This window comes from Pinus tabuliformis, chromosome 1_2, assembly GCF_031772625.1.
Source record: "Pinus tabuliformis cultivar Carrire ecotype Pingquan chromosome 1_2, CPIR1, whole genome shotgun sequence".
Classification (NCBI taxonomy): Eukaryota; Viridiplantae; Streptophyta; class Pinopsida; order Pinales; family Pinaceae; genus Pinus; species Pinus tabuliformis.
Genome location: NC_142298.1, coordinates 834,734,542 through 834,878,720, shown reverse-complemented (window position 1 = coordinate 834,878,720; position 144,179 = coordinate 834,734,542). Strand labels below are relative to the sequence as shown.

The window sequence follows — 144,179 nt, the reverse complement described above, 5'->3', positions numbered from 1 at the left end:
ATAATCAAGTCAAAGTTCTAAATCATTATGATCAAGCATAATGTCAAAACTCTAAACACTGCTTATCTATATCAATAAGCCAAATCTAGTCAAACCATTGCAAATATTGTCAAATAATGTCATTCACAAGCCTCAATTTTTAAATCATAATGACATATTGATATGCATACCCTGGTCACCTACAAACACAACTTTAGTCAACATATTCACATGGTAGTAAGTCAAACATTCAAACTTCCCTGCTCATGGAAGTTTTTGTTGTCTGATCCATGTCTGTAGGATTGTCATCCTTTAGGTGAACTTATGATTTCATGCAAAAAACTTCACTTTTGTGTCCTACAGGAATAACCACACCCATAGGTCATATTCTGTGCAATTGAGAGGCTATAGTCACACCAGTGAACTTGGTTTCTTACAAATGAGGCTACAATCACACCCTTAGTCTTACTTCTATGCGACTGAGGCTTAGAGTAAGGAAAACTCTTTCTTCTTAGACCAGAACTTTGCTGCAAACCAATAATATCAGATATTTGTCTATTCATGTCCATAAATCTTACTTCAACAATAAATAATCTTCTATACATATAATGAAAATGATAATAGGAGTAGGGATCTTATGGAGATATTCTCCCTTTGAATGGGAAGCCACTTCAGTCATCTTCATTCAAGTCATCAACTTGTCTATAATATTGTCATGCATCAACATATCTGTTAGATCATAAAGTTAGACTATATCACATATTTATCATGGTCATATCATGTTAGCATCAACTACTTCACCATTACATCATGACATCAATATTTCATCAAGGGTTAGTGTCAAATAGCTAATATGAGTATACTTCAAGAATCATGATCACAACATTACTTCTTTGTCACATAAATCAATCCATCAAGTCAAGGCCTTCAATTTTACCATATGCCATAATTACTAAGCATATTAAAAGATAACCATGGTCAACAAAAGATCCTAAATATCAATCTCATTGTTACACTTCTATCATCATGGCTACCATGTTTTTCACAAACATTATCAATAGTATAAAGTTAACATCTATTAGAATCAAAGCGCTAGCCTTCTTTATAGGATCAAGATATCCAAAATGATAGATGTTATCTAAACATCAAGTATACCAATATATCAAAGATCAATATTAAGTAGCTCCATAGAATCAAGAAGTTCATCATGTCTAAAAGATAACATACTTGTTCACTACCAAGTGCATCATTTCATCATAGGTATCATGAGTCAAAATTCCTTTCATATGGATGCATGAGCCATTTATGAAAGTGATATACTCATCATGTCTTAGGGCTTACCTTTTCATCAATATTGCAACTAAAACATAATATTGGAACAACACCATACATAACTTGTAGTGTTTAGATACCTGTGCACCTTCTTATTTTACATCGGCAGCTGTATCACTTTGTCACCATTTCATCAAGTGCCTCTTTACCTTTTCCAATGCTAGTTCTTCTCTTCCCACAATAGCCAAATTTCCTACATCTCACATGATCCTCAAGAAGGATGCACTTATCATATCTCATCAAAACACCATGTTGTATCAGGGGTTGGACACCTGGAGGGGTTGGTTGGCTTCTGAAGGTTCTATAGATTCCGAGGAAGGTCAAATTGGAACTAGGAGGGTACAAGGTGCACAGTCAAAGGGTGACAGAATGTAATTGTGCTTCAGGATGTGCCATGCGCTCAAGGAGTAGTTTCTAAGAACAGTGAGGGATTGTCTCTCAGGAGTGCGCATTAAAGAAAAACTTGGCTTTTCTGGGTGCAATTTTATGAGATAGCAGGGACTTCGTCACCAAGAGTGTGCTCTTGCTTGAATGATCTTGAAATCAACTTGAAAATACTAGTAATCAAAATAGAAACACAATAATTCCAAGAAGAAATGCATGCAATTACTTAAAGGCTTTGTTGTAATCATGAAAAGAAGGTGAAAGGTCATGGAATGCGAAGAGTCACAAGAAAACTACTTATGACAACAAATTGACACTTGTACTAGAAATAATGTCCTAAAATGCCAGATTAGAAAGAAATATCAATAGCAGAAACACTAAAAGCAAGCAAAATAATTAACATGCAAGAACTTGTGATTGAAACAGGTATGCTCATCCCAGATGAGAATGATTGTGTGGAGGAATGATTAACTCGGTTGATTATAAAGAGATACATGAAAATCCACTTCATGAATGTCCACCACTTTTCAGAAGGTGGATGAGTTATTTAATAATGTGAGAGTGGGTTCTCTTTTCTAGGAGCACACCCACATGCAATAAGGAAGCGTGTGCATGAGGAGGGCACATCTCTTGACAACAAGGAGTGCACTCAACTATGAGGGTGCACAGATTGATCTCAAGGAGTGCACTCAACTAGGGTGCAATTCTTACCAACAAGGAGTGTGCCCCACTATTGACTTGGAGTGCACTTTTCCCAAGGAGCGCACAATGCCAACCAACAGTGGGTTTTCGTGTCGGAAAATGTGCTTTCGCTAGAAAGGTGTGCTTTTTGCCGCTTTTGTGAGTGTGATGCATGTCTAAAAATATAGCTACTAAGTCGAGAAAATATAAGTCTTTTCTTATCTCTAAACAAGATGACACAAATGCTTCCAAAGATAGGATGATGACACTTACAACACTTTGACTTAAGAGGATAATACACTTAGTAAAAACAAAAGGATAGTCAAGCGAACAACATGTCGACACAAGGTATCTTGGAATGATAGTTCATGTAGGATCCAAAATTAGATTAGGAAAAATTTTGGAGGGTCATTGTTGCAACAACAACACAACCTTATAAACCTTAGGATAGAACAATGATAGTTTGTTGAGAAAAAATTACCAAACTGAAAGTATTGGTGGAATTTTACAACACCACCATAGACTCCAATACTCTAATGATTTGGGTACCATCATTGAGCAATAATTTCTATATTGAAATGTTGGTGGAATTTTAGAGTGTTGTAGCAGGTTTTGAGACTCACAAGTATCTCAAAATTTATGGAATATTTCAAAAGTTGACACAAGGTAAAAACAGAGTATTTGAGAGTTGGATGTTTCAAGGTCTAGTGAAGCTTCAAACCACTGCAAATTTGAGGATAGAACCACTTTCTAAACCTCCACTGATGAGAAGGTGATATTTTTCAAACCTTCATCTCCTTAATCCATCAGAGGAGAGCTACAAAATATTTTTTGAGACTACTTGTGGAGTCTCCACAAAAGGGGGGAATCTTTAATTATGTAACATGGACAATAGTTTGTGCCCTTATCTCATCTTGATTTTTGGGTTTAAGGGATCCTATGCTACTCTAAGAAATTATAGGAGTCAAGAGTGTTAGAAAATCAAAGATAATGTAGATTTTATTACTTGGGAATTACTTGTGAGAGTTAATATTCTATCTTTTGTTATTTATTTTTCCTTCTTCATCAAGTAATTACACAAGCTATTCTTCCAATATCACAAAGAAGCAAGAGACACAACATTTAGGCTTCCCATCTAGGGAAAAACCCCACAAGGGGGAAAACCAAAAAATCCTCTTCTTATTGAATCAAGTCAAAATGAGATATCCAACCTAAGACAAGAACTGTTAAACATTCCAAGTCATCCCTCCTCTCGGTCTTCTTCAACAGGTCAAAGTCAACGAAGGTCAAAATATTCTGCAATCTGGTCAAATTTGCTACTAATTGGTCAAACTTTCAGTCCTGTTGTAGAATATGAGTTTAGTTTCTATAGTTTCCTCAGAGAATCACATAATACTTGGACGTGTTACTGTAATAGATCAAGAACAGGGTTTTGTCCTCCTTTTTCTTTGACTTTTCTTTGTCTCTCTTGAAATCTGGATTGTTTCTCCTAGTTCCAATCACATAAATCGACTTGTTATTTCAGATTTTGATAAATTCAAATTGGTCAAACTTTATCCTTTATATAGTTGTTCAAATTGGTGAAATCTAGCCACATAGGCTATGTTGACGGAGAGAGGGCCGACTTGGATTTTGACAAACCTTTTTGGAAAAACTAAAATTATTTTCTTTTTCTTTTTCAAATGTCAAAAATTATATGACTCATATACAATATTTTTTTTTTACTTATATAACCTCACCTGTGAAGTAAATCCTCGCACCTGTGATACTATCTAATCAACTAATTGGAAGAGAATCAATAGATTCTTTTTCAGGAGCGATTCATCCTTCTCGAATGCAGCATGAAAATTCCTCTTCGTTGTACTGCACTCTCCAAGTTTTCTTTTTCCCCTTCCTTTTATTTTTATTTCCTCACTGAGCCAACATAGAGCAAATGGAAATTACTTTTGATGAGAAAAGGAGGCGTTGAAAGACCCTCCTGGCCCAACCCTGGGACACTCCGAGTTCCTTTTTTGAACCTGATTTTCTCCCATGTGAGGAGATGGATAATGAATAACATGCTTGAACAAACAAATAATAAATAATAATAAATAAATCAATACTTATTTTTTATTATGAAGACAAACACTAGTTACATTTCAACACTCCCTCTTAACTAGGGAGGTATTTAGAATGACAGTCAGGGTTGTCAAATTATCAACACCTTGATAGGTACACTCTATATTTCCATAATATTAGAGCACAATTCTAGGAGGCATTCCATGGGACACCATACCGCCTATCCAAGGTACAAACTCCACCTAGTATACCCAGAGTATGACCTCCATTGGACCATTTCCCTCAAGGAAATGTCTGTCCAGGGGACCATTCTTTATCCAAGTCCATGTTCTTGACTTAGGATCTCCATCTTCATCTATCGCAGTACATGACTCAAGAATGTGTTTCCAAGATTCTTATATAATCCACCATTCTCCTTATCCATGTCCATGTACTTGACTTAGGATGTCAATCCTAATCTGTCACAGTATATGACACAAGGAGAACCATGTGTCCTAACCCCCTCTCTACCTAAGAGGAGAAGTCCATGGTCACTCCCTCTCAAAGAGGGAGAGTGCATCAACAAGCATTAGCCTGTGTGAAAAGTACTTATACCTCCCTTACATCGACTACCTGTTACTATTGCATCTTCCTCAGCCATCCCTCCTATCACTAAATTTGATCAACTTGCAACTTCTTGAACCAGGGCTTCAAATCTGCCTAATAACAGTTCATGATCCTGCACTTGAGGTATTCACCTACTTCATATTGTAATACATCCACACTACTTCTTGCATTGCACTACTTCCTACCTTGAAGATAGTCCATTATACCATTCCTTCAACTAACTGATTATCACATTATTAGGTTAGCCATTCTATTGTTCAGTCAATTTTGAACACAACTTGGCTAATCTTTCCATTCTACATTTCTTAAATCAGTCTCAACACGTCTCCATAGACTCAAATAGTTCTTCCCTCTAGTTTCTTTTCCCATCTTTCCAAAATATCCAAATCTTAGGGTCTTCAAATATACCTTCTTGTCAGTCCTCTAGTTGCCTCTTAGATGACTGTCCTTAGGGTTTGTATACACAACCCTCTAATTATCCTTTTGTTGTTTCAAATTGACAGTTCTTAGGGCACCAAAACTGCCTTTCAATAGTGACTTAGTTGCTTCAATATTACTATCATAAGGGATTCCAAGCACAACCCACTTGATAGTGAATGTCCACTACTTCACTGTCCTTAGGGTTTTCACAAGTATGGCCACACAATAGTGAACCAACTCTTGTGCTCACTGCACATAGAGATTCTTCAAGTCTATCCTCTAAACAACCTCATATCTAATCATGCATCATTCAACCCTATCTAGGGCTTGTACCTACAAAACATAACATAAAAGCCTCACCAATGGACCCTCTTCCTGTGTAGTTACCACTAAGAGACGCGGACTTGTTTTGGAAGGCCTTGTAGGCAACTTGGCCTCCAAAAAAGGCCCTTCCTTCAACCTACAATTACAAAATAATCTTGTCCCTTCTTGACTGTGAGGATCCTCATTCTTCTACTCAGAACTAGCCTTGTAGACTTCGGCCAAATGTCCTTTTTATCATGCCTAGATATGTCTCCTATTCGTTGCCTTATTCTGCCCAAACGTTACCTAAACTAGTCACAAACTCAAACCTTCGCTAGAATTATAGGGCTTGGCTATCTTAGGAGTATTGGGCCCTATTTCTTTAGCATACAAAATCTACTTTGACTCATGCACCAAAATTAAGGGAGTAGAGAAAGTTTAGAACCTCCTTTCTAAATCAACTCCCTGGGTCAGCAGCCACCTTGCTATTCTTTTCTTGAGCAGCAAAATGCACTTGAGATGTTCATTTTATAAGTTGTATTCTCATCTCTCTTTCCACTAATTATGTTGAGGGAGTTATCTATCCTTAAACATGTCCTCAAATTTCTATCTAGATATGTTATCCTGCCTTCTAAAATTTATATTATAAACCTTGTGCTTGATACACTAATCATCATTCTCATGGTTTCTCAAAAGTAGAGGTCCTTGCGATCTTCCTTCTGCATCTTTGAAGGTTCTTCATATTCAACTATTAATTCTTCAGACCTTTCCTTGCATTTGTTGTTTTTAAGGTTCTTAGGAGAGTCTGACTTGCAGTGTCCATATTCATGACAACCAAAGCATTGAACTTTGGACATGTCTCTATTTTTGTTTTTCTTTTTTTTTATCAAAATTATTCTTTGATTTAGATGCATAGGCTTAAGACTCTTCATTGAAAGGTTGAGAATCACTTCTAGCCTTTATTCTAGATTCTTATATTATACATTGAGCCCATAATTCTTCAAATGATGGAGCTTTTTTTCTAGCATAGATGCTACTTGCAAAACCATCCCACTCTTTAGGTAAGGCATTGATTTCCACTGTAATTAATTCTAAATAAGATATTTTATCACCAACTTCTTGACGTTTATCTTTAATTTTTAGTAGATTCATGAAATAAGAAGCTATAATGTCTTGTTTTGCCATTTTTGATTGATATGGTTGTGTTCTTAGGGATATTATGTGCATGTTGTACCGACGAAGTATAATTTCACCAGGGTAACACAGACTTCTTTAGATGTAGATAATTCTAATACAAAATTGATAAGGTGATATTTGATGTACTCAAGGAGAATTCTTTGAGCCTTAATTTACCCTTTTTAATATTTTTCCATTTCTTGAGCATCCTTCTTATTTGTACTGGAACTTTCCGTTGAATGAATTTCATGACACCATTTTCTCTAACTAGGTCGATTCTCTTTTTCCAAACTTTAAAGTTGTATTCTCCTTCAAATTTATTGCTTTCCTTGCACATAAATGTCATTGGATTAGGCATATTGAATTCGAAGTGAGCTACTACCAAAATATATCTTCAATTATAGATGCTACAATATTGATCTTCTTGTCTCTGCCTTGTAAGAGTGTCTCATTCTCACGTTAGCTCTCATACCATGTTAGGAATTCAAATATAATATAGATTTTGTTACTTGGTAATTACTTGTTAGAGTTAATCTTCTTCTTCTTCTTCTTTTATTTATTTATTTATTTATTGTTCTTTCTTCATCAAGAAAGTACACATACTATTCTTCCAATATCACAAAGAAGCAAGAGACACAAAATTTCAGCTTCCAAGCTAGGGAAAAACCCTAAAAGGGGGAAAACCCAACAATCATCTTCTTATTGAATCAAGTCAAAATGAGATATCAAACATTCCAAGTAAACCCTCCTCTCAGTCTTCTTCAACAAGTCAAAGTCAACAAAGGTCAAAATATTCTACAATTTGGTCAAATTTGTTACTAACTAGTCAAACTTTCGATCCTACTGCAGAATCTAAGTTTCAGTCTTGTAACCGTATCAAAGAATCACAGAATAATCACACGTGTAACTATAATAGATCAAGAACAAGGTTTGGTCCTCCTCGTCTCTCCTAAAATTTGGCTTGTTTCTCCTTCTTCCAATCACAAAAATTGACTTACTATTTCATAACTTGATAGATTCAAATAGGTCGAAGTTTCTCCCTTATATAGTTTTCCACTTTGGTGAAATATAGCTACACAAGCCAACTTGATGGAGAGAGGGTTGACTTGGATTTTGATTGACCTTTTTCACAAAAATAAAATTATTGTGTTTTTCTTTTACATATGTCAAAAATGACATGACTCATATACAATCATCTTTGACTTTTTCTTTTTGAATTATAGAGCATGAAGAACATGCTTGAACAATAATAATAATAATAATAAATAAACCAATAATTGTTTTTTATTATGAAGACTTACACTAGTTACATTTTAAAAAAAGAGACTATTGAACTTCTTTAATAAGGTGATCAACAAGGGAAGGAGATATTTTAAGAAATATGTATGAATTAAATTAACTAAGCTCTTGTTTCCAACAATGTAAGAGATTTAGAGATCCATAGAAGTTGATGGTGAATGAGGGAAAATCTCATTCTACATTTACATTAATCCAAGCAAGGAAGGAATAGGAGTAAATGTTTGGCATGAAAAATGGAAAGGGCCAAATTCTTTGCCTTAAACTAAGGAACCTTATATTTGGAAGCTAAGGAATCTCTATAAGTTAATCACACGGTTTAGGTTAAGGATTTATTTCTAGAATGTTGGGTTTATTGACATGTTATTTTGGGTTAAACAAAAGACAGAATTAATAAGGAGTAGTTAATTTTGGAAACCACGCGCTTCAAGAATTTTTAAATACTACAACACCACTCCCAATGGAAGGATCCACCATGGCCCAAGGAGAAGGTCTAGAATTGAAGGATAGGCTCTTGTCATTCACCACTAGATAATTTTATAAAAACATTTACCTAATTTTGAATAACAAATAACTAACACGAGGAAAAAAGAGAATACACTAGGTTTTAGAATAGTACATGGATTCCGCTGGTATTTTGACATGAAAACATGATATTACATTTTTTTTTTTTATCTTACTCTCTATGTGGCATGTATCAATCAATCATCTTTGTTGTGAGGTCATCAATTACATATGTTAAAATTATACAATTGTGGTCAAATTCCACTTTAGAAAACTCATATGATGAAGATAATAATTGCAATCGATTCCTCTTTTTGAGAGTACCAAAATCGACCTAAAGATCGCCTTATTTGGACAAGTAGAAGTTGGTTTTTGAATTTATTTATTTACTCGTGTATATTGGATTAGGTCGGCCCTAAGCACATGTACAATTGGTCAGTTCAGCCTCAACATCAAGTGGGCCATCATGAAAGACTATATATATAAGAGACCTCAAGCTCATTTGGATAGAACGATCAAGCACTCTCTTCTCTCTTCTATTGTTTGGTTCACATGGGTCTCATAGAGGAAAGTAGGGTCCAAAACTACAGGTTCGAAGCTTGCATGTGTCTAGGGTTTCAGAGTCTTGGACGCTCACACGTAACTAAGGTTTTTTGTCCCTAGACGCTGGCACAATATGGTCAAGGGAGCATCCAGGGTGTCTCAGATGCTCGCACAAGGCACTATCTAAGAGAGCGTCCAGGAGGCTAGGTTTTCCATAGTGCAATTGAACCTCAGATGTCAGCATGTAGTTCTCCTGGGAGCGTCCATATCAGTCCCAAACACACTCATCCAGTTCTCTAGAGAACGTCCATATCAGTCTTAGATGCTCGCACACAGTATCTCTGCATGTGTCTGAGACCAAAATATGAAGTATCAATATTCCGAAGATTCCACTTAGTGACAACCATATTAAACAGTTGACTACAGTCAGTGACAGTGCATTATAGTCCTCAGAATCAGGGTTTTGAGTACAAGCATGCTTAGGTTCATGTCATGGAGGTTCTAGTTTTTTTTTTGCATTGATGAAGATATGGATTATTTTAATCCTTTTTTCTGAATAATTTGATGACGATCTAAGAAGAAGAAGAATTTGTAAGGGTTTTCCCCATAGTGGGTTTTTCCCTGGTATCTGACCAATCTTGGTGTCTCTATGCGTGCATGCTTTTCTTCTATCGTTCCTTTATGTTCCACTGCATAGATGATGATGATATTTTTCTTTCTACATAGTTTCAGATGATGATGAATAATAATGTATATCTGAATAATGTTATAATGTTATGGGGTGAATTTAATATGTTAATGAAGAAATGCAATTGTCAAAGCAAAGAGCAATGTAGCCCTATAAAAATTTGACATGGTACCAGCGCTGGGCTGAAGAAAATCCTTTGAGATCACCTTGATGATGACACCATTTATGGAAGAAATAAGAGGATGGTGGAGACCTAAAATAATTCTAGGGTTTGAAGAAAACCCCAGGAAACTTGATTATTATGATTAGGGTTGAGAGAAACCCTGGTTTATGGAAACGATATGAGATATGAAACCTAGTATGGTCAATTTGAAGATCCTCAAGCACTTGTGGAATATTTGATGAAGCACTTGATGGATAATCCCTAGTAGGCCTGGTTGGTTGATTAAAGGTAACAATGTTATGTAGACTATGGATGGTAGTGGCTCTTGAAGGTTGATTCAAGAGGGAGAGGATTACCTCTCATTGAAGATAAGTATCTCTTGACTTATGATGATTCTTACTTTTGTTTATACTTATGGATCTGATTATTATGCTTATTGTTTATACTTCCTACATATTCACTTGAGTATATGCATGTTTCTAACCTCCTAGTTGAGATGTGATGAGTGGATCCTTCTTGAAGATCATTTGAAATGCAAGAAGGATGGCTAGAACTAGAAAAGGTAAAAAGGCACTATATGAACATGTGATACAAGTTTCCTATGTATAGTAAAAGGGTGCACATGTAACACCACAAGGTATGCATGATATGTTGTATTTCAACAGTAACATTGATGGATAGGTAATCCCCAAGGTATGATGAGAATATATCTTTCTTTAATGGCTCATACATGCATATGAAAGAAAATTGGATCTATGTTTCTTATGATGAAATGGTTCAATTGATATTGTACAAGTATCTTACTTGATGAACTTCTTAGCCACTTAACAATGGTTCTTTATACATTGATATACTTAATGTTTGGCTAACATTTATCTGTTGGATATCCTGATCCTATAAAGAAGGCTAGCACCTTGACTCTAGTAGATGATACTCTTGATCTTGTCGTGCATAAGGCATGATGTTTTTCACATAGAAGGTTACCTCATTAATTCTTATACATGATATTATTGATAATGTTTGTGATAAGCATGTTGAAAGCTAATGGAAAGAGATATTGACCCTCTTGTTGTTTTGGTGAAGTTTTATTGAATGACCTAACTTGATCCTATTGATAACGATAGAGGTATAACTATGAGATTGATGTTCTAGATCTCTTCCTACTTGTGGTCATGTCTTGATGGCATATGGTTAAACTTATGCCCTAACTTGATGAACTGACTTGATAGAAAAGCGTTATTATGTTCATGATATGATGTCACATATGTATGCTACCCTAATCTTTCAAGTCTAACCCTTGACAAAATATTGATGACATGATGTTGATGACCATGATAGATATATGTTTATGATCTAACAGATATGTTGTTACATAAATCTAGTAGAGACAGGTTGATGACATGAATGAAGATGAATGAAGTATATTCCCAGTCAGAGGGAGAATCTCTTCTCAAGATTCCTACTCACATTACTATTTTCATTTTGTACTGTTGAAGTTTGATCTATGTGCATCTGACATTATTGAACTGCAACAAAGTCTTAGATCTGTAGCTCGTACAAAATTAGGGTTCTCGTTCCGGATGCAGGCACATAAATGGGAGATTTCATCCCTGGACGCACGCATGCTAAGGTCAAGATAGCGTCTAGGAAGCTAAAGACGCTCCCTTGCTAACCTGAAGGAAGAATCAATGGGTTTGACTATAGTTGACCATCATCTGGGTTTTATGAAGCTGCTTGAACTCTGAATCAAGGTGTCTTTGACATATTTTTCCACTATAAACTGATTTCTGAAGTTCTTGGGTTAAATTTCTGATCACAGAAAAATGAAGTATTGTGGATTAAAATCACATGTTCACTTGGAAGATGTCAGTACTACAAATGTGTTGTAGATAATCGTAATATCTAAAAGTAGGAAAATCTTGAATGTTTGCCATAATATGAACATGAAGATTAAACTTGTGTTTGCAGGTGACTGGGACATACATATAGATATGTCATTATGTTTGAGGTTTTTGCTACAAGAGTTTGTCATGATTTGGATGATTGATATAGATGATTTGTGTTTGGAGCTTTGACATGATGCTTGACAATGACTTAGAACTTTGAATTTACGATTGAGATATGTTTTGGACTATAGATATCTCTACGGTAAGAAATTTGGTTTTGACCTAATGTTTATTGATTTTATTTGACGATTATTGTTTTGCCCTGATATTAAAGCTATGTGAGCATAGTAACCTTCAATGACTTATGTGAGTATTCAAAAAAATGGTTTTTTATTGGCCTCCTTGTTCCTAGCATAATGGTTAAACTATTGATAGTTGTGATTCAGTATGAAGATGGAACCTGCATGACTCATCCTTGGTGTATTAATTTGCATCTAGTGACATCAATGACTTGTACTATGGTTGTGAGAATGACTTGATGAAGTTTTGGATCGAGATTGCATGATAGATGACAAACTTGTTGGCATGATAATAAATGAAGACAAGACTTGATATGAGCTCTATCTGCTACCTGGTTGAAAGTATTGATATTGTGATATTGATGAAGTAGTTGGTGTTGTCAAGAATAACTTGGAATGGCTTTTCCATTTTAACAAAAACTGAAGTTGTAGATGATGAAACTAAGTGTTCCAATAGAAAGATCTCGAAAAAGTAGGCCAATTAAAAAAAACGGCTCTGAAAACAGCTTCTGTATGAAGAAGTTATGGATTTTTGAAGAAAAATTGTTGAAGATGCTGACGAAGTGCGTGAATGTGCGGAAGTGAATGATAATGTTATATTTAAAAAAAATCCTCCCCCTTTTCCAAACTTAATCTACTTAGCTCATTTAAAAAAAATAATTGTGTGACCCACTTTTATAAATAAGTGAAAGTCACTTTTACAGTGGTACTTTATGAGCTACCCACTAAATTGTAATTGAAATAAAAGATAAAGAGACTTTAGAATTATAAGTGACTCACGTTTTCTAATGGGTGAGAACACTTTACATAAGGTAACTTTAAAACATAAGTTACATGTGTTTTTTGAAAAATTAACTCAACAAAAAGAATGACTTTAACTCAAGACCTCTATTCTCATAAAGTAACTTTGGACCAAGTGAGCTAGTTTAAAAGGTTAGTAATTTTTGGAAAATAGGAAGGGGGGTTTGTTTGTTTGTTTTTGTGTTTGTTTTTTTTATAAGTCACTGAAGCTTTGGGGTGTGTGCTTACTTGAAAAAACTCTTTTTGCCTACAAAACAAAAAACCACGCAACCCAACACTGTCATACAAAAAAACCAAACCTTATGCCTTGAAGTTAGCTTTCGCGAGAAACTAAATATTTTACTCAATGTTTCTGATTTTCCGAGATCACACTAAGGCGCACCGGAAAAGAGAATACACATGACAAAAATTCTTCATTTCTATTTTTTATTTTCCTAGATCGCACAGAGTCGCAGGGCAAAGAGCATACGCAGAAACGAAAGGTATAGATCCAGTAATAAAAAAAATATGTCTCTAATTTGCCTAGATCACACAGAGTCGCAGGGCAAAGAGCATACACAGAAATGAAAGGTATAGATCTAGTAATAAAAAAATAGAGAGTTAAATAAACCGAAATAAACGGAGAGATGAATAACTAAAACTGAAAATAAAGACTGTATACCTCCAAATCTTAAAAATGACTTAGCTAGGGCTACCAGAAACCTTTCTGCGTGAAACGAAAGGGGTTCCTCACTGGAACAGATGCTCTTAACACAATAGAGCAGTCCTCTTGGCCCAAAATTAGTCTAAAATAGTAGATCTAGGAAATGACAATCGCATGCACTTGTATTGGTTTCGGATTTGGATCACCAACGGATGTGGCCCTCAAATAGCTCTAATACCATGTAGGAATTTATAGGGTAAGTTCCTCAGACAGAACACCAAAGGACACCGCTCACAAATAGATCACTGATCAGTACACTAGTATTCTTGACGTTGTTAAAACCCTCAAAGAGGGAAACAATCCACAGCTTGAGCCAACGCGGCCACTTCAAGCAATTTATTAATGTAAAAGAAAGAAAAATTACATAAGTTTCTCTCATGAACGGTCACCCTACAAATGACTCTCCATGCTCTTTAAATAGAGATCATGGACCAATCGAGTGTTAAGCCACGGATCAAGTTTCGGTAATACTAAGGAGAGAATGAACTGTCGGATCACTTAATTTCTAAAACATATCATGACCATTGGATTGTAAGTTACAAAAGTACATAGTAAAGAAACACACTTTACCTAACTCTACACTAGACAAAGTTATACTTAACTATTTCCTATGTGTCGGAATATCCTAACATCCCCCCTTAAGAACAACTTGGGATAGGATTGAATGATGTACAAATATGAAACAATAGGAGAAGGAAGGAGGAAATAGAACCTATCCCCCCTTAGTGACAACTTCCTGAACTGCAACCATAAATCGAAGTTTAGTAAACTTCGCCTCTGTGAGAGCCTTTGTAAAGATGTCTACAACTTGATCATCGGTTGAACAATATTGGACTTCAAGGACATGGTCATGAATGAGATTTCTGATGAAGTGCATGTGTAGCTCAATGTGTTTGTTGCACTGATGTTGGAATGGATCTTTTCATAGTTGAATGGAACTTTGATTATCACACCAAAGTGTAGTCGGATGCTGCTGCTGAAAGCCAAACTCTGACAGGATCTGACAAAGCCACATGGCTTCCTTTCTAGCTTCTATGACACCACGATACTTTGATTTTTCTAAAGAAAGAGAAATGGCACTTTGTTTCTTACAAGCCCATGTAATAGGTCCAGAACCAAGAGTGAACACATAACCTGCAGTAGACTTCTGATCATCAGGGTCACCAACCCAATCAGAATCAGTGAAACCAACCAATAGAGGAGATGCTTCTACACTGTAATGAATCCCAAACTAAATTGTACCTCAAACATAACGAAGTATTCTTTAGCTGCTTTCCAATGACTTTCATGTGGTTTTTGCATAAACCGAGCAATAAGGCCAACAAAAAAGGAAAGGTTAGGATGGGTATGTGTCAGATACAAAAGTTTTCCTACAAGTTGACAGTATAAGGTAGCATCAGCTTCAGGGGAAGTACAAGTGACTAAAATTTTGACTCCAAACTGAAAGGGAGAAGGGGCTGGCTTACAGTCTTCCATGTGAAAGTGGCGTAGAAGATCACATGCATACTTGGAATGGGAAAGGGAAATACCTTCCTTGGATTGCAAGACGAAGAAGACCAAGAAAATAATGCAAGTGTCCTAAGTCTGTCATTTCAAACTTATTTTTAAGGCCGGACTTCACATGGTTTATAAGGTTGTGATCACTAACAATAAGGTTAAGATCATCAACATAAAGAACAATAATGATAAGAGACTTACCCACTTACTTGGTGTAGACAATATTATCAGAATGACACCTAAAAAAGCCAATATCTAAAAGAAAGCTATCCATTTTGGCATACCAAGCCCAAGGGGCTTGCTTGAGAGCATAAAGGGATTTCTTAAGCCAACATACAATGCTAGAGTATGTTTATATAAATCCAGGAGGTTGTTCCATATAGATTTTTTCATGCAAGAAGGCAGATTTAACATCCATTTGATGGACTTCCCATTTGAAAGAGGCTACAAGGGAAAGAACAAGGTGGACAGAGTTCATTTTGGCAACAGGGGAGAAGGTTTCAGTATAGTCAATGCCTTCAACTTGTGAAAAACCCTTAGAAACAAGACGAGCTTTATGTTTATCAACTTTTCCATCTGGTCAAACTTGGTTCTATAAAACCATTTGCATCTAACAAATTTTCATCCCTTTGGAAGAGGAACAAGATCCCATGTATTATTTGTCAATAATGAACTATATTCTTCATTCATAGATACATCCCAATCTGGATGGCCTAAAGCTTCTGCAAAGGTGTCAGGATAATAATTCGCTAAAGCTTGAGCCAGTAAAGATGAGACTCTATTGAACTGAGAACATGTACATCGCTAATCTGTAGGATCACCTATAAGAGCACCTGTTGCATCCCAAGTAGCACTGACCCATTCTGGAAGCTAAGGAGCTGAAGGAGGATCCTGAGAAGGTGGGGGAGGATTGTCATCCTCGCTATCATCATCTGAAGAAGAAATATTTTCAGAAGTAGAAGGGATAGAGAGAGGTGGCACCTCCGCCGAACTAGGATCGTAGGCCAATATATTTTCAGCAAACTTTACATCTCTTCTAATTATAACATTTTTGGACTTAAGTGAAATAAGTCTATATCCTGTGACATCTTCGGAATATCCAACAAAAATACATTTTTCACTCTTAGGTTCTAAAGCTTTATGTTTTTCATCTAGAATATGGGCCCATGCTTCACTTCCAAAAACACGAAAGTGACTTACATCTAGTTTAATTGAGCTCCATGCTTCTTCTGGAGTGATATTCTTTAAAACCTTAGTAGGAGTGTGATTTACTATGTAATTTGCACAGTTAATTGCTTCTACCCAATAATTAAGACTAATTCCTTTAGATTGAAGCATACAATTAGCCATTTCCTTTAAGGTGTGATTCTTCCTTTCAGCCACACCATTTTGCTGTGGAGTATTATATGGAACAGTATGTTGCATTTGAATTCCATGCTTAGTGAAAACGTTGATGGCTTTGTTGTTGACATATTCTCCGCCATTATCATATCTTAGCTTAAGAATTTGATGTCCAAATTGTTTCTCAACAAAGGCCTTAAAGGCCAAGAACATGTTAAATACTTCAGTCTTGAGTTTTAAGAAGTATACCCAAGTGCGTTTGGAGAAATCATCAATGAAAGTTAAGAAAGTAGCCAGAGAATGAAACAATTGGAAGTGGACCATATAAATCACTATGCACAAGTTGTAAAGGGGCTAAGGCGTGCCAAGAGGCACATTTTTCAAAACTATCCCGATGATGTTTTTCGAGTACACATCCGAAACGGACACCATCTCTGCAAGATACCAAAGGAACACCTGTCACCATATTTTCTTTACATAGATTTTGAAGGGAGTGATAGTTTAAGTGACTAAATCGCTCATGCCAAAGTTCGCTCACTTAATCATTATGAGCAACAAATACCGAGGGAAGAGTTGATGACCCAAAGTTGTTAAACTTATACAACCTTGTAGAATTACCAACAATGCCAGTAGCTAAAATCTGTCTAGGATATCTTAGGTCCTTAATTACAACATCGCGAGGTGAAAATTCAATGATTTTACCTTCACCTGAATGAGTGATCTGATATACATATAGAAGGTTGCAGGATAAGGTTGAAACACATAATACATCATTAAATTGACCATTGTCTAGATGAATAGTTATGGTCCCTAAAACACTAAGATATCTATCATTACCAACATATATATTTTTGGTGTTACAATCATTTAAAGAAGAAAACATGGCTTTGTTTTTGGTCAAGTGATAAGAAGCTACAGAATCAATGAGTCACTCATGAGAATGAGAGGAAGAAGATACATTTAGTGCATAACTAGACTGAGATGCTTGACAACCACATGCAGAAATGATTATTCCTGAAGATGAATTTGAAGATGAAGAGTGATCCAAATGGATGTTATGCTTCTTCATTGGTGCTTCCAAGGCTTCCATCTTCTTAAGGCATTTGGATTCTAAGTGACCATGTCGATTACAAAAGTTTCAATGTCTATCAGTCTTCTTCCCTTTGTTTTTATTTGCCTTATCATTTTGTCGAATTGATTTTTCATTTTGAGACTGAAATTGCTTAGGACCCTTGTTTGGTTTAGGACCATTCTTTTTAGGATACTTCTTCTTAGGATTCTTTGAATTTGTTGTTGCTGGTTGGCTAAGGATTTCTTAGAAGAGTTTCCAAGATTAAGAAGACCAAGATGTAAGAGTTTTTCTTGTTCTCTTATTAAAGAATCACAAAAGGCATTAAAAGAGGGGGACTTGCAGTCTTGTCCTTGAGAAATAAAGGCTTCTCTAGTAGAATGGAAGGTGGAAACAATCATAGAGTAGGTTGGTCCCAACTTAGTAAGAATGGAATAGATAATGCTACCGTCTTCTTTCTTAACCTTAACACCTTCCAGGAGAAGTCTAAGCTTCTTGAACATGGACAAAAAATATTCAATGGAAGAAAAATTATTGGAGTCAAACGTAAGAAACTAATTTTCGAGTTGATGGGCTCTAATTTCATTTTTAATTCCAAAAACTTTAGTGAGTTGTTTCATTACTTCATTAGGGGTATCAAGTTCTACGATATGGAATCTAAGGTCTGGAGAAATAGACATCCCTATCAACCCACGTGCTTGATCTTGCCTATTTTCCCATTTGGCTGCCTTATCTTCATCTTTAGGTTTAGTTTCTTGGCTTGAGGCTATTATGTAAAGACCTTTACTTCTAAGTAAATCCAAAATGTAGGACCACCATTGGAAGTAGTTGGTGTTGTCAAGAATAACTTGGAATGGCTTTTCCATTTTAACAAAAACTGAAGTTGTAGATGATGAAACTAAGTGTTTCAATAGAAAGATCTCAAAAAAGTAGGCCAATTAAAAAAAACGGCTCTGAAAACAGCTTCTGTATGAAGAAGTTATGGATTTTTGAAGAAAAATTGTTGAAGATGCTGACGAAGTGCGTGAATGTGCGGAAGTGAATGATAATGTTATATTTAAAAAAAAATCCTCCCCCTTTTCCAAACTTAATCTACTTAGCTCATTTAAAAAAAATAATTATGTGACCCACTTTTATAAATAAGTGAAAGTCACTTTTACAGTGGTACTTTATGAGCTACCCATTAAATTGTAATTGAAATAAAAGATAAAGAGACTTTAGAATTATAAGTGACTCACGTTTTCTAATGGGTGAGAACACTTTTACATAAGGTAACTTTAAAACATAAGTTACATGTGTTTTTTGAAAAATTAACTCAACAAAAAGAATGACTTTAACTCAAGACCTCTATTCTCATAAAGTAACTTTGGACCAAGTGAGCTAGTTTAAAAGGTTAGTAATTTTTGGAAAATAAGAAGGGGGTTTGTTTGTTTGTTTTTGTGTTTGTTTTTTTTATAAATCACTGAAGCTTTGGGGTGTGTGCTTACTTGAAAAAACTCTTTTTGCCTACAAAACAAAAAACCACGCAACCCAACACTGTCATACAAAAAAACCAAACCTTATGCCTTGAAGTTAGCTTTCGCCAGAAACTAAATATTTTACTCAATGTTTCTGATTTTCCGAGATCACACTAAGGCGCGCCGGAAAAGAGAATACACATGACAAAAATTCTTCATTTCTATTTTTTATTTTCCTAGATCGCACAGAGTCGCAGGGCAAAGAGCATACGCAGAAACGAAAGGTATAGATCCAGTAATAAAAAAAAATATGTCTCTGATTTTCCTAGATCACACAGAGTCGCAGGGCAAAGAGCATACGCAGAAATGAAAGGTGTAGATCCGGTAATAAAAAAATAGAGAGTTAAATAAACCGAAATAAACGGAGAGATGAATAACTAAAACTGCAAATAAAGACTGTATACCTCCAATTAAAAATGACTTAGCTAGGGCTACCAGAAACCTTTTTGCGTGAAATGAAAGGGGTTCCTCACTGGAACAGATGCTCTTAACACAATAGAGCAGTCCTCTTGGCCCAAAATTAGTCTAAAATAGTAGATCTAGGAAATGACAATCGCATGCACTTGTATTGGTTTCGGATTTGGATCACCAACGGATGTGGCCCTCAAATAGCTCTAATACCATGTAGGAATTTATAGGGTAAGTTCCTCAGATAGAACATCAAAGGATACCGCTCACAAATAGATCAAAGATCAGTACACTAGTATTCTTGATGTGGTTAAAACCATCAAAGAGGGAAACAGTCCACGGCCTGAGCCAACGCGGCCACTTCAGGGAATTTATTAATGTAAAAGAAAGAAAATTTACATAAGCTTCTCTCATGAATGGTCACCCTACAAATGACCCTCCATGCTCTTTAAATAGAGATCATGGACCTATCGGGTGTTGAGCCACGGGTCAAGTGTCGGTAATACCGAGGAGAGAATGAATCGTCAGATCACTTAATGTCTAGAACATATCATGACTGTCGGATTGTAAGTTACAAAAGTACATAGTAAAGAAACACACTTTACTTAACTCTACACTAGACCAAGTTATACTTAACTATTTCCTATGTGTCGGAATATCCTAACAGATTTGACTTTTAAACTTTGATGAGATGACTTTGTTGATGTGATGGTACAACATTGATTTATGTAAGACTGATTATGTTGGCTTAGTAAGGCATTATGCCTGCAGAGAGCATTGCATGAAGCAAGCTCCACGATCGAGATATGTCCATATTTGACAATTATCTAATGAAGTTAGGATGATGAGTTCCAACATATGGCTTTGATTTTGATTATGGTTTTTGTTTTACATACTAATAGTCTACTCTTGACAGGTGATGAGCCTCTGATGATATAATTAAGAGGGAGATGGCTCCTGAAGCTTAAAATTATGTATCATGGCATGATGAATTTATTTCTAGAATTTGGGAAAGAAATTCTATATTGCAAAGGTATTGAAAAATGTTTTTGAATAATAGAAATGAAAAACCTTGGATACTCCGATTGAATTACAAGATTTTGTGAAGAGATATTGTTAAACTTGACTTGGCAACTATCAGTTGATTGAAGCATTGATGTTCCATTTTTGAGAATTTTTCCATATATATGATGTGCATAGAACCTGAATAATTTCATGATTGAGTTTCTTCATTCACATAAAGTTGCCACCGAAGATCCTTTGAAATGTTTTCATGAGATGTTCTATTTTTTAGGCTGATATATTTCTCCTATGATATGTGATTGCATGGATGTATTGTTGTTAATAAAGGCTATTGTTGATGAGAATATATGAGTGTTTCCTTAATATGAGATATGCCATGATATTATTGATGACAGGTCCATAACTTTACAATCCACTGAGATTGAGTATGATGTTGCTGGCATGGCTAGCTGTGAGGTGGGATGAATAAGCTCCTTAGAGATTCGTTTGATCAGGATCTGAATATGACTTGGATACATAGTGATGACAGAGAATCCCATGTATCTATATACACACACACACACACACACACACACACACACACATATATATATATATATATTTGGGACTGAGATACTTCCATATATTGAGACAATGCAGTTGTTCAAGACAAGCTTATGCTTTTGATTGACACCTCCTTGAGAGGGAGGATGATTATGGTATCCTTTTGTGATTTATATAATTATTTATGTTCTAACATAATATTTGATTTGATATCCTCTATGAACAGGAAATAGCTGCTATTGAGACAAGCATATACCAGATTTGAGTATGATGAGAGCAACGCTGATCGAGGACACTGAGCCAACTCTTCCTCCCTGTCTGAGCTTCCAGGGTGAGCAATTGAGATAAAAGGATCATGGGGTTGAGGGAACTCTAGACAATAGGGTATGACCCCTATCCGTTACCCATAGGGTTGGATATGCTTCTCCCCTATCTTCATAGGGTCGGAGAATGTTGCTCCCCTATTTGGTCTTTGTAGAGTATACCCTAGTTGGAATCATACCCATAAGCAGGGATTGTCGGGAATACCACTCCTTGTTTGGCTAACAGGTTGAGAGTGTAATTGGGGTGTACAAAACAAGTCGATTATGATGCAGGTGTTCTACCACTTGACTATTTAGGGTCATCGATGGGAAGATCAGTAGGAAATAGGATGGGTTGAGATAACCTTATGCGGTTCCGGGTTGAGATTGAACTCCTCGATGTGATCCCAAGGTCAAGATGTGCTCCCCTTGTGTGTTTGGATATCATATTGCTCACTATGAGGTTGTAGATTTATAGCTCCCCCATGATATTTTGGGTTGAGATGTGCTTCCCGATGTGGTTCCAGGTTGAGATATGATCCTTGATGATATGGTCTCCGATGATGATTGATGATGAGATTCCCCGTAGTAGCCTGATGGATAGAGGGTGGTAGCTTAAGATCCCCTCTGGTAACATATTTTTCTTCTTTTAGATTCAAGAATGTTCAACATATGAGTAGAAACAATCAAAAGATAAGCAGGAATAAGCAAGGGATAGATTGAGATGTACATTGATGACTTGTGATGATGAGACACTTGAGATGGACATGGCATGACGACTACATGACAAATATGATCAGTGATGATATGTGATGACACTTGAAGATATCATAATGGCATATTGATCGATGGACATATATTGGCAGGTGGAATTCTCCTTAGTTGAGAGGGAGTGTTAAAATTATGCAACTACGGTCAAATTCCACTTTGGACAGCTCATATAATGAAGATAATAATTGCAATAGATTCCTCTTTTCGAGAGGACCAAAATCGGCCTAAAGATCACCTTATTTGGACAAGAAGAAGTTGGTTCTTGAATTTATTTATTTACTCATGTATATTGGATTAGGTCAGCCCTAAGGACTTGTAAAATTGGTCAGGTCGGTCTCAACATCAAGTGGACCCTCATGAAAGCCTATATATACAAGAGACCTCAAGCTCATTTCGACATAATGATCAAGCACTCTCTTCTCTCTTCTATTGTTTGGTTCGCACAGGTCTGACAGAGGAAAGTTCGCATAAAGGGTCTGAAACTACAGGGTCGAAGCTCGCACATGTCTAGGGTTTCTGAGTCTCGGACGCTCGAATGTAACTAAGGTTTTTCATCCCTAAACACTAGCACTATATGGTCAAGGGAGCATCTGGGAAGTCTCGGACGCTCGCACAGGGTGTCTAAGAGAGCGTTCGAGAGGCTATGGTTTCCACAGTGCAGTTTAACCTCGAACACCCACATGAAGTTCTCTTGGGAGCATCCAAATCAGTCCCATACACACTCATCTAGTTCTCCATAGAGCGTCCAGGTTAGTCTTAGATGCTCTCACACAGTATCTATGCATGTGTTCAAGACCAAAAGATGAAGTATCAGTATTCCAAATATTTTGCTTAGTGACAACCATATTCAGCAGTTGACTATAGTCAATGACAGTGCATTACAGTCCTCTAAATCAAGGTTTTGAGTACAAGCATGTTTAGGGTCATGTTGTGGATGTTCTAGTTGTTTTGTTGCATTGATGAAGATATGGATTATTGTGCTCCTTTTTGCTGAATCATTTAATGATGATCTAAGAAAAATAACAATTTGCAAGGGTTTTCCCCATAGTGGGTTTTGCCCTGGTCTCTGACCAATCCCGGTGTCTCTATGTGTGCATTATTTTCTTCTATTGTTCCTTTATGTTCCGCTTCATAGATGATGATGATATTGTTCTTTATACATAGTTTCATATGTTGATGAATAATAATGTAAATCTAAATAATGTTATAATGTTATGGGGTGAACTTAATGTGTTAATGAATAAATGCAATTATCAAAGCATAGAACAATGTAGCCCTATGAAAAATTAACAACATAACATCTAATAGGTTCAGTAAAGATTATCCTTCCCTTCCCTTCAAATTTCATAGTCGCTGGTTATAGTTTTGAGCTTCCTCTAAAGGAATAATGTATTTAAACAATTCTCACAATGTTCATATACTGGGATTTTTCCATAAGCTCGCTGTATTGGCTCATGGATTTGGTACAGACTAGTCTATGTGGAAGCATGTGGTTGCAATTCTGGAAGACAAATATAGGCTCATCATGTTTGACAACATGAGTGTAGGGATGACCAATAAATACTTCTTGATTTTAAGTGATATTATACTCTTTATGTCTATGCTTATGATCTTCTAGCCATTCTTGAAGAGCTTCATGTGAATTCCTAGTTTTTCATGGGGCATTCAACCTCTAGACTGGTTGGCATCTTGGCTTCCATTAAAAGACTAGATCTATTTTCCAAGATAATAAAAATTTCATCATCTCCCAGATATCTAAATGATATATAATTTGTGATTTGTAAATGGTGGGCATATGGCTTGTCCATTTCATTAACATGAATACTCTATAGAATCAATTTTTTGATCTTTGTATTTTTAGATGGATTTAGATATGGCTAGGTACTTGTGTAATTTGAATTCATTTCCTCTTTAAAAAATTCCATACCAAGAGTTGTCATAGCCTCTTCTTTTGCTAATTGTTTTTTTCTCATTGAAGGTAAATTTTGTCAACCAATGAGTGATAACTTTGTCAATTCACAACACTAACAAACAAAGTCAACTCAACAAATGAAAGGAAATTGACTTGTAAGAGTAATTCGGCCATGTAAGTGAATAGAGTCACTTAGGTAGTGAATAAAACACCTAGGGAATGTAAATTTTCCTAGGCAATGAATAAAATGCACATGGGAATGTAAATTCACCCAGTCATTGGATAAAGCATCCAAAGGTATATAATATCACCTATGTAATGGATAAAATGCTTAGGAGGATGTAAATTCATTTAGGTGATGGATAAAATGCTTGAGGGTATGTAAATTCACTTCAATTAATGTAGAATTGAATGTATAGCTTTGTGGAAGAGGAAAAAAAACCAACAAGCAATAAAATGTTATGGATGGCCTATGGGAAAAGGAGAAACTCCCAACAAGAAATGGAATACTATGAATTACTTGTGAACAAAGGAAAAGCATCCATCAATACCAATTCAACTCAGGGATTGAGATGAACTAGTGTTCTATTAAACCAATGAACAGATCAGGGTGCCTACACTATGTTTACAAGACTAATATTGTTGTAGCTTTCACGAAAACATCCATATCCCATAGTGGTCAAGTACACAATAGAGTAATGAACACATACTAGATCCATGAAATTCAAACTATTACATACATATTTCCACATTAATGGTCAATTAATTAAGCTCAAGAGATAAATACAGAGGGGTGAGCTATACACAAATGTGTATTATTAGTCATGGAGAATTAAAAAAAAATGTAGATTCCCATAGCTTAAACCTTTTCTCATCATGGACATGCTCCTTAGCTCCTTTGTTCACTGATATTCAAGTAGGTTGCCTCTTTGAGATTTCATTTTTGCTACTATCTTCCCCAAGTTCTCCTTGCCTCTTCCTTGTTGATGTCCTCACTAAAACCTTCATTATTTTAATATACTATCCTTCCACTTCCAATTTTTTCAAAAAAGATAAAATAAAATATTAACAAAATTTACAAAAGGTAAGGAAACTAGGTGTTTATTACAAAGATACAAAATATTTTAGGTGAGGATCCAATTCAGATCACACCTCCCCATTTGCAATCTTTTTGTCCCAAAAAGAATCAACTCCTTTCAATCTTCTTCTTTTACATCAAGTAAACTCCAAGAAATCTCAAAGAAAGGGTGCCTCTATTGTAGGATGGAAGATAAAAGCTAAGTAGGGGTTGCCTTTGGCATAACCCTACTATATATATGATGGATGAAAGAAATTTATCCATCCAAATGAATGAAAAAGACTCCTTAAATGTATCATTATAGCCATCATCATCACATATAATTTAGTTATCCTTGTGGCTAAAACCCCTTATGTAGATAAGAAGGGAACCCCCTTATGTAAACGGAAGGGAGAAAGGAGTGTTGTTACCCCTGAAATCATATTGATTTAGTAAGGGTGGATGTATTAACTTTCCCCCATGCCTTGAATCATGCAATTTCACCTCTCACATGAACAAGAAGAGAGGCTCAAGGTATTTATTCCTAAAAATAAGCGCCCATTTCATATTCTCCATTTTCTCTAGATGGGTTTCTCTTCTTCCTAAGGGCACTACAACCTTGAATTTAGTGCTTAGAAGAATAATTTCCCAGAATTAGTTCCACATTATTAGTAGGGAAAATGGAGGGAGGAAGCTTAGAAATGGACACCACTTTCCTGCTATCCCCTTTGATATGTTAATCGATTGTTTGGTCTCAAGTTGGAATTACATGGTGCACCATTGCTGCCTTGTAGTAGACCTACTAGACACAAAAATGATTGAACCAATGTGGAAAGGACATGGAAGAGTCCTATTCAATAATCACACACTCCATCCTTTTGGCTAATGATTGCAAAACTCACTTAATGGACAACATAAAAACCAATCGGGATAAGAGAAAATGTTGTCGGTTATCAAGAAATTATCATGCAATTGTGCCACCTACAACATTGGGTAGTGGAATATAAAAACACGAGACAAGTGAAAATATTTGGTGATTTCGGTGGAATAGACACCCTCAATAATGATTTTATAACTAAAAGTATTCTAATTATAAAAACTAATATTATGAAGAGTTATATACCCTCTCCACTCTAAAGGATTTTACTTTGACCACAAAATAATAATAAAGTTGCATATTGATTGTACTTATAGCATGCAACAAAGGTGTGTCTGTACAAAATAAAATGCCTTTATATCCTTTGATATGTGAAGTAATGTCTTACTATAATGAAAACAATTTAAATCGGTGGCTCACTTGAGAAATCTATGACCACCTTGTTTGCAATCCTTTATATCAAATGATGATATGAATTTGTTGGAGAAAGGAAATTGTCCTAACATGTAAGTGCTTTTAAAGGTTGAGTGAAAATGATTAATAAGTATCATTTTTTTAACAAGGAAACAATGCTTCCAAAACCTGAGATCAAATGGAAAAGGGACTAAACCTTCTTATGTGTGTAATAGCTCCACTTAGTAAAAAAATTGTCTCAAAATAACATGTAATTTATCAATTTGCCACTACAATTTTATGAGAAAGTGGTCTCTACCTTGAATCAATTAATATTTAAAATATAAGTACAAAGAATCACCTAAAAGGACCTAAAATATTGAAAGTGTATTTAATTTGAACTTAATAAACATGTTGATGTTAAAGGTGAAGTGTAAGTACAAACAATCACCTAAAATAACCTAAAATATTGAAAGTATATGTAATTTGAACTTAATAAGCATGTTGATGTTAAAAGTGTCTTCGCCACGAATTAAAATGAGAATGCTATATAGAGAGCATCTTGTGTGAATGTATAAAAGAGGAAATAAACATAGCTAGTAAATTACTAAGAACAAGTGAAATAACTTTCCATTTGAATAAAAGCATAATCTTCAAGATTGTTATCAAAGTGATATGAGTATTATAGTATAGTTTGATTAAATTGTCAATATATAATTTAGGTTATTTTAATAATTTTAAATTATAATTGGGGCTACTTTTAAGGCTAATCTCAATATATAATTTAGGTTATTTTAATAGGTTTTAATTACAATTGGGGATACACTTACATGTCATGGATTTCTTAAGGGCCAATCATAGTAGGAATCTAGATGAGAATTTCCAAGGTAGATTTATTTTTCGCATTGAACTATCAGGATCACTTCTTAACTTCACTACACTTCAATATACTTGCTGACGAACATCTTATATAAATTGTCCCATCAAGGACATTAGAACCTAATATAAGCTCAAAACCATGCTTAATATGTCTTTGTGGTGGAAGCACCTTGAGCTACACATAATCCTTTATCGACACTACTAATAGTTGTACCATGCAGTATTAGGTTTATTATTTCTCCCATGCGTTTAAAAAACATTGAACTAACTCATGTTAAAATTGAAAAATAACAAATGTTTTGTTAGACACCTAATCCACTAAGGGTTATGGTGTGGAATTTAAACAATCCAAGGAGTCCAAAAGACATTGGAGGATGAATCCAACAGTCACAATAATGTATTATAAATGTACATCAATGTTAATAGAATGCAATTCACTATTTTATCTTTCACATCCCATCTTCTCCATGGTTGTGTTTAACATGGTAGGCCATACTTGTGTCTAACATGTTATGAGAACACAGGTCCACAGGTTCCAATTTTATCTTTCCTTTGCCCCTTGTAACTCCTTTTTGACACTCTTTCCTCTCTACCAATGCTCTATCACTCTGATATCTACATGCATGCATACTCACATATCTATGTACACTGATCGTTGATTTTCCCTTCCCCATAGAGAGTCGATATCAATTCATTTCACAACGAAAGACCAGAGGAGATCGTGATTCAGGCCACATTTGCAGTGGATGGTATCAGTGGTGGCAATGAGAATTTCTTCAAGCTACCAATGGAATCAGAGCACAAGGCCAAACAATTCAAGCTACTCTCTTGTGAGAATCCCCATATGAGAACGTTTCATCCATCACATGTTTCATGTCCACATTTGCAGCAATGTTGCATCTGCTAGAGGTATCTGTCATCAAAGAAAATATTGATCTAACCAAGCCCAACGTTGTCTCTTCTGATGTCTGCCTAAAGATTTGAAGCTTGAAGGGAATACAAAATAGTTTGGCGTTGTATTGAATGTTGGAACAATGAATGAAGCAATGAGTTTCTCCTTCTATTATGTGTGTTGAATGGTGTGTTAAGCAGTGAATTATATGGTGATTATAGTTTGCATTTGCGTTGAATGTATTACATTGTCTCATGTTGGAGCATATGAAACGTTTAATAGATTGTGTTGAATGTATTGCGTTAAATGTATTGTATTGTATGCTTGAGTAGTGATACATTTGCGTTGAAGAGTTGACTGCTTGTATTGGTATATTGGTGTTTGCTTTGAGGGACATTCAATTCTTATGTTGAACCATTTACACATGTGCTTTGAAGGTCAAACCATTTATATATATGACTTAAATCATTTTGAGGTTCCATTCATATATACATGAGTCAGACTATTCATACATGAAGTTGAGAGTCAGTCCATACAATTAATTTATATGACAGTCAGTCCAATTGTATATGTGAGTTGATCTAAATCAAAGCAACTATTTGACATCAAAAAAAATAAAAATAAAGTATTCCCCAGTGGCAAGAAAGCATATAGAAGCTTGGTGAATGCGTGAGAATGCAACATTAAATATAGCGTTCAATAGTTTGAATGCACCTATGCGATGTATATGGTTCGATGCTTAAATGTTGTATATGGACTTTTAAAAGGAAGCAATGAGTTCGAGTCACCTGCTCCAATTGTGAAGATTATTACAACGAAGAATTGAAGGTTCGTTTATATTTATGTTGCTCATTCACCATTGGACATTCACTGTTGTGTTGAATATGCGTTGAATTTGAGTTGTTGATAAAATGGATGAAATTGGCAATTTATTAGAGTTATTGAGAACTCTAATCATGTCTACTGCTAAAAGCACACTTAAAATCAGTAAGGATACTCTTTCTGATATTCAAACCTATTTGAAAAATGCACAAGAGAAGATAGAGTTTTTACAACTTGAATCAGAGTTACAGAGAGGTGAGTTGCAATAGAATAGGAATCCTTCTGAGCTTGATTTTGTTCAGAACAATCCCCTCTCTAACTTTGAAACATGATCCTATCAGTAGCCAACAAGTCATCAAGTCAATAATGTTGAGGTTGATTCAGATCAAGTGCTCATTTCAAAAGCAAATTTGAATACAGGTGTGGATATTCAGTCTGCACTTCCCAAGCCAATCATCAGACCTTGGGAAGAGCTTGTCAACAACAAGCACATAACAAGTCTTGGATATGATAAGTAGGCGTCCTTTCATATTCCAGACTATTCCAAGCCCATTCAATTTCAAAGTGTTGGGTTTCTTCATGGTGGTTCACCTTCACCTGTTCTAGATTTTGCTCGTCCACATTCACAGCCAAAACTTGTTAAATGCCAACACTGTGAACGAGTTGGGCATATGAAAGACCATTGTTTTGATATTTATCCATGTGAGCATTGTCATAAAACCATTCATTCTTCAAATAGATGCTTCAGAAACAAGCCTCTTGCAAGAACAAAGATTCATCTTGGATGGATCGCTTCTTAGCAATGGGCTTCAACAACCAAGAAGATATTTCAATCATATAACAAATTTTTTTCTAGAGTATTGAACAATCTTGCAGTTGATTTTTCTCCATCTTCTCACCTTGTATTTGAAAGGGGGGGAAGTGATGATCATATACAAGTTTCAAAGCCACATCAAGCGAGCTTGAGCCACAACTTGCCATATCAGATTCAGAACTGTAACCAGAGACAGAGATGCCCCTGAGCATGCCTTTGGTGGTGGTCAACCTTAAACCATCCATGTAGGGTTGAGACTTCCCGTTTCAGGTTGAGCTTCTCCCTCTTCAAAGAATTAGGGACACTTCCTCTAGAATAAGACTTCAACTACTTGCCAGTATTGGAAGAGTTCTAAGAATTACATTAAGCATTCCAGAGTTGGTGGTCATCCTTAAACCACCACAGGTTGAGACCTCCCTTTTAAGGTTGAGGTTCTCCCTTTTTATGCAGGTTGCAGATCTCCCTTCTTCCAGGTTGAAGGTTTCCCTCTTCGAAGCATTAAAGAGCACTTTCTCTAGCAGAAGACCTCAGCTTCTTGCAAGATTTGGAAGAGTTTCAAGAACTGCACTAAGCATTCTAGTGTTGGTGGTCATCCTTAAACCACCACCTCATTTCAGAGAGCACATTCAACCTAGTGTTGCCATCCATATTTTTGCACATTTTGTATTACATCTCTCTTCTTGGACCCATACATACTCCTTCTGGTTATGGGGGGGATGTTGGACACCTAATCCACCAAGGGTTATGGTGTGGAAGTTAAACAGTCAAAGGAGTCCAAGAGACGTTGGAAGATGAATCCAACAGTCACAAGAATGCATTATAATTGTACATCAATGTTAATAGAAAAATGCAATTCATTGTTTTATCTTTCACGTCCCGTCTTCGCCATGGTTGTGTTTAACATGGTAGGCCATGACTGTGTCTAACTTCTTTAATTGGCCGTAGTCTAACAATTATGCTTTTTTTCCCTAAAAGTTATGGAAATTCTGGCCATATTTTGAAAAATTCCAGCGAGGATTTTTGTAAATCCAAGTAAAAACTGTCAAAATTCATAATTTTAGGTGCCGTAGAAGTTTTTGATGGTGTTGAATCCATTTCCACCATCAAAAACATGATTCGCCTTTACAAGATTTTTTGAAATTTTTTTGCCCGGATTCCGACCACTTTTGGTCGTCTGAGCAATTCCTCCGCCTTCGTAGACGACTTTTTTTTAATCGTACTACCAACTACCAAATTTATTATCTAGATGTCTTCCATATTTTAATGCATTACATGTTCAACTCATCTTCCTCATGGAATACTTTCATACCAAATTGGTATACCTTTCAAACTTTCTGATCGGAAGGTGCATGAATAAATCTCATATTATAAGTTTGTTTCCCATACACTTGAGAGGCAAAGGCATGCATTTAATAAGAATATTATTCACAAATAAATACACAGAATAAATAAAGTTTTTATAAATATAATAATGTACTCAAATATAAAAAAAAGTCATAGGTATAGCATAAATTAATTCCTCACAAACAAAAACATAAAACATATATGCACATATAACTAGCGTGATCTAGAACCAATATAAACAAGTATGAGAGGAAATTCTAATACAATCCATTAAATAATAAATCTACAATATCTCTCGATAGAATTGACTCCTAACAAATAAATTGGATTTCAATTGATCCTTTAGAATTCGACATTGCATGGTATTAATTCCATTTAAGTTTCATTGTACCACAATTGCAAAGATGATAAAGATGACAATATTTGATCAACTAACTTTGACATAATTAACCAAGTAATTTTAAATGCACTATTTTTTTGGATATGCAACATAAGACATTGCATGGTATTAATTCCATTTAAGTTTCATTGTACCACAATTGCAAAGATGATAAAGATGACAATATTTGATCAACTAACTTTGACATAATTAACCAAGTAATTTTAAATGCACTATTTTTTTTTTGGATATGCAACATAAATGGGAAAGGAGGATTAATGTTCATTTGACTTATCTTGATCATTCAATAACATATGGGACTTGTATTTGTTTATATATATAGTTAAATTAATATCTGAATGTATGCTAAATGTTTAAAGCATAAGTCAACATATTATCACAGTGAAATGTGTGCTAAATGGGTAAGGCACAAATCAACATATCATAACAACAATGCAAGTATAGAAACAATCATCAAATGCAGTGTTCTAAAATTAATATTTCAATGACTATTAAGGAGAAACAAGAATTTGTCCTGTTAAACTTTCAACACAATTTTTAGCTTAAAAATGTTCTAGAAATAACATATAAATTAAAATCTTTAAAAATGTTCTAGAAATAACATATAAATTAACATCTTTAAAAATGTTCTAGAAATAACATATTTATATAAATTAAGAGCTTTAATAATGAAAAAATAGCATATGTGAAATAGAAAACAGTTTAAATGGAAAAAATATTATGGTCCCTTCATGGCAAAACTAGGTTAAGGTTTGATTCCTTGAAAAAACTAGGTTAAAGTTTGATTCCTCGAAAAGTTTTTAATCTTTTATGGTCTTTTCCAAAAACCCATTCGATCATTTCCAGGACTTTTTTTTATTCAAAGCAAATTAGACTTAAACCACGATCATTGTTATAGTGCCTCTTGAGTAACAAGAAAATGCTAAAAGATATAATTAACCAACCATCTCAATATGTTAATATGTTAAACTTTTCAAGTGCTACAGTGCACCTCTTAATGTGAAGTTAATTTTTATTTATAGTTTGGCACTAGCAAGTGTCATTACAACAATATGCCATAGGTACTAGTAAATGTTTTTTGGCACTCAAAATGGATATAAACGAAAATAAGAAATTAGGTGAAATATCAAAATTAATTTCCTACATGTAGAACACATCTCAAGCACTTTCCTTCTTTCATCAACTGGTAGGCCTTGTTGATGTCAGCAAATGGAAATTCGTGTGTAACATATTCATCAATTTGAATTTCCTGCACTCATAACACAAATATTGTGAAATTAGAAGGGAAAATATAAAATCTCACCAAGGATAGTAAAAGTACAACCAAATCCTCACCTAGAATTAGGAAAGAATTAAAGAAATATAACTTTATACCCTGAATATTCATTATAGATACCTAAAATAAATAATTTTCAAAAAAATATGCCTCACACTTGGATGCATTTCCCTAATAGTAAACTACATTTGTACACATCTATATCAAATATGCTCAAACAGGAATCTCATGGTACACAAAATAAATATCTGGGAAAATAGGCCTACCACTCGAGCAATTAAAATGCTCATTTGTTTTGCTTGATGAATTTTGAGAAATAAATATTTGATATAATATAAAAGATAAATGAATAAGATGATTATTTTACAATAGGTGAGCCTTGTATAAATATTCTTAAGCAGGTGCTTTTTCATCATGTCACTTCATTAATATATGATTTTTCAGTTCATTAATGTATGATTTTTTTAATTCTTATTGAACTAATATTTTAATTATTATTTATGAGCCTTTAGACTATATACATGTAACAACCACCTAGCTGCATTTCAATAATTGTACATTACAATCGTGCTGATCTATAGCAAAGATTTTGCTCAAACAGTAAGGTCATAGTCCTGAGCTCTACCTAGACAGGTAAAACCCCAGTCCTGAGCTTATAGGTAAGGCCCTAGAGTTCTTAGCCACTCATCTTGAACTTGAAAAGAGGTTATGTATAATTTGATAACTTGATATAGAAAGAGCAGCTAACCGTGTGAAGCAACTTTGAAGATGGTTTACAGTGTAAATACATATACCAAATATGACACACAGCAATTAACGATATGTATATGGTATGAAATTATAGTTTTTCCTTGTCAATAATTTTGACATTGCTGGACTTTAACTGCAATGGTCCATATTACCAACGAGAGTTCCATGACAAACATAAACTTATCAAATATGAAACCATGTAAGATCTAACACCTCTGCATTAATAAAAAAATGTAACGAATCTATACTCAAACATTAGGAGCAGCAGAGAGTTGATCAATAGGACAGTCTAGACCATAATCCTCAAAGGCACTTATTTGAATCCTCCAAAACAGCATGAAATAAGAGACCATAATCCTTAAAGCCACTCATGGAAATCATTTAACACTGCATGTTATTCTTAAGCACTATAGACTTGGGACAAACATCAGAAAGAAGTCGCACCAACATCCACCAGCGCATTGATGGTTTCCATTGAAACCAAATATAATGGACGATGATTTAAATCTCGAGAGTCCAAGTAGCTATCTCCATTTGCAATTGTTAAAACTGTTCGAAGTATGTTAAAACACCAATGCATCCTTCGAAAATTGGAAAATGAAATCCAAATGACTTTATCAGGTCCATTCAATGTTATACATCTTTCACATAAAGGGTTACTGGGTCCAAACATCTTAGAGATCCCTTATCAACTGAAAAAGAGAGTTTCATTTACATTTACTACTCTTTCACCAGCATTTTTCCCACTCAACAACTATGTATATCTGCGATGCTCAATCTCGAAGCTTCTTTATGTTAATTAGCCTTCAATCTTGCTCCGAGGGGCAGTTCAATTGACAATGGCCATGAAAATGAAGTGTTAGGAGGTTCGAGGTTGAAATCTCTGTGATTGACCTGTGACTGCGAAGTGGCATATGCCGACACCTAGAGGTTATAGTGGTAGCGGTTGGAATCGAACCTGTGTCATGCGAGTACAAGACTAGCCTAGATGCTGATTCCTCTAGATACCAAAAAGAAAATTAGCCTTCAATATTCTCACTCATGTTTGGAAACCTTGGATGTTTATGCTACCTGGTTGAGACTTCTATGTAAATGTGGGAAATGATGAGAGGATATGGTGTGGTTTTAAGATCTAGAATTTGGATTACTACAAACATTAGAAGAGGAGATTCTTAGCCTTAGCGGGACTCCGAGTTCTTTTATCATTGGTGTCTGATTCTAAGAAATTTTGAGATTTTATTACCATGTAACTCTATGAAATGCATTTGAATGCAATGAGTTTATGGGAGTCATTGGTGCAGTGACGCCACAACCCCCTGCGATATCTCACATACACAGTGTAGATTCTCCAGATTGCTATAACAGAAAATTCAATTTAAACATTAAACAGACCACACACACCACAGTTTAAAATTTAATTAGAAACAGGCTGAGATTCACCACTGCAGATCAACACTATTTATTCAATAAGTTTAGCGAAGCCCTCGGGCCTTATTACATCAAAAGAGCCATGCTATGGAGTTACACACGCTCTCTTAACATCCGCAGACCAAACACACTAAGAGAGTTCAAAGTACTTCGTCCTTTTCTGGCCTGCAAGTTATACTCACAACAGAAATTGAGTGGTTGTAACGATTTCAACTATCATGGGACCAACTGGAGTCAAATTTGATTAGTCTTCAGTTGGAATCTCTAACCTATGTTGACGTGGTTGCAACTACCCATTGAACCCCATATCTGACGTGGAAGGTGCCCAGCACTAGGATCTCTTGCAGTCAATGGTAGGCATCAGGAATCCTAATTTTTTGATTCCTTGTGTACGCCTATGTATTGTGATTCCTCTATCTGATGGCATAGGAATCTATTATTCTGCTGGTATGTTTTACCCTTGTAATGGTTATCGGCTACCGGGAAAAGCAATTGGCGTTTCCAGTCAAGGAACTTTACTAGTGTTCTGATAACATTCCCCAATAAACACGTAGAGGTATAGTCATCCGTTTCTATGACCCCCTACAACTTCATGCACCTTACCTCCACGTGATAAAAAGAAATTCAATGTCGGGACAAACTCATTTGATGGTAATTGGATCCAACCATTCCAATGTTAGGCTTCAACATTTAATTAATGTGTAAACATTTAAGTCATCACCCAAACCACCAAGGTTAAAGTAAACAGATGATTGAAGTGGATTATGGCACTGTGCTCCCACTGTGCTACTCCCTCTTCTGTAGCTAAAGACTTCTACAGTCCAATACTTATGTAGCAACATAAAATCCATGAGGATAGCATTCTGTGGACTGAGAAAAGGTGCAAATCTATGTTCTTAAATTAAACTATCAAAATAAAACACTTAAAGGAAAATAACTGTGTGTGATAGTATTTTGTACCAAGGATGCTCCTACATCAAATTCTAGTTGGAAAATTGTGCACATCTTGCTCAAAAGGTTGTTGATAAATCAACAACTGCTGGATGTCTTTTTCTTCTTCTTCCTTTTCTTCTGTCTTCTCCTCCATACTCTGCTCCATCCATTATTCTATGCTCTCCATTCATCCTTCTACCTCTCTGTGATTTCCACTTCTACAATCTGCAATTGTAGGTACTTCCTCAACTCCACTCCATCTTGTCATCTTCATTGCTTGGGTTGTCTTCATCACCATCGCCATTAACTCTTCTATCACATACTCCAACTTTTCCACCTCTTGCAGTGGCTGCATATCTCACCCATTGAAGTTCACTGCCTCAATCTACTCCATCCCAATGGCGCTTACTACCTCCCCGTCTACCTATGCCTCAACAAACTCCAGCAGTGCTTGTGGTTCAAGCATCTCCTCATTCTTATTTGGTTTCACTACAACCACTCGTCCATTGCAATCATCTTCAACTTCTTGTTGCAATGCTATTTTGTATCTTCACCGCAGCATCTTGTTCACTTTATCATCATACTTGTTGCATCTTCTCTTTACTTTGCTCCACTTTGTTTTCTTTTGCTGCACATTCCATATCACGTGCAATGAAATCAACACACTAAATTTATGGGAATCAAACATTCCCATTTGCAACTCCTATAATGGCATTTCTCTTGCCATGCCACTCTCTTTTGCAATGCCATCTTCTACTGCAACATTATTCACGGCTGCAAGATCTCTCCCTTGCAACTTTGCTACTACAATATAACTAATTTCTGCAACATCACCTTTGGTCTGCACAGACACTCTCTCGAGCAGACTACTAACCAGTGCTGCCTCGTGAATTTGATGCACAAATTCCTCCACCTCACTCTTTTCCTTGATATCTTCTACAGAAAATCTTTTTTTACACTCTTTTGGCATGTTATCATGCATTTCACACATTCTCATCATTTTTTTCAACAACATGCAACTCACTTTCACAGTCAACACTCTCTACAACAACATCCAAGAGAATTTATTTTGCCTTCTCTTTTTGCCAACTGTCTTGATTTCTCTTCATCACCAACTTCACAGTTTCCAAGGCTAATTGAAAATCCTTCTCTATGGTCTGTATTCTTCACACACACCTTGTTCTTAATGAACACTTCAAGGCCATTCACAAACTTTATGGTCTTCTCCTCACTCTCTGTCCTAAGGCCTACACTCAGGCTATAGCTACTCTAAAAAATTCTTTAAAATAGTCTTCTACAAATTGTTTTCCTTGTTGAAAATCTTTTAATCTTCCACTAATGCATGGAATATAATTAAAAAATTAGGAACATACCTCTCATTTCTACAATCTTGTCCCACCTCTGAATCTTGATCACCAACTTCTCAACTTCCAAGGCTAACTGAAAAGCCTTCTCTATGGTTTGGACCTTCTTCACAAATACCTTGTTGTTATGGATGATATAAGACCATCCACAAACATTATGGTCTTCTCTTCACTTTCTCTCCTAAGGTCTACTCTCATTGCTACTCTGAAAAATTCTTTAAACTAATTTTAATTTTTCACATATTGCCTTCCTTGTTGCAAATATTTTAATCTTCTACCCATGCATGAAACATAATCAAAAGTTAGGACCTCACCTCTCATTTTTGCAATCATCTTATCCCACCTCTAAATTTTCTCTCTACCTATTCTTCTTTTGTCCTCCTTCAAATTTTCTCATCGCTCAAATGCACAATTCCTCAATCTTCCATAGGTAATATTCACTCTCTGGTGATGTTCAATCTCATTGGACTATAATTATTGGTGCATTTCTTCAATTAATAAATCTACTTTTCTAAGTCTACACTTCTAGAATATATAGGGAATTCTTCCAGTGCTTCATCCTCTTCATTGCTTCTAGTTCTTTCCTAGATATAGAAGGTTTCTATTATACTTCATCATTTGTGCTTTTTGGCAATCTTCTCTACTAACCGAATTAAATGGCATTATTAGGGAAATTTTGAGGTCTAAAATGGGCCTCCTAAGGAAAATAAAAAAATAATAGTTAAAATAAAAAAATATTAGTTATGAATTTTTAAAGGAAAAGAAAGAAAACATCTTTTTTTAATTTTATTTTTGCCTTATCTCGCTATAGTTTTACTGAAATGTCAAGTGTGGGAACCCATTTGACGTGGAACTAAATTCTGCATCCAAAGAGTATCCACTTTGCATACTTTTGAGTAGAAAGAAACACATATTTTTCATGTATTTTCTTCTTCTTCTTCTTTTTTCAATGTGGATCTACTCAAAAGTATGCAGGGTGGATACTCTTTTGCATCCAACAAGTGCCCACACTTGACATTTCACTAAACCTATAAGGAGATAAGTTGAAAATAAAATTTACTAGGAGATAAGCATGGCTATGTTTAGGTATTTGATGTACAAAAAAAAGCTTTGCAACATGGAAGCCACAAGGTTTCCCAAAATTGCCTCTAGCTCTAGCCAAAATCCCTACCTCCATCTCAAGCGTGGATGGCACAAGGACGCCTAGTCGTGGCTCAACCATTCGGGGATAAAGGAGATCATCTTGGGGAATCAGGAGAGTATTAAAAATATTATTACCTCCAAATTTATCTTGGGGAATCAGGAGAGTATTAAAAATATTATTACCTCCAAATTTAAGGATAAATTGTGGGACGAAAAGGAGTTGGAGAGAAAAAAGAAGCTCAGATATTATAAGGAGGTGATCAACCCCACCCTTGCTAACCAGAATTATCTCTTTGTCTTGACTAGTGCTAAGAAGAAAATGAACATTGCAAGGTTAAGAACTAATTCTCTTGAGCTCCGTAGAAAAAATGGTCGTTGGTCTATTCCCAAAACACCCTTGGACAAAAGAATCTGCCTCCTTTGCAACACTGAGAGGGTTGAAGATGAATAATACTTTCTCTTAGATTGTCCGACTGTTACTCACATCCGCTTTCAATTCCAAGACATTTGTCACACTTCCAATCTTATTGACTTGTTAAGTCAACAAAAATATAGTGATTTTGGAGCACTTCTCTCCATCCTTTTCAATCATAGAAATAAAATATTAAAGAGTCGCAATTAATCTCTTACTTTCTTAAGATCCGATAGATCGCATTGGTCTTAGTGGACGTTAATCATCATCATCATCATCATCATATATATATATATATATATATAGAGAGAGAGAGAGAGAGAGAGAAAGTGAGAGTTTTCTTCTTTTCCCTCCAAAACGATTTACTCCATCTTTTTACCACAAAATTCCCCTAATGCCATCCTCTTCATCATTTTTGAAAAAACACTATAACATTTTCCACCACTTTCGAACTAGCATTTTCTCTTTTGGTCTTCCTCTCACCAATGAACACAAGGATTCCTCTTCCTACCATGTTGCAATTTGTAATGTATCCTCTTCTGTCGCTCTCTCTCTCTCTCTGTGCAATCTTCACTACAATTACTTTTGTTCTTTTGCAATTATTTTTCTCTTCTACAATTCATAGACAATTCTACCAAACACTTAACTTTTTTTTCCAAAAATATCCTCTATAATGGGAGACTTCAACAACCAAGAGTCACATGCTTTAACATGTTGGAAAATGTAACTAGGTTCGATCTTCATTATTGTACTTGAAGTCAAAATGTAATATATTTGTCAAAAGAAGTGAGACTTGTTAAAGCATGGGTTTCATGCTTGGGTCAAATGTATAGGTCAAGCCTCCATTGTAGGATCTAGGTTATTATCAAAGTCAAAATGAGAAGACTCCTCCATCCATCTAGTCTCCTTGTTGTTAAATGAATCCTTATCAAGTCAGCTAAAATCAAAAGAACACATGTCGGCTCACTACAGTAACACATCTCCTCACCTAGTCATGTCGGCTCATTTCAATGTGGAATCAACTATATATACAATCCTAATAAACTTGCATTAAACATAGAAGAAAAAGTTTGATTATATCTGAAATAAGTTCGGTTATCACAAGAATAATTTTTGTGCCACTATAGAGGTTATGTTTCGGTATTATTACAGTGAAGGAAGCTTGGATTGATTACTAATATGATGAGTAAATAAAATCCAGAACTATCACAGTTTCAGGCTATTACAATGAATATGTTTTGGTGTTAATGCAGTTCGGTAACATTACAATTGGGTCTATCTTGATGCTACCACAGTGAATTTCGGTGCTACCACAGTGGTTCTATCTTGGTGTTATTACAGTGAGGAAGTCTCATTTCTTCAGTATCTCGTGGACAACCTTCAGTGCTATCTCAGTGAAGTAAAATTGGTGTTATCACAACTAGGATGGTTCGATGCTCGGATTGAAGTGTAAAGAAGGATGACTGCTAGAAGGATGATAGAACTAAAGAATGACATGACAAGGGTGACTAAATGGATGGAGGTAGTCTCGAGTCTAAGTTGTAAGGGCCTTGTTTGTCTCATCTTAAAGGAAGAATTTGTGACTGGGTTTTCCCCTCGAGGGGGGTTTTGCCCTGGCAGCATGCCTATATCTTGTGTTCTCTTGACGATAAGAAAACATAATTAAGAGATCTAACACTAATAATGAAAATATCACAAGTTAATGTCATTAAGAGGAAAATCATTTAACTGCCATCTTTATGGATTTTCCAGCATGGTATCAGAGCTATGGTCAAAGTCAAAGGCGGTTTAAAGAACATGTATACATCCTTGAAGCATTCTCAGTTCTGTCAAGATCCCTCAAGGTGACAACACAATAATATTTCAGTGCTACCACAGAGAGAAACTTTTGGTACTTCTACAATGAGACAGTTCGGTCTTTTCAGAGAATAGGTTCTAATTATTTCGGTGGTGACACAGTCTCTGCATTTCGTTGATGGCACAGTCTCTACATCTCGGTAAAGGCACAGTTTGACATTTTGTGAAGGGACTGTATTGGTATTTCGGTAAAGGCACAGTCTAAATAGGTACAGTATTTCGGTGATGGCACAAGGCACAGTCTAAATAGGTACAATATTTCGGTGATGGCAGAAGGCACAGTCTCAGCATTTCTTGAAGGCAATGACATTTCGGTAAAGACGCAACAAAGATATAATTTCACTATATATATTAGAGATGACTTCGATGCTATGTTTGGTGCTCCCATGTTTCTATGACACCACTATACCATAGTCTCAGTGCACTCATTGTTTCGGTGCAATCACATGATAAAGGGTCCGCCACAGAAAGAAGATCTCAGTGATACATCATAGTGAAGGATTTGGTGCTCCCAACAGTGAGTACGCTTCGATGAGAAGGTATTGATGTTATTACAATAATACAGTTTTGGTGCTCCCAACAGAAAAGGAGTTCAGTGCTACCACAATGGTAATTACTCTGTATGCACATACAACAAGTCTAATAAAAACAGAGGTATGCTCCCAACAGAAAAGGAGTTCAGTGCTACCACAATGGTAATTACTCTGTATGCACATACAACAAGTCTAATAAAAACAGAGGTATGTAATTCACAAGGTACATATGCTCATAAGCGTTTGAATCTCTATTATCACCAGTGGTTCATACAATCCTTGTTTCTAACTAGTCTAGGATTTGGAAGTGTATTTTCTAGTTAACAAAGTAGAACCTTAATCCTCTCCATATAGGATTTAAAGGTAATCTAGGATTCCAAGCAAAAGTACTTGATTGAAAGAAAGAATAATTTGTCATAGAATTCCATCCTCCATGGCTATGTAGGAAATCTAACCTAAGAAATTAAATCACGTTCTTGGTGTCACATGTTATGCTTGTAAATATGTACTACAGATATAAAGGATGATGGCTTAATACAAAAAGAACACCTCAAGGAATCCTTACCGCATTTGCCAAGGAACATCTCCAGGTATGTCTTAAACTATAAACCTTATAAATTCTCTTAAAGATACATTCATCTTATTTTTGAAGTTTGCATTACTTTACTAACATCGTTATGTCTAGCTGTCTTGAATCATAACAATTCTTGTTCTAGGTGATTCATCACTTGATAAATCTACCCCTCCTCATATTCTTAATTGATTTTATAGAATCCTCAAAAGATTCTCTAGAAAACCCTAACCTAAGGGTATGTTAATGTCAATGTTTGAAACCCTAAAACTACTTAGGGTTATTTGGAAATGTTAGTTGAAGTTTTTGTTGATAATGTCATGTTTGGGATTTCGGTATGATCATGTAAACCTAACTTGTTAGGTTGAATGATGTTTGTCTGAGATCCCGAACCTTTGAAATTTTGGAATAGTAGGGTTTGCTTTGCTATGTTATGAAACCCTAGATATTTAGCATTTGGTTGGGTCTATAAGCAAAACCCTTGTTTTGTATTTAGAGTCCTAGGAATGAAACCCTAGGTATGTGTCCATTTGGTTGAAACCTTAGCCTGTTCTAGGTCGGTATATGTCTAACATATTAATATTATCTGACATCTGATGTGCTTATGATATGCTGATGAATTCCTATATATGTGTTGACCTAAGTATTAATGGATTTGGAAACAAGCCCTAGTCAAAGTTTGATGTTCTAGGATAATGTTGTTTGGTAAATATAGGGTTTTGCAGCTAAACACTAGTAGTAGTTAAAATTCTCTAGTAAGTGTGCTATGACAATCTGGAATCTATGAATCTATATAGTGATCGCTGAGAATTTGTAGATTGAAATGTAGGGTTTACACCAAACCTTAGTAGATACTAATCATGATGTTGATTAAGTTGTGATTGGTTTTGATTGTTGAAGCTCATATATGAAATCTAGGATATGTATGAAAATCTTAGTGAGGAGTCTAACATATGAATTCTGAAAGTTGTTAGATTCATTGATTTGATTTGTTTCTAGGGTTTGCTATATGAAGGAATTTGTCATTGAAAGAATATTGAAACCCTAGATATAATGAGTTTGATTGATGAGCTATGAATGTGAGTTAAGGTTTGTAACTAAACCTGAGCAAGAAGTTGAAATATAGTCTCTTGCTAATTATGTTTGTAAAGGATAATGCTTCTGCTATTATAAGTTTTTGATATGGCTAACTTCATGCTTCTATAATTTTGGTTGTACTTGCTATCTAAGTTATGTAGGTACATCATCTTCAAGTTGGTGAAGATGATCGTAAGTAAATTTGATGTGATAAGCATGATATATGAATGACTCTGATAAGAAGGATGGAAGCCATGAAAGATTCTCCGATGTCGTAAAGAAGAAGTAGAACTCCCTAAATTAAGAGAAAGTCTGGATGAAATCTCCCTAGGTTAAAAGGGAGCCTGGATGAAATCTCCCCAGGATAAGAGGATGGTTGAGAATACTCCTTGTACATGAATGATTAGATCCTCTTTGATTAAGAGGGAGTGACATATATGGTTCTCTACTTCATGTGTCATGCACTAGACCAGGACTAGCAGCCGTAAGTTTTAGTGAACGCTGTGAGTGAGAGAAGGAAATTGGAGAATGCATTTTGAGGTGCTGTTGAAAGAAGGAAAGCAAGATCTGATTGAAGAATATGTTGCTACATATGAAGTAGGAAAGAAAAGTGTATGAATCTTCTGTCAAAGATTCGGTTGATAGTCCCACTATGAAAAGTTGAGAAGCAACATCAAGTTGTTTGGAAGACCCTGGAGGTTTGTATTTGATTATGCACATGTGAAAGTATATTATTGATTGAGGTTGTGCTTGTACACGTAAATCACTCGAAGGTTTTGATAGCATGTTGTTTACCGATCAGTTTGATCAGGAGAGATTTGTTGTCTTTCATCTGATGGATCAAGGGGTGATGAGGCTTTGTGAGTGAAGCATTTCCTGGGAGGACATCTGGCGACACTTTGTGTAGATGTCTAGGTCTCAAAGTTGGAAAGGTGGCGTTGGTCATTGAGCTCTGACACGCACCTGGATCTTTGGGTTGATGGTTAGCAAGTAACCCTGATGGTAGCTAGAAAGGTTGAAAGCTTGAGTCCATTTTATTCACACCCGGATAGATTGCCCTGGTCAAGAATCTAGTCTGTGGCATTGTGGTGCCTAAATTGTTGAGAGACCAATGGATAGATTGCCCTGGTCAAGAATCTAGTCCATGGCATTGCGGTGCCTAAACTTCTTCAACAATGATGTGTTTAGTTCTTCCATGTACCTCTTTGATTATATGTAAATATGAATACCTCCTTAGTTAAGAGGGAGTGTTGGAAAATGTAGCTAGGTTCGGTCTTCATTATTGTACATGAAGTCAAATGTCATATATTTGTCAAAAGAAAGTGAAAATAATTTTATTATTATTTTATTTGACTTGTTAAAGCATGGGTTTCATTCTTGGCTCAAATATATAGGTCAAGCCTCCATTGTAGGCTCTAGGTTATTATCAAAGTCAAAATGCGAAGATTCCTCCATCCATCTAGTCTCCTTGTTGTTAAAATAATCCTTATCAACTTAGCTAAACTCAGAAGAACACATGTCGGCTCACTACAGTAACACATCCCCTCACCTGGTCATGTCCGCTCATTTCAATGTGGAATCAACTATATATACAATCCTAAGAAACTCACATTAAACACAGAAGCAAAAGTTTGATTATCTCTGAAATAAGTTCGGTTATCACAAGGATAATTTCGGTGCCACTACAGAGGTTATGTTTCGGTATTATTACAATGAAGGAAGCTAGGATTGATTGCTGATATGATGAGTAAATAAACTACAGAACTATCATAGTTTCGGCCATTACAATGAATACATTTTGTTGTTAATGCAGTTCAGTAACATTGCAATGGGTCTATCTTGATGCTATCACAATGGTTCTATCTTGGTGTTAATACAGTGAGGAAGTCTCCTTTCTGTTGTGTCTCGTGGACAACCTTCAATGCTATCTCAATGAAGTAAAATCGATGTTATCACAACTAGGATGGTTCGACGCTTGGATTGAAGTGTAAAGAAGGATCACTACTAGAAGGATCATAGAACTAAAGAATGACATGACAAGGGTAACTAAATGGATGGAGGTAGTCTCAAGTCTAAGTTGTAGGGGTCTTGGTCGTCTCATCTTAAAGGAAGAATTTGTGACTGAGTTTTCCCCTTGGGGGGGGGGGGTTTCCTTGACAGCATGCCTATATCTTGTGTTCTCTTCTATTTTTTGCTTGGCATTAATCTTGATGATAAGAAAACATAATTAAGAGATCTAATACTAATAATAAAAATATCACAAGTTAATGTCATTAAGAGGAAAATCATTTAACTGCCATCTCTATGGATTTTCCAACATAACACCACTTGGTGTAGCAAGGTCACAACCCCCTACAATATGACACATGCACAATGGAAATTTTCCAAATTGCTATAACAAGAAGTTCAATTTAAGCATTAAACGAAGCGCACACCACAATTTGTAATCTAATTAGAAATAGGTACAAATACACCAAAATAGATCAATGCTTTTTATTCCATAGGTTTGGCCAAGTTTTTGGACCTTATTACATTAAAAGAGCCATCCTTTAGAGTAACACGCCCTCTCTCAATATCTATAGACTCCAAACTAAGAAATACCAAAGCACTTTATTCTTCACTGACCTGCAATTTATGCACAAAGAATGAAATTGAATAGTTGTAACAACTTCGACTATCTTGGAACTGATTCGAGTTGAATTCAAATTTCCTTCAATTGGAATTTCTAACATTTTCTGGTGTGGTAGAAACTTCCCATTGATCCCCTTGGCTAATGTGGAAGGTTGTTATGAACCATGCACCTTAAAAATGATAAGAAACTAATAATTACATTCTACTTCAAGGGGGAAACTGTCTTTTACAATGAATACAATGTATAAGACAAGATTTGATGATCTAAGAATGGGTCTCCTTGGTATATAAATAGGAAACAAAGGGGGCAATTATAATGAAAGGGTACAACGAAAGGTTTTGAAGGATCCAATACTAACCCAACGCCTGGCATTTTGAGATCAATTCAAATTTTCTGATCTCATAGTAAGTTAGACTTTCTAGAACCCAGAACCCAACATTTAATTCCAAGCAATAAATGACTGAATAAACATAGCCAGATTCCTAATGAAAATATTTAGTGGAAGCAAATAACGATCTAAATCACATGAATCACAAACAGGTTTCTGCCCAATCAAATCATATCATCATTAATAAAACTCAGAACTTACTTGGGCTCTCGTACTAGGATAATCGCCCAACTGAGAAAATATAGATTGCAATATTTTGGATCTGATCTAGCAGATCTTCTCTCTCTTGCAAATCTAGAACTCCAACATCTTTTCACTCCCTTGGACCTAGCACATGTTCATTGAGATACTACTCTCAATCTTGTGTTGTTGTTGTGTCTTCTCCTCTCCTTAGCCTTGTTTTTATAACTTTACATTGAGTTAAAAGTTAAAACCCTAACCTTAATCTCAAAGTGATTGACGACTGAGATTAGATCTAACCTCACATGAGATTGATGGCTAAGATTGAAATTTATTCACTAAAGTAAATTACTTTACTTTTCCTAAGTTTTATTATAAACCAACATATTAATATGTGCTTTTACCTAAGTTAAATTTAGGCTAAGTTACATTATCAACTTGCTCAACCTTGAGTAAGGGTTCTAAGGAGATGTGGGTGACTTTTACACGCCTAGACACAATGCTTGTGTAGAAGTACTTGCTCGAGGTATAAACTTCAACACATTGGCCATACTTTCCACCATTAATGGACACATCAAAGATAACAGAGCAATTGACACTAACAAAGCTCGACCCCAACTATATGGAACAGGGAACCATTGATTAGATTGTGAACATATAGGTTAAGGGCATTCACCAATAGAGGATCCAACTTTATCGGGTTCTCAAAGTAAGGCGGCTTCTGCACCAAGGTAAGTGGCTCACCTACAGAAGTTTCCCCATCTAATGGGGGCGCTCAACACAATGGAGACCATTTATTCCTAAGGGGGGAGGACTAATCCAAGTAGATATCGATGGTCACTGACATATTCCACTAGATTAAAGCACAATTCTTCATCTTGGTAATTTTATACAGTTTTTCAGGTCTTGAACTTTTGGGACCGTTTTGAGACCCTAAAGAGTAAATTTCTGATGTGCCAAGGCCCAAGTGACAACCACAAGCTCTCTCTTGGGCCTAGTCAGAATGTGTACTTCACAACTAGACCTTTCTAATGACCTATCGAGTGCACCAAATAGAGATCATATGAAAATTTTATGACCCCGAGAATTTGACTACCAACAAACCCCATTGGATCCCATAAACCTTTTGGTGTTTCATTTTATAGGGTTAGTTTTTTGGATGTTTAGGGTTTCCTCATTGTTTCTTTATGTTAAAAAGGGCCTTTCAGCCTCATTGTAATGTGCACTAGCGAATGTGTGTAACTGTCACTTCTCTTCTTAGAGATAAGCTCCCATCATTCGAGCAAGTTTATTTCATTCCACATTTTTACATTTTCAACACATTCCATTTATTAGTATAAGTCGAATTTTATTGTATCTCTGTGTTTTTGTTATAAATTTGTATTTCACTTCATTCTCTTCATAAATATAAATCAATCCATGGTTTTAGTTACCTAATGATTGTTGATTTCCACTTGATCTTGAGAGGGTTTTGTCAGGTGTTTCTCATCACAGTAGCAAAGGCTTCTTGAAGTGATTGCCCCACCTTCTTAGCAAAGCCGCAGAGGCCATACCATCCATTGCAGAGAGAGATTGACCTTGATGATGTAGCATTGATTATCCATAGCAAAGCATTGGGCTATTTGATGACTCACATGATGCTTGACACACCGAGGGACCCTCAAATGCTGAAATGTTGAGCCCATGAAGCTTGGTGTTGGATATCTTTATGACGTGCCCAGTGGACCCATGATGCCCCCAGGTTAGCCTTGACACTATTTGATGGGCATCACTTTGCTTTAGAGCCTGGATGATGATGGACATCCTTGAGATGTTGAGGGAGGGATTTCACATCACCTTAGATCCACAACACTTGAGTTGGGGAGTTGCACATCACCCCTATTGCTCCTTCGAGGGTGATTTAGGGCACCATGGACATGACATGTTGACATAGAGTCACTTTGGAGGCTTGCACATGACCCTTGAGATGCATTTTGGAGTATGAAGCACTCATTAGCCCATATCACACCTTTTGGTGGCTTAGAGAGCTCATTTGGAAGATGACATCATGCTTTAGGATCATTTTCTCCCACACATGTGGGATTTTATGGAACTTTTGTTATGCTTTTGAGCTATGAGGTTGGCTTGTAACCTCTTTCTTATGGAAAATTTAGAGTAAAATTTTCAATCGGGCTTCCTTGATTGATTTATTGTAAAAATGAGTGTGTCAAGTCTCATATAAATAGAGGTTCCCCTCATATTGTTTTCTCATCATCACACATTGTATTCTTCTCCTTAAAAGAGTACGAGCTAGCCTCCTTTGCTACAATAGGCAAGACGTAGTCTATTTTCATGCGACATTCTTATGGATGTGATTTTTGCATGGACGTTGTTATGAGATTGAAAGAAGTGCCTTTGCGTGGGATTGTTGTACTTTTATTGTTTATTATTGATATGTAGCATGCTTAATGTTAAAAGGAGGATTTCAATTGTTCTATGATTAAAAGCTTTATCATTGCTGAAATTTTGCTTCACTATTGTGTGTAAATTTTAAAATTGTCCTCTACAAGGCCTTTAGGGAAACTCTTAATGTGCCGACTCTATATTTCATTTATCTCCTCACAAGAGCAATATCCAGGGTTTTAGAAGTGGATTCCCTAAGGCATCCACCTTACTCCATCAATATCCTTGCTGGAATTTGTGCCATAAAGGCTCCATTAAACCCTTAGGATAAGGTGCTAGTCAAAAAGTGTGTTGATCACCATAAAACTTCATAAAATCTATTTACTTTTCTCTCTCCTAGATGGCTAGGGCAGCCGCTAGGATTTTAGGTCTGATTTATGCATAGAAATTGTTGTTTTATAGCATGGGGGTGGCTCATAATTTAGGATTAGCCTCTATTAATTTCTACAAGCAAAATGTAGCACAGGGCATGGTCTAATATACCATAAAAAGGCTGACATCACCCTTTCATTTTGCTGTTTATGCATATCTAACAGCCACAAAACAATTTACCCTAGCCTAACCCTAACCTCTATTTGAAGGCCTTGTCCCATTCTTGTTGAATATCATTTTAAGGCCTTTTCTAAGGCTGCTATATGACATTGAATGCCATATTATTGAAGATCATCCAAACCCTAACTTATAGCAGCCCATCTAGTGGTCTAGGCTTAGAGTACTTGAACCTTAGCATAGAAAACCTAGGTCATCTTTGGCCTTGCCAAGTACTCTATCCATCTTTAGACCTTCAAAAACTTATCACCTTGAACCCTAGTATTAGAATATCCTTATAGGTGATTTAGGGAAGCCTCCCTTGTGGTTTAAATCCCACTAAAGAGCAAGAGGAAGGTTGCTGAGGTGACAGTGGCAACCCTTCCTCATTGTTGCCATAAGGTTTGGCCCCTTGCCCAGTGAGGCTTTGAACCATGCCTGCTAGATTTTGTGCAACAAGCCCCTGCTCAATCTTGTGCTGAATTGTAATAACGAGAGCACATCATTGAGCAAACCTCTTGTGTCTTCTTGCTTTTTTTTGTGGGATTCTCATTGGACTGCTTTACTGGTTTATGGTTTACTGTTCATCGTGGAGGAAGGTATATAACAACACCAAGAACATACTTAATTATCTTAAGTATGCTGCTACCCTGCATTTTTCTGCTTAATCTTGTTTATAACCTTATTGTTATTGTTCTGCGTACTGTACAAGGAATATCTACTTAAATTTTATTGTTCTTGCAATACTGTACATACTTTGTTTCTAGTTAGCACTATAACTGCACTCTACATTTCCTTGCTTGCACATCAATGTTGCTTCTGTATTTTACTATTAAATCCCTTAATATTTTGTTCTGAATATTGTGCATCTGTTTACCAAATGGCAAAATCCTCTGCTGTGCTTTTCAGCATTGCAACCAGTTTCTAATTTTTCACTCAGTTCAGGTATCCCATTTTGCACAAAGAGTTGAGCCTCCTCACAGGTTCATTAGCTTGCACATCTGTAGGGGGCACATGACCCCCATTGCAACCAGATCAAATAATGCCAAAATATTGTTATGAGAAGGAAGTCATAGTATGATCATTACATGCAATGCAGCTATGATTAGGTCTCAGATGTGTGTACAAAGATCTAGATAAGTCAATGCAAATAACACAAAATAATAGCCTCTTGATAAGGAAAGGGAAGGGGGGTTAAGTACCAATATTCTTCTTATGCAGCCTTAGTTTACAATGCTGAAAGAGATATTTTATGTGTGTATCCTACAGTAGAAAAGATAACAAAACACAGAAAATCATATGAGATGCTTGTGTTTTACCTTTTTCATGTACATTTCAACTAATAATGGCAACTCAGACCTAGTTTTCCATCCACCGAGCAGTGTTCCTTTCAAAGTGCGTCCACCAAGAAGTGGTCCATAATGTGCTGAAAGTTCCATTTTGCCACTAGGAACTCCAATTAGAACTGCCATGCCCCAGCCCTGCAATGCAAGAAACAAACTTCAAAGAATCAATGACTTTTACTTCAATTCAACGTATCTTAAATGTCATTTTCTGAGAAAATCATATTCAGTTAGAACAAATAAATTGACTGATGTGTAGCTGGGAGAAGTACATCGCAGCAGGACTCTAAGGCAGTCCGCATCAATTCAACATCACCAACACATTCAAAACAATAATCTGCTCCACCTGTTGTTATCTCCTTCACAACCTGCTTGACAGAGAAAGTTTAGTTTTAGATTATAACTAATGAACAAGTAAGTATAAATAAGTGTTGAAAAAATTGGCTTCACAAGGCACTATTTGTTCTGTAATGAGGATTTCTAAAAATGAATGTGCATGTCTATTGACCTAAGACAAAAGTTGAGAGGATGTGTATGGGGCTGTATTATTTTTGTCCTTCGAAAGAAAGTGAACCATATCCCAGAATATCAAACAAAACATATATACCTAAGCCTCAGATCATAGTCATCAACCTATTGGTTTGAATCAGGATGTCACTGTGATACTGACCTAAATTCAAACTCTGGTGGGCATAGATCCTTGATCAATTTCAAAAATATAAAAACTTATAAATTATAATAGTTCCATCAATAATTTTTAAGTTCCTCACAAGAAAAGGCTAAAAGCGTGTTTACAACAAAATTTGAATGCTAAGCATCCTCAAAACCATATGGCATATGTTAAGCATAAACAATCAACTGTTTCAACCTTAGGTTGGATTCTGGTATAGTCAATGACACTGTTCACTGACTTGGTCAAGTTTTGGTTGTTTACTATCATCAGCTAAGAAAAGGTAAAAAAGAAAAGAATTAGCAAGCAAAACAACAGTTTTTTATTACCATGCTTAGGAAGGTAAGTATCCATGGAATCTGGATTCATGGCATAATTACTAAGAGTCCAAGAACCTGAGCTCCAGTTGGTGTATAAGAAAAATTCGATATATCAGTGTTGTGCATTGTAACAACCCAGTTTTGATCCCTAGAATGGGATGTAATGTATATATGTGAATTAGACTATGAATCAAACAATATGGCTGAGGGCCAAGCGATTTAAATGTTGTACATAAAATGTATTAATAAAAAATTAAGATACATCATTGGCTGTGAGACAAGGGGATTAAAACGACTGGGGGCTATGACTTCAGAAGAGAGGAATGAGAGGAGGCCAAGGGGGAATGTTTTATAGTAACCCAAAGTCCCATCCTTAACTTGTACTAAAGGACAAATCAACATTGGGATATGTGCCAAGGTGTGGAGTTCTTCAAGTGCCAAGTGGCAAGTTCAAAGCATGCACATTTATTCTTTATTTCTGAAAAGCTGAGGGTCATTCTCCCCACCACTTTGCTTGTCATTATCACCATCATTCTAGCCTAAAAGAAGCTGCAAAGGGGAAGAGACTGAAACCTGTAATAGAAGGATGAGATTTCCTACTATGTAATCCTGTATAAAATTTCCCATTATGAATCCTTGTGGATCCCAGCATTGACATTTCCTGTCCAGTTTGTGCTGGAGCCTAGGAAAAAGGTATGATAGCCTAAAGGACTGCATTGCGAACAAAGGGATCCACCTCTTTGGGTTGTGCAAACTGAAGGGAAAAGAGAGTTGGTGATTTGGGATGGTTGTGTGAGTGAACAAACTAGGAAATTGGCGGGAAATTAGCTGACAGAGTTCTTGTTCATACTAGTGGAATCATAACCCCAATTCAAGGGTGGCTTGTTGTAGAAATACCAGGTGCAACAATGCCTACAGCTGGGAGGAATATCACATGTCAACAGCTAATTTGATCAATCTTTCTTTAAGGATAAGTGTTCTGTTACATGAGTTTATAAGCCATTTAAGATGTGGGTGTGTTAATTGTTGCTATGTTTAATGTGCAAACAGTATTTATATTTATAAATGTTTAATGTAACTTGCATGATTAATTGCTTAGTATGACAAGGAATAATATTTATATGGTATTATAGTTGGTTATTATGGGTAAATTCAGTGGAAAAATTAAGAAATTTGCAGTGCCCCACCATCTCAATAGGCACAGGGGTGGTCAGTTACATTACAAAGTCGAATCAGAATGCATCTATAACACTGAGCTTGTATGGGCTAGACATCAGCACACAGAAACAGAAATTGCAGATGCAAATGGTACATGGTAAGTTGACAGAATTTTCCCAAAGGAAATTGGGGAGAATTTGTTTGAATCTCAATAATCAGGAAACAGTTGATAAAAATCCCAAATTGAATATCAGCCAAGAACTTTGAGGCATAAATCTGAACAAATTCACAGTTATAGGATCAATCCACGAAAACTTTGGCAGGAAAATTGGGCGAAATTGGGTAAAAACCCTGATTTCCCAGTGAAATTTAGTGAAATTTTGGTACTAGGAAGTTCGAATTTCAGGTGTAGATGTCAAATTGACATGTGCAAGACCTCGATTGGCCATGGAAACATAATTCTAGCACTTCCATGGAGCCATGAAGGAAATATTTAAAAATTAGTATTGCAGAAAAATTTTAAAATTTTAAAATTTTTGGGATTTTTATGTAAAGGTGATGATGAGAAGATGTGTATAAGTAACATGGAGATAGTGACTTGACTGCTCCAATGGAAATTCCATGATGGCAGATGGTAGGGGTCAAGCATAGTGGTAGAATCATCTATGAGTAACTGGGTGCCATGACCACAAAAGTGGTTTGTAGGACCTTAGTGAATCATTTTGGTAATGTTATATGAGAGTCCATAACCTATAGGAAGCTTCCACATGGCACAAGGGCAGCCGGTGGTTTACAAGACCTTGGAGATAATTAACGAGTGCACTACCCAAAGACCTATAATCAAGCTTCATCGTTGATGTTAAAATTGGCAACCAGGGCAAAACTTCATTTGGGTCATTTTATTCATGGCTAATAATATTTTTATTAGATTCCTCTCGTCGAGAGGTGTAGGATTGATACAAAGATCATCCAATTCCGATAAGTATTCATGGAGATATGAATTTATTTTGATTATGGAATTATTATCAAGCCGACCTACAACTCATGTAGGCTCAGAAGCCCAACAGTCGCATCTATTCACCCACCAACGTTGTGTATAAATATAAGAGGACTTTTCCTCATTTGGAATCACTCATCTCGTCACATCTCTCTCTCTCTACTGCGCAGATATGAGTCTCTTCTCTACTGCGCTGAAATGGGTCTCTCTCTCTCACACATGTGAAGCTGGACGCTGTTGAATTTGAAGCTGCAACTGCAGAAGTAAAGATTGACTTGCGTGGACTAGAAGATCTCCTCTTTGGAACTGCGTTGTAGTTTCATCTGAACCTCCTTTGAAAGCCGCAACTTTTGGTGGTGGAATGAAGTCAATCTGACGAACGGTTTGCAAGATATCGACTGCCCTAGTTTGAAGTCGGAAACTGCTGAAACTGAAGCTGCAACTGCAGAAGTAAAGATTGACTTGCGTGGCCTAGAAGATCTCCTCATCTGAACTGCGTTGTAGGTTCATCTGAACCTCCTCTGGAAGCCGAAACTTTTGGTGGTGGAATGAAGTCAATCCGACTGTTGGTTTGTGAGATATGGTCTGCCCTAGTTTGATAATGAAGCCGCTAATGCTGATGCTACTGATCTAGGGTTTGCTACTACTGATATGAATCAGATTTATTGTACTATTTCTCTCTGCTGAATTATTGAAGATAAAAGAAGATTTGATCAAAGGGTTTCCCCACACATTGTGGGGTTTGTCCCTGGCTAGCCGCCACATCTTGTGTCTCTTGTCTTGGCTTGTTTTCTGTCGATCGTTTAATGTTCTATCTGCACTTTACTTTATGTACATGTGATTGCTAATCGGTGAAATATAATAAGAAAAAGAAGTAAACTGTTATAAGCATAGAACATACCATAACTTAACATGGTATCAGAGCTGAGGTGAAGACAAAGCCCGAGCAAGAGCAAGAGCAATCATTGAAGAGAAGATTGGCAAGGCTATCCTAAAAGAACTATGGGGTCCTCAACACTCTTTCCTGCCGAAGACAAGCTCCGTGAGAAAGCTGACTATCACGGATGGAAGATGTCTATCGATCTAACCCTTGAAGATCAAGGAGTGCTGGACCATGTAAGAGGCAATATTGTTGAGCCTTCATCAAATGCATCTACTGCTGCCTGGAACAAATGGAAAAATGGAGAAGTCAAAACAAAGAAGATCATCCGGGACTCTATCGACAAGCGCTTGGTGGCCGACATCTCTGATCTAGACACCTCCAAGGAAATCTACAGACAGACTGGTGAGTTTATTTAAAGTTAATGATGCAAATCAAGTTTTGTTTCTTAGAAATAAGTTGAGGGAAATCAAGAAGGGTAAAGATGAAAGTATGCAAGCATACTTCTTAAGAATCACCGAGATCAAGAACGATCTCCTATCTATTGGGGAAACCATTACTGACAGAGAAATGGCACTCACAACTCTCGGAGGATTACCATCTGAATGGTATGTACTACTCTTCTGAACAATAATGTAATTCCTAGTTTCGAGGAATTAATGGCTAGATGCATTCAAGAACAAACAAGGGTAGAAGAGCAGGAAATGCCCTTGCCTAAAGGTCCTCCTACTGCTTTTTCCTCTCATGCTAAGAAAAGAAATAATTCTGGGTCTAAATCGAAAAGAAAGGCTGGATTTAAGGGTGGAAGAAAAGGATGATGTTTCATTTGCAATAAAGCAGGTCACTATGCAAGGGAATGCCCTGATAGAAAGGACTCTCACCGTGACGATGATCAAAATGCCTCTCATGGTAATCGAAGGAATGGAAAATTCAACAACAAAGGAAAAAGGAATGCAGGAAATCAAGGAAGAGGGCAACCATTCAAGAAGGCTAGAAATTCCAGGTATGAATCTAACACTGTTGACGATAAGCAGGCTGAATATTATCTACCAGTTGCTCTATCTACCTCTGCTCCTTCAGACTCAATGGGAATTTGGCTCATTGATAGTGGTTCCTCAAGACACTTCACTGGTTACAAAGAAGTACTCTATAATCTGGTAGAGAAAGAAACTAACCTGGAAATTGTCCTTGGAGATGACATGAAATACCCAGTGAAAGGTGTAGGCAATGTTTCTCTTAAACTGAATCAAGGTAATACGATTCACTTACAAGATGTATTATATGTACCTGATCTCAAAAAGAACCTGGTATCCATCTCGGCAATGGAAGACAAAGGCTATAAGGTAACCTTCAGCGATGGTAAGGTACGCATATGGAAAAATAATGTTAAAGATGCTTTCACTCTTGGGTTTCGAGTTGATTCTTTATATCAAGTCGGTGGAAGTCCGCTAGGTGTCATGTCTTGTGACACAACGCTTTAGTCCGAACTTTGGCATCAGAGGTTTTCCCACCTTCATTACAAAGCTCTACTCGACGTAAGACAAATGGTAACAGGGATGCCTGAATTCCAAGTAGAGAAAGAAGGTGTATGTCTGGGATGTGCCAAAGGAAAGCTCAAAAGGGGACCATTCCCTTCAAGTCAAAGCAAGACCTCCGATATATTACAACTAGTTCACTCAGACATATCAGGTATGATGCCTGTGAACTCCTTGGGAGGATACTCATATTATCTCACCTTTACAGATGACCATTCTCGAAAGACCTGGATATACTTCTTGAAAAAGAAGGATGAAGTGTTCCCTTGGTTCCGACACTTCAAAGCCCTAATGGAGAATCAAACTGAAAAGAAGATCAAGATCTTAAGAACTGACAATGGGACTGAATATGAATCTAATGAGTTCCATGATTTTTGTAAAGAGGCTGGCATCAAGAGGGAGACTACTACACCATATACTCCTGAACAAAATGGTGTGGCAGAAAGGAAGAACCACACAATTATGGAAGCTGTCCGGGCCATGCTCATGATCAAAGTCTTCCTATGTTTCTATGGGCTGAAGCTGCAAACACTGCCGTATATGTACAAAATCGATGCCCTCATCAAGCATTGGGTTCCAAGACTCCTGAAGAAAAATTCACCGCAAGGTGATCAATCTTCCGACTTTGAGGAGCTCTCAAGAAGCCGACACCAGGGAACCGAAAGAAAAGGATGATGAATCAATGCCTTTGATGTAGAAGAACCCATGGATCCGATTGATCCTCCTCCATATGAGCCTTCCTCTTCTAGGAAGAGGCCTTCATGGCTTAAGGGGTTACTTGATGATGCTGAAGGACATACTGCACCCCGAGGAACCTTTCGTGAAAGTAAGAAACCTAATAGGTATCAAGGATACCTGACCATCATGAGCACGATCATACAAAATGAGCCTTCGTCATTCTCAGATGCCGTCAAGCATCAAGTATGGAAGGATGCTATGACCGAAGAATATGAGTCTATCATAAAGAATGATGTTTGGGAAGTAGTTCCCAGACCCCAGGACAAGACTGTTGTTACTTCCAAATGGCTTTACAAGATAAAGCATGCAGCAGATGGAAGCACGGAAAAGTATAAGGCTCGTTTTGTTGCTCGAGGTTTCTCCCAAAAGGAAGGTATAGACTATGATGAGATATTTGCACATGTTGCCAGATATACGACCATCCACTCGATCATAGCCCTTGCCGCTTCACAAGGATGGAACCTACATCAGATGGATGTCTAGACTGCGTTCTTGCATGGCTCGATTAAAGAAGAGGTCTACGTGGAGCAACCCGAAGGATTTGAGATTTATGATCGAAAATCTCATGTATGCAGGTTGAAGAAAGCTCTCTATGGGCTGAAGCAAGCACCCCGAGCACGGTATGAGAGGATCAATAGCTACTTTATGAAGCTGGGATTCACTAGGAGTGAAGCTGATCCTAACCTTTACTTTAAGGTTGAAGATGACAAGCCTCTCATACTGGTGTTGTATGTGGATGACCTCTTTCTAACAGGTGCAAACCCTCTCATTCACAAATGTAAGAGGGAGATGGCTTTTGAATTTGAAATGAAGGACCAAGGACTTGAAGTGTGGTAGAAGCCAAGGGAAATTTTCCTATCTCAAGGAAAATATGTGGTAAATATATTGGAAAGATTCGGTATGATGGAATACAAGCCTGTGACTACCTCGAGGATCTTAACTTTTAGAAGTTATATGGTAGTGATGTCGGATCAGACTTGGGAAATGCCTCTGAGTTTCAAAAACTCATTCGCATTGATGTTCTTGGTGAACCTCCGTCCGAACATATGTTTTGCAGTTAGCATTGTGAGCTCATATTTGGTTGAGCCTCACTGGATTGATGCCAGGAATCATCTGAGATGTCTTCAGGACACAATCTCTCATGGATTAAGATACACTGCCGGAGATGCGAGACTACTTGGATAAACTGATGTTGATTGGGCAGGCAGTGTGGTGGACCGTAGGAGCACTTCCGGGTACTATTTCACCTTGGGATCTGCTTCGATATCCTGGATGAGCAGGAAGCAGAAGTCGGTGGCTTTGAGCACCGCCGAAGCAGGATATATTGTTGCTAGCATAACCTCGTGTGAGGAAGTCTGGTTGCGAAAGCTCTTCAGTGAGCTGTTTGGATTTACATTGGATACCACTGTGATTCTCTGTAACAACCAGAGGTGGGATTCGATTATTGAGGAATCCCGTATTCGTCAATTGCTCCAGCAGATAGACATCATCTGGGATATGGTAAGTTGATGAGCAAGGAAGCTCCATCATATTAAGATGATGTACAGGTTGATACACCTTGTCAAAGCCCCGAGGAAAGGTCTAATTTGTGATTTTCCCAAACGACTTGGAGTCGGCAAGAAACCTTTGTACAAGGGTCTTGCATGTTGCATACATTGAGCTCTGGGAGCTCTGAGGGCTTGCGGTTCCTACTGGAGCAACATATGACCACAGGGTGACTCACCCTCCCCTGGTGGTGCACACTGGAACAAGATGATTCGCTCTCTTGTGGGACAAGATGATTCGCTCTCTTGTGGAACAGGATGATTCGCTCTCCTGTGTAGCAGGATGATTAGTTCTCTTGTGAGGCCTGGATTGATGTGTTCTCCATGGCAGCCTGGATTGATGTGTTCTTCATGGCAATTGTAGCAGGATTGATGTGTTCTCCTGTGAGGCCTGGATTGATGTGTTCTCCATGGCAATTGTAGCAGGATTGATGTGTTCTCCTGTGAGGACAGGATTGATTAGTTCTCCTGTCGAAGCATCCTACCCATGCAGTCTGGGACTCATGGGAAGTACCTCTCATCTGATCAATGAGAAGGGAAATGAAGTTAGGGACCATAGTAGTACCGATGGACGCATCGTTGTAACTACTGTACTCCCTACGCTAGGATGACCTCCATTGATCTGGGATCAATGATACTGGTCTGGGACCAGTGGTAGGAGTTGTACCATACTATGACGCTGACTTCGGGTCGGTTGAGACTGGTCTAGGATCAGTGGTACATACTCTGAGACTGACTTTGAGTCAGTGGAGGATGATATTGGTCTGGGACCATTGGAGTTGTACTCACTATGACGCTGACTTTGGGTTGGTTGAGATTGGTCTGGGACCAGTGGTACATACTCTGAGACTGACTTTGAGTCAGTATGATACATCCTCGATCATTTCTTCTTCTTCATAATTCGGACAAAAGCAGAGTAGAACAAAACAATGCAAGAGCAGAGCAGAACAGAACAAAACAGTACAGATCAGTGCAGGGCAGAACAAGACAAAGCAGAACAGGCAAAATAGAGCAGAGCAGGGCAAGGGTTAGGCTGTACAAGGCAGTGCATTTGATGGATGAATAGTAACGACCGATAGACAGATTGCAGATGAAGTTCTCCATGGTTGAGAGGGAGTGTTAAAATTGGCAACTAGGGAAAAACTTCATGTGGGTCATCTTATTCATGGCTAATAATATTTTTATTAGATTCCTCTCGTCGAGAGGTGTAGGATTGATACAAAGATCGTCCAATTCCGATAAGTATTCATGGAGATATGAATTTATTTTGATTATGGAATTATTATCAAGCCGACCTACAACTCATGTAGGCTCAGAAGCCCAACAATCGCATCTATTCACCCACCAACGTTGTGTATAAATATAAGAGGACTTTTCCTCATTTGGAATCACTCATCTCATCACATCTCTCTCTCTCTCTCTACTGCGCAGATATGAGTCTCTTCTCTACTGCGTTGAAATGGGTCTCTCTCTCTCACACATGTGAAGCCGGAAGCTGTTGAATTTGAAGCTGCAACTGCAGAAGTAAAGATTGACTTGCGTGGCCTAGAAGATCTCCTCTTTGGAACTGCGTTGTAGGTTCATCTGAACCTCCTTTGAAAGCCGCAACTTTTGGTGGTGGAATGAAGTCAATCCGACGAACGGTTTGCAAGATATCGACTGCCCTAGTTTGAAGTCGGAAACTGCTGAAACTGAAGCTGCAACTGCAGAAGTAAAGATTGACTTGCGTGGCCTAGAAGATCTCCTCATCTGAACTGCGTTGTAGGTTCATCTGAACCTCCTCTGGAAGCCGAAACTTTTGGTGGTGGAATGAAGTCAATCCGACTGTCGGTTTGTGAGATATGGTCTGCCCTAGTTTGATAATGAAGCCGCTAATGCTGATGCTACTGATCTAGGGTTTGCTACTGCTGATATGAATCAGATTTATTGTACTATTTCTCTCTGCTGAATTATTGAAGATAAAAGAAGATTTGATCAAAGGGTTTCCCCACACATTGTGGGGTTTGTCCCTGGCTAGCCGCCACATCTTGTGTCTCTTGTCTTGGCTTGTTTTCTGTTGATCGTTTAATGTTCTATCTGCACTTTACTTTATGTACATGTGATTGCTAATCGGTGAAATATAATAAGAAAAAGAAGTAAACTGTTATAAGCATAGAACATACCATAACTTAACAGTTGATCTTGGATCAATGATCATGGAGATGCACCCCACCATTGCATTAAATTAGGTGCAACTTGAATGCCCATAATGAACATGCACCATATATCTTAGATATATGGTGCATGAACACTGGAGGAAAAGGTATGGATTTGGACTTGCCCATCACTGCAGCCAATTGCAAGGTGCCAAGTGAATAGCCAAATCATGGGTGGGGCCTTGTAATTAGAATTATAAAATAAAATAAAGAATAAATGGAAAAGAAGAAAGAGGATGAAGACATCAAGCATATTACAATTAAAGAGAATAAAGGGGTTGATGCACTCAAGAAGAAGGTGCAAAAAATGCATGCTATAGCCATTGGTATGTATCGGACAGATTTAAAAGGCATAATTCTAGAAGCTGTATCAGTATACCAACTTTATTTACAAGTTAAAGAAAGTATACAACAAAGTTATTCACAACAAAAATATAAACATTATCAGTTTGTAGTGGATGAAATCCTCTTGTATGGGAACAAAGTTTATGTTCCTAATTCTCAAGAATTAAGAATTTTGGTGTTAAAGGAAATGCATAATGTTCTTTATTCTGGATAAGTAGGATATCAGAAGACAATTGCAACCATAAGAGGTCAATATTTTTAGCCCAATATTAAAGAAAGATGTGGCTGAATAGATAGCCAGGTGCATGGCATGTCAAAAGGTAAAGGATAAGCATAAACATCTAGAAGAACTGCTACAGCCATTGCCCATTCTCGAATGGAAATGAGAAGTTATTTCAAGAGATTATATTACCAAGATGCCCAGAATAGTGAAGCAACATGATTTCATTGTGGTAGTGGCTGTTAAGCTCACAAAGGCTGCCCATTTGTTCCAGTGAAGCTTAGACATAAGACAAACAACATTTCAAAGATTTACATGAAGGAAAACGCTAGGCTACATGGTCTGCCTAAGGAAATAATATCCAACAAACGTTCCAAAATTACTTCCAATTTTTGGAAAGGATTTGGGACCAATTTTAATTCTAGTACAACATATCACTATGATAGCCAAACCTAGGTTATGAATTTAATATCCAAAATCTTTGAAATACAATAAAGAAATCCATTGAGGATAAACTAAAATATAGAATAACGTGTGAGAAAATGATATGATAAGAGTGCCCTTTCCTAAAGAGTCAACTGTTTTCATTGAGACATGTCATTTTATGTCTCTTCATTGATTATGAATTATGAATTATTATTTATATTATTATTATTATGTTATTTATGTTTATAATATTGGTTGCTCTTTAAAATTTCTTTGTCCTCAAAGCATATTTTTGGAAAGGCTTGTTATTTTTTTCTGTCTTCTAATATCTTTGCATATTTCTCTGTTCTTAGAGCTATCATAGTTGATGATATGAACTTCTAAGCATCCGGAAGATACAACCACACAGAATGCAAATCGCAGAAGTCTCAAATCCAAAAATGGTCTAGTTGTAAAGGAATCTAACCATCCTAATTCAATCCTTTATAAAACATTGCACTTATAGGATTTCCAAGATGAATAGCTATTATGCAACTTAATGATACTAGTATCAATATTCTTCGACAGATAGGTTAATTGATTTTGTCCTAAATGATATTGATACACTAACTAGTTCATATTTTTTCTCTTATGATGTGGATCTCGATAGGGATTTCTTGTGATATGATTTGCCCTTATCATGCTTGTAACTTTTCCATGGCTTACTTCAAGTATATGATTTCCTTCACATACTAATGTTGCTTGGTTGATTGTCGGATTTGCACTTGGAATTCCCGTCATTTGTACAACACCACCCTAGCATGTTTGAAGTTTTGAACTTCAAACTGGATTGGCATCTTTCCAAGCCATGATATTAACCAGATATGTATTGTTCCTTTTTCTTCAACTTAATTTCTTAATTCCAAAGACTTCGATGCTTCTTTTCTGATTTTTATAATTTATTTTTGAGTGATTTCTCATCATTCTTGAGCTTCTTAATTTGTGTAAGTAGATTTTGATTATGATTTTTAAGCATAAAAGTTTTTCATTTTCTGCTTTGTTGACATTTTAATATTTGGATTCTCGAGTTTATCATCTTTTAAGTTTTCAATTTGTTCCAAAAACTTTTGATTAAGGATTTTCAAGCAAGAATTTTCTTCATTTTTAGCTAATAGGTTTTCTTGAATTTTTTCTCAAGATCTTCCTTTTCTTGTTCTAGTCTTTGATTGCACTGCTTTGTAGCCTTGAATTTTTTGACTTGTGCAAGTAACTTCTGACTCTAATCTTTTGAGTGAGAAATTTCTTCATCCTTTTCCATTACCTCCTTGTAAAACATACTCTCGAGATCATTATATTGTTGTTTTGATTCCTTCATGTTTCATTGAAATTTAGCTATTTTGTCTTCTAATTTTTTTATGTGAGTTCTCTTGATATTCCTATTGCATTTTTGGTTACATTGATTTGTGTTATCTTGTAGGAGCGGTGTTTGGTGTTCAACTTGAAATTTGGGTTTTGTTTTATTTGATTCTTGAGATATGCAATCCTTCATTTGCTCAAATTCCACCAAGATTAGTTTTAATCCTTCATGTATACGTGGTTGTAATTGTGTCACCTTGATACTCTATTAGAGTAAATGTTTTGTAACACCTTGTGAAAACAACATTTTGATTTCCGAACAATTATTGATAATTAGAATATTCCTCCATACAAAAAAGACATTTTGAAAAAAATCAAACTCATAGTTTCCTTCACTCTTCTTTATTTTCTTATACCTTTCAAATATTTCCAGCTAGATATATACTCCTTAATTTTAGTCAAAAGGTTAGCTCTTTATAATCTTGAAAGCAAACTTTATAAATTTGTGAGTTGTGGTTAAATAACCCCTTTTATAACTTCTAGGTTAGTATTTCTACTTTGTTTTTATGGTACTTTTTAATTTAAAAATCTTCAATATTAGAAGGTATTTTTTTATAATATATATATATATATATATATATATATATATCATTCTTTTATTAATGCCAATTGGGGTTCTCAAGAGTGTTTGAGTAGAATGATTATTATTCTACCCAACCAAGGTTCAAATCCATGCTAGTGACATGTTGAGCTTTGATGCCTTGAAGAATATTGTTGTAATGGCTTCAACCTAAGCATGCTTAGGCGAGCATAACTATGGGTTGGCTTGGTCCCAACAACCTTACTCTTGCCTTCAGAATGAGAGGTAGACCAATTTCTTCTCTCTCTCTCTCTTTCTATATATATATATATAGATATAGATATAGATATCCCTTTTGTTTTAATTTTAAAAGTTGAACCTTTAACTCTTAACCTTATACTTGAATTGATATATATTTGACTTTATATAGATCACTTTTATACTAATTGTGTCTGCTTGATTAATATGATAGCTTGATTTCATATAAGGTCATAGCCTTTGGGAGAAGTTGCGAACCCTTCTTTGTGGCAGAAATCCTTGGCAGTTACAGAGTTGTTCTTCTCTTCATGAATTTTCCCTGAATGGGACTCTTCAGTACTGATGGAGGGAAGTAGATATAATTTTATTGTGCTACTTGTAGTTAATTGTGTGCTTCAAGCCTTGATGGGTAGCCCATTTGGTTGAAGACCCCATTGCCAAGTCTTTGGCCCTCTGTCATGAGGCGTGGGTTCAATTCTCCTTGGGTCCATTAGGGTTAGGCCCCGCAATTTGGGCCATTCGGTGTGAGGTTGGGATTTCTTCTGTGAAAAAAAAATTGTGCTTCAAATGGTGGCCTTAGGAGTACGACAACCATACAAACATGAAAATAGTACAGACAACAATTTTTTTTTTGCTAAAGCAAGAGTCGGTCCTTCTATTATCTTGTCACTCAAAAATATGATACATAAAATACATCACACCCAAAGAGGAAGAGGGCTAAAAACTCCACCCTTAGGGGAAGGAGTTAGTTACTCGAGAACAAAACAGTTTGCCACCACCACCCGAACCTTGGACCAAGGTCAAGCGGTTTAGGGCAGAACGGAACAAAACCATCTTAATCCGACAAACTTTGCGTAGATCCGAGGAGGTGAATCGTGACTATAACATAAAGATTTCGGGTCTGTGCTGGAGAACTAGGACCCACAGACCAACTCGACAAATCCCAGCCTTTGATCTACATCTGCTAGATCCAACGGCTGAGGGAAATATCGGGTGGAGAAGAAGCCGGTGGAATACCCGCCCAATGAAGGCGGTATTCTCTCTCCTCCAGAAGCCACGTGTTGATTGCTGAGTGGCATCGGAGACATTTCTAATAAACCACTTCAGGGTTTACGGACGCCCAATAACCCGAAAACTGCTTGAGGCCTGACAACCCGGAAACCACTCGATGTCAGATAACCGCTCGATGTCAGATAACCGCTCGATGTCAGATAACCGCTCGATGCCAGATCACTGCTCGACGTCAGATAACCGCTCAATGCTAGATAACCGCTCGATGCTAGATAACCGCTCGATGCCTGATAACCAATTTACGCCTGAGAACCACTTGAAATCTAATAACCGCTTGTTGCCTGATAACTCTGCACTACTGCCATCCATTTGACTGAGCCACCCAATTGAACCTGTTCCTCGCAATTTAGAGCAGATCGTCCCCATTTTTCTGACTGCCTGCTCGCCTACCGAATCCACGAGTAGGCCACCTGAGGTATTCCACTGCGTGGTCCGCCTGTACCAAAGCTCAGGTTGACTTTCTAACAAACCCCTATCATCCATTGATTATAGGTCAACTGGCGGATTCCCCTGTATTTGTTGATATTTCTCCTTGTCTGTGAGGGCTAGAGTGTGGCAGCTCTCACATAGTTGTCCTGTGGGTACCGACTCCCATAAGCAGCACTTGTTGGCTTTTGTGCATCTCACCCCTTCATTCGCGAGCCAGTCCGCTACTCTGTTGGCATCTCTCTGCACATGCACAAAACTAAGAGTTCTGAGAATTCTTAGGTGCGATTGAATTCGGTAATAGACCTGCAATAGTCTCTAGTGTCTCGAGACTTTGTCAGGTGCAGTGCCCATGCTTAGCCGCTTAACCGACTTGATAATTAATTCCGAGTCAGCCTCGATGATTGTATTATGTAAATTGAACTCTATCAGAATCTCTAAGCATTGTTCAATGGCTATTAGTTCAGCCATATTGTTAGTGGCCCTCCCCAGATGACTGTGAAAGATGAATTTTATGTTGCCCTCTTCATCTCTTATGACTCCTCCGTAGCCAGCGTCCCCAGGGTTACCTTTTGAAGCTCCATCAATATTGAATTTTAAAAAACCTTTGGGAGGGGGTTGCCAAAAAGCCTGACCAGCTGATTTTCTCTTAGTTATCTTGATTGTTCTCTGAGGGACGAGAGACTGGAGTCCCAACAGTTCCAGGATGTGAGCATCTTGATGACTCGGGGGTTTCTCAGGAGGTTGCTTTAGATGGACATTGACAGTTTCTTTGAGTTGTTTTAGGATTTGAGCTGTGATACTTTGAGTTGAACCAGATTTAGCTTTGAAGATCCTATTGTTACGTTCTTTCCAAACATCCTAGATCAAGAATCCTGGAATCAGAGCCCAAGCTGTGTTTACTGTCTCATTGTCCGAGAAGTCCTTCCTCCAACTCTTTAAAGTGTCGGTGATGTCATTTTCATTCCTGTCTGTCTGCTTGAAGATACCGGCAACCCAATTCCATAAGGTGGAGGTGAAAGAGCAGAGGTTGAGAAGGTGCTCTGTAGTTTCTTCCTGCTGTCCACATAATTGGCATCTTGATGGCCCCGCAAAACCTCTCTTTCTGATATTTTCCCAAGTTAGAATCTTTCTGTGCTAGACCAGCCATCTGAACAGTTTGATCTTCATCCAATGTGGGTTGTTCCATAAGTCTTTCCATGTCTTATCAGGGCTTGGGTAGTTGAGCCCCGTGGCTATTCTTTTGGCTTCTTTGAGGTTGAAGATGCCCTCGTTGTTTTTACCCCATCTTAGTAGATCATTCGAGGTGGAGGTCAAAATTTGTCTTTTCTCCAGAATAGCTTTCAGCACTTTAGCTTGGGTCTTCAAGGGGGTTTCTTCACTGTAGTCTGGTACCTTCCAAATCCTCCATTTACCAGTATCCCTGGACTGATCCTAGTAGTCACTTACTTTTTTCAGTCCTTTGCTTATGGTATCGATTTTGATAATGTCCAGTTCTTCTCTACTGAGGTTATGTTCCTGCTGCCAGTTGTCCTCCCAAAACCATGCAAGCTTCCCATTCCTGATCTCCCAGAAACTGTGTTTCTGAACTAAGGCTCTATTTTCCCACGCCTTGTTCCAAATGTGGGAGCCTCTAATGTGGCCTGTCATTCTGATGTGGTCTGTTTCTTGCCAATCCCTTGCATATTTTTGTTTCCAGAGTTTAGCCCAGGGGTTTCTTATTTCCTTAAGCCATCTCCACCAAAGTTTTGCCCCCAAAACTTTATTTAAAATGTCCGGGTCATGGAGACCCAAACCGCCATGGGTTTTGGGTTTACAGAGCTTGTCCCATGCTACCAGAGCCCATTTCTTTTTCTCTTCCCCTTTACCCCAAAGAAAATCCCTTTGAATGTTCCTGATTTGCTGTAAAACTCCTGTTGGTGCCGGAAGGGCTGATAACATGTAGATTGGAATGGTTTGTAGCACTGATTTTGTGAGAACTAACCTCCTAGCTAAATTCAAGGATCTGTTTGTCCATTTGATGACTTTATCCTTCAATTTATTGATTACAGACTCCCAAACTTCCTTACTCAGCGGTTTGTCAGTGAGGGGTATTCCCAGATATATCGAGGGAAGATGATCTCTTTGAAATCCTAGAATTCTGGAGAGATTTCTTTGTATTGAAAAAGAAAACTTTAGATTTTGTTAGGCTTACCTCAGTACCCGCAGCCATTGCAAACTCATGCAGGATTTGTTTGAAAGCTTTGGCTTCCTTGACAGTTGGAGTGCCCTGCAGCATAGTGTCGTCCACAAATTGTTGATGGGTCAATGTATCCCCATTCGGAGTGAGTCTAAGTCCCTGGATTTTTCCTTCCTCCTTGGCTGAAATGATCGCTTTGCCCAACCCTTCCATCATGAGAATGAAGAGGAAGGGGGAGAGAGGATCTCCTTGTCTGAGGCCTCTTGATGGCTTAAAGGTTCTGGAAGGGGAGCCATTAAGAAGAATAGAACAACTGGCAGTGGTGACGAGAGCCATGACCCATCTTATCTAGTTGTGATCAAAGCCATATGCTTTAAGAACTTCCCTTATATAAGACCAACTTAGCTTATCATAAGCTTTCGCTATGTCCAGCTGTATTATCATACCTGCTTGCTTATTGGTCCTGAGGGAATGCAACACTTCGTGAACTTGAATGATGTTATTAAGGATTTGTCTACCTTCCACATAACCAGTCTGCTCTTTTGACACAAGTGTTGGAAGAAGGGGTTTGAGTCTGTTAGCAATTACTTTGGAAATGATTTTGTACACCACATTGCATAAAGCTATGGCTCTAAATCTATCTAGAGTCATGGCTTTATCCTGTTTGGGGATTAAGGCTATGAAGGATTCATTAATCGCTCTCAGTACTGATTTTGATTTTCTCGAGTCCTCCACCACCTCCAGGATGTCGTTTTTTACTATATCCCAGCAAATTTTGAAGAAGTCTACATTGAAACCATCAAGGCCCGGAGCTTTCCCATTATGTATCTCTTTGATTGCGTCATTGACCTCTTCCTCAGTTACTGGCCTGTTAAGATTATAATTGTCTTCTATGATTACCAGTTTTGGAATGTGTTGGGTAAAACTTTTAGTAAATAGAGATCTGTCTTCCATGGTCTCCTCTGCTATACTTTGGAAATGTTGGACCAGGACCGCTTCCATTTCCTTGTGGGTATTTTGCTCTGTACCATGAGGATCTATAAGTTTTGTGATTTGATTATGAGCTCTGTGTTCCATGGTAGACTTGTGAAAGAATCTGGTGTTTCTCTCCCCTTCCTTAATCCATTGGACTCTAGATTTCTGTTTCCAGAAGATCTCCTCCTGCTGGCATCTGTTGTCCCATTCTTGTTGAAGTGAGTCCACTTGCATTTTCTTTTCCTCTATGAAGCCTTCTGTGATTAGAATTTGATTAATTTCCTACATTTTTCTTTCCACTTCTCCCTTGGCTTTGAATATATTTCCAAACTTATTGTAATTCCATTCTTTGAGCTTTCTCTTGATGTGTTTAAGTCTCTGATGTAGGTGGAACATTTTTGTGCCTTGGGTGGATATTTCTTCCGCCCACCACTTTCCAATATTAGTGATGAAATCAGAGTGGGTAAGCCAGACATTTTCGAACCTGAAAGGCCTATTCCTCGGGGTTCCAATAAAGGAGGCTTCCAGCTGAATGGGCCAATGGTCCGAACCTCTGAAAGGGAGGATGGAAGCAGTCATGAAACGACCATTGAGTAGGAGATCCTCCGAAATTATGAATCTGTCTAATCTCGAGGCTACTTGGGAAGTTCCTCCTCTCTTGTTGTTCCATGTGAAGATGCCATTTATTGCGTCCATATGCACCAGTCTCATATTGTTAATAAAGTTCTGGAAGGCTATTGAGTCTCTACCAAGTGATCTGGTTCCTCCTTTTTTCTCTGTGAGAGCTCTGATCATATTGAAGTCCCCTCCCAGGATCCAGGGTACTGCTGGATGTCTCTCTCTCAGCTCTTCCAGAGAGGTGAGGAGCCTGAGTTTGTCGTCCAAAAGTTGAGGACCATAGACATTTGTGATCAAGTAGCTATCCTTGTCCCCCAACGGTTGGATAACCATTGATAGGTGGTTTCTTGATGCCTCAGCATCCAAGATTCCAAATTTCTGAGGATTCCAAAGAGTAAGAATTCCTCCAGCTGAATTATTTGCTTTGACTTCTAGATAATCATACTTAATAAGCCATTTGCTGTGCAGCTCTCTTATTTTGTCTACTGAACATTTTGTTTCCTGTATAAATACCATATCTGGTTTTTCTTCTTTTATTCTGTTACTGAGATTTCTTTGTTTCCTTTTACTCCCTAGTCCTCTAATGTTCCAGGTTGTAAGCTTCATAATGATGGGTTTGTAAAGGAGTAATTGGTGAGATCTTTCATCTTACTTGAATTGATCATGAGTTTTCCACACTCTGTCAGTAGTTCATTCTGTCTCTTGCGTCCTCTTTTCTTGCCTGGGTTCTTGGTGGAGTGTCTTGTTATTTTCTCCTTTGATTTAACCCCTCGGTTCTCCTGGCTATCGTGGTTCCTTTTGACTCCTGCTGCCTTTGTGTGAGACCTTCGGAGGAATAGCTGTTGTACTCTATCAAACTCCTCTTGTGGTAGAGAGTCTATTCCTGTGTTGATTCCCTGCTCTAGAAACTTTTCTAGTTCCAGGTTCTCCCTCTCTAGGATCTCCTGTAGGTCTTGGTCCTCCGTACCTCCTTCGCTTGGGGTCATCTCAAGGTCCCTTCCAGGTTCCATGATGCTTGGTGTGTCCTCCTTTTGTCCATTGTGCTCCTGTATGATTTCCATATTATCCTCTTTTTCTTTTTCTATTTGATAGTCTTCTATTTTCTTGTGCATTCCATTTTCTCCTCCTTCTAAGATCTCAAAACTGTTATGACTTGGTATCTTGCTTTCGCTAGATTTCTTTTGGGGCTTTTTTCCCCTCCTTTTCCTCTGCCTCCCACTTTGGTGAAGTCTTCAGGGTCTTTTCCTTTGTTGGTTTTTAAGAATTCCTCCCTTTTGTTGAGTGGACAGTCCCTGAAGAGATGCCCATGTTCATGACAGTTACGGCATCTGAATGGGATGTTTTCATAATCGACTGCCTGGATCCATTCCTCGTCATAAACTTCCAGGATGACTTCATCCGGGAGTGCTCCCGATAAGTCCATTTTGACACATATGCGGGTAAAGGAGGTATATTTCCCTCGCAGAGTCGCCTCTGATATCTTTATGAAATGCCCTAATTTGTTGCCTATAGCTTTCAATGATTCCAGCAGCCAGTAATCTAAAGGTAAGGAGTATAATATAATCCATACCAGGACCGATGTGAATGTTTCTCGCTCAGGAACAAAGTTCATCACCCAGGGTCACATGTAGAGACCTGCAGCAGCATAGAAGTAGGGTCCTCCTTCGAAAACTTTGTCTTTGTCTTCTAGGTTAGTGAAAACCACTGTGAAGAAACCCTTGGAGCCAAGATGCAGATTTATTTCTCCCTTCGGTTTCCAGTTATTCCTTATCCAAGTATACAAAGCTTTTTCCATCGGCCATATGCCCATGAACTTGCAAATGACTACATAAGTCGCCATATGTTCTCTGTGCACCTAAAGGGCTGGATCATTTAAGATCACCCGGGGTTTAATGTTAGCCTTGGGCTTACATGGTCCCGTTGCAGACATTTTCTCTGTTCTCTAACTAATGTCGCCAGGAATCTTTTCCCGCCTAGCTTCCATGTGGGTCCCATCCTTTTCTTGGGAAATGCTGCTTCCCGGCTTGTGAGTGTTAGTTGTCTGTTTCTACCTCGGGTGGATTCCTGAAATTATTCAGACTCGCCTCTTTGCTTCTGTTCGAAACCACGTTACTGTAGGAGGGAGTAGAGCTCCCTCCTCCAAGCCCCTCCATCGTTACCTGCTTGCGCTTGTTGCCCTCTGTTCAAAACCCTAGTTCCTTAGAGCTCCCAAAAAACCCTGTGGTATTCTAGTGCAAACAACAATTTTAAAATGGTAAAAATTATTAATTGAATAGAGTGTTGGTGTTGAAGAATGTAACTAGTGTCGGTCTTCATAATTATATTTGAGTCATGATGTAATATATTTGTCAAGAGAAAGAAAAAGAAATTTTATTATTAAATAAATTGACTTATTAAAGCATGGGTTTCATGCTTGGGTCAATTGCTTTTAGGTCAATGTCTCCATTGAAGACTTCTAGGGTTTATGTTAAATGTCCTTGTCCATGTCACAATGTAAAGAACCTTTCTTGAGAATTATTTGTCAAGAAATAAAATTATTTTAATGTAAAATAGGTCAATTAGGCCTCCTCAGCCAAGTCGGCCTCAAGGAAGGACATGTCGGCCTTGTTACCCACCATTTTGTGGGTGATATCCCCAGGAGATTTTTTTTCTCCAAGATGGTCCTCAGTCGGCAATCAGCAGCCCCTTGCAGCCACCAGCTAGCTCATTGTGCCATTTCTCCGCCACCTGAGCTAGCCATGTGGTCCCTCACCCATCTGCCATGATCGTATGTTTGAAGGTGGACCTCCCGAAACTAAAGGTATGACTCGTCATTTGGTAATTGAGTATTGTAGTTTGATTATCATGGACACTTATGGGCATGGATTAATGTGGGGATTCAGCGAAAAGAATGGGCTAGGTCTGTGCTCTTGTCCCCTGGACCCCTTTTGGATATTAACCTTGGATTCTAGTCTCATGGGATCTCTTTTCCACTCATGACTTCACCATTCATCATATCTCCCACTTGGGTCCACATTCCTCCACTGGGTCCACATAGGGCTAGCTCAACCCTTTCCCTTGCCCACACCTTGGGTCAGGCCTGGAATGATGCCCTGGAGGTTGATGCGGCAAAAAAGAAAAGTAAAAGCATATTTGGCCACATTCAACAGGAAAATGTACCACAAAATGCAAAATATGGCTGGGACAAAACACATTTAGCACATGGGCAAAAGCCAATACATGAGTTCTACCCCATCATCATGACCATCACCCTGGTTCCTACAGGTTCTATGAGCCTCCTTAATCATATAGGAACCAATGATTGTCCCAACCCCTGGTGGGCAATGAACCGCCCTACCCCAAAAAGGGGTATTCACAGCTATATCTCATACATCATGCTCTCACCCCTTGAGCCCCGAGTAGTTAATCAAAGAAAAATCATAAAAATGCAAAAGACATATAAAGAAGGGTGGAAAAATCAAGGTCGGGGCACCTCATGTACCACGACTTCTCCGTTGCACCCAAGCATGTGGCCCAGGGCTGCCCCTTCTCATCCCTTACTTCATTCACCTATATATCACATACCACCACCTTTTAAAGCATGTACCTTGAACATATTATCCCCTTTAGAAGTAGAAACCACCTAATAGGATATTTGGTTAACCCCATTTGTAGTTTGGGAGACATTGGCACATCCCGAAGCCCATTACGGAAGGGCACGTCATTATGAAGTCCCCACCTATGGTCCATGGTTGGTAAGCTCATTACTTAATTTATCTAATGACATGTACTGGAAGGCTAGGGGATGCATTAGATCTTATGCAGGATTGCAGATGGTCTCCATCTTGGGTTTGGTCTCCCTATACAAGGTCTTAATCCTCCAAAGGGCTACACTGGCACATGTAGGGTGGGAGTTGAGAACCATGGGACTCCATAGCAATAGACAACACTCCATGGATCCTCGAGGATGTTCAGAGATTTCTCGAGATTCACCTATTGGAAAATAAAGATGCATCTAGTGCACCTTTGCCCAGTCGGCCCCACAGATGTACCATGCACTTGGTAGCTGACCCAGGACTTGTAGGATGATGTGGCATCACCTACACCATCATCAGAGCCCTTGCAGATGATCTACAGGCATCTTCGACTCATTTGGAGACCCATCAAGTTATTCTTGTGCCCCCACACCCACTGGGAGCACCACAGGTTTATTGTTTGGAGAACAAGGGGCCAACCCCTTGTCCATCACTTTTGAGGGTCCTATTCTTCATTATGGCACTTATGGACCTCATCAGACCTCTTGGAGGGCCCTACGACATGTATTATTTATCATTTGACCACTTAAGAGCCTTATAATTTCATTTGTGAGCTAGTTTGGTGGGCTTGTCACCAAAAGTTAGGTTATTAGCACATTATTTTATTTCTGGGGCTTATGTAGGCCTAGGAGACTAATTCGAACTCCTCATTAGTGTATAAATGCAAGTGAGATGAGTTCATTTGCTCATCATCACTTTGGATTGGATATCTTCTCCCTCTTGAGAATTTTTCACTTTTTCTTAGAGGATGAATTGGAGCTTTATGGATAAATTTTGATGTTTGGATTTGGTTGATCTTATCTTGGAGCTTCTCTATTGTCAAATTGTGGATGGTTGGATATATTCTATTACATGTAAGTACATGTTTTTAATGTTATTCTTGTTTTACTTTGTCATATACATTGGATTGGGAATTTTGCTATTTTTAGGGCTAATTGTTGCATGCATCTACTGCTTGAATTGTGGAATTTTGTCTCTATATATCATCTCTCAATGTATGGGCCATGTAGTTTTGAATGAAATTTCCTAAGGATAATTCTATCAACAAATTTATCTCGATAAGCCATCACCTTTAGGAAATCAAAATATAAAGATGTAAGGTTGCTTCCCTTTGCCCTAGAAGGCAAGCGAGGTAGTCTTAAGGCCTCCTTGACTAAGAAACAAAGGTCCTCATTCATATCTATCCTAGACTCCATTCTCCCAAGACTAAGGCACTGATCTACTAAGAGGTGGTCACTCAAAATTTAACCCTTTTTTAACCTTCTTCTAGGTCTAGCCTAGTTGGGTCACCTAGGGCATCATTTCCTTGACAAAGTAGCACTCCAAAAAGTTTGATCTCCTAGCCTCTGCTACGCTAGTGTGTCCTCAAGGCATCCTCCAATTTTGAAGCCATTCCAACAATGGAGTTGTGCGATAACCCAAGCCCTAGCTCTGAGATCAAAATTTGCCCTGGTATCCCCAAGGCTAGTGCCTCATAGGATCAATTTAACACCTTTAAGTCAAAATTCTTTCTTTGATCCTTTCCCCCTTCTTGTCTGTGTTAATAACATCATTGGTTGCTAGATTCTTGCCTTTTAACCTAGGTTGGGTCCACTTGGTCCCGTGTGGTCCCACTCCTTTGACAAAACAATTCTTCAAGAACCATCTAGGACCAATTTCAATAAGGATTTTAGGGATTGGAAAATTCTTTCACAAATCATATTCCATCAACCTAACCCTCAAATCCCCACATCCTTCTCCTAGAAGACATTGTGCCTTGCTTAGAAAGCAAGCAAGCTCCATTTTTGACCCTCTTCTGGAAAGGGATTATTTGGGTTACTTTATATCCGCTTGTTGATTTATCCTTCATTTGTGACTGCATATATACCGGGTCTCCTCCCATTAGTGAAAGTCCTTAAATAGTAGGGAGCCTTAGCTGAGGTGACAATGGGCTAAGTCTCCATTTGTTTCCCTTGGCCTAGCGTTTGACCCTTTAGGTCCCTTGCTAGTTTGAGCGGTAACAGGCCTCAAAGGAAGAATTCGATCACCTAGAAGGACTATGTATAAGCAAAAACTCGACTCATTTGGAAGACATCTCTCATAAAGTTCAAATTGTAGTCGCTGGAAGCAGTAAAAGTGTGAAATTCAAGAAGGAAGAAGGAAAGGGCTAGCGAAGGAGAAGGAGGACGTTATTTTGCTAAGGAAGTCAAAATTCTCTCTCTCTTGTCTCACATGTGCAGAGAAACTGAAGTTGTTGGAAGGCCGAAATTGTAGACTTGAAGCTAGGCCGAAATTCAGGTGCAACAAGGTTGAAAATTTGTCCTTGATGCAGTATTGAAGCAGGGTTGATGCAACATCGTTGCAGTTGATCTTTTAAGGTTGGAAGAACAATTTGAGGGCTAACTTGGTGGAGGAGGAAGGTTTGTTGGTCTAGGGTCTTGGTCAATCTCATTTGAATTATTGAAGGAAGATTTCTTGACTGGGTTTTCCCCTATATATGGGCTTTAGCCCTGGTTGTGAACCTACATCTGGTGTCCTTGATCTTCTTATTTTGGTTTTGGTAACTGCTTGATGAATTAAGATAAAAGAAGAACATAAGAAAGATAAGAATAACTCAAAGAAATCATAAGTAATTATCAACAAGAGAAAATACTTCTGCCTTTCTGATTTTCTAACAGTTGGGTGGTGTACAAATGTATGAAAATTCAATTACAGTTAATTCTTGTACAATTGGAAGATCGCTGCGGTTTAAATTTGTACAAGTGGTGGCGGATGTATAGACAATGGTGATTTTATGCACAAAAAATCAATTACAATTAGTTGTTGAACTGTCAACAGATTGCCACATTTTAAATCCATAAAGATGATGGTGGATGTACAAACAATGGTGATTGTATGCATGGCTACAAAATTGATGGAAACGAATGTATGGCTTTTCAGGGATGGAATTTGATGGGCCATCACAGGGTGATTTTTCTGTCAAATACAGCCAGAAAAGTTGTCTACCCGTCAACATTCTTTGGGAAAATCATCAGAACTTGCAGTGGAGTTTGATTGTCTTTCAAATTTGAAATTCATATCCTTATGGCCAGTGGTATGGTTTTAGAATGGAAGAGCAGCGGAAAACAAAATAGTTTGACCTTATGGCTGTATGGACAAAGATGGATGACTCATAATATACAAATTGATATCAAAATGTGACAACCATATATGCTTATGAATAAAATATCCAAAATACTTGGAAAATAAAGATATCCATAAAGACAGTAAATATATATATTATACAAAATGATGATGAGGTAAATATATAAATTGTACAAAATGATGGTGGATTGTATGGATTTGGCGACCGGTAGCAACACAAATGGTGTAGGGTTGAACCTCTAGTAATCAACAACTATGTACGACTGTTCACTTTTAATTGAAAAATATAAAGATTTATTGCTTACAAAATTAATTGATGGTACGATGGAAGTTATAGCAATTGGGTTTGGACAACCCCTACGTATGACTGCTTGCAAATAGTGTATGGAAAGGTACTCGTTGTGATAAAAATGGTGATAGTATATTATTCTTCTTTTTTCTAGGTGACTAGAATTTCTTGAATGTAATCGATTAAGGGCCAATGATGGTCAATGACCAGAGACAAAGAAACTCTGAATTTTTTTTATATGGCCAAAAGCCATATTAGAATGGCTTTGATAAGCAAGTGGCCAAAAGACAGATCAAAAACGAAGCTCTAATGCCAAATATGATAGCCAAACCTGGCTCACATATTTAATATCCAAAATATTTGGAATACAATAAAGAAATCCATTGCCATCAAATAATATATACAATGTGTTGAAATTTGGTAGCTCGGAAGGTATTTTCAGTTGGAAAATCCCTTGGGTTTCTCTGATTTATTTTCTAGGGTTTTGCACCCAAAGAAAAGCATTTAATATTTTAATTTAATTATTAGTCGGCTTAAGGTGTCAAATCGGCTCAAGTCGGCTCAAGTCAGCTAACAAGGCCAAGAGACACACTTCTTGGGGTTTCACACCCCTTGGAAAAGTATAAATAAAGTGAGTCGTCATCATTTGAGTTGCGTATCAAGGTGGGCAACCAAGGAGGTCACATGCATGTGTGAAGGGATGCAAGAGAGACAAGGAAGCTACAAGGCTATTTGAAGGGCCGCAAGAAAGACCGAGTTCTGTTGAGGCATTTTTTGGACTGGTTTTTGGACCAAGCCACAGAAGGACAGTTAAGGAAGGGTCGTAGGTTGGAGACAAAGGAGACCACAACTGGGAGAAAGTTGGTTGCAGGCCCCAGCAAGCAGGCCATAACTAAGAGAAAGTTGATTGCAGGCCTAAGCAACCATGCCACAACTAGGAGAAACTGGGTTGCAAGCCCAAGCAACCAGGCCACAACCAGAAGAGAAGAGGCCACAAACTTATGGTGGAGAAAGAGGTTGTAGATAGGGAGAATGTCGCAAGCCCTATGGAAGTGTATGCAAGAGGGTCGAGGCTAAGAAAAGAGAGACCGAGGTTGGTTTAGGGTTGTTGTAGTAGCTCGTAGGGCTTGAAGTGAAAGTCACAGTGGAGGAAAGTGTTGGACCAAGCCTTGGTTTTGTAGCAACAAGAAAATCTCAACAACGAGGGTTAAAGAAATCTTATTAAGGCAGGCCACAAGCCGGGAAAGGAAGGTCGAGAGCTGTGAAGTGTGTTGGAGGCTAGCTAAGGGTTAGTAAACAAGGTCATAGGCCTAAGGGAACAGGTTGAGGCTTGAACAAGGGCTACAGGAGGGTTTTCGCAGTCAGAACAGATGGTCTGAGGGTTACAACAAGGTTAAAAGAACTGGTTGTAGGTTGGAACAGGAGGCCAAGGGCCTAAGGAGCAAGCCACAAGGGACAAGAGGCTGTTGAATGGGGTCGAGGGCTTAAGAAGGCTGTGGGGTGGACAAAAAGTTGATTGTTAGCCTAAAGAGAGTTGGTTGGAAATTTAAGGAGGGAAAAGAGTGCCTTATGTGCTATAGGTGGTTGTAGGCTTTGGCGGCAAAGGATAACCACAATTTGAAGGCAAATGAGAGCTTAAAGGACTCACCCTCAACCTAGGTGCTTTGTATAGGTATTTTGTATTGTATTTGGCATTGTACAAGGATGTAAAGGGCCACTATCCCTAGTACAAGAGCCCTAAGGATTTTCTTGTTAATGGAATAATAAGAAACAAGTTTAGAAATAATTATTGTGTACCATACATTGATCTAATTGTTGGCGTAATTTGCACTAGGAAAAAGTTTTTGAAGTTAGGCATTTTCTACGTGTTTATGTTTTCTAGCTAAAGCATAAACTAGACCTAAGGTGCATGGAATTTTAACATGGTATCAGAGCTACTTTGAAGAGTAGTTGGGTCAAATTTGTGCACAGGTGGCAGCTCTGAGAAGGAGTTGTGGGATTGTTGCAAAAAATAATAGTGTTTCCAAGAGAGTTGGCTAGGTATGCCTTGTGAGACATGGCATAGAATGTTCAGACAATGAGCTATGGATTATTGCAGCTTGGGGTGGAAAAATGGGAGTTTTGGTGGAGAACTCAATGCACAACAGTGTGTTGAGTGGCGACTTGTCGATACCGTCGATGGACTTCTGTTGACTTGTCAAAGTAAGTTGCGACAACTCAAGTTCCTTGGTAGGGAGTACTTTGCCATGGATGAGGTAGCTTCATATGGATTGCAGTTTGATGAGTTTCATGAGATAGTATCCTCATTGTTTTGTCGAATTGCACATTTGATAGTGGAGCCATGTGCATATGAGGTGTTTGGCCCAAAAGGATGAGGACGCTTGCAGAATTGAGTTGTGGTGGTCTAGAGTGGACTAGGCCTAGCGTTCAACCACAACTTTGGACTAACCTTGAAAGGACACAAGCTCAGTGGCAGCATGTGCATAAGTTTTTGTGAGGTTACTCTTTGGGCGGTAAAGCAAAGTAAGTCAAGAGAAGTTTGTGTAGGCTCAGACGGAGTCCAGTAGCATAGAGGGAGATTCAGTTGCATAGTGGAAGTCTAACCTTCAAGTTCAAGAGATAAAGTGTAGTCTTCCATGCCATGCAAGGAAATTCGTGGTGTGTGCAAGGAAATTCATAGACCATACAAGAAGCCATGGTGCACACAAGGAAAGTCACGGTTCATGCAAGGAAGTCATGAATTGTGCAAGGAAAGTTGTGATCATACAAGAAAAGTCATGGCACATGCAAGGAAGTCATAACCATGCAAGGAAAAGTCATGGAGTTGGAGATTTCTAGGAACAAGGAAAGTCATGGTTTGGATGGCCATGTAGGATGCTCTAAAGCGCGAGGTTTCTAGGAGAATGGTGTCTTCGAAGATCTAGGTCTTCCAGAAGGATGTTGTTTTGGATCAAATTCAGAGGTAGGGCCACTTCCAATTGGTGGTGGAAATACCTTCTTCAATCAAAGGGAGTGTCAAAATTTGGTAGCTCGTAAGGTATTTCTATTTGTAGAAGCCCTTGCGCCTTTCTAATTTGTTTGTTGGGGCTTTGCACACAAACAAAAGAATTTAATATTTTAATTTAATTACAGGCCGACTCAAGGTGTCAAGTCAGCTCAAATCGGTTAACAAGGCCAAGAGACACACCTCTTGGGGTTTCACACCCCTTGGAAAAGTATAAATAAAGTGAGGAGTCATCATTTGAGTTGTGTGGCAATGCATGGCACCAAGGAGGCGATATGCATGTATGAAGGGCCACAAAAGAGACAAGGAGGCCGCAAGCCTGTGTGAAGGGCTGTAAGAGAGACTAAGTTTTGTTGAGCCATTTGCTAGACTAGTTTTTGGAGCAAGTTGTAAAAGGACAGTTAAGTAAGGGCCACAGACTGGAGAAAAGGAGGTTTCATCCAAGAGAAATTTGGTTGTGAGACCAAGCAAGTAGGCCACAACTAGAAGAGAAGAGCTCACGGGTTTATGGTGGAGAAAGAGACCGCAGCTAGGGAGAAGGTTGCACACCATGCGAAAGTCTATGGAGGAGGTTCGAGGCCAAGAAAAGTTAGGTTGAGTCTGGTTTAGGGATGCTTTAGTAGCTCATAGGGCCTGAAGACAAGCTACAATAATGGAAAGGGTTGGAATTTGGATTGAGCCCTGAATCTGTAGCAGCAAGGAAATATCAGCCACGACTCGGGTTAAAGAAGTCTTGGTAGGGAAAGCTGCAAGCCAAGAGCTACTAAGTGTGCTAGAGGCTAGCCGAGGGTTAGTAAAGAAGGTCATAGGCCTAAGGGAATAGGTTGAGGCCTGAACAAGGGTTACTGGAGGGTTTCCGAAGTCGGAACAGAAGGTCTAAAGGTTATAGGAAAGTTAAACGAGTTGGCTATAGGTTGGAACAGGAGGTCGAGGGCCTAAGCAATAGGCCACAAGGGACAGGATGGCTATTGAAGGCGGTTGAGGGCTTCAGAAGACTAGGTGGGAAGAAAGTTCATTGTTAGCCTAAAGAGAGTTGGATGGGTACTTTAAGGAGGGAAAGGAGTTCCTTGTGTGCTACAGCAAATGGATGTAGGCTTCGGTGGCAAAGGACAACCACTGTTTGAAGGAAAATGAGAACTAAAAGGACTTAGCCTCAACCTAGGTACTTTGTATAAGTATTTTTTGTAGTATTTGGCATTGCACAAGGATGTAAAGGACCATTATCCTTGGTCTGGGAGCCCTAAAGATTTTCTTTTTAATGGATTAATAAGAAACAAGTTAGGGCATAATTATTGTGTATTGTACATTGATCTAATTGCTTGTGTAATTTCCATTGTGCAAAAGTTTTTGAAGCTTGGCATTTTCAATGTGTTTATGTTTCTAGCTAAAGCATAGACCAAACCTGAGGTGCATCGATTTTTATTAGAATAGTGTGTGAGAAAATGATATGATATGATAGAACTACAAATGAGAATCTCGTTATAAATACTAGGAGAGAGTCCCCTTTCATAGCAAGTCATGTCTTTTCTTTGAGACATGTCCTTTGATGTGTTTACTAATTAATAATGAATTATTGTTTATTATTTATTATTTATATATATTTATGTCATTTACATTTATAACAATAACCCAAAGTGAGATGGGAAGACATAGATGGTCAACCAAGTAATTGAGGACATGTTGAGAATGTATATGATGGGGAAGCCATCCAATTGGGATGAATATTCACATTTGGTTGAATTTTCAAAAAAACAATGGGTATCATGCATCCTTGAAAATGAATTCATTTGGAGAATTGTGTGGAAAAAAGTGTGATACTCCAAAACTAGGATAATCCAATGGATAGAGTAGTGCTTGGGCCTAAGATGCTCAAGGAGAGGGAAGATCAAATGGTCAAAATCAAATAGAATTTGAAAGCAACCCAAGATAGGTAGAACAATTATTCAAGCAAGGGTACAATAACAAGAGAATTCTAAGTGGGAAAACATGTATTTCTAAAAGTGAATCCGAAGAGAAGTTCACTAAAGTTAGATGTTGCACCAAATTGGTAGTTGCATTTTGTGAAACATTCGAGATACTTCACAGGATAGGGCCAATTGCATATATGATTGCATTGCTTGCATCTATGCATGTGCATAATGTATTTCATTTATCTTTATTATAGAAGTATGTGCATGATCCTAAGTTCTAACCATGTCACTAATTGGAATCTAATTCAGGTGAAGCCCAAAGTGGACTTTTAGGTAGAACCAATGTGTATCCTACACTGAAAAGTCAACATGCTCCACAACAAAGGCATTGAATAGGTAAAGGTCCAATAGACCTACTACATCCCCAAGTGACATGGGAGTTGGAATATGTAATTCGGGAAGCATGCCCACAATTATTTTGAATTTTTGATGTAAAAATTGTATAGATATGAATGGTGACCTATATTAAGGACGACCCAAAAATGAGGAGGAGAATGTAATGTCCAAGTTTTGATCCTTGGAATGCAATCTAATGTATACATGTGAATTAGGCTGTAAGCCTTATAGTATGGCTAAGGGCCATGTAATGTAAATGTTGTACATAAAATTTATTAATAAAAATACATTGTTGGCTGCGAGACAAGGGGGACTAGTCACTAAAACAATGGGGGGCTATGACTCCACGAGAGAGGAACAAGAGGGAGCTAAAGGGACTTGACGATTGGAAATACTAATTTATTGTAATCCAAAGTCCAAATCAACCTTTAGATATGTGCCAATGTAATTAAATGAAGTTCTTTGGGTGCCAAATGGCAAGTTCGAAGCATGCATATATATCCTTTGCTTTCGTTCTCTCCACCATTCTGCTATTCATTCTTACCATCATTCTAGCCTGCGATGAGTTGCAAAGGGGAAAGAGAATGAAGCCTGTAATTGAAGGTTGAGATTGCCTATATGTAATCCTGTGTAAAATTTTCCATTATGAATCCCTACATATCCCAGCATTAAGATTTCCTGGCCAGTTTGTGCTAGAGACCAGGAAAGAGGTATGATAGCCTAAAGGACTGCATTACAAATAAGGGGTCCACTTCTTTGGGTTGTGCAGATTTTAGGAGAACGAAAGTTGGTGATTTGGATGGTTGTGTGATTAAATAGATTGAGAAATTAGTGGGAAATCAGCTGAGGGAGTTATTGTTTGTCCTTGTGGACTCATAGCCCCATCTCAGGGATGTCATGTTGTAGAAAGCCCTAGTGCAATAGTGCCTACAGCTGGGAGGAATGTCCCATGTTAGCGACCAGTTGGTGTAATCATTCTCTAAAGATAAGTGTTCTGTTACATGAGTTTGTATGCTATTTATGATGTGTATTTGTGTGTTAACTGTATGTTTAATGTACAGAATGCATTTATATTTATGGATGTTTACTGTGAATTGCATGAATCTACATCTCATATTGCATAAGTCCACACGTCCTATCACATGACTGATTGCTTGATATGACAGGGAAGAATAATTACATGGTACCAGAGTTGGTTATTATGGGTAAATTCAGTGGGAAAATGGAGAAATTTTCCAGTGGTCGACCATCCTAGCAGGCACAGGAGTGGTTGAGTATGTTGCAAGCATTGATCAAAGGATATATGCAATCATGAAAATACAAGATAGCATTTTTTCCTTAGGAGAAAAAATCTATCATAGTTGGCTATTAACCAGTTGACTGTTCTGATAGCATAAGACTATTTGGTTGTGAAATAATATCTTTGGTCAAAAGGCTTAGCATCAAATTTATAGGTGGAATATTACATAGAAGTTTAGAACCTGTGGAAGTTTCCTAGAACCAATATCACCATCAGGTTTCAATGGGTGACAATGCTATTGTAAAAATGATCAGTTAACATCTAATTCAATTGGCAAGAAATATGCTGTCCTTATGCATGTTAATCCATGGACTCTCTATTTAGTCCCCAGGGGCTGACCAAGATGTCAAAATTAAAAACAAATTACTATCTAACTGATAGCTGGGATTAATTCCCGGAGGCACATCTCACACAAAAATGACATAACAAGACTAAGAAGTGGCAGAATTAAAAGATGTATAATATAATTATAATATTTCTAAATGGCCCCACTAATGCTTGTTGAGATAGAACCTTGTCTCAGGATACTGGCCACTTGTTTGAGAAAACTGATCCAACTTTGCAATTATTTTGATGGTGGTCATGTGTTTGACTTCTGAGGTTTGGTAGCCAAGGAAACCAAACCGTAGAAAAGGGTGTGTGTAGATATTTACACATACTAATGTGTGAGGTTAAAATGAATATGTCAGAGATATGCCTCAACCAGTTAGGTTGTGGTTCACATGGTTGGTCCAGCCAATTGCAAGGGACCATAGAGGGAGCAATAATGGACAAATAGGTGCCTCTGCAGCTGTTTATTGGCAAATATGTTTGTTTGAGACGGTGTTATAGGCATGCCACCAACTCTGAAATTTCAAGTCAAAGAAGCCCGACTACTGCTCAAAATCAGGGATAAATGCCATCATATCTCTGGGCAGCAGTTGAAAAGGTTATGCAAAGCATTCTGCCATTTTTTTTGTCTCTCAAACAATATTAAGTGTTAATCACTCCTATTGTTTGTATATTTTTAGGCCTGGTAGTTTATGAACAGAGGATACTCCGTTATTTAATATACCTGGTATTAAGCCGGAGCCATAAGAGCAGATCAGGGCTCTTCTGATATAGATTTTGATCTGATTAGTGAGAATTTTCTTTACCATAAAAAGTAAGTGTCACATTTTTTCCACACGCAACATTAATTGATAAAGAATGTTAACACATTAGTTCAGTTACCTTCCATTCGTATCAAACATTCATAAGCTGTTATTTCATCTTATTCAAATAAAATATTGGTAATGTCAATTTAGGTAGCTTGCATAAACCATATGATATATCTCTTTATTTCAGAAAGTTCTACATCTTACCTCTTGGGTTGGTTGCTTGTAATCACTGGGATTGATAAATTCAGTGACACCAAATGCTTTCCCTGTCAAAGAAGACAACGGCTTGAGCAAATTCAAAACTTTTCCGAAATTCAAAAACAATCTGTTTCTAAAGTGAGATGAAGCATCTGGAAGCATTCTTGTTGGATGGAACTAGGAATTACCCCTTTCAAATTTGTCAGGGTTTATATCGACACCAATTATCCGAGATGCCCCCCTTAATTTTGCACCTTGTGCTACCTGTCCATCAAAACGAGAAGATTGAATCCATGGGGTTGAACACTAAGAAGGAATTAAAAATACCGTGCATGCATAGAATCTTTTCAATCCGAAGTCAAATTAATGTTAAATCCCTTCGTTATGAAGTCCTTACAGCTAAGCCTACTGCTCCAAGGCCAAAAATGACTACAGTTGATCCTTTGCCAACATTAGCGATTTTCCAAGCAGCTCCAAAACCTATAGCAAGCAAAATCCACTTATTTACAACTTCAACAGAAGCATATGCACTTCAAATTTTCAAAAATGAATTTCTAATACAAAGTAGGCTCTATAAATTTGAACTCAAGGATCGAATCCTCAAATTATATTGTTGTGCTTCTGTCAAGATGCTACTAAGGTTTTTGGAAGTAACCGTTTGTTATGGATCTTATCTCAATTTGACTATTGTCATCCTGATATTTCAATTCTCTTAAGTATGATTCTGTGAAATGTCACTTTCCAATGCTGCACTCTATTTCATTTCAACGCCTAAGGATTAATGCATTGAAATATCTATAAAAAAAATTCTTCAATTAATTGATATTGAACAAAAAGAGACTTGGGTGAAATCTAGGCAAACTAAGGAACAAAAAGAATGTGCAATTCCAACCTCCAAGCATTGGAGCTATACATATGTGGGCTTTCAAATGATGTAAATGGTCCCTTGTATTAATTTATTAAACCACCTCAAGATGTGACTGAAGTGATAAAGCTTTGAACGGATAACGTTAAAAGAATAGGTGGGTAAAGGAATACACATGAAAAAGGGTATTACAACTCTTCTCAGTTAAAGCCCAATAAGTTGTTTTTCCACGATCTTATTAAACATCTTTACAGTGAAAATAAAAATAATCACATCTTTACAGTGAAAATAAAAATAATCACAGGGAAAAGTTCAATTCTGACTAAAAAGGAAACTAATTCTATGCATACTTTACTTGCCAGAATTTTTCATGACCATTTTTCAAATTCTTTCGCTTTTAATTTCTAACATCCTTATTATTAGTAAATCATGGAATTCTTACATCATTGACAACGAAAGTAATCTTTGGGAGAAACATGATAACCCAAAAGGAACAGTTACCCTGTTTTGTAACATAGATCTTGATTCTTTACTAATTGTGTTCAAAGTCGTTTTCTAAATCATCACGTCCCTGAGACATTCTATGATGCTTCCTTCAGAAATTTTATTGCATCTTTTCAATTACGTATCCATGATTTCAAAATTCAAAATGATAAAGTGATAAAAAGATATTGAATGTTAATTTTCATTGAACAACAAGAAGCAACATTCTAAATAATTCTTACCTGTTGCAACACCGCAGCCAAGCACACTAATTTTTCCCAAGGGAACATCTGGGCTCAATTTGACAACACACTCGGAGTGGACAACAGTATATTCACTGAAGCTTGAAACTGCAACAAAGTGATAGATGGGCTTCCCATTTATTGAAAAACGGCTCTTCTGATCACCATGCATAAGACCATTTCTTTCAATTCCTAAAGTTTCACATGCATTACTTTTATCAGATTTGCAATGTCTACAGTTCTTGCATTCCCCTTGGAAAACAGTAAGGACGTGATCACCCTCACAGAGATCAGTTACACCTTCTCCAACACTCTCAACGATCCTGCAATAACATGATATATAAACCATGTAAAATACAGAGTATAGTGGAAATCATGGAGGACATGAAAAAGGAACGGAAAGTAAAGGATTAGAGAAACAGACCCTGTTGCCTCATGGCCAAAGATGCGTGGAAAGATAGGAGTGTGCCCCTAAACATTAAATGAACAAAATTAGATTCTCAAAAACAACATTTATATCCAAAATAGAATCAAAAGAAGACTCTAAACACATGGTTATTGGCATAGAATATATAGAATATGAGCAAGTTATCATGTAGTGCAATCTTACTCTGAGTCTAAGGGTCTAACGGTAATTGATGATCATCCTCTTACCAAACTAGGAATTTCAAGTGTCGAAGTGTGCTGAATTTAATTAGATTGCATATATTGGGAATATTTTGGAATAGGATAGACAAGAACAAAGTCAATTATTTAACCTCATTTTTATCCACCACAGGATTTTGATTTTACCAGTAAGATGACCTCACTTTTATCCACCACCAGATTTTGATTTTACAACTAAGATAAAGATAATACAATTGAGATAAAGATGACGAAGCATGCAGTAACCAAAGCCCATTGTTTTTAAAAGTTGCATGCTTAGTGCCAATGGATATTCATCACCATTTCCATTTCCATTTCCATGCAGTAAATAAAAGTCAGAAAAAGTGAACAGCAAAAAGGAAGGTTGTTGCCTCGTGAAGGTGGTAAGTTGGTAACCCTCTGAAAGATATGATGCCCAGCACAACTAATAATAATGTTACTGAAGGTGCTAATCCACTGAAAGGCAATATACCCCAATGCAGCATAATTTGTTTGCTAAAAATATATATTTTTGGACTATTAAAAAAACAAAAACAATAGGTTACTTGTGGGAAATGATAGATATTCAAAATCAAACTAAATCACACATAATCCTTGTAACAACATTCTACCAGTGAATCAATCATTTTTCCACTCTGCTCAATATTAAAAAACAAACATGGAAGAATTAGCTTTAAACTCATGTATGATTCCTGCAAATATTGAAGTCTCAATATGAGATTCAACAAAGCCTGAATCAACAACCAAACACGGAAGAATTAGCTTTAAACTCATGTATGATTCCTGCAAATATTGAAGTCTCAATATGAGATTCAACAAAGCCTGAATCAACAACCACATATGTGGCAATGTGATTTTTTTCTCATTACAAATTTTACCTTTTCAGAAAATGGTGATTGTTGCCATCTTCTCTGTTTCAAAGAATTATTTTACAACAGGTTATTTGGTTTATTGATGTTCCAAGGATGGAATGGTTAATACAGAGAATGGAGAACGGGTGAAAAGAAGTGTAGTCCGTGTTTATTCGGTGAAGCTGAGTCACTATAAGAAGAAAATGGGTCGTCGCATCCTGCATCAATTCGAAGCTTTTTCAAAGAGAGCCGCAACCAGTTCATATCAATTCATTATTTAGAGAAATCCGCAGCCTGTATCAATTCAAAGTTCATTCAGACGGAACCGCCACCTATATCAATTTGAAGCTTCTATATCCATCCAAAAATTTGTGATTTTAGGTAATCGTTGGATAGGGAAGCCGCCAATCGGCAGCCATCTGTATCAGTGCAGTGCCGAAACCTGCTTATCATATCAAGCACCATGGAGAAACTGTAGAAGAGAGAATGATTCCGAGGAATGTCCTGTATGGGACAGAGAACAGCCAAAAAATAAAACAAAGGTGCCTAGGAAGAATTTGATCAAGTTTGAAGGTATTCTTTTGACTTTATTTTCAAAATCTTTAATTTCAAACATTGCTCAGAGGTTTGCAGAAGACATTTCAAAAGACGTAGATACTAGAATAGCCACGAAACAGAATCATTTTAGGAGTTGAATTAATGTAGGTTTAAATTCTTCTAGAAGAAGAAGAGGTTTAGAATTGCAATGTTTTTGTTTTTTGAATATTCATTGTCAACAATATAGTTTCATGATATATTTTATTTACAATATTTGTATTTCTTTGAAAATGGAAGTCTGCCATGGTGGGGAGGGCCAAGATGCTGCCACCTCCCCCCACAGATCTAGGTTGAGTGCTTTCTTTCCGCACCATGTTCTGCAGTCTTTCCATGGCTAAGTATTGGTTCGTATTCCTCAAGCTGTCCATGCATGAACCAAATCATTCATCCCTACAATAAGATTTCATGTCATCATGATGTTGGCCACATGGGTTACATCATCAGGTGTATATTTTCATTTCTTGCTAATTTTTTCTGTCTAATTGTGTGTGAGTTTTTTAGTGGTATATGGGCTTTGATCTTGAGTTTCTTTCTTTCTCCTTGGCTTGTGAGTTCAATTGTTTGTTTGCCTCTGAGGTTATGTATGTAGTTACAGCGTGGGTGCCAGATGCAATGCACATCCATGGCCAATAGAATCAATATATGTACATTATCGATCTCCATTGGCATATGAAGGCACTCTTTGGTTATGTCCTACTTGACAGAAATGATGCCAAAGATGAAATACTCTTGATTCTAGATGGCATTGTGTTGCAGTTGAAAGAAACACACAATGGGCTAATGAGTATTGAGGAAATAGTAGGTCCAAGCCCTAGGTTGAGCTACCCCAACCTCGTGGATTATGTGCCATTTGAGGTTGATGCCTCTAATTCCACCTAGTTTTCTTATGGTTTACTCTTTGATGACATTTTTGTTGTTCAATTGCAACCCTGGAAAGGTTGGTAGGATATATGTAGATGGCTCTCATACAACCTACAGGGATTTACAATTTATTTTGTTTAGTATTAGTAAACTTATGGATAGTATCTCTTTGCAAATTGATAGCCTTTTGTTCTATCAGTGGTCTGGTTTCCCAAGTGGCAAGCCACTAACTGACAACAATAGATGGCAAATATAATTTTTTGTTACTAATAGAAATACCTAACTTACACTAAAAAAATTGGATAACCCTTAAAACAGTGAAAAAAATTAAACAATGCAGTTCAAGGATAATGACGACGAAAATTGATTTTGAATTTATGCCAAGGGTAATAGTGAGAAAAAATTGATTTTGAAATTATCATTTGAGTGGTTGACTATTTAAGACAGAAGGAATCGAAGTAATCATAAAGGGTGATTGTTGTTTAAGTAATTTGCAAATTATGAAATTGTATTAATGGAAGAGTTTGAGAATTTGATGAGTTCAAGAACCTGGAAATTTAGAGTGTTGAACTCATTGAGGTGCTTGGGAATTTGAAAAATTCTAAATTTTTTTAGAATTGTAGTTTACAGAAGTGATGAGAAGGTTTGATTAAGTATCTACATGATTTCAAATTGTGGAGAAGTGAAGTTACTTGCTGAGATATTTTCATTTATGTTTTTGTTTTGACTTAATATTGTAGCTCTAAGAGAGGGTGTTGGAGAATAATATGTTCCAATAGTATACAAATTTAAATTTAAAAGCTACATTCATATAAGTGACTAATAAAATGATAATTAGATAATAATAAATAAGGTAGTTACGAATTGTATCAATCGCAGAACTATCTAACTAATGATGCAAAAGGGGATTGACCTCATTGTATCAATTGACTTCATTGTAAGAAAATCATCCATTTTACATGAATCTATTTCTAATCATGTTTTCATCTTACTCGTTTACTTAAAAGTTTAATAAGGAAAAAATTGCATAGACCTACTTTTTACTGGTAGTTTGGTCCACCTTAGCTTCATTCTCTACTCTTAAAAAAATTTAGATGCACTAGCAACTATATACTAAGTGAAACCACCATATTCCATGGTTGAAGAGGACATGTGAGTTGTGCCAATTTAGGAGCTTGAAATGGAGGAACACTTTATCTTTAGATGTCCCATTATAATGAGATTTGAGAGAGATGTCATTGCATGTTCCATGTTTCTACTGTCACTTGACGCTTTCTTTTGTTATCTCAACCAACAATATTTATCTCTATACATGCATGGGGTAATCACTTATAAATAGGAGACCCTGCACAACTAGGCTATTTAGCTCCTTTTCCAACCTATTTCAATGGTTGGAGGCTCTAAGCACTATGCAAGGTTTTTAAGGTAAATAGTCATGGATTGAGGTGACATTAAATCCTCAAGACAACAAATATCCTCTTGTTCAGTAACTAGACACCTTACCTCCATGATTTCACAAGGTCATATTTTCTTCTTATGTGGTGTTGTCCCCTAATGCATATCAAACAATTGAATTCCCATCACTAGATTCGTCTCCTCGACCTTGGATGTTAAGATAGTTTTGCAAGCCACTCTTGGGACCTCCCAAGTTCAACCAATTGATTCCCCTAAGTGTTGTGTGCTCCTAATATGAAAACATCAAAGTTTGATTAAGTTCCTTCATTGTGATAGATGATGATAGGGACATCTATATTTCCTCCTTTACTTCCACTTCTATCTTTGTCTTTCTCTTACATATTGATATAGGTTTCCCCTCTTTCTAGGGCTTACTCTTTTTCTAGTGCTTTCAATAGTATTTATTCTTTTAGCATCTAGTTGTGATCTTAGCACTCCCTAATTGGTTGAATTTTATAATCCCCTTAACCCATTCTTTGGTCATTATGGACATTAGTATTATCTTATTTTGTCATTCATATCCATCTAAGCTGTCAAATTAAGGAATGCAACATAAAGTGTATCAACCATGGCAAGGACAAGGCTAGTAAGGAACATAGAAAGAGTCATACAACTCCAAAACAAGAGAAAAGCAAGGAAGGCACTAATGTAGGGTGGCAATAACAAGGTAGAAAGGGAAAGACAATGACAAAGAAAGCTCAAGAAAAAAGAGTTCCAAAGAATCATCACAACAAAGTCAAGTCTCCATTAGAAACTATGGGAAAGACATTATTTTACCAAAAAGTTTTAGATCCTCAGCTCGTATCTAAAATTAATAATGGAAGATGAGGAGTATTGATGTGAAATGAAATCCGAACATAAGGATATTGTCATTGTAACAAATACTATGTAACATTACATAAAAACACGTCAATTTTGTTGCCCATAAAGCATGACATGGAAACCATTGATGATGTTGCTACTAGAGTGATGGAGTGTGCTATCACATCAACCTACAAACTTCTATCCTAGGTAAGAGAATTTTGAAATAAAAAGGAAAGAAATATTCAAGGAAGATCTTATTTTTTCCAAAGAACAATTACTATGGTTAACATGGTCCTAAGCTAAAGTGACATTCTAGTAAGGATCATGGAATTCTTCTATCTATTTTTTTTGACAGTTTGGGAGTTTTTATTTATTAAGTTTCTAGTGTGGAACATGAGTGTTATGCTAGTGAAAAGGGCATTGTAGCTAATGTGGTGGAGCGATGGAATCCTATAGTGTTGTTACTCTAGGAACTAAAAGCTACAAGTTTTAACCAAATATTCGTATTGACTTATTTTGGAGTGGAGTAGGTTAGTGTACCAATTACATTTCGAGATCTGTAGGGCTTGCAATATTGCTCCTTTCATTAGATGCCAATATTCTTGGAATGCACAAAGGTTTGATGAAACATTTCTTGGTATGCACAACTCCTTTTTAGACACTTTCTTGGTTTTTCTCCAGTGTATTGTATTCTCCAAACTATGCTCAGAGAGAATACAATTATGAGACTATATGGTAAATAATATAACCCTTGTTGAGTGGACTATCAAAGATGAGATATAATAAATTGTTGATTCCCATAAGCAACCAAGGAATAGGCCAATGGGACTAGAGATAAGATAAGATTATTTTATTAATGCACAACAAATGACAATAAGAGTAGGTCAATGAAATTAAAAGATACATCTAGTGTCAGTACAATGTTGGAGTGTAAAAGCAATTACTAGGTAATGTCGAAAACAAGATAAATGGAGCTAAAGAAAAAGTGCATTATATAATATCTAACTAAGCTAACCATTACATATAACCAAAAACTACGTACAAACACACACACACACACACATATCGATTTTAGGTGTGGTGATACAACATGAGAGTCCAATATTGGAAAACTAGGCATCTCAATGCTTATCAAGAGAAAGAGACGCAAAGGGAGATCTAAGGATAATTTCAAGATCTTTAAGGATTCATCACCGAGGGTGACTAGGGAACTAACTCTCTATTAGACTCCTTAGGCACCATGATGGGATCTAACTATACAATCATGGGGGTGATGTAGGAGTGGGGAAGCATTGCTCTACTATTATCCAAGGTTGAAGGAAAGAAACGATGGATAAGTCTATAGCTTTTTATTTGAGGCTAGGAGGTATTTTGATGAGTAATAGGTGTCATACTCTAGATCCCTCTAAAGTTGGTCCATTAATTACAAAGATGATTTGTGGTCTAATGACCGGTCTAACACCTTCAAATAGCTCTTGATGATATTGGTTGAACTCCTGGGGAGAGGTTGAGGGAAGACTCGGGGTCTCACCACTCTCTGATCGAAGTAATTTGAAGCTTTATCTATCTCTTGTTTCCTCAATTCGATGGAGCAACATGGAAGCATGAGTTGATCCGATTGGTGGTCCATAGATAGGGTATGGAGTGTAAGAAATGAGATGAATCATTGAATTTCTCCCTAATGAAGAGGGTTATGCATCTTTGACTTTGACATCATAAGAAATGTGTAGAGAGATCTCCCCGAGTCCCTATAGATGTAGTGGTAGCATATTTTGATTTCATGGTAAAAGAAACCCATGAAGATGAGGTGAATATGTGTCTTTTACTCTTATAGGAGGCACATCTAGCATTTCCTATCTAATCGGGGAATATGGTGATTAGTCTCCACCTACAGTCTATTAGAGCCAACTTAGAACTATCACATAGGGATCCTAATTGAATGTAGCCAATGTATACATGTGCATAGGGAATGGATGATGCTACCATCCCATAGCTCAAAGAAGCACTCAAGGTAGAAAGACATCTTCAAGCCTAGGTTCTCTATAGTTGAGATCCAAGTGACCTAGATGTATAATTTGTAAATGTCCTCTCAAACATCCCAAGCCAAATCTCATCCAGTTAGTAAGGGAGGTCCTAACATTTCTAGAGAGTACCTTGAGTGGGGAGGGAATGTTGGGGAGATGGTCATCAACTAGAGAAGCTAAGAGGCCTTTGAAAACCAAATTCATGCATGCTTGGAGTGGAAGCTTGAGGAAAGTGTCTTGAGGAGCAAAGTACAAGGTAGGGGTACCTCTCTCTCCTAGAGCTAGAGTCCCTAAGGGTTCCAAACAATGTTGCAGGAAGCGTCCCCCTGGGTTCTAAGGCCCAAAGCGCGTCCCGTGCAGATGCCTCCAGGAAGCATCCCTGGAAGCGCGATTCCAAAATTCGGAAGTGCGCTTCCGCTTGTTTTGGACGCTTCCTGGAAATTTCTGAAGCTTTCCTTCGAAGCGCACTTCGTACGACGCTTCGGCCATACGAAGCGTGGTACTTCGTACGACGCTTCAGTTGTACGAAGCGTGGCACTTCGGAGGGCGAAGCGTACGCTTCCCATACACTCTCGTACGCTTCCGTACGTACCCATGTGAGGAGGCATCTTTGTGGGGTGTTGGACAGTGATGATAAAAAGGGTCCTATGGGGGTACAAATTTGCCCAAACATTTCATCTGAACAAAGAAGAAAATACATCCAAATAGAGGAGGCTGCACAACAAAAAAACAAGAAGCAAAAAACTCATTATGAATCAAGTGCAACCTCTAAATTTGGTAGTTCATCTCCTCATGGTACTTCTGCAAGCTCTGGAGGTAGAAGAACAATAGGGGATTTCCTTAATGTTGCTGGGAGGGATGATGTGGATGGAAAGATAGTCTGTTTTCTTTGTGCTTGCGGTGTACCATTCAATGTGCTTCGCTCTCCTTATTGGCATGAAATGGTAAAGGCCACCAATGAAGCCCCAAAAGGATACAAGGTCCCCAACTATGAGAAAGCTAGAACAGTGTTATTAGAAAGAGAAAAAGCTAAGGTTCAAAGAGCTTTGACACGTTTTACAAATGAGTGGGTAGATTCTGGGGTATCCATTGTATCAGATGGGTGGACAAATAATAGAAACCAACACTTGATAAATTTTCTTGGTGTTTCTTCTAGTGGTGCAGTATTTATTACATGTCATGACTCCTCCTCCATCAGTGCATCTGCACAAAACATTGCAGATCTCCTATTGCAATCAATCAAAGATGTTGGTCCAAATAATGTGGTTCAAGTGATCACAAATAATGCAGCAAATTGTAAGGCAGCAGGAAAAATTATTGAGCGTACTCATCCACACATCTTTTGGTCTGGGTGCCTGGTTCACACATTGAACCTTTTGATGCATGATATTGTGAAGCACAAAGAATGTGGGTGGATTTCTGAGCTTTACAGGAGAGGGAAACAACTCATTAAATTCATCATAGGGCATACAAGGGTAAAATACTTCTATGGCACTTACTCCAAGTTGCAGTTGCTTAAACTTGCAAAGACAAGATTTGCCAGTTATTACCTCACCTTTAGGCGGCTAGTGAAGGTGAGACAAGATTTAACTAATCTGGTGTGTGCTGAATCATGGGATGAAATTAACACTGACAGAGATGGTGCTAATGCAGTCAAGGACACTGTTCTTGACAGTTACTTTTGGTCACAGGTTAAATATGTTTTGCAATTCACCAAACCAATTTATTACATGATCAAGTTTGGAGATTCAGATCGACCAGTAATTGGGGAGGTGTATGAGCAAATGGATAGCATGTTGGGGCAGATTAAAGACATTGTTGAGCCTAGAGATATCACCTTGTACAATTATATTCGTGCAGAGGTGGAAAACCGATGGGAAATGAAAAATGTTCCATTGCATGCATTAGCATATGTTTTGACACCTAAATACTATCATCCATCATGGCTTTCAACACCAGCACCTGGGGGGGGAAGTAGGAGAAAACCACACCAAGATCAAGAGGTTCACAAAAAATATATGGATGCATTGAGTAAATTAATCCCTGATGAGGAGGAGGTTGCATTGGTACGGAGACAGTTGAGCAACTATACGCTTAACACTGGTCCATTTGGGAGCATGCATGCAATTAGAGATCGAGAGACTTTTTCTTCTCTTGAGTGGTGGAACATGCATGGAGGGGCTACTCCACTTCTACAGACTTTGGCATTGCGGGTGCTATCACAGGTGGTAAACGCTTCTTCTTCAGAGAGGTGTTGGAGCTCTTATTCTTTCATCCACAGTGTTAAAAGGAACAAGTTGAGTTTAGACCGGGCAGAGAGCTTGGTTTATGTTCATTACAACTTGAGATTGTTGTCCCATTATTGTGAAGATGCAAAGTCTAATAAAGACTTGTTGATTTGGGACAAGAATCTAGAGGAGCCCAATTTGGAGGATGGAGTGTTGCGATTAGAGCAATTAGAGGATGCTCTTATCTAGGTATGTCCATTGTGGTATGAATTTTCCTTATAAAGCATTTCTCTAATTCATGTTTTTAATTTTTTTGTTAACTAGTGTTTTTTTTTTTGCATGAATTTTTTGAGCGGTTCCAGGATGATGATGATCGTGTTGATATGCCACCCCCACCCCCATCTGGTCCCTTGGTTCCTAGGTTCCATGGTTCAACACCAACAGCAGGGGGTTCTTCTTCATCAGTTACAGTGCCACTGCCACAACTTCCACGAGCACCATCTTCTTCATTGCCACCACGTGGAGGCCTGCCACCATGTGGAGGCCCACCGCCACGTTCTCTTCGTGGTGGAAGGAGGAGAGATTAGTAGATATATTCACAATTTACTACTTTTGTCATAGATTACTCATTAGACTTGTAGGCTTGTGAATTTGAATTTTGAACCTTTTTTGTCTTGGCGGTGACCAAGTGACATATTTTGTAAACATTATTATTTGAATTTTGGACATGACAAATGTTCACAGTTGCTCACTTGCTAGATAAATCATAATATGCTCTAAGTTTTATGTTTTATAATATGCTTAAATGTTTTATGTTTTATAATATGCTTAAAAATTTGATGTGAGTTTATAATCGCTAGAATATAGATGGTTGATGTACATACTAGTAACTACAATGGAATCATGGATGCCATATCTATCTTGATTTATGCAAAAATATGCATGTTTTCATGTCTTCTACAACTAATTTGGTATTTGGGATGTTTGTTTTGAGTATAAATGCAATATATATATATATATATAGCAGACGCTTCCGCAGATGCTTCGCTTCCTAGATTTTTTGAAAATGACGCTTTCGCGTCCCCGCTTCCAAAAAACGTCCCCGCTTCGTGCAACATTGGTTCCAAAAGTAAGAAAGAGGTCAAATGAAAGATAGCCTTGACGTCAAAGGCGTGGAATTTGAACTCCACCCGAATAATGGGTAAGAGAACTATATTTTTGCATTTGATAATGCACATGAGAAGAAAATCTGAATTCTCTTCACCTTGGCCCACTTTATTTGTAGCAATATTGGTCCCCGAATCATTGAACCTTAGAGGACTGTGGATTTGATTATCACCTCAATAAGGTTATTCTAGAAAAGATATCTTGAAACTAACCCTGGAAACACTCTCTCTTGATGAGGGCTAGGGATTCATAGACTTTGCTAAGCCAAGGCTAGAGGGATGAACACATGTTGAAGGCATGCCCCATGAACTAGACCCCCAAGTAAATGTAAGTAGTCATGATTTCAAGCTCTTCCTCTTAGAAGTAAAAATGTTAGTAAGAAAGAAAGTTGTTTGATGCATTGAAGATCATAAACTTGATTTTACGTAGGTTGATTATAAACTATCAACCTGAACAAAATAACAATTTGTCTTTGTAGGCCCTCATGAGTAGAAGCCAACAATATCAAGCCATTTGCATGTTGGGTGCGAGTTATATTCTATGCACAACTTGCCGCACATGCGATACGTTGCATCGGAGGGGGGGTCACAGGGGGGTGATCCCCCTGCACAAGGTTCAAGGCAGTGCCCTATATTTTTTTGGATGAACCCACCCATGGTTTTATGCATGGTTGTTTTACCCATGTTCTTGTAGATCAGGTCAAAGTAACTACAATTATATCCTAATCCAGAGTTAATGGATTGGGGATTTATAAATGCTTAGACATGTATATAATGTACCGTAATATTGAAAAGAATATAATGAAAAATCAATCTGGTTTTCCTAGTTTTGGGTTTTAGGAGGAAAATATATGTGTATATATGTTCTCGCCATTGTATATTTTTCTGCTTTTTAAGAATTCATTTGTAGGTATTATCTCTACAAGGTTAAGACCTTCATTGCAAAAGGGATACAAGAAACCAACACCTACTATGTTGTGCACATGGAGGAATGACTCTAGCTCATCCATATATATCCCAAAGAGAGTAGGTGAAAAACGGTGCCCTTGCTTTAATCCTAATGGTACTCTAAATGAAGCTAGAAAGTGCCTTCAACACTCCTAGATGCTAAAATGTTATGCAATTGAAAGAAATTCTAATGCTAGTAACACAAAGAAAAGAGCATGAGCTAGGCAAAGTTTAAGTGAAAACCCCTAAAAGGCTTAAGGCCATAGCTCAACATCAACATCATAATCTGAAATAAAAGTAGAAGCGGAGGAATGAGGGAGAAGAGGCACCCATGTCCCAATCTATGATATGGAGGAACTAATGCAAGCCATGATGATGTCCTCCTAAGAGAGCCTAGGGTTGAGTGATGGTTATGCAATCTTGGGAGGAGCTATGAAGTGATACAACATGTAGCTCCTAACATCCAAGGGTAAGTGAAACAATATCATAATGGAGGTTTGATTACTTGATACAACCTAGGAAGAATACCTCATAGTGGGAGGGTTTGACTATGAGATTTTGCAGAGGTGATGTGCATCCCAACCATGTGGGAAGAAGTTCAATATCTCTCAAATCTATTGTAATTCAAATTGAATGTGGGGGTATCCACCTAATGGTTGACAACGCTAACAACCAAGATAGGTTGAAAAAATTATGTAATGATCATATCAGTATTAAGCCTAGAGAGGAATTCAAAGTCTCTCATCTATGGGTAACTACCTCAATCATCTAAAGTTAGACATCTTTGCTTAGGGTAGTGAAAGAAATTCACAAGAGAACCTTTCAAGTCCTAGAAAAAGTAGTGGACCTAACAATAATCTCATAATAAATTGAACACCTAGAGAAAAATTAGTCCTCATAATTGATCTTTTAGAGATGGTGTTACTCCTCATTTGTATGAGACCACATCCATGATTTTTATCATGACCCATTTTCACAGGACATACTTTTGATGACATTGATTGATTAGATATAAGGAATATTTTATGGACACTCACACTTTCCCTAGCATTACCCTTATGGTTCTACTCGCTATCTACTTTAGGGTATGTGATGTCTATAGGAAGTGGATAGTGCAGAGTGACCTGCTTATACCCCTAGAGCTTGATTGATGAGTGATACCTTTGTTGAAAACCATTAATGGTACCTTGATTTGTTTTTATAGGTATAATGTTATATTTTGCATGAGATATGGTTTTTAGATATGATTCCAAGATGATTACTGTGGTTTGGCCTAATGCATTTGAATATGTGGTAAGATTTGGCTTGGGAGTGGTTTATCTTAGTACATGGGGTTCTATCTCACATGATGATGTCCCCACATTTTTATTGTTATATCACTTTATTAGACAGTGCCTAAGTTATTGATCTCTTTTATATTGTTCTAGAGGTGACTTTTGATATATTTAATGTATTTTTATGTTGTTACCTCCTCCTGGTGGGATCACTCCAACACATGTTGATGTGTATGATGATCATTTCATTTTTTTATGGTCAATACTTTGTTTTCGGTGGAGCACTACCCTTGTGCACATATATTCATGGTTATTTTAATAGTTTAGTGGTTGTTCGACCCATGTTTGACCACTTGGAGGCTTATGGAGGGTGCACCCTAGCTCATTTGTGTGCATTCACACTTCTGTTGGGTTATTTGGGATGTGCTTAAGGGTTTCTATTAGAGTGCAGTACCCTTCACACACATGTTGAGGCACCCCACCCATATATTATTAGTATATTATTGATTGTGATGGATGCCCCATATTCCTTGGTGGCTAGTTGAGTTAGTTATGGCTACAAACACTTGAGATATAGACATTGCACACTTTTGGGAGTTGGTTATGCCATGGATAGCACATGGAGGAGTTTATTACACACTTTATTATTATTTTATGAGCCTCCTCACCTTGGAACCTACATGTACCACTACCACTTGCTATTTGAGACATTTTTGGAGGTTATTCTAGATGGAGTGAGTTTGTATTGGAAGATTTTAAGGGGATAACCCTCCTATTTTATTGATTCGTTACACATGTGGAGGCTAGGTTGGTTAAATTTCTAGTCATTTTGACTGCTTTTGGGTTGATCTATCCTCTGAGCTTGGAGGATGCACACTTGATGTTATATTAGATTATTCCTTGAAGTGTTTTAACTTATCAAGCAATCATCTAGAGGAGGTGTCCCACTACTTGAGCTCTATCATGCTAGTTAGATTTGTAAATCTCACCCCCTCTTCTGAGGCTCCATATTCGATACCATCCGTAAGGTGCATTGGTCCCTACATATCTTCGAATAGTAGGATGATAAAGCTCAATAGGAATCTTCCACCTATTTTATTGAATGTTTGACTTATCCTTTCAAGTTAGCTAGAGGATAATGCTAGTTTATGTCTTCTTAGTATAGATATAGGGTTTTGATAGAGATATTATGATATTATTATGGAGGTTGTTGTACCTAAATTCTATATGTTGAAGGTTCCTCCATTGATAAGATCTTATGAAGGTTGTTGCACCTAAGCTCTTGTCAAGATTTTGAATGAATATAATGGTGATTTCTACTTCATGTGAGGTTTTTTCTTGTGGATGCTAATGGCTGGAATGTCATGATAAATATAGTGAATGTCAAAGCCACTTATTGGTACCAAGGTGAAGGGTTTATTATCCTTGAAAGAAGTGAATTAGGTGTGATTGTTCCTCTCTCTCACTAGTCCCTTTATTATTTTGTTTAGTAAAGGTATAAAAGAGAAAAAACTTCATTGTGATGTATTGAAAATGTAAATGAAAATATTGGCATTCTAGTATGCTAAGGGAAGGATACCCCTTGTTGAGTTAGGGTTAGGAAGTAGGCTGCATGGTGAAACTAGGGCTTGTGAACTAAATCCCCAAATATGTGTAACAAATGAAAGTCTCCACCTCCTCTCAACAAAACATATATATGAAAATCTTCCATGTATTTCTTGGAGGTATTTAATATCACAACCTCACTCTTGCTAAGGTTACAACCATTTTCTTAAGACCACAAAATTTAGCAAGAGTATCTAGTTGTCTATGGAGGATCTTTAATGAGGAGGATAAAAGGGCCATGTCATTTGTAAAACAAGAGTATTACAATCAAAACATGATGTAATATGCAATGATTGTCTACATGAGTATTCTCTTTGAGCTACCTTTCCAAGGCATCGATGTAGATCCCAAATAGTGAAGTTGATAGGGGGTAATCTTGTCTAACCCCAAGGTGATCTTGGTAAATTAGAAAGGCCCTATCATGTATGGAGTCATTGAACAATTGTCTAATAGATTGTCATGAAAACCACAATGAGGGATATGGTAATACCAATGTCTCACAACCAATGGAAAAGGAGAACCATCGATTCTTAGTTAAAATCCTTTTGAAAGTTTATAAAAGAACCAATCACTTTGGAAGACCAATGCCCGACTTCCTCGATAATATCCTGGAGCATAAAAAATGTGATCCAAAATCTTGTATTCCTTCCCAAACCTCGCTTTTCCAATTTTCTTGAATTTGTTCCATTTAAAATGCTATGAAATCCACATATTCAAAACAATGGCATAAAGTTTGGCAAAGGTGTGCCTAATCATGATGATCTTGTAATTGTTTGGCTCAAATTTCTTTGATTTGAAAATTGGGTGGGTCATGTGATGCGTCGTAAGGGAGGAAATCCATCGGCTACCTCATTAAAGAGGTTGGTAATGTGAGATGCCAAAGAATCCATACTATGCTTTAGATGTAAGAAAGATGTGTTTCTTATGTTGAAGGAGACAATAAGATTCCTATGGTGTAGATATGACAAAGGAAGGGTTGTAAGAAAGGGCAAAACAAATATATTTATGCATAGATTCACAATTGTCATCAAATCAACAATTCATCACCATATGATTAAGACACAATTAGATGAGATCATCCAATATCCAACATCTATATCACTAGAACAAACCCAAGCATCTCACAAGTGTAAGCTCCCAACAAAGACATCCTCTTTCCCTTCCATAACTTCTCTTGGGGTTTCCTCATGAACCCTAACATCTCACTCCAAGAAGACAAGTAGAAAAAGAAGAGTACAATGATGATGATGAACAAACTCTCTCCTTTCTCTCTATATATATGACAGCTAAGGGAGGCCAATAATACTAGTGTTGTTAAAATCGTGATATTATCGTATAATCGCGATATTTTCAACAAAAAGATAAAATCCTGCTTAGTACTCGGATAAAAAAATTTTGCCCGATTTTTTGGGAAAAAATTGAGGAGGTGACCCAAGCTACCCCTGTCACAAGTAGAGGACGTGGTCTACCTCCTGTAGCCCCTAGTTCTTCAGCTTCTAGAGCACAGCAGATTCCATAGTCTACTGTGGCCTGACAACTCCACCGACATCTACATCTAGAGGGGCAAAGGAAATTAGTAGTATTAGACTTTAGTTATTTGGTTCATTTCATTGTATATGACATTATGACTCATGATATGAGATACATTATTATATTTTTTGTTGATATTTTGAGGTTGAGTCGGGACTCAGGAGTCAGGACTTACTATTCAGGACATGATTCACTGTTATGTGTGATTTTAGCACTAGAAATGATATTAAACATCTTATATATTAGTTCTTTTATCATATTTATGTGTCAACGTATTTCTTTTATGTTGTAGATGGTTTAGATATTAAAAAAATTGAAAAAAAAAGAATATTTTTGTACCAAACGATTTTATCCCGATTATTACGATTTTTTCCAATTTTTTCCTTACCCCAATATTATCCTGATAACGATTAGTGCAACATTGAATAATGCATATGTGAGGCTCCTATAAACATAAGTACGCTCCCACATGTGAAGCAGTACACATGTCAAGCTCGAAGGTGGTGCATTAGAGGAAATTTTAGCCTAAAAGTGCCCATGAAATTTTCATATAATTTCCATGTCATAATATGTAAACCAATCAAAAAACATTTTAATTTTAATTTTAATTGTATTTTTGGCTTCTCCTTATAGATTTACTCAATTTTAAGTGTAGATACTTGACACTCATTGGATGCAAAATTAAATTCCACATCTAATGAGTACCCATTATGCATACTTTTGAGAAGACCCACATTGATACAAATTCAAGATACATTAAAAAGGCGTGTAAAATAACTCTTATTTTATTATTTTAACTATATTTTATTATTTTTCCTTAGGAGGCCAATTTTAGGTTGAAATTTCCTCTAATGTCACACATAAAAGGCTCCAAGAGGGTACTCCACAAGATGTGCCCAATGCTCCTCCTAAAAGGTTCCAAGGACTCCCACTCTCCTCCTAATCCATGTGCTCAATTTGGTCCACTCCCCTTAGATGAACACTAGCACAACTTAGGCATCCTCACATTGATTCCATGCTTCCAAGAAAACATCCAAGCTATTATGTGCTATCTAGGGCTCAATTCCTTCCTCTAGAATGCCAAAAATCCTCCTCCAATATAGGGGATTCTTCGGGCAAACAACCTCCTCCATGTGGCCAACTTGTAGAATGTCACCAAGTTGTTTAAAGATATCCAATGCCTAAAGGAATAATGTCATGCAATAACCCAACTTAGGTCAAGCAATTACTAAGTAAGCCATCTCCAATGTGAAATCTATCACAAACCATCCAAAGGCTAATCATACACCATGTAAACCAAATCTAATGCAACATCCTCAAGCATGGTGTAAACACTTTCAGAGTAACCTTGAAACCTAACACAAACTAGGGCTAAACTAACAAATTTGGGGGCAACATGAGGTGGACACCAACGCTAAAGCTATATAAGTTTAGTGTTGATACCAAAGAGAGAGGAACTACACTTAATACTTGAGTCAAATAGTAAGAGTGGAAATCCATGGCTAGGGTGAATGCAAGAGCATGCACATAAAGGATGCCAAACCAACACACAAAGGAAGCATGGAATAAATATAAGGAAACCATAGAATGGAGGAAGAGAAGCATGCTACACTTAGGCCATAGAAAAGGGGGAGTTGGAAATATGAGTTTCTATTGGGTGATGGTTGCGGGCAACAAAGGATGGTGATAAAGAGATAGATAATCATTCAAAGTTTCAAATTTAGAATGACAAGTGTGAAATAGGTGGATCTACATTAAATTTATTTAAAATGAAAGAAAAAGCATAAATAAAGGTTTCGTTGGTTCACTTGGTCAATTGAGCAACATAAAGATAGGTCATTTTGGTTCACTTGAAAGAGTGAATTTTTCTTACTAGATTGTACAGGTTTATGGATGTACAAACCTCTTCCACTAGTGTAGATACTCATATGGAAGTGTTGAGGTGCTCATAGTTGTTACATGTTTAGATCATATTTTAGTATGTACATATCTTAATCTCTCTCAATAATAGGAGAATACTTTGTTTAAACTTAAATATTTTTAATTAGTCTCTAAACAATGTGGAAAATATATTGCAACAGTTTGGTAGATTGTCTCAAGACCAAGGAAATTTTGATTCTTTAGTGAGATAATGCTATTTGTAAAACTATTCAAGTTGCAAAGCGTGGGGAAAAATGGAGGATAGCCTAGGATCTATGGAAAGAGGCCTTAAATAAAAACTAAATTTGAAAATAAATAAGCCAGAGAATCACTACTCAACTCATCCTCACAAGAGAAGTGGCAAAACTAGAGAACACTTTCCACAAGATCGAAGAAATAACAAACCACCAACCACTTAATGTAGTTAAATTCCCAAAAACACAATAGATAAAATGGAAAATTGATCTAGATTAGATTTATTATTTTTCATCTGTCTTGATTCTTTCAAGGTGGAAAAGATGGGAGCAATCAGCTTGCAATGCCAATTTAGTGATAGGTTCCAATTTGGAAAATTGGGGTTTAAAACTCTCTGAAGCCATTTTGAGGCATCAAATGGAATTTTTTGGCATAAAAACTTTCCCAGCTTTAGCGAGACACCTTGATGTTGATCTACACAAAGAGATCTTTCCAACAACACAAAGATCATGTCAATCCAAGCTCGTATGCAAAAGTTATGCCTCCCAAAAGTTGACATATTGTGTTGACCACCATGGTATGAAAGGATGCCATGTTACCTCACATTACTCATGCATATGGGGCTAGCCACATTTGGAATTTCAAGAAGATTTTTAGAAGGTACAAATAGTAACTCTAATTGAGGGTCAAGGAAGTCAAAAAGTACCCCTAGTGATCCGAATTGGATCCTAAAACACTCTCTAAGTTTTCATGACTGTTTCAAATTATGCTAAAAGATTCAAGTCCTAGAAAAAATCAAAGCTGTCAGAAGGAATCCTCGTAACAGTTGCAGTTGTGGCCAAAGCAGAGCAACGAGGACCCTCGGTCAAGCGCACAGACCGTTGGCCCATGGTAATGCGCACTGGCGCAAACTTGCAAATCGGAGGCCAAATCAAGAAACGGGGGTGGTTTCTGATACGTGATTAGCACTAAAGCACTAATAAAAGCGCTAATCGCGTATCGCAAAGCGTCCCCCTCAGTGAAGGAAAGCCCTGAAGCACCCGGACCCGAAATTGCTATAAAATTCGGAAAAGTAACGCATTCGGTTCCGTAGCGTGGGATTCCACAAACCGGCAAGATATCGGAAGGCCTCGAGGCGGTAAGCAGTTTTGACTGAGTCCTGCCCGATGCCACACATCGAGCGACATGCGTCCTGCGGATGAGAGAGAAAACCACCCGCATTGGACGGGTAAACATCGTGCGACTTGTCTGCCTGATATGAAGGACGACCATAGGATCTGGGGGGCCCAGATCAACAGCAGAGATGCGTCCCGATGACTAACCGGATTTGACCAGTCAAAAAGCAAGATGATAGGGGATTTAAAGTTTGACGTGGGTGATGAGTTGGAAAATGATTCATGATTCGTGGGCGATCTTGAAGCAAACGGAATTAACAGCCATTCAAAAATGATTCAAGGAATCTGACACTCAGTTTGTTGGGAAACAGGTGGCCACCTCCCTGTGAGGCGTTACCTAGTGATGATGACGCAGAGCAGAGGAATTCGAACAGATAGAGGTAAGGAAACCAGAAGGTTGGGAAGCGGAAACGAACAGTCAAAAGAATAGACTGGCTTTAAAGCCATGACTTGACAGAAGCAGAAAAAAAACACAGAGAGGCAGACAAGAGTTAGCTAGACACAGGAAGCTAATAGCAGAGAACAGAGAGTAGAAGCCGAGTTGACCTGAAGGTAGCATCGAGCCAGACAGAGCTAGAGAGAGTCAGAGAGTCTGTGTACTCCATTGAAGGCTTGAGAGGTTCAAGCAAACTCCTCGGCATAGGCCTGTCATACTACTGTGACCCTCAGAGGTCGAGTTTCAGTAAGGAGAGTCTGTGCACTCCATTCCTACTAACTTCATTCTGTTTAGTGAGTCTTGAATTGAGCTCACTGTTGTAAAAACTCTGCTTGAAAACATAATAGAGAGGCCACCACTGAAAGGCTGGACCAGGAGACGTAGCCCAAGAGCATTAGGTGAACTCCTTATTAAACTTGTTTTGTTTACATGTTTGACTATTATGTTTTCTTTGATTGCCTCAGTGTCTATGTATTCTAGCAATCTTATCGATCCGTTGCATAAGTAACATAGGCACATCCATGCACATGAGTCTGTAATACCTTTAATTCTTTGTCCTGGATAAATTCCAGATCAAGTGGTATTAGAGCTCTAGGTTACTAAGCTTATACAAGCTTGTGCTGGATCTTTTTGTTGAATGCTAACTAGATCAAAGCTTAAATTAGGAGAAGGAGAGTTGGCTGAAACTAACCCGGAAATTGAAAGAGTCTATTCTAAGAGGAAAATGTCAAAAGAAAATCCCTTGGAATCTGACCCCTAGTTCATGGATAGTTTCATGACCATGAGATCCATGGTGGAGGAAATGTATAGGGAATTTAAGAAAAATAGAGATGAAGATTCAACAAACTCCAAACAAGACAAAGGAGGAGAAGAATCTCTCCTCCATGACCACTCTAAAGGCAAAGGGAAAGAAGAAAAATTTCTCACGCCTCCTAATAGCCCTGAAAATAAAAAGAAGACATCTTTGATTAAATTAGATGTTAAATTTGATTTACCAATATATGATGGAGAGTTGAATGCAGAGAAGCTGGATAATTGGATCAGACAGATTGATGTTTATTGCAGAGTGTAGAGCATTGACTCAAACAAGAGTAAGATTCAGTTGGCCAGCCTACGCCTTGGAGGCACTGCCTTGGTATGGTGGGAAGGCAGGACACAAGCTGACATGAAGAAACATGGTAAGATTATTTCTGTCTGGAGTGAATTTGTTTCTGCAATTAAAAAGCAGTTCTATCCACTAGCCTACATGCAACAAGCCATGATGAGCTGGCAAACTCTTCGACAACTAAAAGGGCAAAGTGTACAAGGTTACACCCAAGAATTTAGGAAAAGAGCTTTGATTCTAGGAATTTCTTTAGACTCACCTGAGACTCTGTTGAAGTATATAGGTGGTCTACATAGCTACATGAGGTACACTATCCTCATGTTTAATCCCACTAGCATAGATGAGGTATCCGTTCAGGCTACGCATCTAGAAGCTAGAGGTAAGAATGGGAACCTAGAAGTTGGGGGATCATCCAAACCCACTGCAAGCAAAAATAAGGAGAAAAGAAAACAGAAATGGAAAGAGAGGAAGACAAACACTGTACATAAAAGCAAGTCTTCATGCACTCACTGTAAGAAGGATGGGCATGATGATGAACACTGTTGGATTCTGCATCCAGAGCTAAAACCTAAGAAGTTCGAGGGCAAGAAGAAAAAGACTATTGCAGCTATTCAAAAGGATATGGGGTCAGACTCAGGAGATGAAGCAACAATTGTAGCCACAAGTATAAAAGGTAAAAATTCTGAAGCATCTACTAGTAAATCTGCACAATCTACTGATAATGAAGAAAATGAGAGAAAAAGACATGAGCTTTTTCATATTCAAGTTATTCCCAATCATCAAAAGATTGATACTTTGTTTGATAGTGGCTCACAAGTAAATTTAATTTCTGAAGCAATTGTAAAGAAGTTGGGATTACTAACCACACCTCACAAGAAACCATATCCATTAGGTTGGTTATGTGATAAAGCAAAGCTACAAGTGACTAGACAATGTAAACTTAAGTTTTCTTTTGGGTCAGCATTTGTAGATGAGGTTGAGTTAGATATAGTTCGTTTGGATATATGTGGAATTGTTTTAGGAAGTCCTTATTTGTATGATAGAAAAGCTATTTTCTATAGCGCTGAGAACAAGTATCTACTCGTTAAAGATGGAATCGAATATATTGTAAGAGCTCATAAGCTCAAGAATAATTATACTCTCATAAACTCAGGGCAAATGAAACGAATTGTAAATTCATGCAAATAATTTTTACTTATGGTTGTAAAGGAAAAGAAACCTGATAAAACCAATGTATTTGAGGGCTATGATGCTAAATAGCAAGCTGATTAGAAAAAGTTGTTTTAGAATATGATATATTGTTTCAAGAACCTAAAAGTCTACCACCCAAAAAGGAAATAGTGCATGATATTAATTTGCAGCAAGATGCTCCATTGCCTAACACCGGAATGTACAGGTTGTCCGCTTTAAGAGAATGCAAAAATCAAGAAGCAGGTACAAGAGCTTCTCGAGAAGGGGTTCATCAGACCTAGCACATCACCATGCGGGTCTCCAATTGTTTTGGTGAGAAAGAAAGATGGCTTGTGGAGAATGTGCATTGATTATCGAGCACTGAATAAGATAACGATAAAAAATCATTATCCCCTTCCTCACATAGATGATCTATTAGATCAATTAAAAGAAGCTGTTTATTTTTCCAAGTTAGACTTGCACAGTGGCTATCATTAGGTCAGAGTTGCAGAGCAAGATGCATGGAAGACTGCTTTCAAAACAAAGCAGGGATTGTATGAGTGGCTAGTTATGCCTTTTGGCTTAACTAATGCTCCTGCTACTTTCATGAGAATAATGAATGATGTACTCAGACCTTTTCTTGATCATTTTGTTATTGTATATCTGGATGACATTTTTATATTCAGCAAAACGCGGGAAGAAAATTTAAAGCATGTTAAGCAGACTCTAGATGTTTTGAAGTGAGAAAATCTTTATGTTAAACTCTCAAAATGTGAATTTGGAAAAACATCTTTGAATTATTTGGGACATATAGTAGGGGGTGGTGAATTGAAGATAGATCCCTCTAAGGTTGTAGTTATTGTAAACTGGCCTAAACCCAAATCTGCTACAGAAGTTAGAAGCTTCTTAGGAGCAGCACAATATTGGAGAAAATTTATTTCTAACTTTTCCTTAATTGCAGCTCCCTTACATGCTTTAACAGGATTGAACAAGGTGTTTCAGTGGGGAGGCAAACAACAGAAAGCCTTCGACACCTTGAAAGAAAAGATTAGTACAGCACCAGTACTAGCACTGCCTGATCTTCAAAGACCATTTGAGATTGAAACAGATGCCAGTGACTATGCCATGGGAGCAGTGTTGATGCAGCATGGTAAACCCATATGTTATCATTCTGAGACATTTAATTCTGCAGTAGTTAACTATCCCACATATGATAAAGAATTGTATGCATTAGTACAGAGTGTGAAAAAGTGGAAACATTACTTAATGGGCAAAGAGACAGTTATACATACTGATCATCAACCACTTCAATATCTACACTCCCAAACTAAGTTGCAGCAATCAAGACAATATAGATGGATGGGTTTTCTACAACAGTTTCATTTAGTCATCAGATATAAAAAGGGCATACACAATAAAGTTGCAGATATGTTATCCAGACCAATTATAAATGCATCTACTATACTTAAGCATAATTCAGTATTGCATGAAAGCTACATTGAACAATATGCTCAAGATATAGATTTTAAAGATGTATATGCAACTTTAAGTCAAGGCAAACAAGTAGAAGAATTGGATTATCATGTTAAGGACCAACTCTTGTATCATTTTGGGAAGCTATGCATTCCACAAACTGAAAGAGTAAAGATAATTCGAGAAGCACACACTTCTCTAATATCAGGTCACTTTGGTGTAAGTAAAACAATTGCACAGCTGCAAAGATTTTGTTATTGGCCAAAAATGAATGAGATAGTTTCTAGATATGTAAGAGGGTGTACCATGTGTGCTAAAAGCAAGCCCAACAATAGAAAACTAGGCTTGTACACTCCACTACCAGTTCCTTCTCATCCTTGGGAAAGTGTTTCCATGGACTTTGTTGGAGGACTGCCTAAATCTAGGAAAGGTCATGACTATTTATATGTTGTTGTGGATAGGTTAAGCAAAATGTGTATTTTAATACCTTGTAACAAACAGATTACAACTGAACAAACTGCAAAGTTGTTCTTTCAGCATGTATGGGTTCATTTTGGATTACCCACTTCCATAATATCTGATCGAGATACTCGATTTGTTGGGAAATTTTGGTCAAGTTTATGGGAATTGATGGACACCACGCTGAAGAAGAGCACAACTTTTCACACGCAAACAGATGGCCAAACCAAAGTGGTCAACAGGACAGTGATCCAGCTGCTCAAAGGCTATTGCAGCAAGCATCTCAAACTTTGGGATGAACATTTATGTTATGTGCAGCATGCTTACAACCGAGCTAAACATTCTTCTACACAGAGATCTCCTTTCGAGACTTGTTTTGGTTTCACACCAAGGTCTCCCTTGGATTTTGTCTTTGGTAAAGACATAGCAGTTGATGGACACAGTGATGTGGACAAGGCAACCAAGTTCATTGAAAAAATCCAAGAGATTCACCAGGCAGTACAGGAACAGCTGGAAAAGAGCCAAGCCAAGTACAAGGCAAGGCATGACAAGCATGGGATGGAGCATAGTTTCCAAGTTGGCGATCAAGTCTGGTTGTATATCAGCAAAGACAGAATGCAAGGTGAAGGTAAGAAGCTGAAGCCAATAAGGTATGGACCTTTCAAGATACTCGAGAAAATTGGTGAGAATGCTTTTCACCTTGATCTACCAGCTTACATGCACATCTGCTCAGTTGTTAATGCATACAACTTGAGACTATTTGAACCTTCATTAATCAAAGATCCTGAAGAGCAGAGTCAATTGCCTTCTATTGATGATCTATTGCCTAAATATCTTAATGAATTGCAAGAAGATACAGTTCTGGACAGGAAGGTAAGAACTATGCGCAGAGGGGATGTTGAATACCTCAGGATTGGACTCAAAGGTTCAAAACCAAGCAGTGCGAAATGGATAGAAATTGAGCAAGCGAGGAAGCAATACCCTCACTTGATTGATGCTTAAAAGAAAACCAACTTTTGGTGGTCCAAAGGCTTTTTCAATGGGAAGGTCGTGATTCGAATTGGATCCTAAAACACTCTCTAAGTTTTCATGACTATTTCAAATTATGCTAAAAGATTCAAGTCCTAGAAAAAATCAAAGCTATCAGAAGGAATCCTCTTAACAGTTACAGTTGTGGCTAGAGCGGAGCAACGAGGACCCTCAGTCGAGCGCGCAGACCGTTGGCCCATGGTAACACGCACTGGTGCAAACTGGCAAAACCAGAGGCCAAATCAAGAAACGGGGGTGGTTTCTGATACGCGATTAGCGCTAAATCGCGTATCGCAGGGCGTCTCCCTCAGTGAAGGAAAGCCCCGAAGCGCTCAGACCCGAAATCACTATAAAATTCAGAAAAGTAACGCATTTGGTTCCGTAGCACGGGATTCCACAAACCGGCAGGATATCGGAAGGCCTCGAGGCGGTAAGCAGTTTTGACTGAGTCCTACCCAATGCCACTCATCGAGCGACACGCATCCGGTGGATGAGAGAGAAAACCACCCGCATCAGACAGGTAAACATAGTGTGACTTGTCCGCCCGATATGGAAGGACGACTGTAGGATCTGGGGGGCCTAGATCAACGGCGGAGATGCGTCCCGATGACTGAGCGGATTTGACCAGTCAAAAAGCAAGATGATAGGGGATTTGAAGTCTGATGTGGGTGATGAGTTGGCAAACGATTCATGATTCGCGAGCGATTTTGAAGCAAATGGAATTAATGGCCATTCAAAAATGATTCAAGGAATCTAACACCCAGTTCGTTGGGAAACAGGTGGCCACCTCCTTGTGAGGCGTTACCTAGTGATGATGACGCAGAGCAGAGGAATTCGAACAGACAGAGGTAAGGAAACCAGAAGGCCGGGAAGCGGAAATGAACAGTCAAAAGAACAGACTGGCTTTAAAGCCATGACCTGACAGAAGCAGAAAAAAAACACAGAGAGGCAGACAAGAGTTAGCTAGACGCAGGAAGCTAATAACAGAGAACAGAGAGTAGAAGCCAAGCTGACCTGAAGGCAGCATCGAGCCAGAGAGAGTCAGAGAGTCTGTGTACTCCATTGAAGGCTTGAGAGGTTCAAGCAAACTCCTCGGCATAGGCCTGTCATACTACTGTGACCCTCAGAGGTTGAGTTTCAGTAAGGAGAGTCTGTGCACTCCATTCCTACTGACTTCATTCTGTTTAGTGAGTCTCGAATCGAGCTCACTGTTGTAAAAACTCTGCTTGAAAACATAATAGAGAGGCCACCACTGAAAGGCTGGACCAGGAGATGTAGCCCAGGAGCATTGGGTGAACTCCTTATTAAACTTGTTTTGTTTACATGTTTGACTGTTATGTTTTCTCTAATTGCCTCAGTGTCTATGTATTCTAGCAATCTTATCGATCCGTTGCATAAGTAACATAGGCACATCCATGCACATGAGTCTGTAATACCTTTAATTATTTGTCCTGGATAAATTCCAGATCACCTCGAGGGTTGCCGGGCAACGTTAAATATCAGGACGTTAGGAGAAGAAGGGGCACCATTATATGTCATTGTATTTTTCCCAGGTTGAGCAAAACATCTAGGAGTGGGAAGTTAGAGAGTTGAACAAAGGGGGATAAGATTCCGTAGTAGCCTTACAGGCAATAAGGATTAGGTAACTCCATAGAGGGTACTTGTTTCTTTGTCTTTACATATTTCCATACTAGAGAAAAAAGAGCAAAGTGACCTCATCTTCCAACCGGGTTTTCTCCTCAATGGGTTTCCCAGGGTAAATATTATATTTATTTGTAAATGGCGTGTGTATTTTTTTGTTCTCTATTTTTCACGTTTCAACTATTTCATACATTTATGCATAAAACTAGCAATTAAAGAATCTGAGATCTAAAAGATATTAACCTTCACAAAAAATATTGCAATATTTTATCAAATTTGTTGGGACGAACTATTCTAGTAGAATATGCACAACAATTTACAGATAGAAAATGCAAATCATGGTATAAGAATAAGAGCTAATTACCCTTGGTCAAATAGAGGGATAAACCCTCCAAGTTGTTCTTTGATATCCTTAAAAGGAAGCATACAACTTGGATAATATCTTCATTAAAGCTCTAGGATGGAAGTGACATAAAAAAATCTAATGAAATTAGAGTTTCATTTTAGGAGCATTTTCAAGTTATATTTTCTTCATCTTCTATGGATGATGATAGACCAATTGCTCAAAAGATATATCATTTAGTGGTCCTTTATACCCTTTTTAGAAGGTAAACAAGATCCCTTGATTCATCCCTTACCTTTAAGGAAGCATAAGCCATTATTTGAGCTATGAAAAATGGTAAGTATATGGGTTACAATGATTTCCTATTGAGTTTTAGAAGTATATGTGGGGTATTAAGGGCATGCACATTTTTAGAATGGGTACACAAGCATTGGCTTAGGGATCCTTGGGAGTACAAAAGAATACAAACATTAATACATTCATCCCTATATATTCTAATAGAGATACAATATAAGGTAAAATTTTAATGTTGTGTCTAAAGTGATGGTCAAGGATTGGGTCATAAAACTTGAAATGTGTCTTGTGAAAGTGGTTAGAGCTAAATATAAATATTTTTTTCCCCAAGGAAACCCTCACATGGAAACCCAAGGGATATTTCCCCACATTAATGGGCATCATCTCTAGTAAAATTGCTAGCATGGACTATTGAACCTCACATAGGGGCATTTGAATTGAGCACCTACTGGCATAAAACTAGATAAGTTCCCATTGACAATGGAAACAAGTAGTTGAGCTAATCCCTTGGGATTATCCCAAACAAATATTATTTATACACAAGACGCAATCAAATGGGCCAAGGAATCAAAGAAAAACACCTTTTTCCTTCTTTTTATTTTCATATTTTTTTATCAGGGTTGGTTGTGACATGGCAATCATAGATAAGATAAAATTAATGTATAAGAAATGACCACAATAAGTAAGTCAATGGGACTAAAAAGTACATCCCATGTAAATACAAAGTGGGAGTGTGAAAGAAACACCTATCACTACTCTTATCAAAGTAGGTAAAGAGAAGGTACCTAAATAAAGACGTACAAACTAGGTCATCTAGAAATAAAATAATGACAAGTATAAGGAGATCGTGCCAAGGAGTGTTAGAGATTCAAGGAGAGAGAAGGATGAACCTTAATCGAGTCATCAATAATCATGAAGGGATTGATGCATTGTCTAATAATGTTTTCTAGATAATACTTGGGGCTATGAGTGATTAGCTATGCAATCCTAGGAAAAAGCCTTAGGTCAAAGAGGTCTATCACTCTTATCATCCAAGGATGGGGTTGGTTCCCTCAAAATGGAGAGTAATAATCTATGAGGAGACTTGATTTTTTCGTTGGTATGGTGGTCTCTATCCTAGGGTTTGGAACATGAGCTCCTTAGAATTTTTGTGGAAGGAGGGGGTTGAGAGGAAACCTAAGGTGCCAATGTTTTGGTATATGGAGCAGTGTGGGTCTTATCCTATCATTTTATACCTCAATCACACATGGCTACTAGAATTTAAGAGGTGATCCTCCTCATGGCCTCTAATCAAGGAGGTCCATCCAAGGACTATGATATGTGTCCAAAAATCTCTTGATGAAAAGATATAGGCATCTTTACTCTAGTTAATGAAACAAGGTGGAAACAAGGTGGAAATGGACTCACTCTAATCTAGGTAAAGTCGACAAAAACTCCCTCTAATATTCTAATGGAAAGTACATTTGAAGAAGAGATTGTGCTCCAACTCAATCTCCTATAAGTCACATAGTTGACAAGTTTTATAACCGCAAGGAATGTGGTGATTAGTCTCAACTCAAAGTTGATGAGGCCCTAGTCGAAATTGTCTAAGAGGGGCCCTAGGGTCGTACATCTAGTGTTTGCATGTATACACAAGTTTAACAATAAGGTTATCTCTCATCTACAAATATTACTTGGAATAAAAACCCATCTTGTGGTTGAGGCAGTAGGGGGAGTGATCTAAGTGACCTAGATATATTAACTATAAATGTCCTATTAATCACTTGGTTCAAGTATTGTGTAAACAATGGGAAGTGAACTACACCATCTAAAGAGTACATGAATGCGGTACTTGATGAAATAGGTGGCCACCAATTGAACTAACAAAGAATCCTCCAAAAATTAACAATTATCCATTGAGGGATCCCATGGAGGAAATTGCCCTAGAAGAGTACAGAGCTAGGTAGGGGTATTAATCCCTATAAAGTGCAAGGGCTCCTAGTATCGAAGATATCTAAAGGAAAGAGACAACATTGAAGACGGCCTCAAGGTAAAAGGATGAGCATCAAACACTAGCTAGAGTATAGACAAGAGATTGAGGAACTATCCATTTGCAATGGATGGTGTGCTATAGAAAAGGGGATTACACTCTCTCCATCCTGACTTAGTTGAACCAAAGCAAAATAGGTCCCATGGCCTTACAACCATAAAGGACAGTGGGTGTGATGATTACGTCCAAGAAGTGCATCTTGAATTAGATACCATGGATGTGACTCTAAAAGAACTATCTCTCAAATAGGTCAGGGGAGCCATATCCATTATTAAGTCAACTTTGGGCTTATCCCAAACTAAACCAAGGCCATAAGATTTGAACCCCTAAGTATGTATAAGCCATGGTGATGTTAATCTCTTCCCCTTGGAAGTGGAAGCAGTGGTTGGAGGGAATACACTTTGACACATTACAGATCATAACCTTAGTCATGTCTAGGTTAATTATCATTTGTCAAACGTCACGAAAGCTAGATAAGGCATCAATCTATCTTTGTGCCCCTCAATGAAATAGGCCAACAAGATCACGCCATCAATAAATAGAATACAGAAGATTAGATGTGGTTAAGATACAACCATCCTTGTCCTAAATAGTCTCCTTGAGAAAGGATTTCATCTAATCAATGTAGATTCTAGAGAGAGTTCATGAGAGAGAAAATCCCTATTTGACCACCATAGTACTCCCAATGAAGTTTGATAGGCTATGGCATTGCCAAGATGACCCAGAAACAACTCATAGAATCTGATGATGGAAGGTAAAAGGGCCCCTAAAATGCCAATGCCATGTAGCTTCTACAATAAGGCTTCTCTCGAGACCGAGTCCAATGCCTTCTTAAAGTCCACAAAAGAACAAAAGATTTGCAAAGAGCGATATGATGCCTCCTTAATAATGGTACAAAGTGTGAAGATGTGATCAATGGATTAATTCTTTGGGCATAATCCTATCCATCCTTTGGCCCTTAGGTGCCTCCTTTGAAGCTCATCCAAATTCCTCAAATGACATGCTTGAATTTTGGTCTCAATTTTTGTTGTTGTTGTTAAAACCTGCTTTAATTCTTCAATCAAAGATTAATTGTTATCTCTTATCTTGAATTTAGCTTCAAAGCCCAATTCGTCAAGTGTGTCCACTTGGTCCATTGTTTTATGTGATTGCAATGGATGCCCTTGAATATTTGTTGCCCGTCACCATAATTCAAGGTCTAAAATTAAGAGTAGTTTCCTCATAGGCAGTCATGAATTACTTAATCTACACTTTATTGATGATTTTACATCATTCATGAAGTGGAGACACTATACTATGTCAAGCATGTTAGAATGCTTAGTTGTGTTTTGTGTTGCTTCAAGAGTGAGGGAATGTTATTATAAGACCAATTTTTGGCTACTAGTATAGACTTTGTTTTTCATTGGACGAATTTTTGTTCAAAAATAATTTTGGAAAGGAGCATTTAAATATTATTTTGAGATTCATATTGGTACTAATGTAACCATTAAGGATATAAGGAAGTTTGTTATCTTAAAAAAAATGGGAGAAAGACCATGGAGTAATATAATGAGGAAATAAATATCTCTTGGTAATGTTTATTATTCATTTGGTTGGTTCTCTCATAATTCCAATTTGTAATAATTGGAAGAGGTTCTCTAACATTATTTGTTTTGCAAGTCAAGTGGTGAGAAAGACCTACCTCTTGTGAGAAGTGTGTACTCTAGAGAGTGAAAGAGAAGGTTTTGGTTGGTAAATATTGATACAAGGCTTAGTTCAAAAGGTAAGTGGATTAATAAGGCCATCAATCACTATACTTTTTTTCCATGTAATAACATTGTAGTTTTGCATCTAAAAGTGAGTTAATCAATGTAAAAATGTCATTATTCTCAAATTGTTGTTAAAGGAAAAGTGGTGCTCACTATCCATGATGTCTCAAAATAATGTCATAAACATCAATATTTTAAAAAATCAATGGCCCATGCTGCAAGAACATGACAGTGAGATTCATAGAGACAACAAAGATGCAATTTGTCCACAATCAACATTGAACAGCAGGGTGGTCCTATCCGTGATCATTAATCGTACCAGGTTTTGACTTGACATCAAATCCAAACAACCAAGAATATGTCACAATGCAATCTTAGTTCAGCCAATTCAAATCAGATGGATTTGGGAGCAATCAAGATACCTAGGGCCTATGCTTGATGTAGGAATCCTCCCCTGACCTGTATGAAAGGGGGTAATTTAGCTTCTCTCAATAACTATTCAGAGAGTTTGGTTAATTTTTCTTGAGACGATGGAAAAATGTCACCAATTCTGATAACTGTAATTGAAATGCAATCTCTTGGTTAGTTTTTCTTGAGACAATGGAAAAATGTCACCAACTCTGATAACTGCAATTGAAATGCAATCTTACTAGTATTAATGATATGATTTGTAATTTTTCCATCTATGAAATGTGTCTCCTAGGTGAGTACAATTGGTGAAGCAATAGCAATCTGAAAGGGAAAAATTGTACTCTCTTATTATTTTTTCAGTTGAGGAGAGGGAAAAATTGCTAATAGAAACTTATGGTTGTCCCATTGGCTAAGATGTTGCTTTGTGAGTTTATGATATACCTTGCTGCTTGCTGCCAGGCCACACTCTCGTATGCTGTTGGACTCTCTTATTTTCCTGCATCCGGTCCTTCAATTTATCCTCATTAATTTGCAGAGAACTATCATGGAGCTTTATGCTCTCCATATTCAGATTAAAACCGATATCTGTTACTCACACCTCTGACTTGAATTCTGAGCTCTCGGTGTAGCAGAAGTGACTTCAAAGGACTTCTTTCTCTTGTATACTATATTCAAATGCCATATTTTCTTTTTAGTATTTTGGCTGAGGTGTACATGCAGTGGTCAGTGCAGACTACAGGGCCTACTGCTTTTCTTCTCTTATTCAAAATCTGTTGAAACAATGGGTTCACACCGATCCCTTCTTCCATGCCATTTTGACTCACAATAGTTCACTTTTGCCTTGTGGGCTGACCTTCCGAGTTAAGTGATTGCTTCTCTGGCTGGCTAGCCTTCTTAGCATTTGTATCTACAGTTGCATCAATATCAATCAGCCTTTTCACAACTACTACATTAGTATATTAATCCTTTGAAGATTAGTCTTTGTTGTCCCTGACTCCATACCAGCTTCCTGGTCTCTGGGACTCGTGCTTCCTAGGATTGGGGTCCTGATTACTTCTTCTTTCCTCTTTTGTCAGCAAATTCCGCATTATTCCCATTTCCTCCAGAAATTCCCACCTTTAGTTTATTTGACCAGACAGAAGTTCAGGTTTGGCTTAGTTTTTTATCCTTCCCCAATCTTCCTCTTGCAAAATTGAAGTCTCGCGTGACTCTTCATTATAATTTGAGAGTCGATCTACACTAGACATGGGTTGTACATTTCAGACTCTGTTTCATGATTCATCTACTCCACTAACTCCTTCAACATGAATAATTTCATCTGCTTCTTCACCATTATCAACGAAGCCAGAAGGGATAAATTATCCCTGGGGCTTCCACTTTCCCTCTTCTCACGAGCAACCCAGTCATACCTTACACGATTTCTGGAAAAGTTTTCTCCATCGTGATGAAATTTGAACTCATGACTTTACAAATGTGATGCCTAGTTGCTTCTTATGTAACTTCTGAGCAAAGGTCCTGAGATTAATTACATTCACTGTGAGTTCTTCCAAAATCAAAGGAAGGATATGGAAGCCGCTTTTCTTCTCTTTGTCGAGTAGGAAGTAATGAACGGGATCAACCTCTCTGCAAATTCCATGTAGAAAGGTCTTGTTATCCACTTAATTTGGCAGCCTGAGTGGCTTGCCCCCAAATTCATATAGCCGAACGTATTTATAGTCCTTCTGAAAGAAAGAGTCCCCATTCCCTTTGTAGGGTTTTTTGTTGGCATAACAAGCCACACTCAAAATATCCAGGTGTAAAGTATCAGAAACCCACGGAATGTGGGCAGTTTTCTCAGTGGTATAGCAGCCCCACCGGGCAGTGGAGATCTTGGGTTCAATTCCTAGACTGTCCAATTTTTCAACGTGATATCATGTTGGCAGCTAGGAATTCCCAGCCAGCTCTGTGGCCACAGTCAAACACACAATCAGGTGTATAGTAATCGGAAAAACTTTGGGGTAGTAGCACTAAGCAAGCAAATTTCATATGCTTTGGCTGCTGCTTGGCACCATTCCCGGACAAGTTATGTTTGGCAGCTAGTAATTCTCAGCCAGTTGTATGGCCACACTCAAACATACAATCAGGTGCATAATAATCGGAAAAACTTTGTGGTGCTAGTACTAAACAAGCAAATTTCTCACAACTGGACTTCTGTTTGGTACCAATCCCGAACAATTCAATGCACATAACAGTGCATAGAGTAAGTGAGGTACCTTTTTTGTGGTACATTCCTCAAACGTTCTGTAGTCCGGTAATTTGTCATATACCTTGACTGCTACTTGGCCCCATTCGCGGAGGCAGCTAGTAATTCCAAGCCAGTTGTGTGGCCAAACTCAAACACACAATCAGGTGCATAATAATCGGAAAAACTTTGGGATAATAGTACTAAACAAGCAAATTTCTCACACCTAGACTTATATTTGGTACCAATCCTGGACAATTCACTGCACATACAGTGCATAGACCAAGTAAGATACCATTTTGTGATATATTCCACAAACGTTCTGTATTTCTGTAATTTGTCGTTGATACTCTGAACCACCTCAAATGTTATGCCTTCATGCATGATTTTTTCCGTTAAATCAAACATATAGTCATAGAACATATCAATCCCTTTCTTTCCAAAAACTCTTCATAAGAGAGCCATGGCATCAACTTGGTAACCTGGTACACATATTTTCTTATAGCCTTTTTTAGGTGTTGCTTCATCCCAGAATTTATTTCTCCTATAGGGCTTGAACGTTCGCAAAATAACTCAGAGATCATTCACGAATAAAAGCAAATTCAGTTTATGGCCGATGCAGCATGCCTGTAAAAGTTTCTGGTTTAAACCATATAAGAATCAGTACCGTAGAAGATATCGCTGTTCCAATTTTCGAGAGAGGGCAAAATCGGAAACGGGACTTTACATGACTGTTTCGAGATCCACTAAAATTTATTTGGCTGTTTTGGAATCTATTTGCAGTAGTGGTATCTCTATAATTCAACTAACTTTGATAAACCAGAAATCGAAGTGAGGAGATTATACACGGCCCTTTTCTAACAGTCGCTGTCTACCTTTTATACTTTTCAGAGTTCTGGAATAGTCTAACCATTTAAGTTAAAAGCTTGATGAATGTCTTCTACGCACTAAACACAATGATGATAACAGGATTGGTAAATCTCACAGTTATATGTCTAAAAAACTTTTTAATAATATAATATTTTTTATTTATAAAATATAATTAATTTAATAAATTTAATCACTTAATTGTGATTTATATATATATATATATAATTTGAGTATAAGTTTAATATTTGTAATAATTTTTTTTTAATTTAATATTTTTTTAATCTAAACATACTTATTCATATAATTACTATATAAATTAAATGATTTATTAATGTGGATAATTTCAGTTTCTTATAGTACAATAAATCAACTTTCTTTAATCTTTTTTTTAATCTCTCTTTTTACCAGAGACACACATGTTATTGTTGAAATAATTGAAATAAAATAATGAAGAAAAAATTGATTAACTAACCAGATTAGGAATAGAATTTAATCTAATTCCATTATGTGTAAAAATATCTCTTTTAAAATCTCATCCATTCACTTAAACTTTTTTATTGAAAATACAAAAAATTTTAAGCTCTATTTCAAGATAAATACATTTATTAACCTAATTACATTACATATCAATTTTATATAAAAAATCTATAAATTTTTAAATATTTAAATATCAATTTTATATAAAAAATCTATAAATATTTAAAATAAATAATTTTTTATATTGTAAATTTTTTAATAATTTAAAAATTAAAATAATTTTTTAAATTAATTAATTTTTTATTACCGTTAATAAAAAAAATAAATTTTTATATTGTAAATTTTTTAATAATTTAAAAATAAAAATAATTTTTTAAATTAATTAATTTTTTATTACCGTTAATAACATTATTTTGAGATAAATATTGTGAGTATAATATTTTTATTTATTTTTAAAATTAATAATTTTTTTACTTTTCCGCATAATAATTTTAATTTTATATATAAATATTCTTTTTTTTTTTCTCAATTAAGACTAACCTAAGTACCCACGGGGGATTTGAACCGGTAACCTATCGCAAGGAGTGCCTTAACAGCGCACCCAATCACCATCAATCCAAAGCCCCGTAAGCAATATTCCCTTTTTATTTTAATAAATATAGAATAATAATATTATTACTTATTATAAATATATATTTAATATTAATTTTTTATTACTAGTTATAACATTATTTTGACATAAATATTATAAGAATAATACTTTATTTATTTTTAAAATTAATATATTTTTTTACTTTTACCCATAATATTGAAATATTCCTCATAAATATTTCTTTTTTTATTTTAATAAATATAGAATAATATTATTATTATTTATTATAAATATATATTTAATATCCATATAAGCTTAAATTCAAATATATTTAATACTTTTAAAGTTTGTTATTATAGGATAAAAAACATTATTCTTAATAATTTATATTGAAGAAGGATAGGATAGGAGGGGAGGAATTGGGGGACCTTCAAAGTAGCCCAAAAAATTTAAAAAAAATTTGGATAATCTTGTTTGAATAGTGAAAATAGATTCAACACAATACACAAAAACTTCATCTTAAAATTTGACAGCTATAAGCTGGATTTACAAAAAAATCTATCTAATTTTATCAAAATCTTACCAAAATTTATATGATTTTCAGAGAAAAAAACAGTCTGACCTAACCTTTATATTTACTGAATTAATAATCCAACAAAGCTGTTTGAATTAATAATCGAACAAAATAGAACATAGGATCTGGACTTGTTAGACTCTGAAGCATTAGGGCGAAAAAGATGAGAGCATCAATGAAATGACAACTAAATGTGTGTATATATACAGTAGGAATATGGTAGAACAGAGTATATACACATATACAAGTAAACTTAATAAGCTGCAGGCAGGTGTTCCTTGTCTTGCCTCTTATCAGAGCTAAATGATTCGAAAGGAATGAAGCAAGGGAAGAGAGCAAAATACTGACCCGTGACTCCCATAATGTTATATCGCTGCGGCAAATTGATGTGGCGACAACTTTGATGCGAACCTCCTTAAGCTGAGGGGGAGCCACCTGCACTTCTTCTATGCTCATCGCCTCCCCGGGTCCCCAAGCAACGGCAGCTGCATGAACGCATGCATTCATCCATTTCTCAGAGATCCCATGAAACAGTAACCATATTATCTTTATCGGCTAGTTTATCAGTACATCAGTCCAGAAACAAACATTGATTAATGTTAAAGTAATTTTCTGGATATATATACTGTGTGCAAGTTTAATGGTATCTCATTATTAAACTTGCAAATTACATGAGTATGGAAAAGTTGGACAGTTTTATATGAGATTGTTAATTAAGATTTGGTATGAGATTGTTAATTAAGATTTGGTTTATATAGTGTGTTTATTTTCATCATAATGTGGTTTATTTTTAAAATAAAGATTTATTTAATGTGGTTTATTTTCGGGACAAAAGTTTAAAACTTCGTTCAAATCGGATTAATCAGAAAGACAATCTCATTATCAGTATCGATCACAAAAGTCTAAAATCTAAGGTTTATATGTTTAGATATTTTAATAATAAATGTAAAATTGTTAAATATTTTCCTTATTCCACTTAATTATCCTAAAAACAAAAATATACTCATTATAAATTCTCATATTTTATACCTTTATTTCAAAAATATGAACAACCATTTTTTCAAAAACAAGAACAACAATATGAATTCAAATTGTGAAAACCTAGTTAAATGGCCTACAGCCTTAAAAAAACAGACACACATAGTTGAAAAAAAGGAGTTTACCTTTGCAAGTTATGGTTTGAGGAGAAAGTGCGCTTGCCATCTTTGTTCCTTCAAGATTCTGCAAATGTGTTCGTGAATGACACAGAGCTTGAAATCACAAGAATGACTGGGCGAGCTTAATATAGAATTCGGTGGGTACTGTGATTTATGGCTAAAAGTCAAGTGATTATTGTAATCATGAATTTAGTGGATACTGTGATCTGATTTCGAGGTTTTCAAATTTCAAGGTTTTTGTTGCCATTATTTTGTCTGAATTCGTCGTACAGGTAAAAGAAGATTGAAGAATCTGAACTGCAAAATATTAAGCACGACACTTCATTGCCCGTAACGGACCGGGACGGAATCAAAAGGGGCAGGTTGGCTGCCCTGTTTAATGATTGGAGGCTGAAACAATACTGATTTATTAATGATTTGCCAATGATTGGTTGTCCTGTTTAATCATTCGCTGCCCGAGACAGGACAGAATCACGATGATCTGCTAATAATTCGATGCCCTCTTGAGCGGTTTGATATGTGAAATATCAAATTAACGCGCAAGCAGCTTTATATAGCAATTATAATTTTGCAAGGCAAAGTATTTTCATTGGGAGTGCTAAGTATAGGTTTATTATTTTTTTTTATATAATATTTTTGTATGATTTTACAACATACATACAATATTATATGTTACACGTTACAACTACTTCTCATGTAAATGGTCATAGATGAATGATTGACTTAACGCAGTTGAATCCTAAAATGATATTTAATATAATGCATTGTGAAAATTCCAATACTTCAAAAAGAGTGAAGGGAATTCTACATGAATGGTTCATGAGGCACAATACTTGCTAAGATTTTGTAGATGGGGTAGCAAGCTAAGTGTGCTTGATTGTGGGGGAAATTCCACAGTTAAGCGCTCTTAAGCCAGAGACGATCTAGGATGGGTGACCTCTCGGGAAGTCTTGGTTACCGGGTGAAGTAATGATTGACGCTATGTGATTCATTTCACTAGTTTCAATCCCACTTCTTCACCCCTGTGAGCATCACCCGATCAATGATATAGCAAATATAAATTATGTTTTTTATAGCAAATATAAATTATGTTTATTAGTTGATTGGCGCTATATGATTCATTTCACTAGTTTCAATCCCACTTCTTCACCCTTGTGAGCATCACCCGATCAATGATATAGAAAATATAAATTATGTTTTTTAGTTGAGGTTTTTTAGAAAAGTTTTTTTTTTTAATCATGAATTATATAAGTTTTTATTATGAGATAAATTATTTTATGAACGCGGGTATGAATTTTGTGAAGTCTGGTTATAATATTAGTTTAGATCTATTTAATTTTGGATTTATCTAGGTGCAAACTTTTTTTTTGAAGTGTAAAAAATTTGATGTGTATAGTCTTTTTGTTAGCTTGATTTATTGGAATTTGAGCATTAAATTTTATTTCTTACCTAATATTTATAACATACTAATGATCAATTTTTTTCCCATGGAAAAATCGTAATTTTATTCATATTGAGTAAGATTACATGTTGTAGATGCTGAAACAACATATGCTTTATCAAAACTTGTCGTGATGGAACAGGATCTAAAATAATTTACTATCTATCTATGCTTTCCTACCTTTCTTTTTTTCCACTTTCCGCCAACTTTCATTGTTGGGTGTGGCTGTTACAATAGACATTTGTGCTTCATTTGTGATAGCCGGAATTTCTTTTTCAAAATCTGAGCTTTCTGTAGGTGTGCTCGCTTGATGCCTCCAATTTTTGGTCCTGGGATGAATTTCTCACTTTGCTGTTGCGGATTGGTTGGCACTACTATAGACCCAATCTGATTTTCATCATTTTGTGGGCTGTGTAGAGGGATTTTTTCGCTAAGGTTTGGATTATTTCCTGGATATTTTGCTTCTTGGAATATGTTGGTAGTTTCTATGTTTTTTTCCTCTTCTATGTCATCTGTCCATGTGGCTGAAAATTGCCATCCTTTTGGTTTTGGTGGCTGTCTTCTTTTCCTGTCTTTTTTGTTTTGTGGGCACGCACTTTGTAGATGACCAGTTTGACGACATATGCGGCATCTGAAGGCAATGTTTTCATAATCGTGTGGCTAGGCCCATTGCTTTTCGTTGTGGAGTAAGAGGATGTGGTCTGGTAATCCCCGACTGAGATCAACCTCTACACAGATCCTGAAAAATGTGTAGATTTCCTTGGAGAGGCGCTCACTGTCTACTTTTAAGAATTTCCCCAAAGCGTTGCCAATGCCTGCTAATACTTTGATGTGCCAAAAGTGCAGGGGTAGTTTGTATAACTTTACCCACACAAGCATTTTGGAAACCACCATGGTGTTGGGATTAAATTCCGAGAACCAAGATGTCATAAAAAGTCCAGCATTACTCCAGAACCATGGTCCCTCGTTCAATGCATATTCTTTGTCATTTATTGTGTCGAATTTGACAATAAAAAACCCTTTTGAACAGAGGTGGATATCACAGTTTTCTGTCCATATGGAGTAAATCCATTGACGAAGGGCTTCCGGTTTGGGCCAAAAACCATTAAACCTACATATCACTACTTTAGATAAATAATCAGCATGTATTTCATTTACCTCGGCTACAACGATTGTTAATGCAGGGTTTTGAGTTGTTTGCTTGACGATGTAGGAACTAGGGGTTGTAGCTTGTTGTTCAGTTTGCACTTGAGATTCCATTTTCCCTTTTACTGCATCTTTGAAGGAAACAGGTCCTTTTGAGCTTGTGCCGAAACAACCTCTATGAAGTCTTGTGCTAAGACAAATGGTTGAATTGTTGCCTATGTCGTATTCTTTTAGCTTGCACTCTTCCTACAAAACTTTTCCTGTGTAGATCAGGAGTTGTTTGTAGGGTGGGATTCCAATCCTTTCTTGTTTCCTCTGTTTGAGTGTTTTTATTTCCTCCCATATCCCTCTCTTAATGCATATTGTGTTCCCTTCCATGGATTTGATAAAGAGGGTACTTTGTCTACCTTTGAGCATTTTAGGAGCAGATGCTTCAGGCTCCAATGTTGGGGTGTTTTCTTGTTCCTGCACAATCATCACATCTCTCTGTTTCCGGCTCTGATCTATGATCTGTGGCTGTGATCCAGGGCGGAGAGGAGACTTTTTATGAGCAAGCCTCCAGATCTAGGCTTGATGTGGACTGTTTTGTTTGTTGAACGCTAGATCTATTTGGTCAGTCACAGATATGAGGTTTATACACCCATTCTACTTGCCATTCTAGTCTTCTTCTGCGCATTGGGCCTGTGGTTCAGGCCAGAGGGGTATCATGGCAGTTGCATGCCCCTAGATCTGAGTTGCGTGTTGCGATCCAAGGCAAAAATGAGGCTTTTGGTGAACATGCCTCCCGATTTGGATTTGATGTGGGCTGTTCAGTCTGTTGTGTGTTAGATCTGTTGGTTCCTTGGCATATCTGTGGTTTATATGCCCTTTCGTGGTGAGTGAGATCAATCTAGATCCTTGCAGAAGCCTTTCAGGATCTGCGCTATCAGATTATGTTTTGTAGAGTAGGTATGTGTAGGACAAATTGTCCCAAACCTCAGATCCGATATTGTATTGGCCAGCAGATCTAGCATTGTCGTTGTCTCTGTTCCTCCTCTCGCCATATTTTTTGCTCAGAGAAACTGGTTCAGCTATAAATTGCTTGCAACCGCGAGAAGCGCAACACCCACTCTCTCCCGAAACAGTAGCAGAACCCTCAAAATACCCCATGTCAGAAGCCGTGGCTACAAATAGCGGCGCCTCCACTGTCTTCTCACTAAAATAAAGATCGAGGGTTCTTTTGCATCTCTTGCAGCCACTGCCGCAGCCGTAGCTAGAATCGCACCCACACTTTCCTCCACAACACGACATTTTTGCAGAGCAGAAAGAATCGCTTTGCCTCAAAGTCTAATTATTTTATCCATACTGATGATCAATTAAATTGCTCTCTCTCTCTCTCTCTCTCTCTCTATATATATATATATATATATCTATATATATATATATATATATATATATATATATATATATATATATAAATATTATTTTGATATTGTTCAAATTAATACAGATTTTTAGCTTTTATATTCCATTGTGGTTACAAATCATTAACTCATTCATGATATAAAAATTAATAATATAAAGTTTTATTTTTCCTTTACCAAATTTGTTAAGGAAATCTATTTGCAAAGCGTAAGAGTCTTTACATATTAGGAATGGTTATCTTTTATTATGCTTTAGTAGTAATGTAAATCTAGAAAAACAACAATATATGCTTGGAGGGATGATTTGATGCCTTTACACAATGCCTTTACACAATGAATTTGAAGATGATGTAAAAAAGGTGAAATGTAGGAAAATGACTTTACTTTCTTAATATATAATTTTTATTTATAAAAATTGTGTCTAACTATGTGAATTTTGAGTTGAATCCTAAGAGTTTGTATGTTATTTTAATACAAAGTATAATGCATATATTTTCATTAATGCACTAATGGAAGAACTTTTAGTTTGAAAGATATAATGATGTTCATATAAAAAATAATTTTGTAAGCTTGGTAGGACTACATCTCCATCATGTCCAACTTCTCATCTCAATTGAAGGATAGCACAAGATTTGAATCCAATACTTCCCGTTCGATGAGCCTTCATTTCCACATCCATTGCCAATTGAGCACAAGATTTGAACTATATATGATTATAAATTTTGAAAAAATAGGTGCGCACAAGAAGAATATATATGTGTGTGTGTGTGTGTGTGTGTGCGCGCGTGCTCACAAGACCAATATGTTCTCTACAACTCTACAAAATTTTTAAGCAAGATTCCATCATCTAAGTACTTAAAGGTTGTCATCTAAGTGGGTCTTAACAGTATCAAACGATATATATATATATATCTTGAAAAAATAGGTGCTCACAAGAACAATATGTTCTCTACAACCCTACAATTTTTTTAAGCAAGATTTCATCATCTAAGTACTTAAAGGTTGCAGTCTAAAAGGGTCTTAACATTATCAAACAATATTTTCATTTTCTATATATTATAGGTCTTAATGTCATCTAGGGCGCCATATAATATTTTTTCCAAACTGTTAAGGCCAAAAAAAGTAACAGTGAAAAGAAAAGAGGGATGTATTTTAAGACTTGATATATGTCAAGAGAAAAATATATGAAAAATAGTAAACATTATTAAATTTTTTAAAACTTACATATTTGGAATTTGCATAGTCAACTCTATATGTGCTTGTATTTTCATGGACAACATATTTGTCTAACCTATAGAAAAATAATTTTGAAAATTGAGACATATACACATTTTCTCAAAAATTGATGTTTTCCTGTATTTGCAGTCCAAACCACTAGGTTTGTGATCCTAAACCTATATCCAAAGAAACCAACTCATCGCGCATGTAATCTTTTTGCTAAAAAAAACTTAAATTCAAAAGGTTGTGTGAGTGTTCCTAGTGTTAAAAAAGTGCATTTGTTTATAATTGCAAGAACACACATGTTCCTAGCGCTAGGAACACACACGTTCCTAGCGCTAGGAACACACACGTTCCTAGCGCTAGGAACACACACGTTCCTAGTGCTAGGAACACACACGTTCCTAGCATTGAAAAAGTGAAAGTGTTCCTAGATGCATGAACATGTGTGCCTTCCTAGCAGCAGGAAGATACACATGTTCATAGTGCTAGGAGCATGAGCATGTTCCTAGTGCTAGGAGCATGTGCATGTTCCTAGTGTAGGTTTTAACCCCGTACAGAAATTACCTTCATACAAATTCTAAAACACAAAAAATAAACAATGCGAGATCATAACACATAAAATACATATACACAGAGATTTTCCCCTCGATCCCAAAATCGGGACTACTAGCTTGATTTTTCATTATGTTCATTTCAATGTTATAATACATATTTATACATGTTGAAGCATCCAATATGATGGACCGAAAACCATCGCGTCCAATACCATGGACCGAAAACCATCGTGTCCAAAAAACATGTGCGAAAATCATGCACAAAACCATAGGTGGGTCTGCCCAACCTAACATAGGGTCCAAAACCAAAATTTTATGGGGCACTGCCCCGGACCCCATAAAGTGGGGTTACGGGTGCCCTTCAAACCCCCTGTTAACTACATGGAAAGAATATAACACAACCCAACATTCTCCCACTTGTTGTTTTCTTTCCACAGGGGGCCACAAGAGAGCTTAGTCATTTTCCCAACCTTGAAATGTCCATTGTCTCTCTACACCAAGAGGATTTCTCAGAGCTCACAGATTTTGTCAATGCATCTGCAATATTCTTCAAAGTGTCCACCTTATTAGCAACATCTTTTTGTCTTCTATCATATCCCTCACAAAGTGATACTGAACATCAATGTGCTTTGTCTTTGAATGATATGTAGGGTTCTTTGCCAAGAAAATTGCACTTTGGCTGTCACAGTCTATTCTTATAGCTTCTTGTACTAACCCCATACTTGAACACAATCTTTGCAACCAAACTGCTTCCTTGCTTGCATGAGTGGCTACGATGTATTCTGCCTCTGTAGTTGATAGTGCCACTACAGATTGTTTCTTACTCATCCAACTGACTGCACCTCCAAATAGGTTAAACACATACCCACTTGTAGATCTTCTCTGATCCAGATCTCCATCCCAGTCTGCATCAACAAAGCCACGAATATCCAACACTATGTACAATCCTGGTCTACCTTGGTAGCACAGACCATAATCACTAGTGCCACGCAAATACCTAAAAACTCGCTTCATTGTTGTCCAATGCTCCTTTCTTGGTTTTGACATAAACTTGCTCAATACTCCCACTGCATGTGCAATGTATGGTCTAGTACAGACCATTACATACATCAAGATACCAACTACACTTGCATATGGAACACAAGACATGTCCTCTTCCTCTTCTTGTGTCTTGGAACATTGTTTAGCAGATAACCTCACACCTACAGGAATAGGAACCTTCACCGGTTTACTATCCTGCATATTAAACCTCTGCATTATTGTCTCGACATACTTCCTCTGGTTTAACCAGAGCTTCCTCTTTGCCCGATCTCTTTTCATTTCCATGCTCAAAATATAGTTTGCAGCACCAAGATCTTTCATGTCGAATTTGGAGGACAATTGGGTCTTCAAATCATGGATAATTTATTTGTCATTTCCAACCAGCAACATATCATCCACATACAAGACCAGATAAATAACATGGTCACCAATTAATTTAAAATACACACAGTGATTTGCTTTGCTTCTGGTGAAGCTCCCCATATAAATGTATCAAATTTCTGATACCACATCCTTGGTGACTGCTTTAACCCATACAGATACTTCTTTAACTTGCATACCAGTTCTTTCTTAACCTTTGTTGCAAAGCCTTCATGTTGCTTCATGTAGATTTCCTCTTCCAGATCCCCATGAAGAAATGTTGTCTTCACATCCATCTGTTCTACCTCAAAATCAAAAGCAACAACAACAGATAAAAGTAATCTAATAGAAGTTACCTTGGCAACAGGAGAAAAAATATCACCAAAATCAATTCCTGACACCTAGGAATAACCTTTTGCTACCAACCAAGCTTTATATTTCTCCACTTTTCCCTCTGCATTTGTCTACTTTTTGAACACCCATTTGCTACTAATGGGTTTCCTTCCAGCCGGAAACTCCACCAGATCCCAAGCCTAATTTTTGTGCAAAGATGCCATTTCATCAAACATGGCCTCTTTCCAAAGTTTTCCATCTTCTGAATCTATTGCTTCCTTCATAGTTCTGGGATCGTCGTCAGTAATAGATAAAGAAAAATTTGAACAGAAAGTAGATGGACTATACCTTTCAGGCTGCCTTCTTTCTCGAACTGATCTTCTCACAGCCGAAGTTTGTGGCTCTTCATCTTCTGATTCCTCCTCTGCTGTAGAGTCTGATTCTTTCTCCTTTATCTCAAACTCTATCTTCTCAGGTTCCTTTCGTTGGACTTCATGTTTAATAACATCTTTCACCTCTCTGAATACCACATCTCGACTGTACACAACCTTCCGTGTGACTGGGTTCCAAAGCTTATAACCCTTTAAACCATCCTTATACCCAATAAAGATGCACTTTTCAGATTTACTATCCAACTTGGTTTGTTTCTCCTTTGGAACATGTACATATGCATCACATCCAAATACCCTCAGATGTGAAAGAGAGGGTTTCTTACCAGTCCATACCTCTTGTGGAGTATTATCCTCCAACGCTGATGAAGGTGACATGTTGACCAGGTAGCATGCAGTATCCACCACCTCTGCCTAGAATTCCTATCCTAACCCGGCACCACTGAGCATGCTTCTTGCCCTTTCCATCAACGTCTTGTTCATTCTTTTTGCAACTCCATTTTGCTGAGGTGTATATGGCGTAGTCTTCTGCAGTGCTATACCACACTTCTTACAGAATTCTTCAAATTCCGTACTGCAAAACTCTCCACCGTTATCTGTCCTCAACACCTTTATCTTCTTCTCTGTCTAGTTTTCCACCAGAGCCTTAAATTCTTTAAACCTGTCAGAGACTTCAGATTTCTTCTTAAGGAAATATATCCATGTATTCCTTGAGAAGTCATCTATAAATGATACATAGTACACAGACTTACCCAGTGATGGAACCTTCACAGGTCCAAACACATCACTGTGCACAAGTTCTAATATCTGTTTTGCCCTATTACTACCAGAGGGGAAACTCACCCGATTCTGCTTCCCATATACACAATTTTCACAGAAATCAAAATCCAGAGAGCTATTACTCATACCGTCTACCATACCTTTACCATGAAGTATCCGAAGGCCCTTTTCTCCAAGATGTCCAAGCCTTTGATGCCACAACATGGTCTTCTCTCCAGAGACCACTAGATTTTCTGCTCCACTTTCAGGAACCACATAACTATTGCACCCATCAATAATAGTGCTACCTTGCAGCTTGTACAGAGTTCCAATCCGAACTCCTCGCATCAATACCAGTGCTCCCTAAACCATCTTGCAGGTATCCTTCTCAAACACTGTTTTTACACCTGCATCATCCAGCTTGCTAATAGAAATTAGATTTCTGGCTAATGCAGGAATATGTAGAACACCTGGAAGTGTTCTAACCCTTCCACCTTGCAACTTCAACTTTACTTTTCTGCAACCAACGATTCTAGCCTTCCTGTCATCCCCTAAGAAGACATCACCACCATCATATTTCTCATACTCGCAGAACCACTCTCTATGGGGAGTGAAGTGAAAGGATGCACCTGAATCAATCAGCCATGCCTCATGATCTACAAGTGTACTTAAAGAATCCAAGTACACATCCCCACCTTCATCTGAGGTGGTTTTCGCCTCTGCAGAAGGAGCCTCATCAAATCCCTTTCCTTTGTCAGGAGCTTTATATTTACAGTCCCTTTTGTAGTGCCCTTCCTTTCCACATTTCCAGCACACCACCTTTACAAGTTTTCCTAGAGATTTAGATCTCCCTTTAGATTTAGATCTCCCACTCGATGACTTATTTTTATTTCTGTTCTGGGTCCACCCTCATACAGACAAGGCATTACCATTTTGGCTCTCCATATTTTTTCGTCTCATCTCCTCTGCCAGCAAGGATGAGACTATTTCATCAAAATGCAAGGCAGTTGCATTGCTACCTATTGCAATAACCAGACTATCCCACGAATCTGGTAGAGAACACAACAAACTGATGCACTTATCTTCATCTAAAATTTTAATATCAACAGATGCTAACTGACTTACCACAGTATTAAATGCATTCAGATGCTCTGTCACCGAGTCTCCATCTTTCATCCTCAGGTTATATAGCTTTTTCCGCAGGAACAGTTTATTCACCAAAGACTTAGATTGGTACAAAGTACCTAACTTGTCCCACAAAGCCTTCGTCGTAGCTTCCCCTGATACATTCAACAATACTGAATCTGAGACACACAATCGCATTGTGCTCTTTGCCTTCCAATCCAACTTCTTCCATTCTTCATCAGACACTCCCGTTGGTTTAGTATCCGGATCTACCGCGATCCACTGGTCTTTATCCACCAACAGATCCTCCATCTTGAGTTTCCACGATTCAAAACTCTAACCATTAAATTTATTGATCTCTATCTTTCCACCGCTTGCCACTTCTTTCACCACCAGAATTGATCTCGCAGATCTCCCACTGAACAAGGTCTACCACAGGCCTGAGCGAAACCCCTCAGTAACAAAGGCATCCCCTTGAAGCCAAAATAGCTCTGATACCAAATGTAGGTTTTAACCCCGTACAGAAATTACCTGCATACGAATTCTAAAACAAAGAAAATAAAAAATGCGAGATCATAACACATAAAAAACATATACACAGAGATTTTCCCCTAGATCCCAAAATCGGGACTACCAGCTTGATTTTTCATTATGTTCATTTCAATGTTATAATAAATATTTATACATGTCGAAGCATCCAATACCATGGACCGAAAACCATCGCGTCCAAAAAATGTGCGCGAAAATCATGCATAAAACCACAGGTGGGTCCGCCCAACCTAACATAGGGTCCAAAACCAAAATTTTCCTGGTTGCTGCCCTAGGCCCCATAAAGTTGGGTTACGGGTGCCCTTCAAATCCCTTTTTAACTACGTGGAAAGAATATAACACAACCCAACACCTAGTGCTAGGAGCATGTACATGTTCCTAGTGCTAGCAAGGCACACACGTTCTTGTAGCTAGGAACTTTAACACATGGGAAATAATTAAGGTGGGGTTGGAGGGGAGGAGGGGAAAGGATAGAGGGGCCAAAGGGAAGAGATAAAGAGAGGGGGAGTAGTGGGATTTAGAAACAAGGAGGAAGGGAGATACATAGTTGGATGGGGTTATTATGAAGGGGGGGAGAGAGAGAGAGATGGCAGAGAGAGAGTGAGGGAGAGAGAAAGAGAGAGAGAAGGAGATGAAGATAAAGATGGAGGTGAGAGGAGATGGAGAGACAGAGAGGGAAGAAATGAGAAAGAAGGGGGGTGGTGGGGAGAAGGAGAGAGGGAGGGAGATAAAGATAAATTTAGAGGTGTGAGAGAGAGGGGGGAAGATGGGGAAGGGAGAGAGAGAGAGAGAGTGAGGGAGATGGAGATAGATACAAAGGGCAGAGAGAGAGAGATAGATATAAAAATGTATATGGATAAAGAGAGAGAGTCAGGGGAGACAAAGAGAAAGAAGGAGAGAGGAAGGGAGGATAGAGAGAAGGGGGTAAGAGAGAGACAAAAGATTAAGATTTTTTTGGTGTTTCTAGTCTTGGTTTCTATCATCAGATCACCTTCCCTTACAAATTCCTTGGAATTCTCTTGTGCCATTCTCTTCAATGGATCTTCTAAGCTTGATTATGATTTAGGGATTTTTTAATGTTTGATTTAAGTCAACTATAACCATTGGACCACTTTTCATTGGAAAATCTTGAGCTCTTTGTTATTTTTTTTGTCAATAGGTTTTCTAGGTTCTCAATGTCTAATTGTAGTTGTCTTTGACCCTTAGATCACCTATATAAATCCTTGGGCCCTTCATATCTTTCTTTTCAACATGTTTTCTATAACTTATCTCTAATGTCTTACCCAAGTTGTCTTTTGACTATCATATCACCTTCCTTGGGGGAATGTTGGGGCCTTTGTTATCCCATGTTTCCTAATGTCTCTTCTAGGATGGTTTCTTGTTTCCTATCCTAGCTAACTATGACAATCCAATTACCTCTCATTGGGAAATATTATACCATTCCTTATCCAGTTTCTTCCAACAAATCTTATAGGATTATTTTCATTGCCTTATGCAAGATAGCTCTAATAATATAATCAACTTCCATTAGGCACTTTTGAATTTTTTCATGTCCTATTTCTTCCAATGGCTATTGTAGTCTTGTTTTTGATGTCTCTATCAGTGTTCCTTATTAGAAAATCAGAAATGCATAAAGTATTTCTTATATTGATAATTAATTGTGATGTTCTTATGTTCTTATTAACTTTCTTACATTCTTCTTTGTCTTTTTTCATCAAGAAATCATCAAGACAAAATGGCATGATCAACAACAATAGGTGTAGGCACTTAGTCAGGGCTAAAACCCCTCTCTAGGTGAGAACTCAGTCAAATTATTCCACTAATAAAATTGAGATAGAACAAGACATTAGACCTGACCAAAAGACCTTCCTCCTCCACCAAGTCATCCTTTCAATATGATTCAAAAATTTCTATTCGTCTCTTCCTGTCCAGCAACTTCAACCCAACAACAACTCAGAACTTCGACCTCTAGCAACTTTAGAATTTCATCCCAAAAACAATCTAGAACTTTGATCCCTAGTAACTTCAAAATTTCGGCCCAACAACATTAATCCAAACTTTGATCCCTAGTAACTTTAGAATTTCGACCCAACAAAAATCCAAAACTTTGACCTTAGCAGCAAAACTTCGATGCTCAGTAACATAATTTCAGACCTACAATAAACACATAATTTCGGCCACAATAACTGTCTAAAAAATTCGCATGTGTGAGAGATTGTCCATAAACTCGAATTAAGCCTTCCCAACAAGTTCGTCCTTTTCTAGATACTTCACTCTTTTTCTGCTTATATTCCTTGAAGATCGAACTTGATGAGAGTGTTTGCTCCAAACAAGTTGAACTATTGCCTTTATATGGTGTTTGTGTGAGGTCGAATTCCCTTGATGAGGCCGACTTGCCCTTCTTGAGGCCAACTTGGTGGGGGAGGCCTAAATGACTAATTGTATGAAAAAATAAATTTCTTTCTTGACTCAAGAAGCCCAAGAAGGGTCTATTACATCATGAAATGGACAAGGATACTTGACATAAACCTTAGAAGCCTACAATGGAGGATTTGACCTATAAACAATTGACCCAAGCATGAAACGCATGCTTTAATAAGTCAATTTATTTTATAATTTTTTTTCTTTCTTTCTTTCTTTAGACAAATACATGACTCAAATACAATTATGAAGACCGACATTAGTTATATTTCTCAACATTCCCTCTTAACTTGGGAGGTATTCATAATTACATATAATATACATATGTACATGGAAGATCTCAAAATGATATACTCTATGAAGAGTCACAATGCACATGCAGTGCTACGGATTAGATACTTGAGCAAGGTACTCTAATCAGGTGAGACTAAGGTGGACTTAAGATTTAGTACCATCAAGATTTTTAAGCTCTATCACCAACCCAAGGATCTGGATTCATATCCAAGGTTAGAGCTCTATGACCAATGTCATCCTACCTACTTCAAGATCTAAACATCAACACACAGGCTGACCAGATGTCCTCTTAGGCATTTTGTATTACACAGGATGCCTCGATACTCTCGATCAATTAAGATGATAATATCAAATATCTCTCGATCAATTAAATCAGTAACATCAAATAAACCAAGCATGCTTATAGACCAAATCACTAGTCCAAACATGCTTCCAAAAAGTTCAACCTTTTGTGGAGAGATTTACGTTGACAAACACAACCCCAATCAATAACAATTTTTCAAATACATATACACAAGTAAATACAAACCTCCGAGGTCCTTAATGATCTAGACGTTTCTTATATCATCATTAAGTTATCCAAACACATCTTGTTAGAAGATTTCTTCTTTTACTTCTTCAACAACACCAAATACATCATCATTTTATTGTATACAACTTTGTGAACCATGAACATCCACCTGTATATATTTCCTTCATTCTTTCTTGAAGGTATTTTACCATAATTGTCATGATCTCCCTCTTAATTAGGGAGAGATGCCCTTATCTAGGCTCCCTCTCAACTTTAGGGAGATCAACAACTTCCTTCCTCAAAGAAGTTTCAACTTTTTCAAGGTTTTATTCTTCATCATGGCATTAAGTTCATCTTGATCATCATGCTTATAACTTCATTTTATTTATCATGCTTAAAAATACTAGCAGGTCATCTTTACTTATGAAGATCTTCAACATCTTGAAGATTACGCACCTATAAAACTTCAACAACAAGTACAATTGAGTACAAGTATATAGAAGCATGAAGTCAACTATTTCATGTCATTGTAATGGAAGTATCAAAATAATCAAGCTTTAGACATTAACCAATAAAGTTCATAATCAACAAGGGTTGCATCTTTTTATACTCTAGACATTAACGACTTGTTAGGGCTTTGTTACAAAACCTAGACTTTATCTTTGAAACATAAAGCCTTAACTTTTAGCAACCACATCAAGTTAGAAATAAATCATAATATTATACACCTAGAGTTTCAAAAATATGTAGTTACATGTTAGACTCTACTAGGGTTTGTTGCAAACCCTAGATTTTATCATAAAACGATATCATCATGCCCTAGAATATCTATCTTTACTAGGGTCCTAGATACAACTGGAAATCATCAACAATTAAGATAACATATATACATATCTAGGGTTTCATCATCATGTATTAGAACATCAATACTTATTTAGGTAAAACCTACATACAATCATCTATACATCAAAATATAGATATACAACAATTTCAATCAAGCTAGGGTTTCGATTATGCAGAAGAAAACACACTTAGGATTTCATTGCTAGGACCTCATTTTTAGCTAATACAAGGGTCTTTCTTATAAACCCTAATTCATCAAGCCCTAAAATCTAGGGTTTTGACTTAATAACAGTAAACCCTAACTTATCAAAATATTAAAGGTCTAAGGTTTCAGTTTATAACAAGGACAACAATAGCAAACCCTAAAAGACAAGGATTTTGCCATAACAATACCAAAACCTAAAACATAAAAAGGATAGAGATTTCATTATGGGTTCTAGACTCTATCAACAAACTTAAGAGGACTAGGGTTTCAATATTGACATACCCTTAACATCAAGAGGCTAGGGTTTCACAGTGAGCCCTAGAGATTAGGTTTTCACAAAATGAACAAATGATAGTATAACAAGGGTAGATTTAATCCAATGATTAATTACCCTAAAAAGAATCTTTTAAGATTCAAAATCCTAGACATAACGATGTTAGTAATGTAAATCAAATTTGAAAAGATAATAAACATACATTTTCTATGAAGAGAATCTTGTAGTTTGATACATACCTTGAATTGTTCTTTATCAAACCTTGTATGAGATCAATTCTTGAAAAGGGTTCCTTTGCAACATAACTTCTTCCATGCTTCAGGTTGATCCATTGAAGTCTTTTCCATAACCTTTGTGTATTCTACAATATTTTCCTACCAAGGAAAACACAAAATATTATTAGCATATAATTCAAACAAATATTGAAATGAGAGGGAAACCAAACATAAAAAAGGAAATAAAGAACAACAAACTTATCTTTGGTAAAATGGTGAGGGATCCCTCTTAATCCAATCCTACTGAGGGATACATACAACTTTATCAAAATAAATCTAAAACTTATAACAAAGCATGTTAGACCTAGATATCAAAACATAAAAGAAAATATTACAAAACTTAAAGTAGACCCATCTTATAGTAATTGTAGCCTTCAATCTGGGACAGGTCAACTTTCTTCCTAGGTCCTTTAAACTTCTTGAAAGTTCCTTTCTTCTTGTGTTGAGTAGTGTAGGCATTTGAAGTGTTGATTTCTACATCCTCATTCTTATTACTTACTAATGCAATTCAAGCTTCTTCTTGACTGTATGCATTCCACATGTGTTCAAAGGTAGGTGTGTATTTCCAACTATTGATCCTTGAGGCAAAAAATCTCCAAGATTCTAGTGGACCTCGAAGTGCAAAAATTACAATTTCCTTTTTCGGCACTACTTCATCGATGACTTGTAGTTCATCTCTTATTCTAGAGATCCTTAAAAAACATGATACTATATCATCCTTTGTTATCTTCATTGTTCCTAGTTCATTCTTAAGGCTAACTATCTGACCAATATTCTTGATAGTTAACAATTTGGAGAGGGCTTCATATATCACTTGTGTGAATTCTATATTAGGTATGTAAGGGATGAGATTTTCCTTCACTCCATATACAATTAAGTTCATAGCCAATATATCAGTTTCCTTTTACTTTTCTTTTCCTACTTCATTTATTGGTTCCTTGACTTTTCCTTGAACAAAATCCAACACTTTATGTCTTGCAAGAATAATATCGATTCTCTTCTTCCAAGTCCTATACTTGGAGTCTCCTTTTAGCTTGTTCTCTGAGTTCATTCAGTTTTTCATATTTCTATCTTCTACTCCTTGTGACCTTCCTTGAAACCCTTTACTTATATCTCCCTTTTTTTTAATATATCTTTAGTCTACCCTTTTCATTCTTCTTCACCTTAGCTCTCTCTGATACCATGTTATAAAATAAAAACGGAATAAATATTTTCTTATATTGATAATTACTTGTGATGTTATTATGTTCTTATTAACTTTATTACGTTCTTCTTTTATTTTTGTTTCATCAAGAAATCGTCAAAGCAAAACGAGAAGATCAACGACACTAGATGTAGGAACTCAACCAAGGCTCAAACCCCTCTCTAGGGTAAAACCCAGTCAAACTATTCCACTAATCAAATTGAGATAGACCAAGACCTTAAACCTGACCAAAATACCTTCCGCCTCCACCAAGTCAACCTTCTAATATGATTAAAAAAAATAGTAGCCTCTTGTTTTCTAGCAGCTTCGGCCCAAAAACAACTCATAACTTTGACCTCCAACAAATTCAGAATTTCATCCCAACAACAATCCAGAACTTCGAACCCTAGTAACTTTAGAATTTCAACTTAACAAAAATCCAGAATGTCGATCCCTAATAACTTCAGAATTTTGGCCCAAAAACAATATAAAAATTCGACCCTAGCAACAAAACTTCAATCCACAGTAACAACATTTAGGACCTGTAGTAAAAACATATTTTCAGCCCTAACAATTGTAGAGAAACTTCGGACGTGTGAGAGATAGATAGCCCAGAAACTCGAATTAGGTATTCCCAACAAATTTCATCCTCATCCAGCTACTTCGCTCTTTTTTTGCTTCTCTTCCTTGAATATCGAACTTAATGAGAGAGTGTGCTCCAAATGAGTTGAATGCTACCTTTATATAGTGTTTGACTGAGGTTGAATCCACTTGATGAGGATGACTTGTCCTTCTTGAAGCTGACTTCGTGGAGGAGGCCTAAATGACTTATTTTATACAAAATTAAATTTCTTTCTTGACTCAAGAAGCCTAAGAAGGGTCTATTACATCATGACATGGACAAGGATACTTGAAATAAGCCCTAGAAGCCTACAATGGAAGAATTGACCTATAAAAAAAAGACCCAAGCATGAAACCCATGCTTTATTAAGTTAATTTCTATTATGACAATTTTTTTCTTTCTTTTGACAAATACATGACTCAAATACAATTATGAAGACCGACACTAGTTACAATTTTTAACATCCCTTCCATTGGGTTAATGGATTATTTTAAGATGTTACATAGTACCATGGTTTCAAATCCAAATTATTCCTCATGACTATTCCCTTCACCAATCACCATCCATTAAGGCTTCCTACCTCTAACGAATCTTTTAGACTTATTCCTAGTGACAATCACCTCAACTATTGGATCACCCATGGCCATTTTATAAATATTTACACTAAATTGTCACTTATGACAAGTTATTGACATCTTGACTATATTAGTGAATCCTCTCTTTATTAAAGAAAAAATCCATAATTTAAACCTTAACATCACACAAAAAAAATCAAGAAACAATTGTCAGTTTTGGTTGGAGTGATAATCCTTCTCTACATATTTTTTTCTACTCTTAAACACACCAAGAAACATTTGTGATATTCAAGCATCAATCAATAAGACAATAAATCTACTCAGTTATAGGTGTAGGGATGTTTTTCCCATCTGACAATTATCCTTTTATTAATTGATCCAAAAAACATGCCAAACAATACTTTTGAGATTATAACACAATTTTTTGGTTATTCATAATTTTGAATACAACACCATATTTGTTGAGCCTCATAGTTGTTTCCTTTTTGACACCTTTTTCACTCATTTCACTTGATTTTTACCAGCATAATCACTCCATGGGCATCATATAACAAGAATAATGGCATGGCATGTATATATTTGTCTTGTCTTTCATAATTTGATAATGTTCCTTATTTATAATCTAATATTTGTTTCAACTATTGAAATAGGGTGATTTTGCAACTAACATTTGATTATGTAGCTAAGCTCATGGTTTTCTAGGTTTCAGAGCGCCAGCTGGAGTGAGAAATATATGGGAAGTGGATAAATATGTGTACAAGGATTTCCTCCTATCTACACGAACCAGATCAACGAAGTAAGCTTCTAGTCACACAGTCAAAGGAAAAGTCAACTCTGTTAGCTAAATCAGGCGAGCGAGAAATGATATGCCTGCCTCACGATTTTCTTTGTCAAATATCAAGTTGTGAGAAGATCTCGTGATATTATCTTTTATGTTTAATTGTAGTATTCTGTTATCGAAGTTTAAGCTCTAAACATTTATGATACGGGCTTATAAAAGACCTCGTAGTAGATAATTTACTGTGACTTATGTTATGCGACAACGATAATTAAAAACTCTATTTCAATTCAATTGCAAGATATGCTTCTTGTTTCAATGCATGGCTAAGTGTTGATTTCAATTCGCAACCATCTACTTGTGGAGGGCCCCCTCAAGTAGTTAGGTTTTTCAATTTATTTGTTATTTTCTTCATTAGAGTTTCCGCTTAACTCAATTCATTAGTTATTTGTTATTAAGTACATGCATATGTTAAAATGTTTTCTTTGAACTGATCTTAGATTTCGTAATAGGACTTGAATGATAAATTTGACATATGAATTGAATCTAGCAGTAGTGAAATTGATAAAATTTTGTACTTAGAATAGAATTTAGTTTTATAAAACAGAGGATTTATTTATTGTTTTTATTCATAGTTGATTTATAAATTCAAGTGAGTTTGATTCTTTTCAAGCAAGGTTTTGGTTTGTTTTGATTTATGCAAAGAGTGTGTTGTATTGGTTCAAGTTTCTTACAAAACATACTGATAAATATGCAATATAATTTGAATAGTTTCATGAATTGAGTCTTATTAATTTTTTTGCAAGTGTGAGATTGATTGTCTAGATTAAGAGTTTGATTGTTTTCTTTTTGAGTTTTATTGCTTAAACATCATTTTCATAAGAATGTGCTCATCTTTCATAGGATTAATCTCAATAATGAATTCAATCATATGCATTTCAATTTGAATAATTAAAGGCTTCTAGCACATATAGTGCACTTACACTTTGCCAGTTTACTGATCCTGGTCGATAATTCATATAATAGTTTAGGAAAACTAAATTGACAAACATTTTGGCATCATTGCCGAGGAAGTGCAAATAAGAGTATTTTTTTTTATTATTAAAAAAACAAAAATTATATGCATAGGGAAAGAGATTCTAGAGGTAGATTTGTAGGTAGAGGTAAAAGTTTAAAACCAACAACATCACTCACCCCACCACAACCTCGTAGTTCCACACCACCCACTCAAACTCATATTCCATCATTTTCAGTCAAACATAAACTTTCTGAGGTACTTAGATCCGAAATTCAACCTAGAGATTCACCAACCTCGTCAACTAAAGTAGTAATAGAAGAAGAAGAGCCTACATCCCTGACACAAGGAGTAGTTTTCCTATCTTCAACTAGAGAAAGACTTCTAGGACAAGATCTAGAGATCCCTAGTGAATATGAGGAGAAATAAACTTATTTTAACTTACCATTGATAGAAGAACTAGAACTAGAAGAGTTATAAGAAGAATCAGAAAACCCAATTTTGGAACCTTATAATAGTTCTAAAGAATCTATAATGGCTGGAGAAGGGGAAGGAGAGGTAAATAATGTTAATGGTGAACAACCTAGGATTGGACGAGGAAGAGGAAGAAATAGAGGTGGAGGAAGAGGGATAGGTGGAGGAAGAGAGAGAGGTGCAGGAAGAGGGAGAGGAGGAGGTAAGGGAGATCCAAAACCCTTTAGATTTCCTTTCCTTGATGAAGATACAACAACTACAATGAAAAACATCTCACCCTCCATCCTTCCAAACTTTCATGGATTAAGAAGTGAGGATCCTGAAACATTTCAATTTGAGTTTAAAGTCTTATATAAATCTTATGATTGATGAGCCCCCAAATTGGGTAACTTATTGGGCTCATTTTGCCTAATTGTCCTTGTTCAATCCTCCATTTTTCATAGATTATGCATGTTTTTTTGTATGTTTGTGCTATTTGAACGAATAAGGGTGGTCACTCTACCTAGGAGGCTAACACGTGGTTATTTCAGGATTTTTGGACAAATTTTGGAGCAAAACCAAGCAATCATGGGTCAGCTAACAGCCAAGCTTGAGGTGAGGATTCGTAGGGAGGTTGTCTCTTGCATTAAATGGCCTTCCTCGAAATATCCACCCTCAACACCGAGCTCCACAGGCCACCAAAACGAGTTTTAAAGGCAGCCAAGCAGTTTTTGAGGAGTGACTGTTCACTAGCAGTTGGGACAGCCGAGTCCCTTGAATCTAGGAGGGATGCTAGCCCCCTCGTATTGTACAAATAGGAAGGCCTCAGACTTCGTAGTTTTTTTACTTTTGGAACTATTGTTATTTTTTCACTATAGTGCTGTCATTTTGCTCAGCTTGTTTTACTGTAGATACTGCTGTACAACTTTCATATGATGGTTATTTTTGAATAATGAGAAGCAGCTTTACTTGGCATCAGATCTGAGTTCTTTTTAGGAGCCTGCAGCTCTTGGGGTTGGGCCCAACCCGAGTGCTAAGGCCTCCTTTATGTATTGTTATTTGTTCTTTATGCATTTGCAAAAACATTTCTGTTAAGTAGGTTAAAGTTTGCTGATTAACTAGGTCACTGTTAATGGTTAGAAAGACTTTTGAATGCTCAGATTTAGTTGATAGGTTGTTAACAGGAAAAAGCTTCAAGAAAAGGGCCATCAAACATCTCTGGTTTCACCTCTCCTTCAGTAGGATCAGGAGCTGGGATCAGGATAACCATGCTGCCCACAAAAACACTGATTTTGCTTTGCCATGCAATCACTAGTGTTTGATTTTCATGTGTAGAAGTTGGTCACAAG

At 37.2% G+C, this 144,179-nt stretch overlaps 1 protein-coding gene across 1 annotated transcript; it reads right to left on the bottom strand.

Annotated features, from left to right (window-relative positions):
* Nucleotides 1-32,592: 32,592 nt before the first annotated feature.
* Nucleotides 32,593-123,537, bottom strand: LOC149208519 (alcohol dehydrogenase-like 6). The gene is made up of 10 exons (XM_089396097.1): nt 123,067-123,537; nt 122,252-122,388; nt 86,178-86,224; nt 85,754-86,076; nt 84,561-84,643; nt 84,352-84,427; nt 84,170-84,231; nt 50,813-50,908; nt 50,517-50,678; nt 32,593-32,932 (listed from the first exon to the last, which is right to left on the bottom strand). The coding sequence occupies exons 1-10, from the start codon at nt 123,104-123,106 to the stop codon at nt 32,816-32,818; spliced, it is 1,143 nt and encodes a 380-aa protein (XP_089252223.1). The 5' UTR covers nt 123,107-123,537; the 3' UTR covers nt 32,593-32,815.
* Nucleotides 123,538-144,179: the final 20,642 nt, after the last annotated feature.

Coding starts and splice junctions, on each gene's coding strand:
- LOC149208519 (XM_089396097.1), bottom strand. CDS start 123,106: ATGGCAAGCGCACTTTCTCCTCAAACCATAACTTGCAAAG. Junction 84,232..84,351: donor CCCTGACAAATTTGAAAGGG/GTAATTCCTAGT, acceptor CTTCTTTGACAG/GGAAAGCATTTGGTGTCACT. Junction 50,909..84,169: donor ACAAGCAACCAACCCAAGAG/GTAAGATGTAGA, acceptor TCTGTCAAGCAG/GTTGTGAAGGAGATAACAAC.